Below are 144,179 nucleotides of genomic sequence, written 5' to 3'. Positions count from 1 at the left end.
CCCACTGATTTATTCTCAGCAGCCAACAGGTGCCTCGTATAGAATTTAAAATAATAAATGCAGAGAGGCAAAACCAACAACCTTACAATGAAATATGCCAGGGACAACTTCTAATCCTCTCTATTTTTGTAGCACTGCTCATTTTGAAAAGATGACGAGGGAGGAAAAAAATAAAAGAAACAAAGAGGAAAATCCTGAAAGAGTTAGTGCCCCAGAGAGCTACATAATGACTAACAATTCTTTTCTCAAATGCTAAGCACTTCCTTCTCAGTACTGAACGACAATAGAATCATAACTTCATCAAAATTACTTTGAATAGTCTCATTAACAGCACATGGTCTTGGTTTGTCCCTGCCTCAAAGTGCGATAATATTTTCATAACAACTATTGAATGTGTGTTTAGCTTTGTCCCTCTCATTTGTACAATACGTTCATACTTATCAGATCATCTGCCTTTGTGCTTGGATATTCAACAATTCAATAAAAGGTTAACAATAGAAAGGGAGGCAGAGGATAAGATGAAGGCTTATTTTCAGTATGAGCTAACTAAACAATATGAAGGAAAGTGTATTATATTGTGCTGTAGAAAGCAGCCTACTCCATCCAATTCTCACCCTAGAGGATATTTAGAAAGCACGGGCCCTAAATAAGATTTATTGAAGTACAGTCTTGCCTTCATTGTATAGAGCAGAGGCGTTCTCTTCTAAAATAACTGATTAATAGAAGCAGCTCCCTTAAGAATGGTTGCACAGAGTATTCCTGTCAAGCCTCTACCTTGCATAAATATTTTTGATTAATATATGCCTTCATTAAATATAATAAAAAATTAAGCATTAATGCTCACCAGAGACCCTGCTATTTAGCGTGCTTATCTTAAATTTAATTTCATTTGCAGATGCCATTAATTTATTTCTAATAGGTCTCTAATTTGTTTTTATCTATTTTATGTTCAGCTCTTGCAGATATTAGCAGGCTGCGCTTCCTTCAAAGCCCACCAGCTTTCCCCTCCCACCTCCTTCAGGCTTGCTGCTCTTCACAGAGTATGTTTGTGTTTAAATTAGCTGGACCATTGCAGGCTAAGAGACTGATTAATCTTCAGATGTGCCACAAGATAGAAGTTAACAGCCTAGCTGAGGGACTTGAGGTGGGAAATGGTGTTACTGCTCTAAGTCCTCTGTTCTGTTTAGCAAAGCAGCAGTTGTGTTATATAAGAACAGGCTGCCCTTGAAGTATTTTCTCTTCATGTGAGTGGCAGTGGGTATTGTTGCACAGCACATAAACCTCTTTTTGTCAGCTTGTATTAACCACAGAATTGACTTGTAAGGCATTGGCACTCGGAGAAAGAGATGAATAATGTCCTGTTCTTAACAAAGGGTACATCAGTGCTGCGGCGTAGAGGGGAGATACTGGAGTCAGTTTCCTAGAAAACTACACATGTTCAAAGTTTTCTGCTGTTGCAGCTCAGTTTTGTAGATGTCTAAATTGAAGGTTTCTCTGCAAGTGTAGGAAACAAGATGGCTCCCAGAGCAACATCTGACAGCTGCCCTGTTATCTTGAACTCAGGCAGCATTTTTACATGGAGTTGATCTCATTAGTTTTAGGCTTGTGCCCTTGTTTATCAGTGCATTTGAGAGTACTTCATGGTCACAGTGTGTTCCTACGGGTGTGGTGCTGAGGAAGGTAGGAGATGGGGATCAATCTTCTTTATCCCCATTTAGACGAAGACAAAGTCAAGGAAGGGAAGGATACTTCGCTCTATTTTTGATACTCTGATACAACTCTGATACAGAGGGATTATGTGACTTTTTTTTTTCAGTCATCCAGGAACTTTAAGGCCAAACCTGGAGATCAATCTAGATCTTTTGCATCCCTGACCAGGTCTGCGATGTAAAGCGGTCCTTTGTTTTTCAATATGTATGAATGGTAGTTGCTATGTTTGCTAAAGAACAGTGCTATGGCCCAGTTACTTCTGCTCTGCTGCAGTCAATATGTACTGTATTACTGCCTCTAGAAGAAATAGAGTGCACATTCAACCATGAAAAGCACAGAAATTGATAATTTTATATTGATCTAGAGAATAAGCTTCTTTAGGGTTGTACCTCACCTTCTAACTGGGAATACCTCTAGATTTAATCTTAATCACATCTCTTCTAAAAGGGGCTAAAGGGTGCTGGTTGAGATGAAGAGAATGGGATTCCTACCTCCTAGAACCATTTCTGAACTCAGCAAATTTGTTTAATACAAACAGATCTCCTGTGGAGATGCTTTTGATGCCTATGATTAGAGGCTGGATATAAACCAGCAACTCAGACTCACGGACCTGTGTTTTCTGGTCAGCCTCCTGACTGAATAAACTGGCAATGTTCATTTATAAACTTTTCTGGCAAGTAGGATGAAGAAAGAGGTTCATAATGCTTTCAAAGGACAGTTGCTGTTCTTTCTTTGATTTTTGTCTTTTGTTCATATTCTGACCTAAGCAACAAAATACAGGGTCTTAAGTAGGGAGGATCAAGTACTTTTAATAACACCATACTACCATCCCTCATTATCCTTTTATTGTCTGGCTTAATAACCACAGTGTTAATAAACCCCAAACCATCCCAGTTGCTGAAACTAGTTTGAAGGTTGTTTTTCCAGAGGAACCAATCTAAGCTTGATAAGATCACAGCAGGTCTGGGAATAAGGACATGCTACATTTGCAGGAACAAAAGCCCTGAGAGAACATGGATTACATGAGCGAATATTTTTAGACCTCTGTCAGTGTACGTGGAGGTGCACAGAATGATAGGAGAGCAGGTTCCCATCTGATCGGCTGCATACATGCATGCTCTATTAGAAGGCTTGGAATAATTAACGTTTATAATGAATCTGTCATACAAGTGAAGCATATACCTCCTTACAATCACAGTCAATTTCTTATTGTTCGTAGCCTTATGTGGAAGAATACATAGTGAGGTTTTAATGTTCACTTCACCTTCACATTTATGAGACAATTCTCAGACAAGGGGACAGCCCACAAGCTCTTTGCATGTCAGGTGTGTGAGGTTCTTTCCTTTTTGTTTTTGTTTATTTGATTTTTGCTTCCACACCATTTTTCTCCTCTCCCCCACACCATCACAATGTGCAAGAGTGTTTCATACCAACATCATTTTTTAAGGCATGACTTGCTTAAAGATATTTTTATATATATTCGAACATATTCGAGTTAGAAAATAGGATGTTTTCTCCAGATATGTTTACAGTCTTTTCTTTGGTCATCTAGTGGTTCCTCCAGGGTAAATCTTCCTCTCCAGAAGAGTGTGGAGGGAGACATCCAGAGTAGTTCCACTATTTAAGGAAAGGTAAGGGTTTTGTGAATCTAACCTAACTGGTGTAGGTCTGTGTGGTCTTCATGCACCTCTTCAGAAAGAGAGAGACTACTTCTTCCTGTGACACCAGTCTCTAGGAGAAATCTCATTCACACAGACCCTCTATGTGACCAAATTTCAGGGGGGAAAAAAAAAAAAAAGAAAATCAGAAAAAAAAAACTTATAATCTTCACCCAGGTAGGTTTCACTGAAGAACCTGCTGGGGTGTAGCCACCATGAGAATCTTCCAAGATCACATGGTGTCCAGGAATGGGATTCTTGTGGTTTGTCAATTAATTTGAAATAGTTGTGTGAGGACAGATAAAGCAGAGAAAAATCTATTCATAGCAACCTAATATTAACAGAACAATTACAACAAGCATAGACATAAGTGTACAGAAATGATGGAAAGCCACAATTGCCTCTCCTGTACCATTTTAAGTCAGCTTCAGTGACAGTGCTCTGCTGAAGCTGCATATTTTCTCCACGCATCCAAAACTGAGAGGAATTTCTTAAAAGGTAAGCTAATGCCTGGGCTGGACTCTAAGTGACTGTAGAAATTCAAGAGCTCTGGGAGTGAGGAGCACTCTCTTGAATTTGCCGTGGCATTAAATGCTCTGTATGTCTGTAGAAATGCAGCACTAGTCTGTTCGCTTTCCAGATTGGCAAGTCTCACTGGATTCAACTCAGAAACACAGCTGAAATATTCTGAAGCAGGAAGGAATTAGGTAAAAGAAGAAATAAAGATGGCATGGAAAAATCTCCAAATTCAGCCAAACTGATGCAAAAGCAAATTAAAGTGTAACAGTGATTTTAAGAAAGGTTTGATATTTCCATTGTGAGTATAAATATGAAATGCAGCCCGCATTGAAGGAGTTATTGATAATGTCCACCAAAACTGGAATGAATAAGTATTCATATTGATTCCTTTTATTGACCATAAAAGATCCAGGTCCTGGCAACATCCCATAGTGTTCCTCCTTCAACACAGCTACAGGGAAGGCTTGTGGAATGTCGCTATCTTCTGTAGCCAATGCTAGAAGTTATTTTTGATTGCCAGGTATTTTAAATTTCATCTAGGTACCCAGGTAACCTTGGAGTATGTTAAGGAGACCTGGCTGTGATCATTCATCTAGAGAGATAGCCTGTTTGTGATGAGAGACTACAAATCATATCAGTCAGAGACGCAGATGAATCTCTCTGAAGATATCATGGAGCTTCAGCGGAACCCATCAGTATGGATGATTCCCAACATCCTGTCTCTAGGTGGGAGAAAGAAGAAAAAAGAAAAGGGGGGGGGGGGGGGGGGGCGGGGGCGGGGAGAAAAAAGGAAAAGTCTTCTTTTTTGTTTGTTTTTGTTTGATTCATTTGGGTTTTTAATTTTCTTAGTAAGCCACAAAATCATGCACTACAGGAAGAAGCCTGCTGCATGCAAGACCATGGAAAAAATGGATTGCAAGATGTTGAAAATCTGAAAAGAAATTGGTTCTCAGCACAGATAGTGTTGGTATTTGTTTTGTGAGTCCTTATGTGCAGGGTCTTACAGAAAACATAAAAGTGACCCTTAGACTATGAGCTGTGTCAGCTACTGGACCAGAAACAATTTACCTGTGTAAATTTACTTCACAAAAATAATGTTTTTAATATACTCAGCTGTCATATAAATATGGGCTAGATATTTTTTCCAGTAAAAACTTGCCCATTGGTTTCTTTTAAGCGCCACACAAATATCTGGCCATTGACTATTGCAGATGAAAAATCGGCTGCGTAGTAGATGCTTTCAAAAAATACACATGGACATCACAGTAAAAGCAAGATTGTCTTCTTTCCACTTTCAGAAGAAATGCAGTTCTGTTCAGGGTACCATAAGATTATAAAAATAGCTATACTAATTCAACCCAGGGGCTGATTATGCACTTTTTTGTTTCCAAATGTTGCTGCAGGATGATGTATCAGGATGCATGGAACAAAGAGACTTTGAGGGATTTTGACTGCAATTGCTGGCACATCCCTTGTCTTCTGCCTGTTCTTTTTCACCACCGTGCTGCAAGCAGCAGACTTCCACGGAGTGACTGACATCCTGGTGGGCTGCTGCGGTTTCTTGTCTTCATCCTCTCCCTCGTGCTCTTTAACAACTTAGTAAACTTAGGTGAAAGACTCCAGGCAAAGACATTCCACCAAATCATTAACTTTTTCTTCCTTTTTTTTTGATTCTGGCCTCCTTCACTGGTTTTATGTTCACATTTGGCCTCTACAATGTCAAAGAAGATTCTCTGTTAAAAGTGAGTAAAAAGATAAGAGAAATTGATACATTGTGACCCCTCCCCAGAGAAAGCTTCCTTACCACAAGGTTGGACTAGGACTCTTAGTTTTCCAATAAAGCAGTAGCTTTAAAAGAAAAACAAAAAGCTGTACCCAGCGGCAGCTGGCCAGGGAAGGGGAAGAAGTAGAATAGCATGTGTGAGAGTACACCTGAGAACTGTTCTAGACTCCAGTTATTTTCATATCAAGGGATATCCTGTACCCAGTGTGTTTGACTGTTTAGTAACCTTCAATGGATCTCTTAAATGACTTGAGTGTGAAAAGCACTTTTTTTTTAATTGTTTAGACAGTTGTTTTTTTTAATTGCAGGGACCTGGCTTCCTTTAGCTTCTTTTGAGGGCCCCAAGTTCTTGCATTGGAAAAGAAAATGAATAGTTAGTGAATGATCCCTGTAGTTCATCTGCTGCACAGAGCTGTCAGTGAAAATCTGAACCCTCTAAGGTAAGTGACTCTGCAACTTTATTCCTGGGACCCCCCAGGAAGAATGCAATAATTTAAAGGGCATTTAATTTAGGAAAAAAAAAAAAAGAAAAGGAAAAAAGAATGTAAGAAAGTAACACTCCTTACATTTTGATTTCCTACTGTCCTACTGTTCATCTAAGCATATGTCACAGATCCTTCAAATGGAATTTAAAATAAGCACTATCATGGAATTTTCTTTGGCTCAGTTTATAACTACATCTTTGGTCCTTTACACCTCACAGGTTAGAGCTTATAATCAAAACAAACAAAAAATTGCTGTGGTTATTCTATGTGGAGCCAAGTTTCCAGGTAGCTACTAGATGTTACAACTGTGTTAGTTTGTGAATGCAAGAGGCTGTCATGTTATTTGTAAGAAAAATTTTGATTCCAAATGAAAAAAATCGCTTTTTTTTTTCTGTAGGAATATTTTTAACTCTAGATATTTTTTTCTTTTATGACAAGAAAAAAATATATATTTTATGCTTTGCTTCATCATCATCATTCTCTTTCACCTCACAGCAATTTTGTATGGCCAACAGCTACATACTGAAGAACTATGTGCTGTGATAACAGCAGAAAATTTATTTGATAAATGTTATTTTTGCTTTCTGGTTTTGAATTAGTGGTATTTTTTTCTGAATGTATTTGTTGTTTAGAATGGTTAGCTGAATAACTTTGAGCTATAATTTCATTTTGAAAACTCTTCAGAGGTGGTAATAGTTTGATGTGATATCTTAGACATCTGATAGTGTTTCTGTTTTCTTAGTGGCTGAGCCATAAAAATTTGAATTATGATTCTAGATTTTATCCCAGAATTCTGCCTTTGAAACTATTTTTTGCATGTAAACTGATTCTGTTTTTCATTAAAGAAAAAAAAAAGATCTTAATGCAAACAATCTACTTTCCAAGAAAGAGTAAGCTTGTGTACAAATAAATAACTGAAAAAAGGAATTAAGACCCCTAACTGCTTTTCAGTTTTCATCAAATAATCTCATCAAAACTATAAGCACATTAATGACAAAATGCTATCATGTTGTCCTATGTTGTTTTTACACCTGGGTTCTCAAAGTCAACATTTCATATTGCATTGAATGTATTTCCTAAGAGTGGAATGCTATTTTTTGAATCCCACCCCTAAAGGAGTGCAAATTCCATGAAGCTCAGAGAATGTGCTTCAAATCCAATATACTATTGCTTTTGACTAAAACATTTAGAACAGTGAAGTTAGGATTCTTCCACACAGTTTTCTGTGGGAAGAGGGTGATGAAGAAATGTTGATATGTTTTGAAGAAACTACCACAGAAATACTTGTATATTTCTAACGTGCATGTTTTCTATGGAATGCCAGTTACAAACATGAATGCAGTGAAATTTGAATTTGCATCCGTGTAAATATCTGTAAGTTTAGCTCTTCTGTCAATTAATCTGAACTAAATACTCTTTCAGGTTGTGTTTTTTATGTCTGTTCAGTAATGGAGTTGTCCAGAATACTGTCTAATTTATTTTAAATCCTAAAGAACATGGGGAATTTGACACTGACAGTGCTGATTAATTGTAAATCTTTAAGTCCATTATGGACTAGAAGTGTTCAAATTATTCTTGATGAACTATTGAATTGTTTAATCTTTTTTTTCCTTTTGTCCTGTTTCTGAACTGATCAGGTGTGCTATGAATGTGTTAATTGCTCAAAAATTCATCTAATGCTTGCTGAAAAAAAGAAAATGATTGTAAAGATTTTTTAATGAGCTATTCCCTGCCACTGTTTCTTTAAGTACAGGATAATTTTTCAGGCATCTTATTTGTCTCCTTAGTTGTTTTTTCTTTCTAAACCAGGGTTAGATAATTCAATCTGTTAAAATGAGAATAAAACCAAAAGCATCTAACCCATAATGACTTGCAATATTATTTTTCAGCATGGATGATTATTCACTGACTATTTGTGAAACATTTAAACTCATAAATATCTTCAGGACTAAAAATGTTTCTCATGCAGATATGCATATGGAGTTAATAAGAAGTCATAAATAATTCGTGAATGAGCCGACAATGCTTATCAAAAATTATTCACTTTTTTTTAACCACATCTACTTAGGATGTATAAATAACTGCTGACTTACAGATTCTGAAGACCAGGTGGATCTGCTGGATAATTTTTCTGACCTCCTAGATAGTGTAAGTCAGATACTTTTAACTAGTTGTGCTGTACATCTGTCTGCATTTATTCTTGTAATTATGAGTGTAGAAAAGATTTAAATTAAAGTAGACAAAAAGCTGGCATAGTAACTGGGAAGGCTTGCTGATTTAAAAAAAAAAAAAAGTGTAACAGTCTTCTTATATTTAAAGAGTGCAGCAGTCATATCACAGTTAAAATTTCCTCCCTATACAAGGTGTGGAAGGGTTTGGGGAGTTTCTTATTCCCTCTTCTTGTAAAATTACATAGAACCATGATGGGAAGTAGATTCTAGAGAATAGTGACAGTTGTTTCTCTATAGCAAATGTGACTGTTAATAGAAAGAAATGCAAGACAGCCATCTGTTGGATTGCCCAGCAACAAACTTGGCTTCCAGGTCCCAGTGTGGGCAGCCGGTAGCTCGGAAAGGAACAAGTACTGTGCTTACTGCAAGGGCAGATGGTGTTTGTGGCCAGTCTAAATTCAGGCTGAGCAGAACTCCATGAAAAGGAAATGTATGCATGTGAATTTGGGTCCTAGAAGTAGTGCAGACCTCTGAGATGCAGGCAAGGTATCATCAGGATGTTTCTGGTTATAGAGAGGTGTTCTGCAGCTTTTCACAAGTTACAATCCTGTGGTTCAAGATTATGTGGCTATCTGTCATCAAAAATGATGGATTCAGCACTAGCCTCTGCTTGGGGAGAGCAAACGTGCAGATGATCTCAAAGTGCATGTTAGTGCTTAACAGGAAACTAGCATGTCCCTGGACTTGTATGACACCTGCCAGTATATATTGTAAAGCACTAGTGAAGATCACAATAATATTTCCCTTTAAAATGATGGGTTTAGTGTAAGATTTGGATAGACACCGTGGATCCTTATTTTTTGTGCATCATTGGCTTTTATTACAAACCTTTTCCAAGGTATTGATTACTAAGTGACACAGTCAATAATTGGGACTTTGGTTGTCCCAGGATAACTTAGCCTAGCTGCATGCCACAGCTATTCATGCTGAGGGTCCACGCCAGTATATCTTCTCCCCTACTTGAGATGTTGTGCCAGACTGTCATTTTAAACTGATTTTTATACCTGTCTCAGTTCTTCTGCCACTTAGATATGCTTAGCTCCCCCTGTAAAGGAGGTAAGTTCACTCTGCTGTCTGTCTCTAGATTTTTTTAGTAAATACAGACAACACAGTGGATATACTGGTTCCACCTCAAGTCACAGTCTTCAGTGTAATGCTTGAGCATGTTATCACTCTTCCAGGTGACAAAAGAAAGGAGAACTCCTGATATGTTGCTGTGGCCTGGGTGTATGGGAAGGCATTTTGTCATGCCTTTCCCATATATCTGTTGTCGCTAGCCATTACAGCTGCATGTTGATACTCAGGACCAAGCCCCAAACCTCTGTGAATTCAATGGAAATATCGGTGTGTGTTTTTTTTTGTTGTTGTTGTTTTAATCTGAAATTTTATCTGAAAGTGATTTTTTTTTTTTTTTAGAGTTCCCTGGCTTGCCTGTTTTGTTTATGTTCTTGTCCCTGCTGAGGCCAATTATACTTAAAGCTGAAAAAATTGAGCCAGTGTTGAAAATCACACCCTACGTGTTCCTCTGAGAACAAAGAGATTAAATTTCAATTAAAAATTAGAGAGAAGTAAAAGGTCACTTGTTAATGCCAATGTAATTTAAGATGGCTGTAAATTAATTTAGTTTCTTTCTCTATGTGTTTTTGTTTGTTTGTTTTTTTAAAGTTCTGTCACATGTTCTTTTGTAGGTCAGTGAAATCACCAGAACTGGTAACAGCCAATGGTTGTAAAAGCTAAAGGGGAGAGGGGCAAGGTGTTTGAACCTTAAGAAAGGTATCTGAATAACTGGCTAGGCTAAATAATGGAGCAGAGAGCTATACCGTTTGGTCTGCACTAACGATTTGTTTGCAATATTTTGTGGCAGAGCTCCACTGTGAATATTTGATACATGTGATTGATTTGGTGGAGATATTCAAACTGTTTGCAAACACAAGGATTTGGTTATTGCATTCCATGTGATACTCATGAGTCTCACGTTCTGAGTTCTTGTTTGTTTTTTGATTTGCTTGTGTTTTGGGGTGTTTTTTCTATTTGGTTAGCTTGGGGATAATTTTTTTAGACTATGACAGCTTCTGCACATAGATTGTGGTGCCTTTATCCAGTGTTCTCATCAGCAAATTAGTATTATGTTCTGAAGGAAGGTTCAGCTGATACTGAACTTATACAGCTGGGAAGGACAAGGCTACCAGCTGGGGTGGGCCAGCTCATTAACACAGAGGTTGCAAATTTTGAGAATTTTAAATTATAAATTCTATAGCTGCTAGCAGAGAATCCAATTTACTCTTTGATATGACCATATGTCCTTGATACCCTTGATACCCTGAAATATTCACAATATATATTGGAGGTAAATCTCATGGTCTCAGTCCAAACTCTGTTCATAATTTGGTTGGAAAGGCATTCCAGGCTCAGTATATGCAATAGTTAGAATGGAAGTAATCAGTGTTTTCCACTTGCAAATGACAGGCCTTCTCACCTGAGCACAGGGCCCCAGGAGAATGTAAGAAAAAGGTTACACAGTTTCAGAGGAGATACCTGGCAGATTGTGTGCTGTTTTGAAGAAAGGCTGGCCTTTCTGCTGTGTAAGGTTTATTTTTTGCTTAGTTAGCAAACTGTAATGTGATGGTCTAGTCTGGTTCTGATTTTATGTTATATTTAATATAAATTTCATGACTTTGCTTCCATTATAATCTATAAAGCCTGTTTTTTTTTTTTTTTTGCTTTAATTTAAATGACCTGGTTTTGAAATTGCTGACTAGTGCTATTTGGAGATGCTTACAGAAGCTCCTGGGGAACTTCAGAGGAAGGCACAGGTTGTATCCTACATAAAAATTTCAGTCGCTGAAGTAATCTGGAGTGGGATATGTAAATGGCAACTGATGTAACGGTTTGTGTTAAAGGGAAGGGAAAGGTAAATCAGATTCAACAGAAGGAGGTAAAATCTCTGGTATGTGTACTGAAAGCAAAAGAAAACCCCTCAGAAATTTGGGAGCAAAGCAAACCCTTTTTTAAATGGGACAGAACAATTTTCCAGCGATTCCTAATATATTGGATCATTTTAAAACCTTCTGCAGGCTTTGCCTTTGACCCCAAAACTGAAATAGAGGAAGGTTTTACCTTCATTGCTCAAGACAGATGAGTTCATTAGAGCAAGATAACAAATGTGGATTATGTCACTACAAGTGCGAAAGAGGAAGACTCAGGCAAGCACTTCAGGTGCTTGCCTCTGGCTAGGTATGTAAGGCCAGTGTTATATTCTTATCTAGGCACAGCCTTGCTGCTTACCTTGCATTAAATTAAACTGACTGCTTGTCCTCACTATGACTGAAATAGCTTTTTTTTTTTTTAAAAAAAAAAAAAAAAACAGGGTAACTAACACACCATAGCTTTCATGAAATAAAGCCTAGTGAAGGCAAAACACTGCTTTGAGATCAGCACTATTCATCTGCCTACGGTTGGCTTAGCTGAATTTATCTCACAGTAAAAGTGAAGTACACTGGCATTATTTGTTTGTTTGTTTTGATGTTTTTTGTTTTGTTTTGTGGGTTTTTTCCTTCACGCAACTTCATGTGTGTGCCGATTACCCCAGCTGAAACGTAATACATCTTGAATACTGATTAAATTGTTTTAACCACAGAATTCCTAAGTTATGCTAGCATGGAGATCACAAAGTTGATGGTACAGTACTTATCTTAGAAGTAATTTACCTTTTCCCATAGTCAAGCAATCCTCCTCCTTTTCCTGGCTCATAACTCAATTGTGTATTTCTATGTGATTCACTGGTATGTGGCATTCTGCTGTTCTCCTTACCAGATGTACCTGCTCAGGCTTAGTTACTTCTAAAGCACTCATCCAGCTGTGGGCTTCCTGTGCCACTGTCAGCTGCTTTCCACTGAAGCAGGTGTAATTAACATAGGAACAGTATTTGATATCTCTGCACAATTCTTCCACCCCAGAGTGGCAGCCTGAGATTTTTTGATTTTCTTACTCTTAAATAGGACTCAGTAACCCATGATTCTTGTTTGTTTCTATTCCCTGTCAAATGTAAATTTACAGTAGGCGAGGCTCCTGACGCTATTCCTGTGCAACTCAGTGTCTTCATTTCACTGTGTATTGGCAAAAAGTCTGCATAATATTTTGTAGGTCCATGGAAAATAATTTAATTATTCTTCCATTCCCATATCACCCAGAATTTCCTGACTATACTGATAAAGAAGATATAGCAGGATATTTTAGGTGCTAACATGGATTGGTGTATCTTGGTGTATTGTGCTTTCCTAACTTGGAAACATCTCTCTCACCCGTTTTCCTAAAAATTCAGGTACGTACTCATTCTTCTCTGATCCCTGTCTTTGAAATGTTCCAACGACCCACATTTCAGTTAAGTTGCTTCAGATGCCCTTAAGGGAGCTACAGGATTATAAAACTCTTTCTGGCATATAGATTCACTCTATAATATCACAAGGATGACCATAATTTTGAGGTCAACAAAATGCATGGGTTTTTTCTGCTCAAATAATCTTATGTATTTCTAGAGAACATCTTACCTGTAAGGTTTTTCTGTTTACTAAGGGGGGTGGGGAGGTTTGAGTTTCCAGTACTTTCCAATATAGATTAGAAAAAAAAACCTGAAAATCTAATGTAAGTATGAAGTGAGTTGTACTTCCTACACTTAACACTAAAAACAAAATTTATCTTCTTTCAAAAAGTTTTGTGTATAGATTTGATTAGATGTACTCTTGCAGTGGCATCAATCTGTGAAAAAACTGGTAGTTCGGCTTCTGCTCGCTTGAATTTTGGTTTCCGGGTTAAGCATGTGCTTGCAAAAACATAACCACATTTTTTATAAATTGGCCAAATTTCCTGCTAATTGTGTGATTATCACAGAAAATGAACTGTGATCTGTACGTTCTGTGATAGATTTGTGACACTTTGCTGTAAAAGGCATTCAAATAGGCAATAATTTGACCCAAGATATTTATTGTTTTTTTTTGTTGTTCTATAAATCACTCTCAGTATTAAGGATGCTCCAGTAATTGAAGACATATGCTAGAATTTCTAGTATTAAATTACAGTGTTCAAAATTAATCCACCTTCCAGCTGGCATAATCCATGCCAAGGTAGAAGTTAAAGCCAACATAAAAGACTGTGTGCACATGTGTGTGTCATTTAATTTTAAAATATGTAGATGCATTTATGTTACGCTGTATATTTTCAGGCTACTTTAAACTGCGATTATTATTAAAGTAAGAACTGAAATGGGTGCACTTTTGGATGTTGAAGCGTGTCTATGTGTGAACTATAATTCAAAGGTTTGTTAGCCACTGATACTTGCTGTCTGTGCAGCAGCAGATCTGCAGGTGCCACCCAGACACCACTTTTCACCATTTCTCTGGCAAAAGGAATTGTGACTCTAGTCACTCAGGATATTATGTTTCTTCACCTGCAAATGAATACTTCCTCTGTTGATTTTAGATTTCACCTAACTGCTGTGCTGAGCCAGCTGTATCTTCTCACTCAATTTATAGCACGTAATGTGACCCGCATCTCAAAAGCTAAGCAATGTAAGCTAAGATCATGTTCTTTCATGTCTGCTTTACTCTGTCCTTTCTTACATAGAACTCCACCTGCCTGTGTTCAAAATTTGCAAACAGCAGTATTTCAGCATGCTACATAAGTCTGATAGATCATACAAGCAAGGTTCTCAGTTTTAGTAATGCCCAATTTCTCTGGCAGTATAAAAAAAAATAAGCCTCAAAGAAGATGGAAATATGTGTGGGGAGTATGTTGCAAATTTCCTGAGAGATTTTTCTCAATGGTGGCTTTTTCTCAGTGGCTACTATAGGCTTAAGTGCTTTTGAGTAAAAGTGTTTTATTCGGTGTCAGGTTCCATCTAGCAGTGATTAGCAAGAGCTTTTCTGAATGATTCAGATCCTGCCTGCAATGTTCACCCTTTAGAGTCCCTGTCCTCATATGCAGTCAGATTATGCAGAATTGAGACTCCTCAAATTTAAATCAAACAATGAAACAGTCTCTAAATGGCCTTGCATTATCAACAAGAAGTTGACATAAATCCCTGTTGCCCCTTCCCTGCAGAGGAACTGAACATCTGTAACTCAAGAAAGGCTTTTGGCAGTGCCTAGGGTATCAGGGTTGCTGTGCCAAGACTGCTGTGACTGCTGCCTTTGTTTCCTTTTGGAAAATTGTAGTTTCATAAAAATAGTAATTTTTCTGCAGATCTATTACTGTCACAAATATACTGTTGACAGATATGTTTGTAGAAGTTTCCAAAATCAATGAATTGATTTGTTTGCATTTTCTGGCTTACTTCTGACTTTCTCATTTCCTTTTCTTTTATTTTGACAGCATACTATGCCATATTTTCAGGTTTAATATCATCACATTATTAAAGGCATTTCAGAATTACTGGTCTGTTTAGTATATCAATATATTGATTTTTTCCCAAAATTTAGGGGGGAAAAAGATGTGTAAAGTCAGACTATCCAACAAGATGGAAATTCTGTAGCTGCTTTAATGTTTCCATCTATGCTTTTGAGCTTCAAGGGCCTGATTCAGTGCCCACCCAAATAAATGGGAGTCTTTCTATGGAAATAAATGATTTGGGCTCAACTTTAAGACCAAGGAGTTTTCACACCAATTACAGAGGCCAAGAGTTTTTGTCTTTCTCTTTTAATTTAAAATATTCCCGGTGCTGTGTTTTATGAAAGCCCAACTGGCAGGAGGAAATCTATGTTGAACATCCACATTTAATTTAACGTGAAAATGTGAGGGCTCCTGGTTTATACGTTGACTCCTAATTATGCCAGATTATTAGTTTAGTGAAATCTGCAACGAGCTATTAGGCTATAAGGCTCCAATGCCTTATTACTGGATCTCCACAGTGAACTCTTGATTTTATTGAGGGAGAAAAGCTCTCATCTTCCACCGCTTTCTGAAGTTGTTCCTTCTGCAAATGACATTTTTTTCAGTGAGATTCGGAGATCAGATTACTTTCAGCTAAATGCAGTTCTTTTTATCACTTCTGAAGAATATTGAACCAGTGTCTGGTAGGAAGCTTTGGTGCATATAGAATTGAGATGGAGCACGGATGTGACACACTGGTCACGTATTAAGATTCAAGTCTGGCTGTTCTGGTGGCTTTGTGTGTGTGATGCCATTGTCAGTTCTGAGCACTCCAACAAGTTCAGGGTGCCACCACAAGTACTACAGGACAGGAGGCCAGATCACCTCCTCTACTACACCTTCATGAACCTGTCTATTGAAAGTACCACACGTAGGAGTGAGCAGAAATTCTGATGTACAAAGTGCTGCTCCTGTGTCCATTGCTTATGCCCCATCCTGTGCAGCTGTAATGGGGGCCTGTTGTTTACTCAGCTGTGCCTCACTCTGTGACACCGTGAACCGAGAGGGAATAAAGCCTGTCACTCCTCGGCCATTCAAGATAAGCACAGAGAATCAAGCTTCATCTTTTACTTTATATCCTGTGTCACCTGAGTCAACAAATGTTACTCTGGACATAGAAAAGGGAGCAGATGGCCCCCGAACAGAAGTTTTTCAGAACGGTACTGTACACTACAACTCATTTTCTTGCAAACCCATTGGTGCATTGTTGAAAAAGGCAGAAGAGATTTTGACGATTCACATTGTGTTCCATGGCTGCCATTGCACTGTATGTAGGTAGAGTTACTTTTCTACCATCCCTGGTAGATACTCAAGTCGATTTTTGGGTTGCCAGCTTCTTTCTGCAGATAGGGAACCTAGGCACTTGTTTCTTTCATTCTCAAAGCCCATTAGCCCTGAGCACAGTTCTCAGGGTTGTTTAGGCTATCTTCACAAGACCCAGGTGTGGTTTTTTTTTTGGTTGGTTGGTTGGTTTTTACCTGTTTATTTTTTAAATAATAAAGAATGGTATTTCCACTCAAGAGGCTCTCAGAGTTGCTGCTAATAAGACTCCTGGATAAAGACGTAACAATTCTCAGAGTTTGCCTTAGGCACAAACCCTTGGGAGAAAATCTTGCTGGACTGAAAACTCTCTTCTCTCTCCTGTCCCACCCCTGTTTTTTTCTTTTTTCCCTCTGTGGCCCAGGTGGGCACATTCAAAAGATTTCTAATAATTTTCTACCCTACTGATGAAGATTTAAGTTCATGTGCTCCCCACACCTTAGGAATCATGTATTTTAGGCGGTGTACTGTGAACTTGTCAGCCATGAACTTTTTGACAGTAGTTTTTTCCTGTTTCAAATGTTTTCTGCTCTATGATCAGAAATACTATTTCATTTATAAAGAAGTAACGAGGTGAACTTTTTTGGTTTGTTTTGTTAATAAAACCTGGAGACATTTCTGAAGAGCTGTAAGATAGAAACAGGATTTCCATTGGAAATAACTTTTTCTGCAAGCACTTATCTTGGCTTGTACACATTTTCACCTCACCTTCAAAAGAGAATGGTGGTGCAAAGCAAAAATTATCCCAGGACACCCTCAGAAATTATTTGGTTTACATCTTGAAAGAGCCTGTTTCTTGTCATGTCAACATTATTGTTTCAGAGCACTAGAGCTCCTAGGCACAATTTCAGGACTGTCATACACATTTAAAGCCATCAGAGGTCAGTACAAGCTCGTTCATCTGAGCACTTTTAAAGTCTTTTATTCCTCCAGTTTTATAACAGGTTTTTGATAAAGATGAAAACGAGCCTTCATGTCTGTACCATCTTACTAAATAAAAAGATTATTTCTCTGTAGAAAGCTAATAAACACAAAGTGTACACTTATGCTAATATCTTGATGTCATACAGTGTGTCAGAAAATGTTCCGTTTCATGTTTCTACTGGTTTGGGGAGTATAACTTAGCAAGTGCCAGAAGACTGGAATAAGTGAAATAGCTATACCAAGTGCTTTTCCAGACTTTGTTTAATGCTTGTGCCTCACTGAGATCTGCTTGTCATTAATCCTACTGGATATGAAGATTAAGAGTGAGCACCAGGACAACTACAGCAAAGAGCCTACACTATGTGGTGTGCTATTTTAGTATATATTACTTGGATGCATTGGGAAAAAAAAAAAAAAAAGGAAAACAAAAACACTATATTTTATCTAAATAATTTTCAGTTAAAGAGAATGAATTTTTGTAGCTTATATCCTGTGGATTTATAACTGATTTTACTGTGTGCTATATTTATTTCAACAAATATGCTATGAACTGCTAAAAATGAGAAGTATAACAAAACTCTGAGGAGCAGAAGATTCAGGAAGTTCAGAAGTTATTTTCCAAAACAATACTTAATTCTGTATCCTTCTGCATCTGTTTCACTATATTCTTTCCCTCAGAGGAACATGAATAAAATTGTATTTGGCTGTACTGCGGGAGAGTGAAAGACAGACAACAAACCTGGTGGCTTCAGTCCCTGCTGCATGTAAGGGTTGAGAAGCTCTGTTATGAGTCTGGCAGAGAATGAATTTGAAATTGTCTCCCACTGTAAAAATGGGCTATCGATTATGGAATCTTCTCTCTCTAGAGCCAAACTTAAAATATAAACAAAAATTGGTAACTACAATGGATATAAGTGTTTGTTTAGAAAAAAGAAACTTCTAAATGATTTTGGTTTTGACCCAAAAGAAATATTGAAACAGAGAAAAACTCTATGAAAATATGATTTTAGTTTCCTGGACAGTAGAAATAATAATGTGAACTGCTTCCTATCTACAACTAAGCTATGAAAATAAAATGCAAGTGTAGAAGGTCAGTTGTAAATGAAAAATGCATTTTATTAACTTGATCTTATTGGGAAAAAAAACCACTGAAACTCTGTCTCAGAGGATAAGAAATATTGCCAAATGCTGCACACCCAGAATTGCCAAGGCTTCGGGTTCAACATGGATCTCACAGTACTGGTTGTTTATCTGTGAAGTTCCCACAGCCATTTGTCATCAGAAAATCTCAGTTTTCATTAAGAGAACATGTTGTTGCCTTTGGGCTGTGAATGCATGAAAATACAAAAAGCTCTAACTCAAATATTCCTATACTGTCACAAACAAACAAAAAAAGTATAAAGCTAGGTTTACAAAGTCCCAGTGCTTCAGGAGAAAGGGCTACAGGAAAAGAGGGGGAAAAAATATATCATGAGACTATCAATAAAACTGTGACAGTTGACAATGCTGAGTGCAGAAAGAGAATCCACTCAAAATGTCTAGCTCAGATGTGAGTCCAGTCAACAGGAGACATTTTAAGAGTGCCAACTTTGAACTGACCAGGCAATCTTTGTAGTCCTGGTGAATGACTCAGCAAATCCTGGTATCTCCCATCAGAACCATCATCATGTCTGCCCTGGGGTCTAAACAAAAACTTAAACAAGGTAGCATCCTGACTTCTGTCTCTACATCAGCTAGTGTTCTGTATGAACAGTATTGGTGTATTGGTGTTATCTCAGTAATAATTAGCTCTTATATTATTACAAGATAGCAAAGCAACTTGGATTTTATTGAAGGGGATGCTCAGGGGCAGAGGCACGCTGTGAATTCCTTAGGAGGCTATGACAAACCTAGAAAGAAGACTCTCTAGAACCCAAGCTATAACTATGTTTAACGATTGTGACTTGAAATAGAAGATATAGAGAAATATTATAAGAATGGTCAGGAGTTTTACTGTGTCTTACAAAAGCTGTTCTCAGCCTTACAGTTATGTTACGAGCAGCTGTATTGATTTGAATGGAAATACTCGAAGTAGTAAAGGTACATAAGTATGCAACTGTGGGAAGGCTGTGATATTTGCAAGAAGAGCTTTGGTATTCTGGAAATGACTACAGTTAGATAAAAAAGACTCAGTGCAAAAGTGGTTTGTGTTATTAAGAAGTCATGATAGTGAATGCTGGTTTGAGTTCTTGTAAAGTCTACTAACAACTTCAATTGAGCACATATGTAAAAGAGTAATTATATTAATGATTTGCTTGCTGTTCTATACTATATGAAATCCTGTATTTCTCTTTAATTATACTACTTCCTAAAGTTTTTTAAAGCATTGCCCTAACAACCATGTGGAAGGTTAGTCTGAAATATTCTGTTTTTGACGTCTGGATGGATGTGTAATTTTCTTGTCCAGTTTCAGAAAGACACAGTGAATTCAGCTAGAGAGAATATAAGCAATCTCTAACTAGGCCTAGATAGATCCTGGTCTGAGTCTTTAAAAGTGTAAGTCTGAGTCTGGACAGAGTGCCTAAAGCCAACAGAGCTCTGTATGTGTCATCCCAGGATGAGGGTTATGCCTTCCTGCAGAGTTATCACAGGATTTTTTTATTTTTTTCCCTCGAGTTTGTTTTTACATGGCACTACTCTTTATGTGTTTGTGGCTTTGTCTTAAACATCAGACTCTGGACATGGGCAATCCTGAATGTACTGCTACAGTAAGCATTACGTTTTCCACTGTCGAGGAATTGTGGTTAAGTCAGGGAACTTTTCAGAGAGGTCCTTTAGTCAAACCTAACTCCATAAAAGAGTACATACTAGGAGAACCCCAACCTCTCTGAATAAAATTGTACTTATCTAAGATCTAATGATTTAAGATTAGTGGTGTCTCCAGGCCTCAGAAATCTAGTGATAAGGATGTCATTTTTACACTGTTTTAAAAAGGGGTAAAAACAGTATCAGAAGTTGGAAATTTTTACACAACAGGGAGTAGCACATACTCTGCTACTGATTTGTTAAAGAACTGCCTTAAATTCTATGATTCTATAAATAACGTGTAACAGAGGCAGTAAGCTAGGGCAGGTGGCACCTGGGACACTAAAATGGCAATGGCTTGGCTTGGCTGTCTGCCTTACCAGGACAAGACATTTTGGGAGCTAAATTGGCTGCTAGAGGCTAAGAGGGTTTGGAGTACAGCAGTTTTTGTGGGAAGGAAAGAAGGGTAAGGCCGCTCTCCTATTTATTTCACAGAAGTAGGATAGTACAAGTCATTCTCCAGAATGCCAGTCCTCTATCCATGCTCCATCCCTTCTTATCCACCTTTCTTTCAATGAAAATTAATTTCAATATGAAAATATTGAGTCATCTCTGTTCTATTTCTAGCATGTTTTCATCCACTGAAGAGAGGTAAATGATATGCAAAAAAACTGCGTTAATGCTGCACTAAATCCATGATGTCAGCTGCTGTTTGCCAGCTTATTGAACAGCAGGTGAGGAAAGAAACTTTTAAAGGTAAAACACTGTCTTACATGTCTGTTAGCTGTAGTGAAAACTCTGGAACTGAGGGACGTGTACCAGTGTCAGAGCAAGCTGCAGCTGATCGCTTATTAGCTTGAAATTTAAGCAACATTAAAAAAAAAAAAAAAAAAAAAAAAAAAACAGCACAAGACCCCTGTCCTAGGTTACAGTATCATGTACTGAAAAGGTTGCTTGGAAATCCAAGCTGCTAAAGATAGCTGAAGAAGTCACTTCTCAAGCTAAGGGATGAATGCATGTAGCTGGTGAGTGGAATGAGGCCTGGCTAAAAGTGCTCTAAGGCCCTACTTGTTTAGCCTTCTCCAGTGATATTATAATATGTGCTTCTTTGTTTGACACGGGGACTTGTTTCAACAGAACCATAGTGACTAGAAAACACAACACTTGATTCCAGTTCTTTCATGAGGTCTGTCAAACTTACCTTGCATAATGTGACAATTAAAGGTCACATGGAATATAGGAATGAATGAATGAATGCCATAGGACAGAAGTTTTGTTTTTTCAGTGTCTTTGCGCAATATGCAAAAGGCTTCAATCATAAATTTGCTTCCTGTAAAAATGTCAGCATATTTAATGAAAAAGCCACAACTGAAGTTAATATCTTGAAAGAGAACTTGCTCTTCTGGAATTCCTTCAGATGATTTTATTCTCTGGTTTATGTACCAGCTTTGAGCTGAATCTTGGAGTCCTAGCTCCTGAAAAATGGCAGTATTTTTGGAACATCAGGGTTTGTCCAGCTTCCTAAAGCTTCTGTAACAAATGCAGGGTGTTTCAGACTTGTGCAGTAAATCTGAAAAACAAATAACCCCAAGTAAGGAACTGAAACATATTTTTGTTGTTGTTGTTGTTTAAATAAAGTTACAGTGCAATTAAATGCAAGGCTTAAACAATTTTCTAAAACCATCTCTCTCAGAACTTTGTGGATTTAAAAGATTTTGGGATCATTTTGCAATATTGCCCCATCTGCAAATTGAGACCAATTTCTAGGATGAATTTTTAAATTCTCATTCAGACTCTTATCCTCCCATCTATCCCATGGTACCTCTTCAGAGCTTCGTTGACTTGAGAGAAGCACAAAATTGGGAAAGAATTACAGCTAAACCTGGTTAAAACAAAATAGCAACTAGGTCGCAAAGTCATGGATGGAGCAAAACTCTCAAAGTCCAAAAGAATTTCTGCCAAACTGCAAATATACGAAATTGTATTTAGAAAACCATATGAAATTTTATAGCAGGTAAGATGAACAGTAATTTGATTTCTTCTGTCTTTGAAATAACTGTCAACAGTAGTAAAGTATCATCAGTCTGCTGAAGGAAAAAATCTTAGTTTTCATAAGGCAACCTACCTACTGGCTCTTTACCATTATGATTGATAAGCAACGCAGACATTTTTTCTCTCTTAACATGTATTTCCCTAAGAGAGAGAATGGACAGAACTGAAATAATGAATAGCAAAACTACAGGCAATAACAACAGGAAATGAGACTAAAGTTAATCCATGTATGGAGTCACGTTTAACACAGTCTAATTCTATGCCACGTCTTGAAATGATTCGTTCAATGGCAATGGGGAAGGCAAACAATTTACTCTATCATGTCACTAAGTTTAGTAATGCTAATAGAGGTGTTGAAGCATAACAACTACTTGGGTAAGTAGTTATATTGACTTCAATAGGTCTAATCACATGAAGTGCTTCATCGAATGAGTAAGAATTGCAAAATGTAGCCATTTGTTGTTAGATCAAAAAATATAGTTTGGGTATTTCACAATGCTACTTTCTTTTAAACTGAGTAGCATTACTAGTCCTCATCTGAGCCTGTATAAATCTCACGCTTTTGGAAGCACTGAACAATTACATTACGAGAACAATGAACAATAACCACGAGGCTTTGTGTGAAATCCCTTTGTAATTTCCTGCTCAGAAACTAGGCTTTGTGTGAAATCCCTTCGTAATTTCCTGCTCAGAAACTGAAATTTCATCATTAAATATATGTTAATGCTACGTCTTTTGGATGAGTTTCATTAGTAATACTGAGGAGATTTGTGTTCCTGGTCAAGTATCAGTTGTCTTAATGTTTCAGATGTTTGTAGCTAAGAACAACGTACCTGGATTGATTCGGTGATGACACAGAGAAGGAACGGATGGCATAGAGCTGTCCCTGCTCCTTTCATTACGTCAGCAACTGGAAATGATGACAATACCACTCTGGCTTATTCCAAATTATGGAGACCAGTGAACAGACTAGCCTGACTGGCAAGAGATCTCGGAAAAAGAGACTCAAGTCTGCCTCGGACAGCTACAGAGGTTAAATGCCTCTGGATCACGTTGCTGATGAAAGAGGTCAGTAGAGAAGTGGCCCAAGAAAGAGGTTTTGCAATCACCTTGGTGTTTGTAAAGTTCTTTCACCCTTTGGCTTGGGTGAGTTACTCTATTGACTTCACTGTGTCTAATCACATGAAGTGCTTCATTTAAGGAGTAAGAATTGCAGATTTGACTTTATGATCAAATACTAGGTAAGAATGTAGTAGCGGCATGATACTTGTATGTGGAAGAAGCTAGAGCAGAAGGATATACTAGACTTCCTGGTGCTTACTGCTGTATTTTTGCGGTAGAATTCTGGTTACTGTGATATTCTTTTTGTCTTGGTCAGGTGTTCTGTATTACTGTTGATTTTGCCTGACTATGACATTCCAGTAAGGTATTTTTTTTCTTTTTGTACAGTGGGATAGAGACAGAACTGTATCAGCTGTACAACTTATGAAGTCTTAATCCTTACAAAGATATTAAATTGTCAGGTGCCACAACATTTCTTTGGTTTGCGTACAGATTCCTAAGCAGATATGTGTGCCATATAAAAAAGAAATTCCAGCAATTGCCTAATGTTATAAGCACTCACAGCTGATTGACATCTCAATACATACAGAGAACAAATTCTGGTAATGTTGCTTAAGGAACCAGGGAGACGGTATTTTCATGTGCTTATGGCTTGCAACCATTTTCATTTTGTCTTATTGTACATAATGAGAGAATAAAGAAGGGCACAATTTGTAACTAAGGAAAAAAAGATTTTGTTCCGAAAGAAAGGAAACTTGTTAGGATTTTTTTTATTTGGGCCTGTGCTACAGATTGTTATAGACCACCAAATACAAATTTTTGGTATGAGTTATTTATTGGTATGAGTCTTTATGAAGTTTCTTCTGTGGCTTGGTGAACATGTTTTTAACAAGGGCATACTTACAGTTTGGAAGGAATGAAAGTATTTACAATGCTGAGATTTCAAAAAGCAAAATGAAAAGAAACTTTAAAATGTGTAAAATTGTTTGGTAAATAAAAAGTGAATAAAATTACCTATTTGTTTTTTCAGACTGGAAAGTGAGATTTGGATAAACTTCAGATCACCTGCTTTACAAGTGTTTTACTCTTGACTGCTGTATCAGTGTTGAGGTCATTTGCCAGAAGACCACTTGCCTGATGAGTGGAAGAAGGTAAGCTCATAATTCTTGTGCTTCTAGAGGACTCTACTTCATCATTGTATTTAGTCTAGATTCCTAACTTGAGCACCATTTAATATGCCTGCTACTAAGTGTATGAACAATACCCCAAATATTAAAGTTTACCCTTTACCCTACATAGTAATTTCCAATGCTTTTTCCCCACAAGTACAGTAGCTTATATTGTATTTCTTCTTATTACTTGAGGCAAGTTCCATCGGCCTATCTGAAATGATCTTAGTTTATATGAGCTGCTCCCTGAACTCAAGAGTTAGCAGAATTCTTTGAAAATTGAAATTCAGAAAAATTATCTCACTCCTGAAAATTCTAGAGTAGTACTTGAAAAATGTTGCAACAAGGTCTGTGCTGCTAAGTATGATTTTGGGGGTGATGGGACTTAAATTTTGGTCAGGAGGTTCCCAGCTTTCAGTAACAAGATACTATCAAGCACTAATGGGTTTTGCATTAGTGCTTAAGAATGCAACCCAATTGCATCTGAAACTTTTGGAAAGGAGAATGACTAAAATCATTATTATTTTAAACATGCTTTATGATATTTCCATCGTTGATGTTGGCTGTATCCAGTAAGTCATGACAACCAATGGTAAAATAATTTTGAAATCAACATAACCACTGAAAACAGTAAAGCTAAGTAGGTGTTTTCAGAGGAAAGTACAACTGTACTGCATTTCCACTGATCAGGTTATGATAATGGCAGGCTTTTAATACAGAGAACAGGTGGTTTGAGATTTCAGTTTTATGTTAAAATTACTAAAAAGGGAAATAAAAGAATTTAGAAGCTTCATTTCTCAAAGGAAATATTCAAAATCTGTGGGTATATGTGAACTTTTAGAGCATATTAAAGATATTATTATATACTATTCAGCTTATGAACACTGGAAAAAAAAAGAGAGAGATTATGGAAATAATGGTAATAACAGCAAAAGAGCAGAGGTCTTTATTCTAAGTTTTAATAGATCGAAACAGTTCAGGCAGATGTAGCACCCCAAGCTTAATTGACCTCCAAAATTATCCATAAGCTTCACTTGGCTACCTGGATGCCTGATGTTTTTTCTACGCAAAACTTAGTGTTCAGTATTTAAATGATCAAGTTAGTGCAGACGTAGGCTATTTAAGGTGTGCACTGCTGATTATAAACTGAAAAACTGGGTGTACTTTATAAATTTTATCTGTCTTAAATAGTAGGTTTCATCATTAATGGTGCTGGAATAGAAATTGAAAATTTGAAATGTATGGTTTCTTTATCAATTCAAGAATAACATCCGAAATGATGTGCACATGCTAATACATGAAACTTAGGTCTGGTTATAATGTGCCTGTTTGTCATCTTTTACTGATCTACAATAAATCATCTATGGATTTATTAATCTCTTTTTTCACAAGTCCACTACATTAGTAGTTAGAAATTGAATATATCGGCCATGACTGGCAATTTATTTACACTGCTGTAACGCCACTGACATGTAGCGACTTAAGGAAATAATGTATTACTACAATGCAAGAGAAGAATGAGATTTTTAACCCTAACCAAAGAAGAAATCACATCTGAGAGTAACAAGAAATATGCTGAATTTATCTAATAGCTACGCATTAAGTGGTAAAAGAAAAAAATGAGAGAAACAGTACACCTAAGCAAAGATCTACCCATCCAACAATCAGGTGATCTGACATCTGGACATATAATAGTGTCCTGCATAACTCACGTGCGTAAAACAGCTGGAATTAGCTCATGTATCACCATTTTACCCCACTGTATACTAAGGTTTCAGCACATCTCCCTGTAGCAACTGGAATACTCAATGCAGTGTGGGTTTTACAGAATGCAATATTAAAATGAGAAATACTATATATAACGTTTACTTTGGGGTTTTTAGGTATGTCCACTGCAACTGAGGGTACTTGGGTCATCAGAGTGATGGTCTGGCAATCCATGAGGTAATGTCTGCTTTGAATGAACTTAATTATTACATATAACTAGTATATAGTTCTGGTTGCACTGATATCAACAGCAAAATCCCTGCTGCAGTCTATTCTGCTTTTCAATTAAAGGTAATTTTTAATGTTACATAAGCACCTGGAGGTGTGATTGGAGCTCCACTATGTTCCATATGTAAAATGACCTGGAGAGCCTACAACAAATTTGAAACATAAGACATAGAGCTGGTGGGAAGCCAAATTCAGAATATGTTCTGCGCCAGGGGTGTGCAAAGAGCATAAACAGAGCATCTGTTCTAGTCAGCAATGTTTGAGCTTCCCTTTGAAAACAAGTACTTTCGTGTAGGTGTGAAAAACTTTTCCTCCTTTCTCCTCAAAGTGCACAATTGCTAGAAATGTATCTTCATTTTAATTATTAGCACTTCATCCCTTTCAAAAGCAGTTTTTGAAAAATTCTTCAGCTTCATTGGCCCTTATCTTCAGTTTCTGAGATAAGAAGGGTCATTTGGTTTTAAAATGTCTTCTGATCCCTTCATGAACCTGGGTAGCGTAATCAAGCTGTTAAACTGAATTCATCCTTGTCTTCATAGGAGTTATAGTCTTAAAGAAAAGTTTTTGAAAGCTTATGAAACTGCCAGTTTGTATGGTCTAACAAGTGTTCACACAGGGTGCCTAGTTCTCCACATTGTTTCAATGGGTGAATTGGTTTATAACTGTGTACTGTAGATTTCCAGCTCTGATCAGTTCAGTAACTTTACTCACATCAAAGGAAATCTTGGATTCCCAATAAATACTTGTATGTATCATTGCTTTGCTGCCAGCCTGCAATCATAACTGGAAATCTCTTCCCTTACTTATCCTCATGCAAACATTTTTTTATTATGAACATCTAGTAAGAATTCTCAGAATTTTCTGTGGCTACTCCGCTGTGTTTTTTTTTTCTGAAGATTTTGTGGGCAAGCAGGATGGATGAAGGCCAAAAGCTCTTTGTGTCTTACTGAAAGCTTATCCACAAAAATCTGTTGAAAGGAAGAGAAGATAGAAATAATAGATTGTGATAATAAGACAGTACAGATGAAGTTCAGATAGTGTAAAAGATCAAGTCCCTGCCTGCTCCATGCTGTTTCCCAAGAGCTTCCCTTGAGCCATCCAGCAAAGAACTGGAGAGGATTAATGAGGTGTGTCTAATTATAAAGGTGATACCTGTTCTGGACTGCCCAGAGCTGAGTTTTGGGAGTTTACAGATATTTTTTTTTCCTTTTAGAGACAGGGAATCAGATGGGAGGGAAAAAATATAAAAGAGTAGTTCAGTTGGAAGAGACCCTTAAAGATCATCTAGTCCAGATAAAGAGGAGGAAGAAAATGTTGACTGCTTGAAAAAAATCAGGAATCTCCTATTTCCTTTGTGGAAGTCCTTTCTACGTGCACTTGTGTGCATGTGACTTCCCACAGAAATGTTATTGTGCCACTTCTCGATCTATGAGCCTGAAAGCAGGTTAGTAACAGTCCACCTCTGCAATAAAAACCAACATATCTTTCTGGGCTCACACTGTACTAAATAACAACAAATTTGCAAGGGCCTATTTGGGGAAAAAGAAAAGAAAGTCAATTAAAACCTCTTCCTTCCCAGCCTCCTTTGCGAGTTGAAAAATGAAAGTTGCAGGGTTGTAGAAACCCCGTGAATGAAATTCACAGTTGCAGCATAGGGAATGAAATTGAATATTCAGTCTTTGGTACAGCCTTCAAGTTTGTGGATCTCTCCATAAGGACTACAAGTTTCTTTCCTTAGGTACATGTATCCATGATCCCTAAGAAGTTCTTGCACCCTAGTAGCTCACAGGTGAGAGTGAAATTGCTAAAAATGTCTCTTAGGGAAAACCAGTGCTGCTCAGAAGCCTGGAGTCACCTTTCCAGCTATGAAGTAACACTTCCCTATCCATTAACCTTTAGAGAGGCCTCCACTCCCCTAAGGATTTAGCTGCAGTCTGAGGTGAGGTGGACAGACCTCTGCCCCTAGAATGGCAACCTCCATGTCCCTTAGAACAGGAGCAATGTTGAGGAACCTGTCAAGACTTGATATGCACATGGAGGGCAAAAGTTAAATAAAGATGTTTACATAAACAGGAAAAAAGGTTCTTCCATCCACACAGTAGTCATTTATTTGTATATGCTGACAGGATAAAGCTGCTAAACCACTGTTCTTGCTTCAGCCAGGGAAGTTTTTATAACATACCTTTTGTTTTTTGGCTTCCCAGCCCTTAGTCATGCTTCCACTGGCCTTTTGGACAGGCCTGGAACATCCTCATCTCCTCTCAGTCTTGAGCTTGGCTCAGCCTGACTTCAGATCCTGACTCCCAGCCAGGGATAGCTCAGCTTTCGCAGCTGGACATGGCTTTGTGCACCAGTGCCCACACCGCTGGCTGTGCTTTTCCTGTCAGAGCATAAGCATTTTGTGGTGAATTCACAGAAATTTATTTTTTAAGTGATGCAGGACTACCTTGTTTGTAGGAGCTTCCTGCTCTGGAGATCTCACAGCCTGTCTTCTGGAATTTCATATAAACCAACTAAGCTGTAAAACATGCAATTTTTTCCCTGTGGTTGATCTTCCCAAGCAGCCTCCCACTTAGGTAGTCAATGCTACTGCAACCCACCCTTGCCTTTTGCCCCTGCATAATTTTTCAAGCTGCCATTAACAATTCCCTCTGAATTGCATGCATAGAGTATGTCCCAGCCCTCTCAGATACCTTGGGAGAGGATCTCTTAAAGCTGGTGGAGCTGCATTATCTCTGCAGGACTCGGGAAGATGGCAGCCCTGCAGCTGATCCAGCCCAGCCTGCATACAGCTGGCCTCCAGGTTGAGCAAGGCCAGGTGGGAGCGTTGCCGTAGCAGAGCCCTGCCTGTTGTACCATGTCCTCTCTGTTGCACTGCTGGTTGGGTGCATCTGCCTATGCCATGGGTCTTTGTTCTAAGATGCTCTAGGATTATTTCCTGACCAAATTTTGTATATCCTTCAGGGGGCAGTTGTGCAAGGGCACTTGAGCAGATCCATTGGCAGTTGTGTGCAGTTTTACACCCAAGTATAGGGTAACATTTCTACCCTTTCCCACAGATGTGTTGGCTAGACAAGGTTTAAAGCAGCAAACATGGGTTAGGGGTTCCTCCATGTGAAAGTTTAGGAAGTTTAGCCTATACCCAGTGCTGGGGAAGTACGGATGAATCTGTAAAGACACCCAAGAAGATGACTGACCAGCAGATGATGATACTTGCAATTGCTTATACAATTGATACTTGCAATTGCTTATTTTGCTTTGTTGTTATAATTCCCCTCTGTCTGTTTATTTCAGCCTCACTGATCACTACATGATGATTTTATGGTCATGTCTGAGGCTGGACATATCTCAGATATCCACGTCTCCACAGGTACCAAGCATACTGGGATCCTAATCAGAGAATAAGTCTTCAGTGGTACTCAGAATTAATAATATGGAATTCTGTTGTAAGAGAAGTGATCAGGAGAGCAGGAGGACTTTTTAGCTCCGTTCTCCACCACTGGGACATGCTCTGCTGCTAATTTAATTATTACAAAAACTATGACATTTAACAAATTGAATTGGGTGTTCCAGTTTTTTTTGGTCCCTATTTGACATTGGTATCTGCCCTGCACAAATAAGCACAAATAAGCATAAAGCTAGCAGGTGCCTCTGCATAGATCCTTACTGCTTCTTGTGGCATGTAAATTTGCACCTGTCATGAACTGAAATGATGAGGATCTTGCAGATAGATTGCAAGACCATTTCACAATTATATCATAACTAACTGTTCTCTGGGATAAACAGGAATCCTGTGGAAATCGTTCTGGATTATGACATTACAGTTTTCTGGGGATCAACTCTCACACTTTCTTGCAACACTGTACTTTTGTAATGGTAGATAATCCAGTACCGCTATTACAGCTGGGACCCTGTGGCCGCTCTCATGACACCAAATGGTTGGTCTGAGCCAAAACTCTATCAGAAGGTTGAATATTTGTGTCCCCATTTCTTGAATATATCAGCAGAGGTCAACCGTCTTACCCATCCTGTGTAACAACGGTAGTGCACGACAGAAATATTTTCCTACAGAACTGAGACTGCTTAGACAGAGCCCTGCCCTGTCATTTCTCTCCTCTTCGCTCTTAAACCTTGGCTAATTAACTGTATCTATCTTACTTTCAGTACCATGCTCCTCTGCAATTTATCTCCAAGCATTTTGCAAAGGCTTTTTATCCTCGTTTCAAGAGGTGGGTCAGCCAAAACCCAGTGGCATACTGTAATAATGACAAAGCAAGGAGTAATACCTAGACCCTGGGAAATGACTGGTGGCTTTCCTACAGATTTATTGTGATTGTAGCCACATCTTATAAACTTTACTAACATCTCTCTGGAACATGGTGTGTGGTCTGCTAATAACCTTAGGAATTCTCCACCTTCTTGCCAGTGTACAAAGATCAACTTTGTTCCTTCTGACTAGTACCCAAGCTACTGAAGTGAAGCACATGTATGATCTTAATAGGATTGGGGTCCCCTGCTGTTAAAATACACGCAGTTCTTTTACAGTCAGCGTAATAAGTTTTTCCTCCCATTTTCCAGAATGGTAAAAAGAGAAAGTGTATTGCTGTTTATGGTTTTGGTGTTGTACAGCCCACAATTATTGGGTCTGTCCTCCAGTGCCCATGCAGGGTAGGCCCTCATGTATTTAAATAATTGATTTGTATGCAGCTTATAGGTAGCATGATAGATATGGATGTAAAAGCCTGAATAACAGATGGCTTTGAGTAAGATGGGGCTCTAAAGGGTACAATTCAACATTTTCTTCTCCAGGAGCAATACCACATCCTGTTTACAGATTATCTGTGTTTATCTGGCCAGACGCAGATGCTATAAATCATTTGCTCCAAATGGAGTCAGGGCAGGAATTTTACTCATCCCCTAGTGGTGTTTGTTTTGTGAGCTTTGGCTTTTAGAGTACGGTTAAAAGAAAACCAAAAGGACAGATGTTCTCTGGGTTTTCTAAAACTGCTTATTTAAATTTGCATTTAAATGTAATACCCTCTTTTTAGTGCTGCCTGTTTGTGATCTTAAATGTGTTAGGCATATTGAAAACTAACGTTAATATAGCATATTAATTATTTTATTCCTATAAAGGCAGTGTTATTTCGTGGGCCTTGAAGCAGATAACAAGTATAGACTGTGACAGTCTGGGACTAGAGAGAGAATTTGCATCATCTGAACTGTTATCTAATCAGAGATTCCCCTCACCCACAAACCTGAACGAAAAAAATGTAATGCATACATGAGATGTTAATTATATTACTTTGTGCCCTGGAAGGTACTTGGGAAGTGTACCTGGCAGAGGTGTTAGCTGAGTCACTGGAAGCTGCTGAGGGGAAGAACCACTACTGTGTTAAGTTTTCTTGTTTTACCTTTATCACAACGCAGTCGAGATGATCAGTAAATGACTGAACAAATGGAATGTTTTGCCATGAAAGCCAAAAAAGAAATAATAATTTCCGGAAGAATGCTTCTTGGTGGGTATGGGTTGCCAGGTGCAGAGAGCATTCTCCTACATCACCTTGTTTGATTTATCAGGGTCTCATAAGTGATAGATATGCAGGAAAGTGTTACTTTGACTGTTCATTCCACCTACTTCTGCATTGTCCTCATCTCAGTCTTTTCCTTGCAAACTCCTGGACAGTAATTATGAGTAGCAATTGATCTTATCACTACATATTCACAATTTATAACTGAGTTATGATCACAGATACCTTACTGAAGCCTACAAAAGATTGATTCATACAGAAATAAGGCATTCTTGCCTAGGAAAAACACCAAAAAGAACAAAAACTAGGAAATCTGAGTTCTGGTGCTGAATCTGGTGTAACTGTGAAGTCACATAGCTATGAAAATACGTCAGTGTTTTACTCTTGCTGTGTTGGTTTTAGTCAGATAGGGAGATGTTGCTTTGAGGTTGTTGGTTGGTTTTTGTTTTTTGTGTTGTTGTTTCTTTTTTGTTGTTGTTTTGTTTTTGTTTTTTTGACCAAAACTGTTACTGCCTTATTAATTTGAATATGTAGGTAAAAGGTTTCTTTCCAAGGATATCAAAATCAAACCTAATTAGGGATGGATTTCTTCTTTGGTTGTTCTACTATGTAGTGTATTATGGAGTTTTTCTACAGATCTTAATGGAAGTCTCTGCAAACAACCAAGTGCTATGAAATGAATCAAAATGCAGAAGGAAAAACACTCATATATTTCTTTTAAATACAGTTCATTTCAGGTCTCCCTTGTGTTTGTAAACTTTTGGTCCCTACCTATTGAAGGCATCCCAATTTGCAAATCACTTCAAAAGAGAAAATACATTTTAGCAATTCAGTAGGTGGCTAAGAAGTTTTCAAAATCAATGTAATGTGTTTTTCTTATGTATTTTCACAGTGGCTCATTTAACATTTAATCTCCTTCATTCCATATATTCCAGTTGTAGGCTGCATTTTCTGTATATTGCTTACTTTTTATTGGCAAGATGAAATCATTATTTTTTCTAATTAAAATACTCAAAGACTTTTACTTTCCCAGCCTTTAATCCTTACTGCTTTCCAAAATGGATATTATAATACAGCTTTCCTTTAATCTGTCTCCACGCTAATTTTAATTATTTTGGGAAGAAGAAATTCCATCACGTGGCCAAGAACGTATATACTATTATGTTTTTCTACTAAAATCTAAAACACAAGTGTTCTGTCCAGCAAAGAAGGTATATATGCAAGTATTTCCATAATCTATGAACTCTACTCTTAAAAGCAAACATATATATTCTGCTTAGTAGTTTAACATTTGATTAAAGCCTAGCTGGTTTATAGCCCAATTAATCAACTTTATAAAAGCCCATTTCTCATTGATTGGAATACCATGCAATTTAACCCATTACTAGCCAAGGTGAGTTTTAAAGGGACAGTTCACTCTGGTAAGCACCTGTGTGCATGTGTCAGTAGGATGGGGCCAAATATATACTTTCTGGTTATAGGTAAATATTTCATTCATTTTAATACTAGAATGCTTTCCATTTCCTTGGGGGGGGGGGGGGGGGGGGAGGTTAATGTTGCATCTATCACTGCCTATATAAAAAGATTTAAAAAAATGAAAAAGAAAATGTTCTGTTATACTCAGCAAAATCCTTTCTTCAGCCAGTATACTCTTCATAAAATGAAGCATGTAATTTAAAAGATTACTTTATTTAAGTTTTCAAAACATTTTATTATTCTACTCTAAATGGAGTAACATAGCTCCACATGGAATGTAACTGAGAGAAAAAAAAATGTAATGCTCCTCCCTGGGAGGTATTTAAGAGGTAATATATCTTTAAATGTCTCCGCCTCTGAATCCACCCACTTCTTGATAGCTGCAGCAGTCTTGTTGACTCATAAAAGCTGTGTTCATACAATAGCCAGCAATGAGCAGTATTTTTCAGAGATTTTAAGAGCACACCTCCTGCTATGTATTTCGCATTCTAGTTTGCTGGGGCTGAAGGTGTATGAAAGAAACAGTTTTAAGTTTCTTAGATATTGCAAAAGATAGTTCCTCCTCTCATCCTGGAAAATCCTGACAGACCAGTTGGATACCTTTCAGGCCTTAACTAAGAAGTTTATCTGCTCATCCCACTGTCTTTTTTACTGTAGAAAGACCTGAGACACCCTTAAGAACTGAGAATCTGACTAATTTAAACAGATGGCTAATCCCAGTGCTGTCTGCAATGGACATCTACATCATCATCATCATCAGAAACAGAATAACCTCTTAAAAAGTGGAGTCTGTAAGAAAAATGGAATTACCAAAGGAATGAAGGTAAGGTTTAATTGTTTACCACAATTGTCTCAGTATTGAAAACAAATAGTTGAAACATTGCTTATTAAGCTAGTTTTGTGAAGGTCTTGGTCTTCGTTGAACAGGTGGTATGGCATTGGTTTGTGTGTTAAGTTTTATAATCTCAGAATGTGCTGCTGCATTGTTTTCTGTCATCCTAAACTGCAATAAGAGTTGTGGATGCTCACGAACATACTGTTTGTGGACTAACTAGGCTCTAGTTCACATCAAGCACAGCAAACGCATGCACCCTGAAAGACAGTAGTTTCCTTTTAAAGCTTAACCAATGGTGGAGTTGACTCTGCAATGTATGAATCACTGGTGGAAAGCTGTTTTATCAACCTAAAGTGTGTGTGGGGTGATTTTCAATGTATGATTTATTGCTGTACAAATATAACAACAACAAAAAAATGTAGGCAGGAGAAGCCGTCTTTTCCTGATGTTTACATTACTGCAAGGTTGGCTTGATATACCTACTTTACTGATGCCTGCTTTCCAGCCTTGAACAGCTTAAAATCCACATCAGTTTACTTACCATTTTCTTGAGCTGTTCTCTGTCAAACCAACACTTCTCATTTATGTGAACATTTTTTAAAGTAGTTGGAGTGCAGCATGCCAAAGAACAAACCACAAAACCAAAGGTGTTCTTTTGCCAGAAGAGATGAAGTCTTAAATGTTGTCTGTCTGCAATACCTGTTCTGCTTGGGAACGTACTGTCTGTCTTAAAGTGTCCTAATTCTGGATCTTAGTGTGGCCATTAGTAGAACCTCTTGTAGTGACTAGGAGAAGGCTGGCTTTACAGCACGGTGCAATGGTGAGAGGGGGATGGAGAAGTTGCTTCAGGAGCCTGTGCTCCCATCAGACTGTGTCTCTTTGGAGCCTGTTGAAAGCTTTAGACAAGTGTGGCAAGGGCTCCACTGCTTTACAAGTAAACTGCTATCTTAAATCTTTTTTAAATGGAGCTGTCATGCACCTAGCACTCTAATGAAGGCACGCCCAGTGTCAAGCTTAATGATTGTCTGGCTTTAGGTGTCTCCCTTGGTATGGGTGTTTCCTGATCGCTGGCTTGTGTAGGATGAGGAGAGCACAAAAGCTTGTGCAATGATCGAAAAGGCCTTTCTTGGGATTTGCTTCCAGAAACCTAATTTAGCATCCTTTAATATATTACATATATTTCCTCATCATTTTATATATTAACTGTTTGCCACTATGATATCTGGAATCTTTGCTTTCGGTTTGAATAGCAAATTTCACAGACTAAGCCTTGCCACTTGTTTGTTGCTAGCTTGCTACAAATGAGCAGTTTTTAAGCAGTAAGCTCCCAGGAGGATATTAATTAGAATTTCCTCCTAAATCGGAAAGATATGGCCAGAGAAGTGAAGTAGAATATTACTAAAGGTAAGCAAAAGGGTAGCAAAGGCTGGGCCGAAAGGGATGATAAAGAAATGAAGGAAGTGTTAGTAGAGATAGCTGCTGGATTAGTGAAGTGCTATGAGCACTATATGGTTGGAGGAGAAGGGGAGAGAAGCACTGAACCACTGGTAAATACTTTTTCTGGCTGAGGAAGAGTTGAGGAAGTGAAGCCTTAGAAAGTTCAGGAGGGTTATCAAAGGCAGATTTGGTAAATCCGGGTCTGGCACTGTGTTATGAATTACATGCCATTTCCCCTGTCTTCCTGCTTCAAATGCAGGTTGAGAAAGAAGGAAACAATAACAGACAAGAGCTCTGTATGAAACAGGAATCTCATTCCCGGTAGGAATCTCCCCATTCCTGTCTGGTCTGTTTCCCCACCCCAGCTGCCTCACCCTGTTCAGTACTTACGCTTTATCCTATTTTGCAGGAATAGATATTGTTCCTTTCTACCTGGTCTGTTTATATGGCTTACTGCTGTAGGTGTGCAACATCACCCAGCCTTGTACTCACAACACCTTGCTGAGGTGTGCTCCCCACTTTTACAGCTGGGATCTGAGGAGCAAGGAAAATGGCAGCTGGGTGCACAAGGAAGCTTGTGCAGGAACCAGACACAAGTTCATCATGATTCCAGTCATCCTCCTTTTCTCCTCTTTTCTCCTTTCTCCATATTGCCCTGATTTCCCTAATATTGTGCCATGTGCTCACACGCATGTATATATTTATGGTCTCTTCAGCAGATTGATTCATAATTAAGCACCTTACATAGGAGAGGAAATAGTGCTAGGATGTTCAGGATGTGGCTGATGATACTGCTTCTAGCACCTGAGACTTGTGGCAATTCTGAGATCTTGAGCTTTGTTACAGCTGTGTTACTTGCAAGGAGAAGATAAAGATGTTCTGGTTTGAGAGAGAAAGCTGATGTTGCTGACGCTGCAGTTAAGGGCACAGCATGGTGAAGGCTTCTAAGCCAGGAATATGTAGCAATATCTGCACACAATTGGCTGACTGGAACATCAGGCTTTGCAAAAATCAGCTCCATAAACCTCTTTTATAAGGAGCCCACAAGAAGCACTGCCTTTGAAAACACTGTCTCAGGAACAACGTATTTTGCATCTTTATGATGTAAGAACGTTTGCGTTTGTATGTGCGTGACAAGAGAGAGAGGAACAGTTCTAATAAAGCAAAGCCTCCTATTTTCTGAACTAAGGATTTTGTTTAACGGGTTGGGGAGGGTAATTCGGGATGATCAAATGCAGGGGAGCAGGAAGGGAGGCTCTCTTCACTTCTAGTAGTCTGTGGCATACCGAGGGCAGGAAAGGAGGTAGCTAAGTAATAAAGAAGCAGTGAAGCATCCTGCCAGAAGAGATGCTGTTGCTTCTGGCAAAGAGATATGCTACTTTGGTGGAGAGGGACTGTTCATTTGAATAGCTTCTGTGATTATTTGAAGTCTGACTCTCTTGGTTCTAGTTGATAGCATTCATTGGAAGCTGGGCCACAGTTAGGCCCTAGCTTTGGGAGGTGGATCATGGGCCATCTCTTCCATTTAATTACTGCTTGTAACATAGGCATATGCTTCATATTCTTCCAGAACTTGAAACCTGGACTGATCTTCATGTAAGGCACATTTCAATAGTTAACCTATTTTGTTATCTAACTGTAGTAGGCAGGAGAAGGTATTTTCCTAGCTGTGGTTTCTTTTGCTATGTATTGCCGTTGGCTGGGTGTCAGCTGTAGGGGACATTGTATTTTAAAACAATAGGTGTTTTTCCAATGGGAACAATATTCTTTCCTATGGTAAACATTCAACAATTTTATTTCTTTGACGGATCATTTCATTGGATGCCTTAGAAAGCCTCCAAGACAATATCAATCTATTCATGAATTCTTTTTTTTTCTTTTCTACACTATAATGGCAGTAGCTTGGAAGATACTTGCAGTGAACAGACTACAGCCTTTTCCAGGACTTCCAAATTCTTTTCTGAAAAAGAAAGGAACATGGAATGATACCAGACCCAGTAACCTCTGTCTCGCTTTTTTGATAGCCAGAAGACATGATGGCCTCTGGCATTTGGGGCCCTAAAATTCAGAAGCTGATTGTATTTGCCTTCTGTCTTCCAACATCTGGTCCTCCTCCTAACCTTTCTACTCTGCTATTGATTCAATACTCCAGCAGCCACCCTCCGTCCCTTCCATGCTTTTTCCTCCCCTGCTTTTCTTCCTCTCTTTTCTGCACTACAGCGTCACTCCCAAATGAAGATTTTAAAGAAAACATTGTTTTAAAAAAAAAAACAAAAGGTCATGAAAAGAATATGCCATGCAGCTGTTCTCACTGGATTCATTTTCTTGTATGTTGTAAATGCCTCCTCAAATTGCTTTGTGCTGTGTCTTCTCACATATATAGCGTTTACCTCATGTGCTTTTGCTGTAATTAGTGTAACTGGGGCATTCTGGATGCAAGCTCAATATAAATGTTAATGAGTCCTGTGGGGAAAAAAATAAGCTAATTCCTGCAATTAGGGTGATGTGATAAGGCTTATTAATAAGAGAAGAGAATGGAGGGAGGTCTTAAGGCTGATCAGACTACAGTTTTTCCAGGTTTGTAACCTCATCTGTGCAACTGTAATGATCATAACAACATTTTTTTTCCTCTAAAATATCTTTTGTTGTTGTTACTTTGTATAAAAACAAAGTGAAAACTGACATCGTTGGCCCCAGCCTGGTTCATCTCCAACACCTAAGCCTTTTGGACCTGTTCCATTATGTATGTTTTAGTGGAAAGTGGAATCCCCATATGAGTTTTATAGCTGTAGTGACAGCAGGAAAGTATTAAGAGTTGGTTTCCAGTCTGCATTCCTACCAATTACTTTACCTGTTGCTTCAGCTGCACCATAGACATGATCTCCTCATCCTCAGTTCCTGCCTTCTTCTCTCCTCAGTTTCGGGCCCCAGAAATTTGCTGCTTTGTACCAGCACTCTCAGCTATTAATCACAGGTCTCAGATCCACACCCTTGTTTCTGTCATTTGCCATGCTATGTGATGAGCTCAATGCATTGGAAGCAGGAAATGTCGAAGGCTACCTTCAGCAAACTGAGATGTGACTAGAGTGTGGGCACATGTAACAGTCAAGGACTCTTGTAGCAATGCTTAAAGTATGTTGCATGAGATTTTACATAGAAGACTGGAGATTGTTTGCATAGTACAAGTAAGTTTCCAGTAAGACTGTAGTCACTCTCCTGTTAATGGCTGGAAATCTCTAAATTCAAGTAATTAATTTTTGGTGGTGATTGGGAATAGCAAGCATGGATTTACCAAAGGTAAATGATGTTTGACTGTCTTCTATGATGAAGTGACTAGCCAAAACAGCATGTAAAGATTTGCTTTGGATTGACAGGCCTAGCAAACAGAAAAGCAGATGATGATTCAGTGGGACAAAGGAACTCAAGAAAGATGTCGGGTGTTTCAGGACAACCTCCTAGCACAAGAACAGTTCATCCCTGTACTCGTGAAAACAAGTAAAACATCAGGAGACTGGCTTAGTTAACCAGGTAACTCATGATTGACCTCCAGTGCAGCCAGGCAGTATAATAAGACGTGGAAGCAGGAACGGGCTACAAAAAAAGTATGTAGGGGTGGTGTTAAGAAAGCCAAAGCCCACCTAGAGTTGACACTTACAAAGGATATCAAGGGGAGCAAGAAGAGCTTTTACTGCTACATTACTAGTAAATGAATTTACATGGAAAATAAGGCTAGTTTCTGAATGGGGTGGGTGACTTAGTGATGGCAGACACAGGTAAAGCTGAGGTACTTCATGCTGGTTTTGCCTCAGTTTTCACTAATAAATTGTCCTTTGTTGCCTCAAACCGCCAGATTGGAGGAGGAGAGGAACTACCAGTAGTGGAAAAAGTTTGAGTCATGGATCTCTTCAGAAATCTCAAACCATATAAGTGCACAGGACCAGAAGGGGTGCATCCAAGTATGCTGGCTGATGTCATTGTGAGATCTCACCCTATCCGTGACCTTTCAAAGATGGTATCAAAGAAGATCCCTAATAACTTTAGACAGGCAAATGTTCCACCTGTCTTCAAGATGTAGATAACTTCTAGCAAAGATCATTTCTTAAAGCATAAAGGTGGTGGTGATGCGGAATAGGAAGCATGGATTTGCCAAAGGTAAATGATGTTTGACTGATTGTCTTCTATGATGAAGTGACTACATCTGCGAATGAGAGCAGAGTGATGGGTGTGATCTACCTTGTCTTTAGCAATGCAGTCCTTGTATGCTAGTTGAGACATTACGGTCTTGGTGGGTAGAGTAGTGTATGGGTTAATAACTGACTGGATCATTGGGCTCCAAGGGTAGTGGTTAGTGGTGCATGATTTGCCTGGAGGCTGGTTACAAGTGGAGTTCACAGGGGTCTGTCCTGGGATTTTTCCTGTTTAATAATTTTATCAACAAAATGGAGAAAGGAAACAGAATGCCTGCTCTCCAGCTTTGGAGACAACATCAGACAATATGCTCAAGAACAGGGCCGCCATTTAGAGAGATCTAGACAGGCTGGAGGAATGCATCAGCAGAAGCATCATGTAAGTCAACAAGCACAAATGCAAAGCTGCAATACGTTAGTACAGGCTGGGGACTGACTGACTGGGAGCAGTTTTGCCAAGAAAGAGTCTGTGAGTCTTGGCAGACAGCCCACTACATATGAGACAGCAGTGCAGCCTGGCAGGGAGGAAGACTGTCGGTATCCTGGGCTATATTAAAAGGAGCATAGCCAGTGTATCGATCCACTTTTACCTGGCGCTTTTTAGATGACAAGCTAGGATGCTGCATCCTGCTTTGGGTCCACCGATACACGAAGCTGGAGTGATTCCAGTGGAGAGCCATCAAGGACGGTCAGGGGGCTGGAGCACCTGCATGATGAGGAGAAGCTGTGGGACCTTGGTAAGTTAGGCTATTTACTGAGGTGCACAGGAGGAGAACAAGAGGCAGTGGTCATTAAAACAGGAGAGATTTCATATATGGAGAAAGGAAAAATTCAGGATGCAGATAGCAGCACTGAGGTTGCTCTGGAACTTGCAGCATGGAGGCTTTCCAGACCCAGCTGGGAAAAACCCTGATCACCCTGCCAGGAATTTGGTGTTGACCTGCCTTTGAACAGGAGGTTTGGACCACAGACCTGCTGACCCATCCAGTCCAAGTGGGTCTGTGATCCTGCAGCATTTCTCTGGTGACACTATAGTGATGGACAGGATGATGATGATGATAAAGAAGCCCAGTGGGGCTCCTGCAGTTAATTAATTACCTGGTAAGATAGTTATATATATTAGTTGTATGTGCCATTCAGGCTTCCAAATTCTGGAAAATCACTCTTCAGTGTCAAATGTCAGGGGCTGCCAGCATTAAAAAACAACAAGGAAATCTCATTTAGTTTCACTAGTCCTATGCACAAAGCTAGCGGAATTTGTCTCCATCTTTTAACATTTTTTGATCAAATGGAGGTTTATCAGAGGGTGAAGATGCAGCCAGCTTTGGTAATGATTTCAGAAGAACAGCCAAAGGCTCAACCCTCCTGCAGAATTTCAAGTCCTTCCTTCAAAGAATGAATACATTGAACTTGCTCAGTAAAAATATAGTGTGCAATTTTTAGTTGAAGTGAAACAAAATGTGGGTGTGTTTTGTTTGTTTGCTGGGCTTCCTCAATCCTTATTGCTTTAATCAAGCTTTAAAAAATAAATCTGAGGCAGACACTTGGTCTGCAACACGTCACGCAGAAGGGCTAAAATCTGGGAAATCACTTGCAACCATTACTGTGTATGCACCTAAACTGCAGGGCCTGTGAGTGCTTCCAAGCTCCTGAGTTCTGCTTTGACACTGGTGTGAACAGGAGACCAGAACTCCAAAAGGTGCCACAGCACGTGCTGATGCTTCTCTGAACAGTGACTATGTGCCCTGTTACTTTCATACTGCATAAAAAAAAAAAAAAAAAAAAAAAAATGTATTATTGGTATCTCCTAGACGGCTGTGATACACTCATTCCAAAAAGCACTGCTGTGCATTCTGTGCTTTTTTGCTGTATTCTCCTGGAACTCCTTTCTCACTAACTATGTATTAAACTCCCAGATCAGGATTATGTTTTCTCCTTGGGTAAAAGACCACGTTTTTTCACAGCAGCTTATTATTGCTCAGTAGAGGTAACTAGTAAAAAGAAAGCCATGAAGTGGCTAGACCCATTGCCTGCATACTGATGTCCCTCCAGCATAAGAATTAATTACCTTTGCGAGTTGTAAGTAGCAGTCCAGCTTTCAGAAACAAGCAAGGTAATACACATTTTCTACCCACTGTGTCAGTGAGGGATGTAGCTGGCTGCATTCCATTGCAGGAGCAAGTTCATGAATATAATGGGCAGAATGATAAGGTAATGGTTGCTTAGGGACTGTTCTAGGTTTCTGTAAAACCTGACTTTAGCCGGAATGATGGTTAACATCATGTTGTTTCTCAGAGCTTGCTGTTTGCAAGTGTGCAGTGGTGATTCAAATCCTGTTTTATGGTGTACTAGGCACTATAAAGAGCCCTTAATTTATCACGATACGTGGGTCTGTTTCTGCTGCCAACAGAATTATGAATTCTCTCAAGGATTATTATTTTTTAATTTCTTTTTGAAGAAAATTAACATTTGTTGTGGCTAAGACTGTGGCACCAAGCAGCAAAACAGGAAATTAAATTTCCTTACAATGACCATTGGCTCAGCCAGAGAATTCCTGCCATTCCTGGCAGCTAACTTTTCCACAGAAAACACTTTTTGAAAGCAACCAAGCCAGAAGTTTTGTGAGGCTATTGTCTGAGAGAGCTGTCGTTGTGGGATGGATGTTGAGTTGGGAAGAAAAACAGAGCGTAAGGAGCAGAGCAGGCAGGAATAAACAGTTTTCTGTGCCAGACCAAAGAGTACTGAGGGGGTTTCACACTTTGGGATACATTCATTCAGCCAAATAGCTAGAGCAGCAAGATGCCTTTGGTATGAAACTGTGAGGTGAGCAGCTGAATTCCCAGGGCAGAAACCATCTATGTACTTCCATGTTTTCAGCACCAAGGTAATTCCTAACCTGTTCTGGCCAGGTGACTTTCTCCCTCCCCTGCTCCTAGAAAGGGGTCCAACACCAGTTTGAGAGTGACCCGTGTCTGCCTTCAGTCTGAGGCAGAAGATGCTCCTGCTGCAACTGATCTGAGACTGCAAGCTTTTTGAATTCTTTGAATTCTGGAGATCATCCAGCGTAGATGTAACACAGCAAAGCTTTGTCTGTTCTAATCGTCTCAGTCTTTTTGGAAATCATTCAGCTGTATCCTTTCTTTTGCTCGTTCAGCCAAGCACAGCGTTTGGCATCAGCTATGTTAATTCCTCCTCTTCCATAAAAATCTATTTCCACCCTGCTCAGGCTACCAAGAATTGAGGATTTATTGACTGAGCAACAGGAATATGGAAAGGGATATCTGCGGTGAGAAGCCAAGACCTGCAGCCATTTCAGCTGACGTCACGCTGCACCCTGCTTCCTCCAGGAACTTCCATTTGAGTTGCTGCTTTCTTGTCGCTGCTGCTGATTCATGTGGTCTGAAGGGCTGCCATACAGCCCTCTCTGTGACTCATGTGTAGCTATCTGAGACTTCAGCCTGGCCGATCTTTGCAAGCTGTTGGCCTGCGCTTGGAATCACAGCGGCCGTTTGTACGCTCCTGAGTTTCTCGGGGTGCTCTGCGAGAGTGACTCAGTCTGTCTCCATCTTCAAGCTTCTGTCTCTTCCTTGTGCCTCCACAAAACTTACTGTTTTTCTTTTGAAGGGAATGTTCCTCCCTTTGATTGGCCCCTTTATGTTACCTTCAAGAAGTGCAAAGGCAGCTACAATCAGGATGTTGTACACACTGCTGTGGGGAAGATCTGTGAAGATCACCCAAACCACTGCCTAGAGAGGGCAGAACACAGGTGTTTCCACCTAGTCCTCAGCAGTCGTGAGTCAGTGACTGTAGTGATTTGATACAGGAACCACGGAGGCCAGGGAATATAACTTGAGAAATAACGTAAAGACCGTCAGTGATTGTCAGCTCTTGCCTCATTGTCAGCTGCTCCCAGAAAGAATCCTTGTGATCTGATCAGACGTATGTCCTGCTCAGGCCACATGCTGATCAGCCTCACTGCTAGCGCTTCAGGTGCTTCACAGAAACCAACACCAAGCAATGAAACAGTTCACAGGCACAATTCAACATGAATGAGATTTTGTTGAAGACATTTCATGGTCCAAGAGAATGTTTGAAAAATAAGTGTGTTTTGTCAGTTCTTTAAGATTGTATTCACTTAAATTCAACTATTTGAGCTTTTGAACTTCTGTCAATCTCTTTACACCAGGCATGCTCAAAAGGATCATTTTATTTCACCCAAAACTTTTTGACTGCATGTCTGTTGATGTCATATCTTCTTTATATAAGGCATTACTCTCCTGCGTTGTCACTGTACCATTTTTCCTTGCATCATTGTTTTATATAAACAGCTTTTTGGTTTGCATATGTGGGTGGTGAAATTGTATGGGAGGTTCTAGCAGGGAGTGTTAATACCCAAGGGGGAAGTCTTGTTGCTTTTTGTTGTTTTGTTTTAATCACAAAGGAAACAAAACAGTGATTTGATGCAATCGTCACCCCTCTTCCTCTCTTCTAATCATAGTTGTCTCTCACCTATGAGCTATCATCCTTGGCTGCTTTTCACTTGCTTTAGCTTATGTCAGAACCGATAGTGAGGTTTTTATGAGCCTTTAAGTATTGAATTGGTGCATCTGTAAGTGAATATGTCAGGAGCATTACAAAGTAGGTTCTGGTTGGTGTGTGTGTGTAACAGCCCAGTGTAATCTCAGGTTGAGAAATGTAAAATTACTTTATCAAATAATGTATGAAGAATGCCACATGGGTGGAATTGTTTGTTAGTCATTTTTGGCTTTAAATACATTTTGTAACAGCGTCTCTTTAAGTTGAACTCAGAACCTTTGAGTCTGGTATCAGATTCCTATTCATAAGCAAGCAGGAATAATTAAAGTTTCCAAAACAAAAACAAACATTTGCCACAATCTAAAACTTTTAAAGGAAAAAGTTAATGTTTTGTTCATTTGTTTCATTCTGTGACAATTATACTATTAATACATGCTAAGCCTAATTGTTATTAAAATCTACATTTGTTCTCAAGAGATAGAAAGCTGTCATCCAACTTAATTTTGAGACGTATACAAATTGAACTGGTATGTTGATATGCATAGTGTGAAGCATTGGATATCTTGTGTGTATTAGTAAGATTTGGCAAAATAATTATGAGCTAGTTTTCTGTCTTGAGACAGAATACATGCACTTTGGGAACTGAGCATCTTTAACTCAAGATGAAACTGAATTTTATTAAACCTTTTGTACTAGAGAAGTATAAGTTGCTGCATTCCTTGAAAAGGAATTAATTGGCCTTCTCATGTGTCGCATTCACTAGCTAAAGAATGAAAACTCTGCAAAAAGATAAGTCTTTAACCTGAAATATACCATACCAAGAAGGCCTGCAATGAGGCTGCCGTCTTTTTGTTTGTTTTGTGAGCGTGGATGGGTGAGCTGGCAAGCCCCAAAGTCTTGGCCTCTGGGCAGTGGTGCTCAGTGTGGAAACCTAGCAGCGGACTTGTTTTTTCAGCAAAAAGTGATGTCTACAAGATCCTTCTGTTTTCCTTTATTATGAAGTATTCCCAAGCATGCAGGTTCACCTGTCTGTTTCTAGCAAGCTTTTCTCTGTACTTCATTGGTGTCTTGGCTCTTCCTGAATTTCTCTTCTGATGAGAAATTTATTCTGTTTACTGACTTACTGTGTAAGGGAAGTCCTGTCATCACCTTTTTGATTTCAGAAGGAAATTACCATGGCTTTTTCATTAGAGATACATCTTTAGAGACTATGCAAGAGTGAAAGTCACCAGACTCTTTGCCAGTAATGAACAAGACCACATAACCAAGAATGACAGATCAAAAATGGAACTCTGTCAACTTACATTCCCCACACACACACTCCCAACCCAAAGTATTGATTAACCAATATATTTGAAAATGTTGACATGGACTCCTCTGCTGTTAGGACAACACAATTAAATTAAGCAAAGGAAGGTAAAAACCACCTTTACTTACCTATAGGTGGAAAATATTCTAAAGCTGGCCTAGAAAAGGTACTATTAGTAGTTTTTTATATCTGATGTTCAGTATAACTGGAGACCTGTTGAGAACTTCTCATGCGCATGGGCTGAGAACTATGTTTTTATGAAGCCGAGGTGAAACATATATTTTTATTTAATTCTTTTATTATTATTAGCAGAAACTCTGGCTTTTTGGGCTGTTACAGTATGTACCTGATGAGAAACATAGTGCTGCAATCCTCTAATTATGTTGCAGAAATGTTAATGTTTACAGGAAACAATTTAATTCAACAACAGGCTATTCAGAGTCTTAAAACGTAGGCATGCTTATTTTTATTCCCTGCTGAGAGCTTTATAGGTGTCAAAAACGTGTGTTTGGGGATATTGTATGACAGGGGAAAAAACTACATAGTTTGTATAATGCTATTTATGAAACTGTGCTGAAAGTTAATAATCTTGGTTCATTTTTGACCTGGTTTTCTGTAGAAACAGGGTGTATGTAGCAGTAGTAGCTGTCTGTCAACTCCTTAATAACTTGTGAACATGTTAGCCATTTTCAGCAGGTTTTGACAAAGCATTGCCATCCACTCTTTCCTTAAAGTGGGCAGCTGGGCACAGGAAAAAAAGCTCTGCATATTCCTTGTTTAAAGTGGAGCTGCTGTGTGAACTCATTTCTCCTGTACCATTTCTAGTAGAAAGGAGATTTGATCTATGTCCCAAATAAGAAGGAAGTTTCCATCGGTGTGTTTCTTAATTTGATAGCAAAATCAGTCTATGTGACACATGCACAGAAACCCAGAATTCATTATTCCCCAAGTTCACAGAGCTCTGTTTACTTCTGCTCTAGCTTATGTCTGTGTGGCATGTATCTTATTGCATTTCGGTGGATTTTTTTTTGGACTGTAAACTTTCTGAGATAAGGACTCTGTTTTCTGTGCTCTTCTTGTAAAATACTTGGTACACATAGGAGTGGTATCTATTAAGTGCCATTTCGTTCAGAGGGGATTTTCATCAGCCTTTCCACGTTTTGCAAATGTCAGTAGCCTATCATCAATACTGTGTAAAGCAGTTGAGCTATCGCCTTCTCTAGTTGCTGCAGTTAAGCCAGGATAGAAAAGTGGACTTTGGTCTCATTTCTCACAGGACATTTCTCCTCTACCAGTCTATCTACAGGTGGAACTTCAGTTTAAATTAAATGTACTAAATCACAATTACTGATTTGCAGTAATTCAATTCTCATTCAGTCATGCATCAGTTCTTCATCTTTAGAGGAGACTGGGTCCAAAGGTAAGCATATTCAAAGTCATTGTTGTCATCTAACTGGTGCTTACCCAATCACAAAGGGCGCATGATTTCAGTTTATCCCCTGCTGATCACGTATTGCGCCTACTCAGCAATGGCATTCTAGTGGAGATGTATTTTGAGACATCAGCATAAAGACAGAAATGTAATGGATACAAAACTCTCACTCTGTGACAGGTAGTTTTTGTAAGATTGGGCAGAAGTTTGGTAGTTAGGCATTTTGGAGAGCTTCGACTACTTCCCTGAGATTTAGGGGATCATAATTAGAAGATTTTTCAGAGCTACTCATACAATAACTTAATAGTGTGGAAAGCCTGTCAGAGAACTTTTAACCAGATGCAAGAAAGGCTTCTCCTTAGAAACATAGTCTGGAAGACTGTCAGAATAGGGTTTAAGCATTCCTTAGTTTGCTTGTTGTTTTGGGTGATGATTTGTTGGGGAGGGTAAGCAAAATATCTCAGCACTCTGACACTTCTCAGTATGTAACCACCATGGCTGACTGACAGTAATTTGTCTGCAGACTTTGCTGTTTGCCACTTACTCCTATCCTCCCTCCCTCCAGCTTTTCCATCTTCCTGACTTATGGCTAACATTTCCAGGCTACATTTAGTCACTGTTGCATTTGTGGCTGTGCTACGTGTCCATTTTCGCCATTTGAATGAAAAAAAAATATGTATATTAATTTTTCCTCAAGACTCAGGGTTTGCAATGCAATGTTTCCACAAAGGTATGGCAGATGGGCATGTATCATGTTTTGGCAAATGTATTTGCCAACCATACTTTCTTGGAATAGGAAACATTTACCTATCAGATGATGATGATAGCCAGCGTTACAACTCTGATGATAAATCTTCTGGCACAATTTCCTGAAACTTGTAGTAGAAGCAAATAAGCCAGTAATACTTTCTATGCCATTGGACAAGGCTTTTTTCTTACCTTGATAGAACTGCTAGCTTCTTGTTTCTCTGTTAGCCCCATTCTGCCATGGTTAAAACAAGCAATCACACCCATGTTTTGTCCATTTACACATTCTGGCAGATCATTGCAAATTAGAACAAGAATTTGTGATTTTTGGCCCATATCATTCAGCATGTAAGATGTAGCAGAGCTCATAAACAACATTATTTAAACAACTGAATGGGTAAGAACATTGCCAGGGCTTTGAAGTATTCTGTATTTTGAAAATATAGTTAAATCTCTCTCAAAAAAATAAAAATTCAAATGACATACATACACAAGACATTGGAAGAGAAGGATATCCCTAAAGCTGCCAGAAGTAGTTTTTACACGCTGGTCACTTCTGGAATAGGAAAATTCATTATTGAGCTGCATGACGTCTAATTTATCTAACATTAGTCAGTTCACATATTCAGATTACTGATCAGCTACATATAAAGCTGTGTATGTCATAAACCAGACAGGTTAGAATTTTAAATAAATTGGTTTAGGTCCCACTTTCACATCTGTTATGAGAAAAGTGTGCTTGGGAGAAAGACATACCTGCCTGGTACAACTTCTAAGTATTCAAGAAGCAATGTTACAGGCAAAGGAATCACACGAGGATAAAACATGAACTTCTGTAACTTCTCACTTTCAAGTCAAGTTCAGTAAAATCTGTATTAGACAATGCAAGGGACAGGTGACAAGTGGCCAGACAGGGTGGAAATTGGGGGGTGAGATAAAGCACTGGTTGAACTGGAGAGTCCGGCTTGTTCGGTTGTCCTGAGGAGTGAGCTGTGTTCAGCAGTGCGGTAGTGCTCGGATGGAGTGAGGTGGAGCTGCCTGAGGCAGCAAAATGCACTGTGAGAACTAGGTCAGGGGTGTGCCAAGCTCCTGGGATGCCAGTGTAGCCAGAGGCTAGAGAGGGAAAGCCAAGAGGAGGTGAAAGGTGGATGGGTTGAGCCTGTGGCAGGTGATCTCAGCCAGGATGAAGGCAATGAACCGAGGGGAAGGAATGGTGCAGTGACAGGAAGATGTAGGTCAGTGAGCAGCTGCAGTCTTAACAGGAGGAGGAGATCTTTTTTCTCCTTTTTGCAAATAGCAAAGAAGTAGCATTACTGAGTAGGATTCATGGGGATGGCTACCAAAACATAAATCATTTGACAGCCATCATATTACTAACGTGTAGTTCTCTGAAAGGAAATACTTCAGTGTTGACTGAATATTTTTATCAGAGCACCAGTTATAACAAAAGCAGTCATGCTTGCTGTGGCTGGCACAGCCAGCTTTTTACCATATTCCTATTAGGAGAGTTCTAGGATGACCTTTTTGTAACTGTTTGCAACACCTTTGTTCTGTTCTCTTTGTCTGGGTTAGTAAGCATACCACAATCCTCTTTTGTATAAATTCTTCAAGAATATACTTAAATTTTACAATTTTGTTTCCAAATCCAAAGTTGAGCCATAGTATTTCTGAGCAAATGTGTTCACCTCTGCAGGATGTTTCTTAAACGACCAAAAACAGATCTGAGCGCTGCACAGAGAGGGGATGATGGAGGGTACTGGGATGGATCTTAGGAGATGAGGATAGAGTTGCAGGTTTTTGTGTAGAAAAGCAAGCCTTCCATGTTCCTTGACTGAGGTGTGAAACGCTGGAGAAAGTCAGCAACACTTAGCTCTTGTTCACTACAGAGACTGAGGGACATGGATGGAATTTCAAAATAATTCAGTTCTGCTTTGCAAATTAAGTGGCCAGATTTTTGGAATGACTCCTACTGAAAATCTTTTGAAATTCTGTGGTCTGTGATCCTTTCTCCTGGCAGTGCCAGAACGTTCATGTCAAATGTTTTCCATTCTTTGCATGAATTTACCCTTTCCAAGTTTGTGTTCTATTCTAATGCAAATAATCTGCACCTGAGCCAGGGTACTTTAAATATTTGATACTTTCATTCAGTCAAGACAAATGTAATAATTTGAACCTGAAACATAACTATATTTTTATTTTCTGTACCTTCCTGTATATCTTCACTTACCACTGCAGTATTTCACAACTGTTTTCAGTTGTCTAGGCATGGTGTAGGACACAATCATACTACTCAGCTGACCTCATAAGCAATTTTGGCATATGGTGGACAGGTCTAGCCCAGCCTACCTTTAGGGCTATGTGTCTGTGGTAGAGTGACGATTTTGGAAACTCTTCCATTTTTCAGTGTTTTTTTTTTTCTTTCCATAAGAGCTTCTTGTCTATTAACTAACAAATAACAGAGCATATTGGATCTTACCCCAGGCTTTGGGTTATAGGGATTCTGTGAGAATGAAGCAGCAATGCATTTGGTAAAAGTAAACTACCTGAGGACAGAATTTATGTACATGCTTTGTTTTAGAGTATTTGAAATGAAGTCTTGTCATCTCTCTGCATGCTAGAATGGACATAACTTTGTTGGTACCATTCAGGATCCCTTAGGGAAGCCAATGCCTTTTACTGTACTTCCTATAAGCATGATTTCTATATCATTTCCACACAACAGACCCAATGGATGTGGCTATACTGAACATCTCCCTACATGCAAGTGGTAAAAAAGAAAAAAAGGAAAAAAAAAACTTTCTCATTTATTTCTCTTTTAGCTTGACTTTAACCTGGAAACCTTACTATACACAGGGAATTAGGCTGTAGCACTGGATAGGGATATAAACTACCATCTCTTTCTATGTGAACATGAGCAAGACTTGAGACAGGCCACTGCTCTTACTGAGCTAAGCCTGATTACAAAGCCACCACCTCTCACTGAAGCAAGGTACAACATCTAGCTTACATAAAGCCCTGTACCAGGAAGAGGTTGGAAGGCTTGCTGTGAGTTGGGAGCCCCCTGCATGTCACAGAGGCAACACCTTCAAGAACTGCAGAAATGGCCTGCTGCCTCAACTGACTTAATACAAGATAAGGAGCATGGCTTGGCAACAGAAGGCATTACATATGATCTCCTGCCAACAAGGAGTACTGCTGGTTAAAGCGAGGAATAGGAAACATCAGGTTCTCCCATAATTCAAGCAATAATATAAAAAGGTAACTCAGGCTACTTACATAGTTTAGCCTTTGCAGCTTGCAGTTCTGTTTTTCTGGAGGAAAGATTTGCCCTTTTTAGAAGTTTCTGTAGGGTTTTGTGCCCCTGCCCGTAACTGTTTCGTGAGTACTGAGCTGTGCCTTCTTTGGAGCTCACCAAAAGGTTAGTTCCCTAGGCATATTTCCCCACTGGTAGACCCTGGATTCTGCCTTATAAGTCCTTGCTGTTGGGCAGTTCTACCTGAGTTTTGTTCTAAAAGCTTCAACCTTCCTCCAACTGAGCAGAATGGGGAGGGAGGGAACACACAACATAAAGGTACTGCAAATGGTGTTTTATTACATATGTTATCTTTCAGCAACTGGTATGCTTTAAGAGATTAGCTTTGATTCATGGAAAAAAAAAAAAAAAAAGACAACCATACTATCTGGTATGAATTGTTCCCCAGAAGTGTGACTATATTCTTGAATTATGATGGTTATTCTATATGTCCCTCTTTTCATTCTTGATTTTGTATCTATTGATCTTTTACACAGACTGAAGTTACTCCATTAGTCCATAAGTGAGATGTCAGGCACATAAAAATTCTTAATTTAGCTTAGGACAATTAATTTCCTAAGTGAGAACGAGGCTGGGGTACAGAGCTTTTTTACCCCCATGGAACAGGAAGCAATATAAAAGGAGAAGCAGTTATCAGTATGTTAGTATTGTTTCAGAACTCACTATAAAGCATTGTCTGATACATCCAAATACTTAGAAGAGCATCTCCTTAGATTTTGTGAGGAGGTCATGTGTGAGGCCTCAGATAATTATTTTTTTCCCCCACTGTAACTGAGCTTTATTAATTCTGTCTCTTGGGACATGATATTGAGATCGTACTACTTTGCACATGTGGACATTAATCAAAAGTAAATTATATTTTTCTCTGTTAGATGGTAGGATGAAAGTTCACCCTGACACAGGAGGTACTGGATGAACTAAAGCCAGAACAAATGATACACTTCTCTCCCCTACAGCTGAAACACCTGCTTTTTTTGTCATTGTCTTATCTGCCTCGTTGCACGAATACATTTGTCGCAGCCACTACAGGAGGGTATGGCCTTAATCTTATATTCAGGTTTGCAATTTTTTTTTGCAGTACAAATTTTGCTTTTTCACTACAGTACAAATTTTGTTACAAATCTTGTAAATATGAAACATATATGGTCTTTTATAGGATTTATAACCAATTTATGCAAAATCTTGACATCTCTTTAAAAAGTGATTTACTTGATTTACATAACATAAGTGATTTACATAACGTAGTCAAGATGAAGGAGTTACTCAGTTTGTAGCTGATTTTTGTCTCCTCATGAGTTCCAGTGTTGGTGTTAATTTTAAGGGGACATTTTAGAAATCTAAGTTTTTAAACTAAGGGGAAAAAAGACACTGACTTTAGATACAGGATGCGGGAAGATGGTTTTGGAATGCTACATCAAAGCATAGTAGCTTTTGTTAAAGTCTTAGATTTCTGCAGATCATGTTCAGCTTCTATCATTTCCTAAATTGTGTTCAAGGAAAGATTTATTTATCTTCTGTGTGAAATTTTACTTTGACTGATGTTTTTACTTATTATGTACACCTTTAAGCAACATTTTTGTGTGTGTGTGAAGGTGTTCTTGACATAGAGGTAACAGGTTTTTTGTGCCCACAAAATTAATCTGTACAGTCTTTATTAGGTATAACTTTGTTCGCTGATCTGTAAAGTGTACTGAACACATTTAAATTTTCCAAATACAGAGTTGCCAAGAGCCAGAGTCATTTTAATTTATTTTAGTTTTAAACAGAAACTGTATATTCACTTTCTTCTTCTAGCATCCATGGCTTGACGGTTATCTCTGTCTGCTTGCTTGCATTTGACTCTGGAAAATACATTGGCTATTTTCAGAGTATTCATTCTTTTCTGTTCCGCATTCCATGTCACAGTGAGGTTTTTGAACATAAGGTATATCTAACTGATGAACCTAACATGATCTAACTTAATGTTTGACTGCTTTTATCAGTAGAAAGTTCTTTCTCATGTCTAATTTAGGCCACCTTGGCTGTCATTTAACAGTGTTGTATCTTGTCCACCACATAATTCATTCCCTTCCTCTTGCAGTTACCTGTTACATGTTTTAAGACTCTCAAACCACCAGTCCTCAGGCCTTTCTCTTCCCTTTAGACTAAACAATTCAAATTATTTCATTCTTTCCTCATAACTTTCTTTCCGGTCTTTATCTTTCTCTTCCCAGGTCTCTACAGTTGGTTCAAATCTCCGTTCCATATTGCCCAAAGCTGGATGGAGGACTTCAGCAGAGACCTGTATAGTGCTTTGTAACATTAGAGTGCTTTGCCCTTTTGCCCTTAACATCATTTTCTTGAAGGATGGTTGTTTTTAACAATTCATTTTAATATCCCTTCCTATAGAGTTGCATGCTATTTCTGAGTACAGTTGTGCTCTCCTGAAATCTGTTATTCTGCTGTTCCATTTCCTGCTTTTCCTAAGTCCCTTGATTCCTACCATTTTATGATCTTATGATCAGTATAAATGAAAACTTTGAGTTAAGATGCCCTAATGTCTACTTAAACTACTTCCAAGTAATGTTTTCAGTATTATTTTTTAATTTCACCCACCGCAACAGGGGAAGAAGAAATAATGTTAGAGGTGAGAGAGAGAGAGGCTTGTGAAGTGTCCACAACTGTTTTTTGTGGTTTTTTTTTGTTTGTGTTTTTTTGGGGGTTTGTTTTTTTGTTTTCCCATGAGTGATGGAACTATTCATTTTGCATGTCCAAAAACTTCTACTCCAGAAAATTACAATTTGACTACCATGTCTCTCACTTTCCAGATAGGCAAGAGAAAGCACTGACCAAGGCTTGGCATATTCTATACAGGCACTGACTGGTGGGTTGTTACATGTCTATGTGTAATTTACTCCAAGAACGGCCAAAGAGATGAGTTACTGCTGTCTTCTCTGTGTGGATCTGGATCAGTTTAAATTATCAAGGTCAGATTTTCCTGAAGCATTCAGAAAAGCTTATGTCTTGGAAGACCTCAGTTCTTCTGTCAGGTTGAAATTGGTCTATGAATTCAAAAGCTCTTAGAGGGGTACTTGCAAACAGAGGGGCAACATGATAACATAACCCATTGTTTTCTTAGAAAAGTTTTAAATTTTTCACTTCCAAAAGCTAATTCAGATGAGTTTTAGCTGTTTGTCATGCATTTGAAAAGGCACCTTCCTTTGAACCAAACAAAACATGCTTCTGTTACTCTTTTCTTTCAGTGTGCTTACACCTGACTTCTGTCTCTTGAATTTCTGGTGTTCTTCTTCCTAATCCTTCTCTCTTCAGCCAAGAACCACAACTCCCAGATGTTTGCCTCTGGCTAGATGTGTATCTGCTAATGAAAATTAGTACCACATGTTGGGATGAGGACTTCCCTTGTTGTATATATCTAGACTTCTATAAAACCTGAGGAGAGCATTTATTTAAAAATAATTTCTGCAAATGTAGAGGAGGGAGGTTCAGATGAGAGAATGCAAGCCATTCTGATCTTCAGTGTTGCATAATTAGTGGAACAGCTTATAAAAAGAATTTTATTGCATGATGTACTGAAAATAATCATGTACAATTTATTTCTAGATTTTTTTTATTAATCTTCAAGTAATTGAAGTAGAATACATTTCACTATGAGCTCTAAGATTGAGTTAGCCAATTTAATAATGGTTAATGAATGTCATTACAATTAAATAGGCATTAAGCAGTCACCAAGGAATGGATCATCTTTTCAAATTATACCAGGAAGAAATTGGAATTAGTGGGAATAGAGTGCCTCTTGGAGGACTTATTGTACCACCTCTCGGATCCTGGAGGAGTCCTGTGATTTCCTCACAAGTATAGAGGTGGAGATTACTCAATCATAACAGATTGAAATCACCTTTTCTTAATATTTAAAAAATAAATAAAAATAGAGAAGGATGTTACTGTTTCTGCTGTTTTTTAGAAACAAAACAAAAAGAAAAAGCTGAAGAAAGCAATTCATTGTAATCTGTGAAAATACACAGCTTTTCTGCATTAGGGCACAAGTGTAAAAAATATCGGACTGTATTTGTGCCTTAAATGGATGTAAAGATTCTGCAGAATCGTGTCAAGTTTCTCTCTTAGACTTTTTGCAGTATTGTGATAATCTTATTTATTGTTCAGGTACCTCTATTAAGATATTTTAATCGCTTACCTTCTCATATTTAGCTGTCTCACTCAACTTTTCAGTATGTAACCAATGTATTTGTACCTTATGAGAAGCTGCAAGTGTAGAATTTGTTATGGTATGTTTCTTCTCACTACTCTTGTGCTATGAAGTGCGGGATTTAAATATAGTAAGTGGTAATGTAAACTTCACAGTTTTTTCCCTAGTTCTGTCTCTTATTTAAAAAATAAAAAATAAAAATAAAAAATTGGAAATCCACCTCCATTTACGAGGTTGATGTTTCTCTGAAATACACATTTTATTCTACAGAATATTCTCCATAGTCTACAGAAATGTTTATTTCCATTTTTGTAGTACTGAGTTGTACCATATCACACTCATATCTTAATTAGTCAGCAGTTCTGTTTCTGAAGGGATTTCTTGCTGTAGTCTTGAAAGCAACACATGAAGAACTTGTGTAAGCTTCCTATAATTATATTGTTTTTTCTGTATTGCTTACAATTTCAATCCATATTTTATGCAGTGGTACTCATGTGTTTGATCGTTTTCTAGATCATTTTTCCTCCCAGATATTTTACAGCAATGCTTGATGATAGAGGCCTTGCAGCCTCTAAGAAATAATTACATTGGGACTGGTATTGTATACCACCTTGTTCAGATTTTTTTTTTTTCAAAAATGTACTGATTTGAGTTTGTTAGCAATGAATTTCAACTGCTATCCACCTTTGGTGTTGTTCACAATTTATTCAAGTGTTGACTAATAAAAATTAGCCTGTTTTCTATACGTGTTGCATCTGGGCAGCCCTGATCAGGGAAGAAAAATGTACGTGTGGGTGCCTTCGCAATAGCACAAGCCAGATTGTTTAATCATGACACTTAAGGCCAGATTGTGGTGCACAGTTGATTCTAGTCACTTCTCTTGCAAAGAAATCAAGAGGCTATCACAGGATGTGTGGGGAAAAAAAAAAGTGTAATGAGTAATTTGGAACAATTTAATTTAGGAAGTATATTAAAAGTATGCAAAGGAGTAAACAGGCTACAGCTTGCTTGCATAGTTGAAATGGTGGAAGCCATTCCTGTAAAACTGTTTCAGATTAAATATCCATGTGGAATATAGCAAGTTGATTTTTTTTTTTTTTTATGGTAGGTATTAGTATTATTTTAAAAACAAGATAGGAGTTTTGAAAGAAAATGACAGACCTTCAATAAAATCTCACTAGTTGGTGGATCCAGGTTACTCTATAAACTTCTTCTGGGCTTCTTGCAACATAACTTGGACTGCAACCGATCTATCCTCATGTCATGTTATATTAAATGGTACACTGATGTGATCATGTATGCCAGTTCTGATGCTGGCTTTGGTATGATCCATCCCAGTTTAATTATGCCATGAGCACTGCTGCCAAGTTGCCTAACTATTGTTTAAATGAATTCCTTTTGTGTTGCTTAAGACAGTTTCTCTTGTGTTTTAAGGTGTCAAGCTATTCATTTTCTCAACTTTTTTCACTTCGTGATATAATGTGAGACTATAGCCACCTTTAGTGATGGTTGTCTCTCATCTTCCTTAAATTCTTCTATCCTAAAGCTCTGTTTTTTTATTATAAAAATAAAAAGGTTATTTTGAAACCTTTTTTTTTTTTTTTTTTAACTAGAGCTCCTTTTGGATGCTCCTTTTGAATCCTATTCTAGCTCACAAAAGGACATTGTCTACCAGTTTTGCTTTGTTTTCCCTACTGAGCTTTTAATTACCCTACGAAGTTAGCAGCGCATCCTGGTTGCCTCTTTTTGTTCTTGAGAAAATCTGTTTTTCCCCATCATTAAATCTCTTAACTTTTCGATTCTGTTATTTCATCTCCCTCTTTCTTCTTTGTCCATGGTATGCTAGGAGATTCATATTTAAATACCATTATAAAAAAAAATTAATTACCTTGGAAGATATGGCATAAATAGTAAAATTTGTCTGTTTTCATTAAGAAGATTGTCTGATTGCATTAAGAAAATTGGCGATGATTTTCTATCCTCACTTTTCTGAGATATGATAGATAACTCCTTGCGATAACAGGAATGTCTTGCAGAGCATGTTTTCAACTTAACCTGTGCATTGCATTAAAAATAAATGGACTAATGTGCAAATTATTCTAATGATACAACTTTGAGGTAGGAAATGTGAATGCTGTAAATTGTGTTCATGATACTTTCATAAAGGACCCAGTATTCAGTGCCTTCCAGAAGTCTTCTTCAAAACTGGTTCTATCATCTTGGGAGCTAAGGGTGGCCTGAGACTTTCTGAAGCTTTAACACATTAAGTTTGAGCCTTGTTGCGTATTTGGCATGGGAAGTCCAGGGACACATCCATTTTGATAGGAAATGAGTCTCATTATTAAGCTGTTTCTTCTTGTCTCCTGTACAGAATCCTGGCCCCGTTTGAAACCACTGTAGTTTATAATGGGAAAGCACTGGGATCCAACACTGATCCAGTCATGCAAGTTACCGCACAGCATTTGGAGGTTGGACCCAATGATCTCTTGAGGTCCTTTAAAACCCCTACAATTCTGTGATTCTGTGATCTATCTGTTCACCTGCAATGTTTTCCTCACAAGGGAATTTTGTGGTGAGAGCAATGTGATGATAGTTAAAACACTTTCTGGTGTTTTTTGCAAAGTCAGTATGTGGGAAACTGAGCTGGTGGGTTGCTTCACATAGATTTTTAGCGTAGAGCCTGCACTGGGCAAAATCACTAACAGTATGGTTAGATAATATCAAGTATCTTTCTATTCAGTTACATTTTCAGTCACAAAAATGTGTAGAGACTCCACTGAATGACTTCCTAAATGATAAATCATTTGTGGAAGAAATTTCATATGTTAGTAGATCACCACTAGTGTTGCACAGAAATGGAAACCCTTTCAAGTAGTACCACCTTTGACCCTTGTTTTTTTTGTTTTCTGCCATTCATTCTTAAAGCCAAAGCCATGAGATATGAATGATAGGGAGAGATTCTGATGGGGCCAGGCAGTGTGACTCTTGTAGTTCACTATGAGCTTTAGAAATAATAGCAAACGCTTGCTGCAACTCGACGCTAGGAACTATGCCAGAATTCCTGTAACCTAGGCGTCTCATCTCGTTCTTTTGTCTGATTCAACGTGTCTGGCTTTCTACTCTGTAATTGCTGTAAGGTTAGGAAATACCTTCTGGTATGTGTAAGTATCTCCCTGGTTACTGAAGTTCACTGTTATGTCTCTAGTAATTTAAAACTATTAAACTTCATCTTTGCCCTCATCCCTTCCTAGTTATATTGAGTCCACTTTGAATTCTCCAGCAACAATGGCAAGCAGAGTAATAGCTGTATCAGGCCTTTTACATACTCCTTTTTAATTTTAATGTTTCTTGCTATTGCTTGTAATGTACAGATATAAAGTCATTAGAAGAATGTACTATGTGATTTTTTTTTTCCCTGTGTACTGTTTAATGTGTCTTAGTTGGTACTGGATTTTATCTGTTTATACAGCAATTTCAGAAACCTACAGCTCAAAGCAGTGTTTTCTCAAATTTGTATCCTGCTCCTTGTCCCCATCATCACATTGTGCTTTCATGGTTTGCCACTGGCGTGAAAACTCTCCAAAGAAATTCTTCACGTGTGTCCCAAGTCTGTGTGCATGCATCTAAACTTCTTTCCTATAAAGATATGTATGTGGCTTTTCTTTTGACAAATACTGTAGTACAACCTATACTGTACTATAGTACAGTAATTTGACTTACTGGACTAAATTCATAACAGATGAAAATGTGCGGATCGATAAATTTTTGGGAAAACTGCACACAGTTTATCTAGTAGTTGCAAATAACCATTCATTGATGCCAGAACATACAGTGCCTGTAATGTGTGCAGGGATGGAAATACATATCCCGACGCACCAGGCTAAGAGGCAACTTGAATAAGGACGTCTGCATAAAAACTTATAAAGTAAGATGATGAAATGTTCACCTTCCAAGTTCATCTCTGCTCTAGTTTAGATCTTTTATGCCTGTTGTTTCCAAACTTTTGCCAATTTCTTTTCTTCCTGAACCTTATGAGTAAGAATTCTTTGTCTTCCAGCTTCCTATGTTGCATTCAAAAGTATTATTTTATCTCTTTTTATTCCTTATACTGTACAAGGAAGCTGTTTCTAAAATGCTCCATGGTGCCCAGCACTAGCTCTAATTTGTGATAGTGTTCTAGGGGAGGTAACTAGCGACATAAAAGGTGAAATTCCAATTTGTTTTGTTGAGAAAATGTTGAAGTCACATTGAGTATTAATATGCTATGAGATTTTCTTCTGATGTTAAGTAGCATGTATTCTTCATGTAGATTATTGTTCTTACTACAGGCGATATATCTGATAGCAAGGGAATTGTAAAATTGAATATGGAGCAAGTGTTCTTCACAGCAAAGTACTTAGTCCCAAATCTGTGTAGTAAGGATTTTTTTTAATTTTATAACAATGTTTTCTATTTAACAGTATATTTTGAATGATCCTGTCATTCACTGCAGTAGTTTTGTAATACTCATGTTATAGTTGTCTTTGCAGGGCTCCATTAGTTGTTGCTGTAAGAATTTATTACAAGGTGAATGTCTTGGAGTTCCACTTGTGCTTAACTGAAAAAGTGGTGCAAGTTTGGGAAGTGAAGACCACATCTTCTCATCCCCCCCCTCCCTTTTTTTTTTTTTTTTTTTTTTTTTTTTTTTTTTTTTTGCTCTTTGCCCATAGTATGCTGTCATGAATTTGTGCAAGGAAGCTGGAAGTTCTCACTTAGTCATTAGATATAGATTGCAGTTGGTTGGTGGTTGGTTGGTTGATTTTTAAAGTGATTTCACTGGCAAATATGAAAAGTAAGGTGAAAGGACTCAAGCTTCATACAAGCACAAAGTTGCAGAGCAGAACAAGCAGCAGCTCATACTGCTTACAGGGAGCAAACTTCTCAGTTTTTGAGTTGTTAGATTCTAAATCTATAGGAAGTTCAATAGCATATGGATTCCCAAGTTACTCTGAAGGTGTCTTAACTTTCCTAAGTCTTTTGGACAGTCCTGGACATTTTGCTCTGTCATTAGCAATTGCTTCACTACCAGGCGTATTTTTTTTATAAATTTCAGTGGAAAATCAATAACCAGTCTAAATAAGGATTCTGCAGACACAGGAGTAATAACAAAAGTGTGTTTTTTTTTTTTTGGTTGGTTGGTTTGTTTGGTTGGTTGGTTTCTATTTACAGTTTGTGTGAAAATTACACTTTCTTGTGGTTTGATCACATTTTAAGAGGCTGTGGCCTTCATTTTAGCACCTTCTAGACATCAGTTTCACAATCATTTTTAATTTAAGGCTTGTCTGTATAGCTCAGTAAGCTGTGAACTCATTGTGTAGGCATTTTTTGATTTTTTTTAATTTTTTTTAGAGACCTGAACCTGTAAATCGTGAAATGTATTGTAACAGAGAAGAAACAACATGTTTACAGTAAAGGATATCATTGCCAATAACTGAAGAGATTTGGGAAATGATCTCAGTCTGACAATATTATATTCATTATAGGAAACTTCTGATTTTCATAATCTGTTTTCCTTTTTCTTTTCCTGAGGACTGCATGCAATCATTAAGTATCCCACAGTCTCTAATGGATGCTGAGGTATGGTGTTTCTGGGAGAAAGCAGTAGTTGTAGTAGGCTCGTATAGAACAGTTTTATTCTTTGAGACCCAGGCTTCTCGTGACAATGTTCTTTAGGGTACAGAGTTGCACACCAGCCACTTCAAACTCTAACTATCCAGTGGCAAGCTCTGGGTGGGATTCAGGCTGACCATACCCTTCTCGTGGCTGAAATGTGTCACTGTATTATCCCATCTTCAGCTTCTGCTCCAGGAGGGTACAAGCCTCTATAGGTCCTGTGTCTTGCCTGCCATCACCATGTGGTTGTCTCACACATCCTAGGACACCTAAAATCACCTGCATTTAGAGTCTTTCCCCAGATTTTTTTTTTTTCCAGTGTTTGGAAGGAAATGTCTGTTTAGAACTAAACCATCTGCAAGCAACCAGATGGTGCATCAGTGATTATCAGTCTGTGCTCCCATCAGTTCTTGGCTGTAGCAGTGCACTGTCACAATTTGCTCAGGATTTCAGTGGGTTCCTGAAATCTGGCAGGTACTGAGTAAATGTGGCTATCATTTGGCTCATGGTTTTCAACATCTACACCTTTCATATTCATGTCTGTCACAGAAGTTTTATATGGATCACTCAGCTTGCATTGCCTTTTTTTATATAGGTTTTATGCAACAATGTGATAACATCTGATCCAGAAACAGATTAAACTTTCTTCTTAAACCGAGTGAGAGTAAAATAAAGTTTCATCTGTTTCTGGATCAGTTTTTATTTGTTGTGGAGAATTTATATTAAAATACAGACTTTTTTTTATTCTCCTAGTAGTTTTGCTTCAAGGATATAGCTATCTGTACCTAGTACTGCTGTATTGGAAGTGACCATAGCAGGGCACACTTTTTTTTTTTTAATTTTTTGAAAGGGGTTTCAAAAAGCAGATTACAATTTCTGGATTTCTTTACAGCATATGTTGCCTCTACAGAACAGACTTGTGTGAAAACATGAGCACTTGAGTCCTCACAGCTCCAGTCACATGGGTTTATTCCTAACTTATGCTGGTGTGTTTACCTCTTTGCCAGTAAACTATTCACGGCCAGCACACAGATTCAGTAGTGTCACACTATGCCCATGTTGTTCAGTCCTAGCTCTCCACTTTGACATGATTCTGGCTCATGTTGACTAGCACTCTCCCAGAGGCTGCAGGACCTAAATGAAATGAAAATGTCCTTCCTCACTTTCTGGGTAGTATAAACAAATATTTAAGTACTATTCACACTACTGCATAGATATATTTTATTTTTCCTTCCTAATGGAAATCTCATGTTTTGTAACCCCTCCTTTTAAAAGTGTTGCCAGAAGCGTGCTTAGACTTTCAGATTAGTTTACGTGATTCTAAAAGCACTGTTAGATTTGTTGTTAATTTCTCCATTTTAAACCTGAGGGGGTTAAGAGGATATTCTTCATGATAGAAAAGATAGAAATTGTTTCAAAATCATTTTGCTAACTGCAGAATATGGGGATATGAGGTGTATTGCATTTAAAGCTGTTTTTATTGACTGTATTGGCATCGCTCCTGTTGACTTCATTGGCATTAAAATCTTTCCCAGGAATTCTCTTGCTGTGAGTATCTTACTGGAAACCACTTTGCAACTGTGGTTTAAAGCTGCTGCCAAATCTGTTGACATGGATTCTGTATAACTGTGCTGCACACAGAGTTATGAGCTGGAGCTGCCAGTATGACCTTCGGTTGCAAGAGAGCAAAAGGCAGTGTGTTCTAGTAAACTAAATAGACTCAGCACAAGAAAGTTGCATATTATAATCCTGATTGTGCTGTTGGTTTCTGTGAAGCTGATGAAATCCTAGATTTGTCAATCTCAGTGGTAAAATATCTGTTAATTTTGAATTTCATCTATAGGCTCTCTGTCTTGAGTGTCTTTATAACTTGCATTGGTGGATTCCTTGCATTTGTGCCTAGAAAGTACCCTTTCTCTGTTGCAGACTAGTGAGTGACTATTTTGATTTGGAATACTGGCAGAATTTTTTAAACAAGCCAAGAAAACTTGGATTAGCATATCACAAAGTATATTCACTCAAAATTTGTAAAAGAATACAAAAATAAAGCTGCTGAATAACTCTGGGCTGCTGCTTAAATTGGCATTTTCACCGCAGAAATGAAGGGTTGTAAATAAGATACAAATTTTGAAAAGGTGACCAAGGAGTTGCAGAGAATGAAGTCCTCCAGGGACTGGAGCTGTGCTTTCACAATTTTTACCAACAGTCTGGGAAAAAAGGGGTGAGGAGAAATAGGTGATAATAGGTGTTGGCAGTACAGAATTTTTCAGGGTAGTGGAAGATTAATCATGGATAACAACAATCGCAGAAAGTTCTCATAGTAACATTGGATAAAATGGTAGAAAAAATTACATGTCACTAAATAAAAAACAATACATGAATTGGAAGAGGAAAATGATCCTAAAATGCAAAAATAGCAGTGTGCTCTAAAAGAGGTGTTTATTGCAGCTAAGGAAGGATATACTGTAATCACTAGGGATATTTCTGGAACTGAACTGTTGGAAGAAGGCAGATAGAATGTCAGAGATCCTGACAAAAGCAACAGAAAACAAGCCAAAGCATCATTTCCCAATGTGTAAATTGACACTGTGCCCTCCAGTATTGTGTGTAATTTTAATTCCCTTACCCTGCATTACAAAAAGGTATTATTGAACTAAGCAGAGTGAAGAGAAAGTTGAGCGTTACAATATAGATTATTCATTTTTTCCTATGCAAGAAGAAAGACTAATCTAGTCTTAAATAGATTAAGATTCTTCAGTTTGAAAAGGACAAGTGGAGAAGCAGAAGTCATTTGAGTAAAGAGAATGACAGCATAATTTCTCGAACAGAAAAATTGAATAGAGGGCAGTGGTCAGAAAGTAAATTATCAAGTGAAATTTATCAGTTATATAATAAAGAAATATATTTTTTTAAAGATGAAATCGATTATTGAAATTCACAGTTCATATCCACACTATTTGTGGGTTCAAAAGTGAACAAATTCATAGTTATCCCTGATGATGCAATTAATTAAATGTGATGACAGAGTCTTAGGTTCATGAAATATCCAAGCCACAAATTGTTGGAAGTTAGGAGAATATACTCAACAAAGCATCATTCCCTATTTTTGCTTCTAGAATCTTTGCCTTATCTGCTAGGACTGGTACAGGCAGGGCACTAGAAAGCTCCTGTTTTCTACAGATGTTCTTATGGATAGTAGTATAGTTGCAAGTGTACAATTCAGCAGAACACCCAGTGTGTAACTAGTGATCTCTGAATCGCTGCAGGCATTTGTAAGAGATGTTGTATTGGACTGTGGTGCCAGCAACAACCCAACTACATCGGCCTTTGCGGTCCAGGTGCTTAAAATTCACTGTCTCTGATTCCACCTCTTTCTTTATGATAACATATAAAAATGTAAGAGTAACGTAATGCAAAATGCCAATTCAGTATTCATCCACTGACCATTTAGGTTGACTTAAATTGTTGAACGTCATGATCAGTCAGTCCTACCTTTACCCCAGTGCCTGGATTTGAAGTGCTGCACAAAAGCACCCCAATAATCTACTCTCCAGAAGCAGCAAATCCACTTACTTAGGTTATTCCAATGCTTGCACTCTCCTTTTTCATTTCATTTCATTTTCTGGGACTCCAGGAATGGATGAAATGCCCTCTGTTTTCCCCACTTTAGTTTTTAGGTGAGATGTCACTTTTTCTGAATTTGTTTTCCCAGCCTTGTACTGACCTTGCGCTATTTGAAGACTGTTGGTTTTTCATCGTTCATAGACTGTCATGTTTCAGAAAATTTGGGTCACCATTTGACGTCGTGTTCAGTGCTTTATTCCTGTTTATGTGCCATTTACTACTAGCTGTTTGTATTAAGAATAGAAGGTGATGGTGGTTACACCTTTAAATATATATACCATACTGACTGTATAAACCAGGAGCAGCTGAACGCAGAGCATTTTGTTGCAGAAGAGAGTTTTGCAATGCAGGACTCTGATATAAGCCAAAGCTTCTCTGCTCCTTTACAAATAAAATATATAACTGTAAAGTGTATATTAATAAAATTGCTAAACATCATGCTAATTCTCTCCTCTGGACTAAGGTTCATTATCACATCACCACAGCTTGCCAAACTACAACGTCAATGGAATTGCCATAGATGACCTTAAGTATGCTCTTAGCTGGTGGCAAACATAAGGTAATGGGGCTTAGCTTAGTCCTTGATGGAATTTTTGTGTCGTAGTGTACACACAACTCTTGTGGCTTACCTGAAATATGACTTGACCAGGTGTTTAACTCACTCTCATAGAATGTTTTTCATGGTAAATGGGTTGGCCTAAAATAATAATTAGCTTTAGGTAGAGGTGCCTGTGCAGAATTGCTTCAAAGGTCTACACTCACACGGGGAGAAACAGCTCTGCGTTTCTTCTGCCTCAGAGGGTAGTAAGTCTTTCCAAAGTCTGTATGAATTTCTGTTCACCATCACCCTGGAATTTTTTTTCCTTTTTTGGGTTTCTACAAAATCTTTACATTCTATCCTGTATCTTGCATTTTTTGGGAAAACACTGTAAATCCAAGATTGGACAGCAAGCTACAATTGAAATCAAAATCTTCTGAAGATAAAGGCAGCTTAATGCAGTATGCTAGGTCTAGCAAGTGCAGTGAATTTGTGGTTCTTCTTAATATAATTACTGTATTTCAGCTTGCTGCATTGCATAAATAATCTTTTATTTTGGCTCATCCATCCCACAGGCAGTAATGGATTAATACTATTTCTTCATATGGTTGTAGACTTTGCTTTAGAATATGCTCAAAAATTGTCCTTTTTTAACAGAAGGATTACATTTTTATTATTTTTTGAATTTGCAAGTTGGACATTACTAGAAATTAACAGGAAAATGCTGTCATATTTTGTGGAAATAAGGGGTTACTTCTATTTCAAAGAACAATCTGATAAACATTCTGAATATAGGTTGGTCTGAAAAGATTGCAGTTGAAAACTTGAGCTTCTTTCACTTGAGAACTGCCAAAGTTTTAGAATATTTTAGAGACAAACTAATTTTGTCCACACATGGTTGTAAATTTCTAGGAGTCAGTCACAATAGCATGATGAATTCCAGCAAAGGGTGCGCATTTGTCCGTGTGTGTTGCCTTTTGTTTCTTTTTTGTTGTTTTGTAATACCCTTAGAAGTGTGGAAGAGGCAATTGGAAGTATAATTAAAGGCATTTTTTAAGTTGGAACAGAAGTGGGAGGCTGGGATCATTGCTGTTTTGGGTACTTCCTCAGATCTGAAGAACAGTATGGTGAAGGTGCCCTATTTTAGGCAGGATTTCCTGTTTATGGGTTAGCTGCTGTAGCGGGTTACACAAGCCTTCCAGAAGCAGCGTCAGGCCCAGTGTAGGTGAGTTTTCAATGCTGCCCTTCCCTTTTTATAGTTTGGTCTTGCAAGAACAGAGTATTGTGGTTTGCATTTAATCACCTTTGAAATAATTGTCCAATTAAACAATAATATGTTGCCAGTCTTTCATAAGTTTCCAGTGTTTCAAAATAGACAAGGGAGTGGTACTGAAGACGCCTGCAATTGAAGACATTGGTGGAGAGGAGAGAAAATGGAATATATTTGCAGTGATCAGTAGCACCAGCAGTGTTAGAAGCCCTCTCCTTCAAGTACAAATTGCATTATCTGATATGGTGAGAGGTCTAAATGCCTCTCCTGCTTTGTTGTATATTAGAGGAAAAGATTTACTTCAAGGTTTAAGGTTTTGGTATAAACTTTGATCAGCTGAAGTGTTATTAATCACAAGTTTCTGTTCTGTATTTTCAGAAGAATGGTGTATCAAATGGAACTCTCTACAAAAAAACATTTATTGAGCACTTTGAACAGGCACCAATGTATGTTGCAGTTCTTACTTTCGTGGGTTTTGGAGTGGGCACAATATTTGGCTACCTGCGGGATTTTATGAGAGCCTGGGGACTAGAAAAACGTAACATTGCTGAAGAGAGAGAACAACAAAAAGTAGGTATAAAAAAGTATGTATGTATCCACAGCTGAGTTTTCCCCTGCTTGCAAGTTATGTAGAATAACCTAACGAAGTAACAAGTAAGACATCTTTCATCTTAGAGAAGAGCACTGCGTTAGGGATGAGAGGAATGAGGCACACTGCAGTATCATTAAACACATCTGTATGAATACGTACATATATACATATATAAAAAATCATAATTTTTTTATCTTGTTCTAAGAGTGTCAGAATACTGTCAGCAGAATAGAATCTCAGTGTCTTAGGTCAATTCACAGAAAAAGAAAACTCAGAAACCCCTTATTGTTAACTATATCATCTCTCTGTATCTCTTCAACCCCCATCTTTCCTTGTGCTGTCTGGTTGTCTTACCTTGTCCTTTCTAGCAATTGGCAGAACTAACGTCTTTGTGATTGCTCACTTATGTTTGTCAAACTGCTGGTCACAAAGCACTAAGGAATCATTGTCCCAGCACAGAGTCAATGGCGACTGAATTCTTGTGAGTCCTGACCTAGAAACATTTTCAGTCTGCATAGTCTTATGTAAAATTTGCACCTCAGCAAGTTCAATTGCATTCTAACTTCATTTAGATTTTTTGCTGCTCCACCTCCTCTGTGCTGTTTGAACTGTGACTTACTATAGCACCTGGCATAATCGAGGAAAAAAGTAAATAGTGTTACTGTTCCTCTTACAAATAAAATTCCCAAAATAATGTTTTCTGATTTGGCTTCTCAAAGATGCATGCACTCCCAAATGAAATATAATGGTGCAATCCTTATATGAGCGTTCTCTTGGAATATCTTTTTCAATTCACTTATTTTGGCCATTCATGCACTATTTTGATTTCAGACTTACTAGTTAAATCTTGACACCATCCACCATGTATTTACATGCTCAGTTAATTCTCCAGTCTTCTACATATGTAACTACATGCCATGTTATTTTACCAGTCCATTGTATCCGATGTCTAACACAGCTATATTTCTGTTTCATATAAAACTTTGTTTTGATTCTGTATCTTTCTTTTAGTTTAATTTTCAAGTTAAAATCCGTAGATAGAAACTAATCATCAGACAAACTCATTGTCATAACTGCTTGCGTGTCCAGTCTAGACCAATAATGCCCAGACCATTTGGACTAATTTTAACCTAACAAAGCCAACATTCGATGAAATACAGTGAGATATTTCTTTGTTTTCAATCTGCTCTGCACATAGCAAAATGTTCAATTTGAAACGTTTGGATTCTCCAAGTGAGAGTATCATGACTTCATTTCGAACATTCCAAATATTGGAGTGGAGAATTAGGCCAACTTGTGGACCATATGAAGGTTTTTTGTTTGTTTTAAAACAAAAAAAAAAAAAGTAGTTCAAGGTAATTAAATATATTTGCTGATTGGAGTTGTGACATAGGAACATGTGGTTGTTGTAACCCTCTGTTTACCAATGAATCGTTTTTTACTTTGTAATGGGAATGACTTGGGTTCCTTAGCAGAGATTTTCCTAGCAACATAACCCTGTGCATGTTTTCAAACCAGGATTTTGTGCCACTTTATCAAGATTTTGAGAACTTTTACACCAGAAACCTCTATATGAGAATACGTGATAACTGGAATCGTCCAATTTGCAGTGTCCCAGGGCCACAGTTTGACCTCATGGAACGTGTTACAGATGATTACAACTGGACATTTAGGTGAGTCAGTTTACACTCTGCAGGTGTCAGCTCCTTAAGAATTAATCCTGATACATCTGCAAAGCACAGAAAGGTGCATCTAGCCCATAATACCTAAATCCTAGATATATCCATTAGCACTTTTTTTTTTTCAAAATCAATACAGTTCTGACAATCTGTCACCTTTCTTCTGAATATTGTTTGGCAATGCAATGTGGAAGGCACTGAACTCTATCAGAAGTGAGATTTGTTTGACTATGTCAGCACAAGTAAAACAGCTTATGCTTCATTTATAATAGATCTTTAGTCAGAATATTGCAACTAAGTTTGTTGTATCCCTTGGTTAGGATTTAAATAATAATTTCTTGCATTGCATAAGTGCTCCTTCTAACTTGCATAGTGAGTCTCTGGCAGTGAGTTTTAAGCAGTTTACAACTTGAAGATTTCAGTATATCCCAACTGTTATTGAGTTAAATGATATGAAAATTTACCATATAGACAATTTGTAGGTTGGCTACACTAACAATGATTTTTTTGGTTTGGTCCATGAAATTGCTATTTCACCTGGCAAAAAAGGGAAAGGCTGGAAAACCTTGTAGGAAGTTAATGATATAAGGATTGTCAATTCCAAATATGAACCTGACAGTGGAACAAAATTTGGGATTTTTTTTCTTTTTTGTTTAGTGAGCATGGGAGGGTTGCAGCATTCTTTAAAATTTGCTTTGATTTATAGGTTCACAGGAAGAACTATCAAGAATGTAATCAATATGGGTTCTTATAACTACCTCGGCTTTGCAGAAACAGAACCTAATGCTTTGAAAACTGTAACCAAAGAGTTACAAAAGTATGGAACAGGAATCTGCAGTACCAGACAAGAAATGGGTGAGTAAACAGCTAGATGGCCATTAAAGTTTCTGTAACTGTATGATTTTTTGTACAGGTATCTTGAAGGAACTGGAAACTTAGAGAATTTTAATCATATCAACAAGTACTTGTTTGACTATTAACAGTGATATTTTATTAATTATCATGTAAGGATTTTTTTCAAAGGAGAAAATATTACTCTTAAATATTACTCTAAAAATATTACTATTTTTTAGAAAAGTAAAAATTTCCAGTGTGCATGTAAGGAAGAGAGTCCGGAAGGTTTCATCTCACTTTTTTGAGTTGATATGTCCTTTAAGAAATAAATGTGTTTTCACTTTCTAGGCTGCATGTGGTGTTATCTTCAATCCTATATTTTTATACAAATCCTTTTACCGAACCATTATTAAATGTGGATATGATTATGCATTTCTAATAGTGCAATCAGCCTGCATTTCAGAGAAAGCAATTTCCATCCATGAAACTCAGGAGGAGGTTTTCCTTTAGGCTTTAACTTTCTTGGGAGCTGTCAAAAGAGAACAGTAGGCTTCACAGCATGAAGAAGTCCTTTATAGACTTTTTTTTATCCAACAACCTGATTTTTTTTTTTTTTTTGCATTTTGTATCTCTCAAAGCAAATTTTTTTCCTTCCAAAATCTCATGAAAAACAAACTCTCATTTCTTTCTTTTATTTTAAGTCTCATTTCCAGACCAAAAAAAAAAAAAAAAAAAACCAAAACAAAACTTGTCATTACTTATCTTGTCATCATGGTTTGATTTTTCAGTAATAAAATTGTCATTGACAACACACTGGGAGGGTTTAGAGATTGACCCTACTTTCTTTTTGTAGGTGACCCATGTGGTGACTGCAATATATTGTTTAACCTGAATTGCATGTATGCTTGAAAGTTGTCACCACTACTAGTCATCTAAGGTATTCAAGGAACATTTCTATGTGTCTTTTTGCCTTGAGTTCTATTTTGTCTGAGAATGTTTTGGGTTGTTTTCAGTACTTCAAAGAATATGTCTGGTGTTTGTCATTCTTTATCTTTTGCTTTTGGAATTCTTTGATTTGGAAGACTTGCGATGACTTTTAGCTTATTCTTACAAAAAAAAAAAAAAACTGTCTTCAAATATTAAGTCATAGAATCATTTCTGTTGAAAAAGGCCTTTAAGATCATCAAGCCCAACCATCCACCTAACGCTTCAAGTCCACTGCTAAACTATGTCCCTGTGCACCACATCTATGTGTCTTTTAGATGTTACTGCTTATCTCCATCTAGTCTGTTTCAACAGCCACAGTGTGCAGATTTCTAGGACTTTATCTGAATTACTGTTCAATAATCCTGCAGTGAATTTTAGGGAGCAGATGCGATGAGAGGATTTATCAAAATAGAGAAGCACTGTGTTAAGACCTGGCTTAAGTCACATGGAGGAGCAGTCATAGCATTTTTCCCCAGGCAGCTAGTAGAGGTCCTGTGCTTCTGTGGTCAGTGGAGAGACAAAAGCTGCTGTGCAGAGCAGTTCTGCACAATGGTTACTTCAGTGGCCCTGGCTCTGCTGGAACCTGTCTATCTCCAATAAATTTATAAAACAAGTTAAGGAAAATAGCTGCTTATTACCAGTGTGGATACCCTCTTTCTTTTCCCCATGTGTGCTGCTTCTCCTTCATATTCAAGGAGATTTGAAAAGTTCTGTCTAAATTTTTCTTTGCTTGTTTTATAATATATGCATACTCTTTTAGAAGAAAGGGAAGGGTTTACTCTCTGAAAGGTTTCTTCTTTAATTACGTGCCATCTTCATCTTAGTAAAATAGAACAGAATGATTTTGTTCTTAGGCAGATAACATTTCAAAACTTTAACTTGGCCACACAAAAATAACTGAAGTGGTGTGAAGTATGAATACAGTCAGCTGTAGGAGCCTGTAGACTGTAAATTGACTATCCTAATTCAAGGAAGCATTTAAACATATTAGTAATTTCAAGCTAATTAGCTTTAAATGTGCTGTTCTGCTTATGTGCATTTAAGGGTCTGGCATGCTCAGGGCTTTACCAAGATCCCTTTCAAAGCGGTGATAGGTTTCTTTTTATAAGAAGGATCATTCCGCTACTTTGAGAAGATTTCAGAGAGAGGGGAAAATAAAAAATTAAAAAAAAAAAAAAAAGAAACACAATGATTGAGTGATGTTTGAAAGAATACATGATGATAAAACTGTCCTCTGTGGTCTAAACTCCCCCTTTCCTAACTGCAGATTGTGGAATGTTGTCACATCAGAACGTTGTTGCAGGCAGTTTGCTCTCAGAATAAGTTAATATGAAAGTTTTAACATATCATTTTTATATTTACAAAACACTATTTTATTAAGGAAATGTAGTGAATGTAAAACAGTTACTGTCTCGGAAAAGTAACTTCAGACTGTGTCTAAACATAGTTCAGAAATTAACTTCAGTGAGAACTGTGAAGCCCTGCTCATGTTTTCTCTAAAATAATAATCCATATGTCAATTGAACAGACATTCCTGGTTAAGTACAAAAGCATAGGAACCTGATAAAAACAGCATCTGACCTTCTAGATTTGCTCTCCATAAGAAGATTCTAGGCTTTTTTCACCATTTTTAATCCTGTGTTCTTTTTTAATTATAATAATAATAAATCACTTTCTTAGCATAACAGTGTAATTTAAGACACATTCCTGAGGCTTTTGTGGGACTTGCAATCTGAAAGAAAAATATTTTTTTCTTTTTTTTAGCCCAAGCAAACTATCGTCCCTTAGGAACAAGATCTTAGGCTTATAAGTAGTAGTTCTGTGAAAGCATTAGCTGCTTGTTTGATGGTCAGAAAACAAACCAAATGCTAGAAATAATTAGGAAGTGAACAGAAAGTTAACCATAGAATCTCCATATGCTACTATATAAAAGCATAGTTTGCTGTCATCTTAAGTACTTTGCGCAATTTTGGTCAAAAACATTCAGCAGAACTGGAACGTGTCAGAAAAGGGCAAAAAGTATCATCAAAAAAAAAAGCTCAAACAAAAAAAAGCTCAAAAAACAAAAGCTCAAACAGCTTCTGGGTAAAGAACTACTGAGCTAACTGTCTTCAGCTGTCAGAAATGCCAGGCATTAGGCTTGGAAAGAGCCTGGGGGGGAATTACAGAAGTCTTCAAACTGATGTGTGACATGGAAGAGTGGACAGACTTGGCTGTTGATTCTCTTCCACTACAAGACTTACAGGACTTTGTATGAAGTTGGTAGGAGATTTCCATCTAAATACAGGAGGCAGCTCTTCAACCAGGAGTCTTGCAGACCTGAGAAACTCATTGCAAATACGGCTTTAGATGCCAAAACTTAACACTTCGTTGAATTCCAGGAGACACAAGCTATGTACAGAGCAGCACCATTGATAGCTACAAAAAATACCAGAACTCTTATCTGATTAAGGATATCCTTTTGCTGAGATTAGTTAGAAGCTGGGATGCTATTTTTATGTATATATGTGTGTATGTATATGCTTTTCCTGCTTTCGTTCTTCACTAGACATTGATACAAGATGACTGTCAGATGAAAAGTAATGGGCTAAGGGGACCTTTCATGTGGCACAGTGCATCTAATACTAGTTGCTTAGCACTATTTTGTGTAATTAGTTTAGTATTATTGCTAATGTGCGTATGACTATTGTTGTACAATCATTAACACTGTACCTGTGGACTAGCAAATCATGATACAAATTTGACTTGAATCGGGAATGTGCACATATTCAGATTTCTAAAAAGTTAGATGTTATGATAAGGGTAGGGTATAAGGAACCAAGGAAGCTGTGTTCATAAGGTTAGTAACCCGTCTCTCTTCAGCCTTTCTGAGGACACAAAGGTTAAAAAATTAAGGGAGGAGACTTGAGAAACCAACAAGAAAGTGGGGCACATATACTTGGAGCATGTCTTCTTAGAGCAGTAGCTTGAGTGAATGTGTGAAAGTGGCTATCTACAGATGGCAAAAGATTCTAGCATCATGGTCTGCTTAGAGGTGAAAGACTTTTTTGTTCTGCATGGCATATGTGATGGAATTAGTCCCTGAAGGATTTTGAGGGTGAAAATTTAAGTATAAGTGAAATTCTTTAGGAATGTTCAGAGGAGGTAGAGATGTAGAATGAGGACCTTCTTAGTCGGAGGGACAAGCTGGGAGAAATGATAAAAGCATTTGTGTGCAATGGTAAGAGCATTCTGAGGGCATCTGGGAATGGGAAGGTTAAACTTACTGAAGCCAGAGGAAAAGATGCTGCATTAACTGTCTGAGGTGTCAAGAGAGGATACAAGAGAGACCTGCACCCACCATACCTGACAAAACTGACCATGGGCATAATTTAAATTAAAATAGCTTTTTGCCAGCAGCAGTCTCTTACAGGTGCAGAAGAAGTCCATTTTTCATTTGACTAGCATTTTTAGCATTTGACTAGGGAATCAATTTGGACAGGAAAAAGTAGGAAGTTCTGTTTTCCACTGTTACAGGAATAAAAACTGGATCTGAGGCAATAATTTTTGAATGCTGAAGGATTTAAGTAACTAAAAACCACCTACTCAAGTAATTGGAGTACTCAGAACATTTAATTTCATGGAAATAATTTCAAGCAAACTAACAAAAAACTGTTTTATTTGTTTTAATCTTCTCAGAAGTGTTATTTTTAGCATAATAAAAACACTAACAAATAGGTATCCAAATAAGTTAGAAATAGCATGTATTCCCTCTATATGGTGAAAAGAATGACAGCTTGAATGTAAAGTCTTTTCCTTCCTTGCAAATCAATGCATTTTAATGGCTAGAGTGGGAGTTGGCCACTGCTGGAGACAGGCTCACAAGCCTTTTGTCTGAGCACATCCTGTCATTCTTATGTTTATGGTCAGACTTTTCAATGGAATGTAACTTCAAATTAAGGGGAAATTATGCAAATGTCTGCAAAATGGTTATTTAAAGCTGTTTCTCGCTTGCTGATTGCAGATGAGAATAAAATCGGTAATTTAAAACTTTTTTTTTTAATAAAGCAGATTATTGTGCCTTAACCACTCCCAGGCTTATTGCCAGGGCTGTGACAGGGCTGTCACGTGAGCGGTTAGTAGTTCTAGTGCTCTATTTATCTAACTCACCATGATTCCTTATGGAGATGATATACATGAGTAACAGGAGCAAATGTATCATTAGTGCTATTTAAGCAGCCAAGCAGGATTACTGCCTGTTTGAAATCCTTCTCCTGTGATTAAGTCTTGGACCAAAAGACAAGACGGAGCCTGCACAGAACATTTGCAGGATGATTCATTCTGGAGGGCATGGTTAGGAGCTTACCTTTAAATGCCTACCTTGCACGTGGTTGTATGGCTTTTTGTTTGTTTGACGATTTTTGATATTTGATTATCCAATTTCTAAAAAGCAGATCAGAAAGCCTGTGCCAACATTTAAATTACAAAGGTAGTTTCATCCCCTTCACATCCTTCCATTAGGTTTTAAGGCCTAATAGGAATTTCTAGTAGCAAATTCAAGAAGGTATAAATAGTTGTTTTTTCTTTTATACCATTTCATAGCTTTAATAAAAGCAAGGGCCTGTTTTAAATTCAGTATTGAACACACAGAGAAATAAATGGTTCATTTTTCAGTTAGGAGGAAATGATAAGGAACTAAAGTTCCTATAGTTCAGAGTTTCCAGGTAGAAACTTAAGGAAAAAATGCAGTCATATTAAATGAGAATTAGTGTGTATGTATATTTCATAATCTCAGCTTTCTGGTAGGACAGAGTATAGATTAGGAAACAGTTAACAAGGAATTTTCCTTCTTTGTCATCTGCTACCATCATTTTCCTTTTTTTTGCCTAGCCTCCCATAAATAACTAATGCAACTTAAAATCGAAGGGCCAGGTTTGCTTCTGGTATTTCACCACTGCACAAGAATGCTTTGTAAAGCATGATTAAGCTCCAAACAGTCTGATTTCCAGCAGGTGGAACTGAAGGCATCAGGAGTAAATAAGGGTTGTGTGGTCTGTTTTAAACCTAAAAGATCTCCAATATATAGTGTTATCTATGTATGTACAGATATTTATACACTTAAGGTGCTGCTGTCCGTTCTCTGGCACTAGACAGGTTGGACTTCAGCTGTGTTTTTATAAAGGTAGGCAAAATCCAAGAAAATGAAAAGATCCAAACTAAACTGGAAGTTTTGTTAAAATCAATCTCCTCTTTTCTGAGAATCAGTAAGTAACACAGGTAAATTATTGGATCTGTGACACCTGTGGTATCTTTTTGGTATGGAAGCCCCGTGAGCTGAGAGCAAAATTAAGAATATGTGAACACTTTCCTTTATTTCAAATGCTTCCTCAAACCCCACTTCTTTAGGGGCTCTTTCATACACACGCAGTCGTAAATGAGGCATTTGCATAACACTGCTACGTGCTCCTCTGCTTCTCATCACTGTATATCATCCAACAAGTTTAGGCTTTGCTCCTCTTAGTGGGCTCTGTGTGACAGTGATGCCATCTGGATCATCCAGTTTTGTAGAGTTATGTGAAAAAGTAATACACGTACTACATCTTCTTTCTTCATCTTCCAGTAATAACTTATTTAATCTTCCTTTGTAAAAATGTGTATGTGTTTCAGTATTTTTTTTTTTTTTTTTATCTCTGACAAATACCTTACCAGAATGAGTTTGTGACCTGAAGTTTCCAGTGTGGCAGGGATGTTTAGGTGTCTTGTTTTGTTCCCCATGCAGCTAAAGGTACCTCTGACAAACCATCGTTTTCATAGAGTAATGGTTCTTATTCTCATTGACAAGTCATATCAGGATTCCCAGTTGCTGTCCATATGTGGAATTGACTTTTATGGGAATCTGTTCTTTTTCTTTCAGTGGCTTCCTGTTTTTATCAGTTTACTCATCTAGCTTTTGTTTATCTTGAAGCAAACAGACATTTTCCTTTATTCCCTGGGTTTCAGAAATCAAAATGAAAAATTGTATTAAAAGATACTGCTGCCAATGTTCGCAGTGTAACCAGTACATGTCATTAGTGTGTAAGAACCTGAAAGACTTTATTGGGCAGAGTGAACAGTGGTATTACCCACCATATTCAAGCTGAAGGAAGTGTCAAAGCTCAATAATAAAATATGTGGACTGGGGGAAGTGAATTTTCAAGCTTTTTGTATCCAGTAGACTGACAGTGACTTTCAGTCCAAGAGCGTGGGTAAGACTATGAAAGCCTGCCCCAGCAGAGTATGGTTTGTGTTCCCTGTCCCCAAAATGCGGTGGCAAGTTAAGGGAGGGAACTAGGTCACCAGCATTTGAAAAGGAGGGGATTTACTTTGAAAAGGGTGGGAATCTGCGGAGGCAGCTAATATTGTGAAAGTCCCCACTTTTGATAAGATCTTTGATTTTTCTTTCCATAACATCTATATAATCTTGAAACAAAACACCTGCTGTCCTCTATTGCATACAATTGTTCACGAGGGAGGAATAACTTTCAAAAGAAACTAATTTGTCTCTTAAAGGTGCAGGTAGGTTTCTCTTTTTCTTTTTTACCCTAAATCTTTCACAGTAGGATGATGTATATTTAGTTATATCCCATTTCTCAGGTCAAACCAAGCTGTAGTCAATGTAAAAATAAAAAATCAGAGCAAGAAGAGTATGGGGAAAAATTTCTAATGTCTGTATTTATGTATAGGACAAGTATAGAAGGTATCCATTTACACAGTGTACCCATGTATTAATAACAATATACCTAGTATACCAATTTGCATTCACTAGGTCATGATGCTGGTCTGAATCCAGCACAATAGAAGACATTTTCAGGGTTCTGATACCTGAGTTGGTACTGATAAGGTTGTGTTCAATGAAGACCACTGTAATTACTGTCTTTCTTATGTAGCTTGAGACATAGCAGCTTGTGCCTGTGGGAAGTTCCTTCAAATCAGATTTGCATCAGTCTGGTAGTGCTGCTTGTGCTTTTTGGGGTTGTTTCTGTGACCAGCTGGGAGTGCTAGTGGACAAGTCCTGTTCCAATAAAGCACATCTATTCTCTCATTTTTCCCCCAGTGGAAATGGTTGTGATATAATTGTTGCAGTTTACATGATGCCCAAGGAGTGACCTGTGATGGAGAAATCTTCTGATGTGATTAAATAATTGCATAACTCATTAAATAAATACCCCTTTTACTCTAAAACTGGGAAAATGTACTCTGGTATGCTTTTTCAGATCTGTTCTTCCCAATGTATATGGCTATCACTAACCTGCTCCTGTCAGTATGGGTATTTATCATATTGCTCCTCCAGCACCTCACCTTACCCACCTACCACCTACAGTATTGCCATTCTGATTAAAGTAATTCAAACCTAGGGCTGATTTTGCAAATCCTTGTCATTCAGGTTTTGGTGTTGCTAAACCAACCTCTATTGATTCCAATTTGTAGTCCAGGATTTGTAGACAATAGTGATATATGGTATCATCTATGTTCAATGTGTTAAGGTTAGTAGATAATAAGTAGGAATAGGTCACTTTCAGAATGTCTGATTCTTCTGCATCAAGCAATCATTAAAAATGGGTCAAAAGTGTGCTGTTCCTTTCTGGTTCATCTAATAGATGTTTGACCAGAATAATTTGTAGTGAGTCAGGCACTCCTTATTTGTAAAAACAGAAAACATGTTGCAACCCCAAAAAGCAATTTAACTCCACCCCAGTAGTTTCAGATTTACCCCGGTAGAGTCAGGGACAATTTTCTCATGCTTTAAAATGACTGCCTTGCAAAGCGTGCACTGCTTGTTTCTCATGCTTTCACAAACCTACTTTTGATTCAGTCTGTCAACACAGTGTGGTTGGCTCCAAAACTTTATTTTCAAACCTCATCTTCTCTTCATCTGTCCATAGCCATCCAGTGACAAAATAGTATCTGCAAGGAGCACTAGTGCAGTTGGAGGGAAAAAATAAAACACAGAGCTAACTAGAAATATACCCTGAGACCTACTGGGCTTACAAGTCAAGGCATAGAGCCTCCCACATACGTGGTTGTGACCTGTCCAGCAGACAGCTCAGTTCTGAAACTGTCTTTTCTGTTTTGTGGAGCTCAGCTACTAAGCACTGGCTGTTTGCAGGGCTGGCACATATCCATGCACATCCTGGGATCTACAAGTACAAAAAGTAGCCATCCTTGAGGAGCTTCATGCACAGTCAGCTCACATTTACTGGAGGTTCTAGATATTTAATGAGGAAAAAATTAACAAAACCACTACTTTGCTGCAATAGCTGAGTTAGTACTGCTGCTGCCATTTTGTTTTTGTTGTTTTTACTGAGCTTCCCTCCATGATAAAGGTAAGATCATCTTCCTGACTTGACATTCTTGTCAAGGCACTCAGACAAGCTTCTGCTTTCCTCCATTTTTCTGCCCTTTGGCCATCACAGTAAACACAGATTTCTTATTCTCATTAATTGTAATTCATTTTACCTATATTATTGTGACATTGATTTGTGCATCTCAAGTGAGGTGAGATGTTCACTTCCTCAATATTTTCTTCTGTTCCCTGTTTATTCATAGGAGAAATGCTGTCAGAATCCACAGGCCACTCTTTTTTTTTCCCGTGTATCACCCTGTAAGAATTCCTCTTGCCTTGCTACCTGCAATGCACAGCCAGCCAAAGACTAGAGAGTTGGCAAGCTGAGATGATTCATTACTGTTCAAAGTTAGTTGTTATCTTAATCTCTTTAACACTGCTCCCCTGTTTGTTCCCCTTTGTATTTTGTTGTCCTCCTTTGTGAGTTGGTGGGGAAAGATACTGCTTTTGTTGGACAGTTGGAGCACATTTTTGATTTGGAGCCTCCAGGCAGTAATATTAGATAAGTAACACGCAATAAAGAAGGCTCTCCAGTTGTTGCCTTGGCATTTGTTTGACTGATGAGAGGGAAGAAAGAAGAACGGATGTCACTTATGAAGAGTGGCATGGCTTCTACCTTCCAGAGTACAAAAAGATGGAGAAAACTTTCATTTGCCTATCCATATAACATCATCATTAAAAATTTTGTATACATACGTACAGGCACATGAGAAAAAATGGAAGAATTTAATTGTAGTAATTTTCTGCTTTCTCATCCAAAAAGCACTCAAGCATGTTCAAGTTGTTTGTCCTACGCTTCCTGTAAAAAGGAGGAGGGCTTTTTCCTCACTAAGAGAGGAGTAGGGAGAGGAAGCAGAAAATGACTCTTCAGGATAAACTACATCAAAAGTTGTTGCTATGGGAAATGGAACCTTTTTTTTTCCCCCAAAACAACTGCTTTCCTACCTTAACAGTAACAATATTTTTAGCGTTAGTAATAGCTTGTTTGCATCCTTGCTTTTTCTTGTTTTATTCCACATGCACCAGATATAAATGGAAAAACTTAATTAGAACTAAAAAAAAATATAGGTTAATGACAGTCTTCTCGACTGTTCTTTTGTATGTTTTATGTCCTTAGAATTAAAAACTTTCAGTCTAATGAGATTTAAGGTTCTTTGTATATTTCTGCAGGTACCTTAGACAAGCATGTAGAACTAGAGAAACTCGTGGCCAAGTTCCTTGGTGTAGATGATGCTATGGTGTTTGGCATGGGATTTGCAACAAATTCAATGAATATTCCAGCCCTTGTTGGGAAGGTGAGTACTTCCTGAAGGAACACATGGAACTGTTGTTTATTAATTGTTTTAACAGCAGTATTCTGGGCAAGCGTTAAGCGGAAAGCCTTGACTGAGGGGAAAAAAAGCATGATATTAGGAACCCCTGGGTCATAATACTGATGACCTTGTGGCTTGAAATATGTTCCTTTGTCATATTTTCTAGCTCTGGGTGTTCCTATCACAGACATCTAGCATCTGGTTAGGGATCCACTTTATGGTTATCCAGATTCTCTTAACCAAGTTACCTCTTCCTAAAAAGCAAGCACGTTGCCTCCCATGTCTCAGGTGTTGTTAGATGAACTATTTGGGACTTTTTTTTTTTTTTACTTACTTGCACAGAAATTGAGCAGGAATAATTGTCCAGATGCCTATGGTGAAAGATGGTGATTAGGATAATTTTTTACAAACCTTTCAGAAAAGACACAGAACAGTGTTCAGCATTCCTGATTAATGGATCTCTGGCCATCCCCTGCAAAGAAAGCTGGCTGTGAATGCAAGTCCAAAGTTGAGGCAACGTGACAAAAGTTGGGTTCTTATTTGATGTTGAAGGAACCTCATCTTTAATTTGGAGTACCTCACACAAAGGCATGAAAATTCATCATCCCATCCCTCACAACTCCTGACATAACAAGCTGATACACTGTGCCATTAGCTGGGAAAGTTGGTATCACCTCTTCAGGTCAGGCAAATGTGAAACAGTATTTCCCTCTTGGTGGAGATGGAATGAACTCACTGTGTGGTGTATGATCAAGATTTCTTCTAAAGCACCAGGCAAGAGGTGAAGTCACTTTTTCACTCATTATTGAAGAAGAATCCAGCTTTCACAATAGACTTCTAAAATACATATATACAAAGATTGGGCGGGGGGGATGTTTCAGCTGCCCAGGACTTGCACTTCAGTCTGCAATGTTGCTGGAAGAGTTGTCCAGTAATTTCATAGGAAACAGATAAGGACTAATAGAGGTAAATTTATGATATTGTAGACATACATAACAGCATAAAATAACTTTCCATCACTTAGCTCTGAAATGATTTTCCCTCACTTAGCTGGCCTCATGTGGAGACTCAGGACTTTTTTGGAGGTGGGATATTTAGATACAAGTGGCATAAAGATATTGCTATATGTATTATGTAGAATATAACTATATTTAGTATATATTAATATTATATATCATTATGAAGTGTTATGTGTTGCAAGTATTATGTAATTGCCATGTGTTTGGGAGATTTATTCTTAAATTTCCCCTATAATTAGCCTAGCCGCTATTATTTTCTTGTCAAGATGCACATACCTAACTCTTACTGCTGATGCTGTATACTAGTATTAAGGCAGATCTGTGTACACATCTCTCATCCAAGGCATAATCTGTGTTTCCAAAACAAGTATTTGCCTTATGTTGTATTGTCTTTTGACTGGGTAATGAAACAAAACAATACAAGATGTACAATAGGAGAACTAAATTAGGGTTCCAGCTTGAATTTCAGCTATGAATGCTGACTCTTGTTGATATAACATACAAAGTTACTTATCCTGCATTTCTTATATTCCAAAAAGAAAACAAGTTTTCATCTGAGTTAATTAATGAAAAATATACTACAGGTGAACTGTATATTCATTTACTAGAGGGAGAGATTCTGCCTGGTGCCTAGGCTCCACTTGTGTCTTAATGGAAGTGGAATTTATGCAGCAGCAATCCGACCTGGTCTTATTTCTGTAGCTCAAAGTGTTGATGTCAGTCCAGCCTCAGTATCACTCCTCCTTACATTAGTGTCATGCAGTGACTTGGTGTGGTTCGCTGTATTTTTCTTGAAACACATCATAGACTTTAGACAGATGATAGAGGAACCAACATCACTTGATTTTCCTATAAAGCAGTGGATCTCTGTTAGGGTTATTCACCACTTTCTAGTTACAGGAAATATTTGGCCCCTTTGCACCTCCTGGGAATTCCTGAGAATCCAACTTTTTTTTTCTGCCTGCCTTTGCAGTGGGTCTTTGCTCACTCATAAAAGTGGCAGAAATTCCAATTCACATCTAATATTTACAGTTTAATTGGTGCAGTGCTATATTATAGACATAAATGTATGCTGAAACACACACACTTGTCAACAGCCTCCCAGTTCATGCAGATGCTGATTGTACTCCTTCTCCACAGGGCTGCCTCATTTTAAGTGATGAGTTGAACCACACTTCCCTCGTTCTTGGTGCGAGGCTTTCAGGTGCTACTATTAGAATCTTCAAGCATAATAGTGAGTATTGAAGTTGGAAATGTTTAGTGACAGAGATGTTCACACCTCAAAGGCAAGAGTGCTTTCTTTCAATGCATGCTCTGCTTTCTGTTCCCAGATAATGCTTTTATCCCGGCACAAGAATTAACTGTTCAAGATTAAATGATTTTCGATGGGGGAGAAAATAACAGTGTAAGATAATAATTGCCATTGTGCATGATCTGGGACATCAGGTTGGATCTTAATTTTTGAAATCTGGAGTCTTAACCTCCTTTTTGTCTTTTTGACATGCTGAGTGACTGTGTGTTGCTATAAAGGTTTTATTGTTATTGTCACTACAGCAAAATAGTATGAACAAACTCACAGAAACGTACTCTGCGTTTCCTGCCTCTGTTTCTAGCAGGTTCAGTGCAACCAGAGTTACATTAATGTAACATTCCTTTGAAACAGCTACCCTGAATTTCCGCGGGGGGGGGATTATACCAAAGATGTAGATGGTTACATTAAGAGCATCATCCAAATATTCTTTGAAGTATAATTTTAGTATAGAAATCACGCTAACGCAACACATTAACTTTGCAATCGCATAATTATCTTCTAAAATACTCATGCTTTTTAACTTTTATTTAGTTAATGCTGCTGTGGTCACAGTCAGAGACATTGTGACTGGCTTTGATGACAAGAGCTTGTTCTTTTCCCTTAATCCACATTGCAATTCCCCTTTACATCCCTACTGCTGCCACTAGGCAGTGATTGCAACAGAGGTTAAGAAGCTAGAGGAGTGGTGAGGAATGAGAAAAGAGGTCTGATCACCTTTATTAATAACTAATATGGTCGCTTCTCTTTATTGTGTTGTGTTCAGCCCTGAGGTGAGCAAAAATGAATTATACATATACTGTAAAAGGCCTAAGGATCAGTTGGAATGAAAAGCACACTGTAATTATAGTACAAGGTGTTGTTATAATTAATATCTATTCATAATTTGGGCAAGAAGCAATTCCTGAAGATCATATAAGAATTAGTGATCATGTGTACCAGAATATTTTTACAAAAGTAATTATTCATGTATTAGCCTATAGCAAGCCCCAACTTGTTCCATTTCCACAAATTTAGATATGCTAGGCATGGTTGCTCTACCGGTCTTCTCTCAACTCTTCCTTAGTTTGTTTGGTACCTTATCCCATTCAAACTTAGGTTTGCATTACACTTTGTGGGATGATCTATCACTACCCAAATCCAAATATTCTCAGCTTCTTCACCCATCTAGTGCCGCATGCAGCACAGCTGGCTTGTGCTGCTTCCCACAGCATTTCAAAGAACATTCCAGTTTAAGGAGTGTATTTTGCTCAGCTGCTAGGCAAGCAGTGAAGACATCACTTTGGGCTGTCATTCTCACTTTAAGGAATTCAGTCTTTATCCATCCCTCAATATTTCTTTCCTCTCCCAAGAAGCTGTTACCAACCAGCCTTTACTTGAGCTAATGCCAAATGAAAGCTGATGTTCTTTTGTGAATAATGTGTGACCCTAGAAATAATAGTTACTGGTCCAAAAAGCATCAAACCAGCACTGGAAAATTTAGACAGTCCCTTTGAGGGTCTCAGCAAACATCAGTGGAAGCCCAGTCAATGTTGCTTTGGAAAAGCTCATTGTTTTCTAGATTAGAGATCTGATCTGCCAAAGTCAGTCTTGTATGCTATTTCTGAGTTAACAGCTTAACTTATTTTTCAAAATGAAACTGTGAAGAATTTTGCAAATACTCTTTGAAATTTGAGTGACATCTTTTTTCATCACAGTTTTGTAGCCCTGGATTCTTATCCTAAGTGGCACTTAGAGAGCACTTTGTGTGAAGAAGCTTCACACATTCAGGCTTTTTCTGTCAGCCCACTGTGAACCTCTCCATGTTTCCATGGTTAGAAAGTTTCTTACTTTCATTTATTTATTTATTTAATCATACCCATGAGTTATGCATCAAGAAATCATCCTTGTCCAAAACCAAGATATTGGAGTGATTGAAGGTAATTTTAAAAGGATTTAAAATGTACTTCTTTAAATAGTAGCTAGTAAACTTACAAAAGTTACTGCTACAGAAGATTGTGGAAATGGGCAGGAGCTTCAAAAGGGATTAGAAAAAATCACAACCAGAGATCCATACATGGATATTAAAAAAAAAAAAAAAATCATCAGGGATGTGTCTTTTAACATCCCTAAAATGTCAGTTGAGATTAATGGAGGAGAATAAGGGGAAATGACCATACAAAGCGCCCAGGCTAAATAGATCTCTGGTTGCCACCATCAGAGAACAAATACTGGGCCAGATGGACCTTGGTGTGTGGGATCCCCCTGACACTTCGTGGAAGAGAAGCAGAACATCCTTCAGATATCCTTGACCACATCTGTAAGAACAAGTCAAGTCATACTATCCATTTCAGGTACAATTGTCACCTGCTATCATCAGCAAAGAAAAAACATTGTTTTGTAGCTTTTAAAATTATATGCAGAAATACAGTTATGAGCCTTTTGCTTTGGGGAAAATAGGATGTGTGTTGGGGGAAGAGAGCAGTGGAAATGATAATCTGGCAAGACTGCTTTTGTGTAGGGTGTGCAGTTTCACACAAAATGAAGCAGACAGTATTGTTCTCTATGAATGTGTCAGAGTAGTATAATAAAAGTCAGTAGAGCAAATGAATGTAAGGGGATACATAGCCTAAACTACCATCTTATGTTGGGAGGGTTCTTTTATTTTCAGTTGAATAGGTACTTGTTTGTTTTGTTAACTCAGAGTTGTGTTGCTTGTGCTCCCAGATGATTATTCTCACTCATGGATATACAGGATATATACTGGTGTGCAAACACATGCCCAAAATGTCCAACTATGTTAGTACTGTCATTGTCATGCTTACAAACAGGAATTAAGCCATTATCTGTGTCATACTGCTTGATGAGAAAATAAGGTTCCTTATGCTGAATTGGCCCTGTGGATGAATAGAAAACTTTGTACCTTGAGTTATCACCTGAAGAACTTTGATAAGCGTTATTTTCAGCATCAGGTAGTCATGCGTTTTGTCTTTTTAAAATCCTCCTCTGCATTCTCATAGAAAAGGTCAATACCCTCCACCTCCTCCTTTCCATGGAGAGGGGTTTGATGTGTGCCTTTTCATATAAAGAAATCAATGATCCTTTAAAGAGCTTGGCTCCTGGCATTAACTGCAGGATGTTACTGTGTCAAAGGCTTGGCTAGGGCCCTTTGTTGAGTGGTTGGAACAATTTTCCAGCAAGGCGCAGAAGAAAAGAGTAAATCTGAATCCTATCCCAAAGAGGATTAGGGCTTAATGTGCTTTTCTTTCTGGCTTGTAAGTACGGAGCCAAGTTGTCCGCTGGCATGAGTTGGCTCATCTGCTTTGGAGCTGTGCCGAGTCCCACTCGCATGCCACTTGACCCAGTATTGCCCTGCGCTACAGACAACAGACGGGATGCCAGGCAGTACCACCGCTGGTGCCTGAGACACGTTTTCTGTGCAAGAGAGTAAGCAAACAAAAAAAAAAAGTTTAAATCAGGCAGCAGATTTTGAAGTTACCTTTCTGCTATTAGAATGCAGCTTGAGTAAGCAGGCTCCTTCCACGCTCCTTGTTGCTTATATCAGCCTCTTTTGAAATGCTATGTAATACCTTTGATAAGGCTGTCTCGAACATATTTACTTTGGCTCTGACTTCCTTAGTTGCATATGTATAGAAGAGACACTGGGAGAAAGGTGAGGTGTGAATGTTTGTTGCAGTTATTATAAATGGTTATCAAAACGAGGAGGAATAATTATGTAACAATTTAGCAAAGCAAAGGTATATTTTCTGAACCAGCTGCTTCCTGAATATTGTGCAAAAACATGAACAGGTGTGTGCTGGTAGCCTCCCTTTCTAACAAGCCTAACACTGTAAATCTCTCCCCTCCTTTTTTTCCCCTTATAATAGTAAAATTATTTTCAAAGAAATTATAGGAAATCATGTTTTATTACAAAAAATATTTCACAGAAAATAGAGCAAAAACTGCTATTTTAAATCTATTATTGCTGCACATTCATCTTTCAAAGGCTGTTATGTAGGTGAGAAGGCTTTCAAACCTTAAGGTGAATAATAGAGCAAAAACAAGATGTGAATCTGTAAATCTATTTTTATTTGGACATAGGAATGTGCCCTGCATCCTGACTGCAGGTGAACAATCCCTTCCTTGTAAACAGACAGGAATTTACAGGCTTGGGTTGAGAGAACTGCACAGGCACATGCCTACAGGTCATCCAGGAGAGAGAAATTTAGGAGAATACCCCAGTCCTATAACAGAAGTACTGAACATCCACTTCCTATGGGCTCTCACTAGCAGTATTTCTAGTCTTCGCCCTGCCAGGGTCACAGCAGTGTGCCACAAGGTATTTGGCCTTTAAGGGATTTCTGCTCCAGGGATCTGTGAGGTTTTGTGGATGTTAGCAGCAAAACTCTGCTCCCTGGAGCCCCTGCTCTGAGGAGTGGGGGTAGCAGTTCTTTTTTAATTACTATTATTTATTCAGTTGGATCACAACTGAGATCCTTAGGTTACATGTCCATGCAGTTGGGCCTGATTTGCACCAGGATCTTTCCCTGGAGGTGGGGACAGCACGGTAGCACAACACTCAGGAAGAGTCCCGCAGCCATGTGAGGCCAGTTGGTGACTCACAGCTTTCCTGTTTCCTGAAGGTAGTCATAGCAAAGACTGAAACCTCCCCTCCACCATCTCCATGGCATTTGGGCAGTAAGAAGGCCTTTCTGAAATTTCTGCTCTACATCAGCCAGCCTTTTTCCAGTCTCACTGAATATCACTTAGGTTGTGCTGCCAGTGGAATGAGCTGAGGTACAGAGGCAATCTTGGGGTCACCTGCCACATCACTAGGATGTTTGTTGCTTAAAAATAAACACTCTTTTATCCATTTTCTTTTCCTTTCTATTTATTCCCAACATTCTTCTGTAGAAATAATACTTTTAGAACATCTTTTTTAACCCAGTAGCAGGAACTTTAAATCTGACTAGGTTTAAGATGGAATTGATTGGGTTAACAGATAGGAGTTATAGGTTGCATTTCCAGACAGATTGACTAAGAAGGTTTGTATCAGGCCTTGTTTCCTGGGCAGTGATTTGTTTAGGAAGCTAGAAAAGAGCTGCATTTCCATCCTTGAAGTGAAACTCTGCAAGCAGCATGGCCCAATGGCCAGTGTGCAGTGGGAGGAGGGCAGGAGACAAAGACATCTCCCCACCTCTGCAGCAGTAGTGGCCTGGCTTTGGTTAGGTGTGTGCCAGCAGGATGTTATCCCTACCACACCTGTGCTCTGGAGAGCCTCTCCCACCCTCCCCAAGTGACCCATGTGGATGTCCCTTCAGCTATGTGGGGTTACACTCGTGGGTGCTTTTGTTGTCTGGCCCTGGGAAAGATTGACTTACCGCCTGTTGTTTTTGTATTTCTAAGACAATCTTTTATTAATGTTGTATGTTTTAAAGCACTTTTTCAGAACCTCTGACCTTTTTCTTGGATAAATATTTGCCAAAATCTCTTAACCTTTCCAATAAAACTTGAAAAGCAAAACCAAGCGCTAACCATTAATCAGTTTGTGATTTTTATCAAGGGTTTTCTGTCGCAGCAGTTCTGGGCCTTATACTAGCATCAGGTGAGAGCGTATCTTTGTTCATTCAGTGAACAGATGAGGGTGCTCCTGACTAACTACATCCAGGTGAATTCTGTTCATATTAGCTTGTATGAGGACATGCTGTACGAGACTTAGGATTTGTTTGTTCTTTCTAGTTCTACTGCATTTTTGCCTTATAGCATCAAGCAGCTAAATTGCAGTCACATTTTCAGGGTTAGATTTGCAATTGCTTGAGCAACCTGTGAGAATGTCATGACTACTCACAGAAATCAGGCCACGGGGGAAAAGAAAATTCCAGTTCTCTTCATTGCAAAGGCACTTCAATATGCAATCAGAGTAAGTGATACTATGAGGAAGGAAGGCAATTGCGAGGCACAACCGAGCACCCTGGGTAGATGAAAATCTGACCTCAAATCTGGTGCTTGAATCCACATCTGAAAACTGAGGATCACGGTGGTACATTCCTACCTCCTCCTCATGGACATTGCAGGAGTGTTGTGAAAACAGTGAGGGTTTTTGGGGGTTCTCACGGCTCGGATGACAGGTGTGTGTCATGCAGGTATGAGCTGTTCAGGTTTCCATACAAAATGGTTCCTGCTTGGACAACAGGTGAATTTGTTATTCCAGATCTGGCATTTCTTGGTCCACTCAGTCAAACTAAAGCTTTGGAGTTTGGATGTGTGCACCACAGGGATGCCTTAGAGAAAGCACAGCTGTCTGTAGTTGTAGTTAACACTGAAAGGGTAGCAGAAGGCTCTCATGTTCCAGTGCAAATATATTCTCTAGATAAAAATTTAAAAAAAAAAAGGGGGGGGGGGTGGAGAATACAGTTACATGCCTTTAAGCAAGTAAACAAATAAAGCGGAGGGGAAACAACAGGGATAAATTAATAAGTAAAAATTGGTCAAAAATCTGTATTAGTAAAAAAAAAAGTTTGCAGTGGCTTCATATGAGACAGGTCCTTTTGTGTTTTTTTTTTTTTCTTTGGAGGTGTAATTGGTCCTTGAATTTCAGAAGGGAGGGCTCTGTTCTAGCTATTACAGAGCAGGATGAAAGGCACATTACCCACTAAGGTTTTGTCCTGTTTGAAGTCTCTGGCCACTATCAGAGACAAGATTATTGCGCTAGATAGATGGACCGCAGCCTAATCCAGTTTGACATGTATTTCCCTGTGACACATACAGACGCTGCCACAGAGAGAAGACTGGTATATCCTGCTCCTAGTGTGCTGTGTCTGCATTTGCCCTCTCTGACTTGAGAAAGCCATGTCTGACTTGCCACGTGTGAGCAGGAATTTTTCCTGAGTGAGTGCTATTCGCTTACACCCAGCTGTGTATTTCTTGGGGTTAAGGAGGGGAGTCTAAGACTGTTGCTGTGGCTGCAGTATCTACCACTTCCCTATACCACCCCCAACCATTCCAAACAAAAATAATCCAAGCCATGATTTCAGGCAAATGACTCCAAGGACACTCTTTCTGTTCAGAGCTGTGCCAGCAGTCAGAGACTTTTCAAAGTCTAGTTTTCACTAGAATGAAAATTGAAAATTTCACTTTTACAGTCCCACAGGTGACGTTTAGATCAGTGAAGGCCTTGTGGTGGTTTCTCTTTGCTCTAGGGATTTGGAAGGAGGGACAGCATCAGAGCCAGGCATTCAGGTTACCAACGAGAGGACAGTGACCAGGAAAGCTATCAGTGGGGGGAGAGCAAGAGAGGAGAGGCAGAAGCTGCAGCAGTGGGGAGCTGGTTGCGTGGGAGACTGGGAAGGGGTAGGTAGCCACAGTGTCTGCATAAAGAACTTGCACAAGAGTGCAAAATGTGAGAAACTGACAACGAAAGTGGCAAGTGCAATAGGAAGGAAAGGAGAATGCGATAAGGGTAGTGGGAGCCTTTTTATTCTAATTAAAAAGGATTCGGCTGACATCACGCAGGAGGTTTTCAGCCCACGCAGAGGAATGGCGATGATGTCCCCAGCACTGTAATGTGGGGCAGAGGGGTGGAGACACCGTGTCTACCTGTGAGGAGGAGGCACATCGTGCCTGGGAGAAGGCAGGGGCCCCTGCAGGAGCCTGGAGTCCCACCTGCACTGGAGGCAGCATGACACACAGCCCGCCCAGGTCCAGGCTCGCCTTGACCCACTGGCAGTTTGTGGTGTTATTTCTGCTGAAGTAACTCTGAAGGATCCCAAACAAGGGTTGTGCAAGTCTCTATTAAATTCTAAAAACTGCAGTGATCCACAGTCCCTGCTTAGGAAACCTTATCCACTAAATCCAAACAATATTTCAAAGGGATAAGGTGGAAACTGAGGCAAGGATAAGTTTGGTTGTGCTTTGAGTAATTAACCAAGTGAAATTCCTACCACCACCTCCTGGGCCTGGTGAACGGTCATTAGCCTCTACCACTGAAAAGCTTGGGCTAGTGATGGTCAAATGAGGAAGGACAGTTATTTTCCCCATAACTGGTTATTCAAGATGGACTTGTGCAACATCTCCCTCCCCCAGTCTAACCATATTTAATGGCCAAATAATTTGGTAGAAGAAAGTCATCTGGGGTTGCACTATTTCCTGAAACTGAATACATCCCACTGTTTGGAAAGTCCAAGCGCACAGAAAGCATATTTACTTTTTCTGAATAACAGAAGCTGCCTTCTGGAGGGCAGATTAAAGGCAATAGATTTTCTTCTCCTTTCAATTCCCCCTTTTCAAATGAAATACTACAAGTACAGAGTAAAAGGTTCAGAAAAATTCATTTGCACCTAAGCAAATTATGTGTTGGCTGTTACAGGCTTAAGAAAGTCACCCATATGTGTTTTTCAGAATGAGACATTAAAAGCAGAGTGAGATAGCCCTGATCCTGCAAGCAGGCATGTCCTTAACTTCAGCAGAACTGTCGTGGGTAAAGTCAGGCAAGCTCCTGCCTTGGAGAGGTTCTTCTGCATCTGCAGTCCTGCATTCTACACTCATTGGGACAGAGGACTTATTCACATCCATGTTCTTTTTCAAATAGCTCTTAAAAAAAAAAAAAAAAAAAGTGATATATGTTTCATAACTCTCTACCCTCTCCTCTTTCTTTTGGTGGACTTATGTGAAAACAACTGAATTTTCAAGCTGTGATTTCAGCTTAGAGGTTTGTTAAGCTGACTTTTCCAAAATCTGGACTGACAAGTAGACAGAATACTGAATTGAAGCACCCTGCATGATTCAGAGGGGAGTTTCAAAAGTCCCAAAGGAATTTAGATGACAAAGACAATTACATTCTGGGGAGAAAAGGAGGTGCCTAAGTTTGAGTTCAAGACTGAATATCTTACCTCGTTTTTGTAACCCATGAACTTTCTGTCATTCTATGGAATCCTTTAATTCTCAGAACCGAAAAGGATTTCTGAACATTATCTACCCAGAAGAGAAGGTGAGCAGCTCTCTTTCACGAAACATGCTCAGTGGGGTTATAAATTCCCTTTTTAAAGCACCAAAGAACTTTTATTTCCTTTATTGCCATCTAGTGGAAACTGTGCTGTCTGCATTGCGTTATCCATAAAAGCATTTCCCTCTGGGAACCCATCCAGTTGTGCAGGTGACTGCACGGTTGAAATAAGGGCTTATCATTTATGTGTTGTGCTGTGTAAGTTATAGCAAAGTCTTGCTAGGTCAAGAGATTACACTGTAAGGTGCAGAGTGGCACATATGTTTCTGAGAAATGCACCTTTCACTGAGACCAGGACCTCAGCAAACATCAAGGTACCAAAGTGTAAGGGTTCAGGTCATATCCTGGCCATCTCTCAGCTCACAGGTTATTCCTGATGAACAGGTACTGTGCAAACCGCCTGGTTCCAGTCAGGTGGAAACCAAGCTGTAGGTCAACTTTAATATAACTAAGGTTTATTTGCTTCAGCTGGGAGAATTATATTTTAAAGATTAGCTTTGTACAATTTTAGGTAACAGTAACTACATTAAAGATGTGTTGCTGAAAAAGTGGGGTTATATCAGGAAAAAATGCCGTTCATTTTCCCAACCAAAACTTTGAGCTGATCTCCAGCATTCCTTGGGGTAGTGTGAGCCTCTGTAAGATGTTCTTTGAAAATGTTTTGAAATGTCAGTTCCGATTTCTGAAAAGTACCATTGTAATTCATTCTGAAGAGAGTTCATCCACGTGCAGACACCAGAACACCGATTTCAGCTCTGCATTGAGAGTCACATTTTGATCTGACTCTTGTTCCTGTGATTTTTTTCTTCTATGTTTTCGAAAACTTTAGTGGCTTTCTTTTCAGCATTTTATTAGATTATCTGCACTCAGACCTTGAGAAAGCAGGTAAATTTCTAACATTGCTCCAGGCCTTCTTATATCAAGGTCTTGCCAGTTCCAAGTATTTTGGCATCTAATTAGCATATCCATGCTGCATACTTGTACCCACTTGTCTCTTCCTTTCTCATCAACAGTCTTTCGCTGGCTTTTCTTCCTGAGAAGGACGTGATTTTTCTTGCTGCTATCCTGATGTGCTTCATGCAGCCTGATTCAAGCTTTTGCTGAAGCAGTGCATGTGATTCATGAGCCTTTGGTGATGCTGGAAAGCAACCAAATACTCCCTATTCCTATTCAAAAGCCTTACGATATGATGAGTATCAGCAACCCGTACAGAGAATTGCTGCAATTAGTCTCAGTACTTAAGCAAAGTGGTTAAATTTTGTCTTTAAATAAAAATGTGTGCCAAGAATTTTTAGAAATTTCCCAGAAGGGGTGCATAACTGAAAACATTTTCTAACTCTACTTATCACAAGATTGCATCAGGCAAATAAAATCAATTATTGGTTCTTGCCTGCCAGCAAAGGAATTTTATCTTCAGAATACCTTTTTTAATGTGATCTTTTTCTGCAGGAAAAAGTAGTAACTGGTAGAAAAACAAAAATTTAATTTGAAAAATCTTTGTTAATATTTTCCTTTTTCCTTTTACTTATTTTTAAATAAAGATATGCAGAGTCTCGAGAAGTTACTAAGAGATGCAATAATATATGGCCAGCCTCGAAGCCGCAGAGCATGGAGAAAAATTATCATCCTCGTGGAGGGTATTTACAGGTATGTGTGTTTAGAAACATCAGTACTCTATATCATTTCTGAGGACAGAATGATATATTGATCATCAACTTAGGTATCTGAAAGAAATCTGAAATGAATGGAGTTTACAAGAACATCCTCAGTGATCTTATAAAGCTGGAATTTTCATTCAGTTAGTACCCTGTGGCGTTACTCATGTCAGTTAGGTCCTGCGTGTTGTTCTGAATGTTGATTTAGTAAAATCACTGTGGAGCAGGATATGTACTGTGAGAGCAAGATAGATCATCAGCTGGTGTATGTTGTCACAGATGTGATAAAATTCATGGAGCTGTAGCGGGTGAGGAGTTTTGCAAAGCTGAGTTTTCCAGAGTTATGTGTTGTGCACTAGCAGATCAAAAGGCAACTGTCATTCCTAGTTAAGTTCTTTCTGCATGCCCAGTTCTTACCCAGCTGTTGGAAATTAAAACCTCAAACTAAACACAGGCCAAGTGATACCAGCACCTTTCCAGTTATCAGTGCTGGATATAATGGACTCTAACAGGAAAAACAATAACAAGACTGACTTTCAGAGAATTACATAGTGGTATTTCATTTAGACCTCAGTCCCTGAAGGAATCTGAATGAAAGGAGGTGTCTCTGAGAATCATCAGGTAACATCATTATCAGTGTAATTAACGAGCTTCCTAGTTGGATTGCTCCAGTTCACTAGTGGTGCATCTTACACCCAGCCAGAGGGACAAGCCATCACCAGAGTTGGACAGCAGAGCAGAGGCGCCAGCCAGGCTCACCACCTTGGGCTTCATCCCAGCAACTGCTCAAGTCAGAAGTAGGTTGCTGGGAGGTGGCCATGGGGCCAATGGACAGCACGGAGGGGGAGCCACTGGAGTCTTCAGAGGTTGGGCAAGGAGTTGGCCAGCAGGAGCATAGGGAGAGCTAGAGATTTTGAAGAGGAGGGAAGGGCTGAAGAAGCAGGGATCTAGGCAAGGCTGCAGTGCAGATGATGAGAGAGGGTGAGTAGGAGAAGGATAGGTTTAGGCGTAGCAACTCTAGCACTAGAGAGAAGGGAGGCAGGACCAGTCGTTCACAGGACATGACATGGTTTATGAAAAGAACCTTAAACTTTATATGGAGAGATTTTTTCATGTGTTACTGAAATATAGTCGCTGCAGATGGACAGTCGCACCATTTTATTGAGAAGTGGTAGTGCAGTTTAGCAGATCAGTCTTTTTCAGAAGATCTCTTATACAATTTCATGTCATCACAACTTCATAGTCATCAGCGCTTTTTACCTAACATTTTCCATCTGCAAAGAGAACAAATCAGTCCTTATCTAAACACCTGTCACTCAGAGCTGAAACAGGTCAGCTGATCCAAAGCAGGCTGAACGTCCCCTTTCAACCAGAATAAACAGAGCAAAACTGCAAATAAACATAGCTTGGCACTACTAAAAGAAAGCTCAGATTTAAGGACTTTGATCATACAGAAATTAAGTGGACCACCAACATTTTACTGACAAATATTCCCATCAGTTACATGGCCTGCAGAAAATGCTCCAGCTGCTGAGCTTTGTTCACTTTTAAATCCTTTGCTCTGGATATTGACCACTAGGGAGAGAGACAGTAGATTGGTGACCACAGAGGCATAGATCCATTTAAGCAGTGGGACAAACCCACTGTCAGATAGTTGCAATACTTGCAGCTATATTTCCAGATGTATGTTTGGTATAGAGCATTGTATTGCTTTAGTTTTTGCTATTGATTTTCAAAGAAGATTTCATTCTCAAAAGTTTGCAGATCCATCTGTTAGGATGTGAAATACAAACATGGTAAACCTCAGATAACCACACCAAAAAGGAACTTTTTAGAGAGGAATTGGTGGTGGTACGTAACGGTTCATAAGTCACCGCTTTTCAATGGGATTTGACAATCAAATTATATTTTATTTCTTTTAGAATCTCAGCCCTAGTATGTCGCTTCCTTCTGATTGCTAGAGAAATATCAGGCACACAGGGAATCAGATATTATACTTCTTTGTTTCTACTTCATTTATATCACACTCACCCCTAAAGAGCTGAACAGTTTTAAGACCATTCATGTCCTAAATGTCAATATTTGTGAAGGGCATAAAGTAAATAAATAAATAAACCCACAAAGTTCAGCTCTCTAATGTCACTGGAACAAGCCCCAGCAGTAGCTAGGTTGGTTGGTTAGCTGTTTTCTTAGTCTAAGCAGATCAGAAATTGAAGATTGTGGTTTGGTTGCAAAGCAAATCTGCTCTGACTTGAGGGAGAATGCCTCCACACCCCACCATGCCATATCCATGCCATCGCTGCCAACCCAAGACACAGGCAGCTGATCTGTCCTTACAGAGCGGCTGGGAACAGATTCACCAGCCATGTAGTCTAAGTAGCTAGTAACATTTCAAATGCAAAAGAAAAAGCTGGAGAAAGACATATTAGAAGTGCTCTTACTCTTTTGTGCACATGTTCTTTCCTTTCTTGGCCCCTGATTTTGGAAGGACTAAAATTTTCCAACCCTAATATTGGCTAATGTTAATTCTCTTGCAGATTTGCCAGATGCCAAATCAACATTCATCTAGAGGGGTTAAGAGGAGGCAGACTTTTGTTAACGTATTCTTCTTAAAACAGTTAATGCCGTTTTTTTCTTTTTTTTTTTTTTTTTTTTTTTTTCCCCTCCCCAGGACTTAAAGAAGTTTTTCTCTGGGGACAACTAATACAGAATTTAAATAACTTGGTCAGAGCCATTCTCCAAGTTAAAATATCTTGACTTGCAAGTTTGGCTTGGCAAGTGTTTATAGAAAAGCCTTTTCCAGAGATGCAAAAGAAATGCTAAGCTTTCCTATTTTAAATAAATATTGTTAAATGGGACGCAATCATCGTAGTATGGTGAAGTCGATGATATGGAAAAAATTTTGCCTTCTGTTTGCATTAGGGGTATGTTAAAGTGTTTACTCTGCCCATATGCCTGGAGTTACCAGCTGGCAAAATTTGAAAAGGGTTGTTGTTAGCCAACATGAACATTTCTGGAAATCAGACTTGCGTTTGAAACCGTAAGCCACAGATTTTGCTCAGTTACAACCAAAGGCAGAATTGGCCCCTTGACTTGGGAAGCACCCAAGCTACATGTCAAATAAATAGCGATAAGTATATGATTGTTTGCTTTTTAATGTCTCTAGCATCTTAAAAAGAAAAAATATCATCAGAAGTAAATGTAACTACTAGTGAAAGCTAGTTCTTAAATTGGACTAGCCTAGGAGCAAATATATTTCGTTTTCATTCCAAACAGAGAGACCATCCAGCCATCAATCTTCAGTACAAAAAGCATGAACACGTTTTGGCAGTGTCCAGGGCATAAATTAAAGTGACTTGCGAAATCATATTTCTATTATTTAAATATCCAGCTAATGTTTTTCTTGGCTTCTACCATTTCCAGTTCAGGATTAATCAGTTACTATGTTCTTACACGGTTTGTGGTAGACTTCTGCTGTCTTGCACACATATTTACCTAGGAGTCAGATAAGCTAAGGACAAGGGCAGGAGTTATGGGGCACCAGAAACTTATCGAAACAGATTTTTTTCCCCTGCTTTTAATTTAATTTGGGTATATTTCCTTCCAGCTCAGAAAATAGCTCTCTGATCAATTGGATATTATCCAGTGCCTTTTCATATGCACTAGAAGTTCCTGGGGATTCAGTGCCAATACCATAAGAAATTTATCAGGGTTATTTTTTATTTCCTGGGATTAGATGACAGGACTTCAGAAAAGAATGGGGTAACATTTAATGTCTTTGGCCAGGGACCAGCATTAAAGGTTAACATTTCTATCATTTCAGTGTATGGGGTTGTATTTGAGGGCAGCGTTAGAGGGTTTCCCTAAACTATTGCTCTAAACTACAAAACGGAGATTGTAGCATGAATGTCCAAGGTTTATATGAGAAAAAAATCCCTAAAGTAAATATTAAAATGCAGTGCATGTATTTTGGGAGCAATAGGTCAGGAAAGAAAGAGATTTTCCCAAATGCAAACTAGCCTGATAGTAAACAGACAAGTTGTCAAATGTTGAAAGGACAGTGATACTATAGGGCAAGTTTAGGGAAGTTGAGTGATGCAATTATGAAGATGATAGGTTGAATATTGGTAAATCACTTTTTCTGACAGGAAAAAAAAAAAAAAACTTTCAAATTACTGTAACATAGTAGGTTGTAGAAAGCTCTTTTCCTGAGAAGTTTCAAAAAAAAAAAAATGGAAAAAAAACTGCCAGTATAGCAAGTCTGTATTCCAGGAGAGGTGACCAGCACAAATACACGCCTCCTGTGTCTCAACGCACCTGCTTCTAGAATTCATCAGCTGCATCAGGAAGGATCTCAGGTTTGTTGGGATTGAACCAAGCCTCAAAATTAATTGATTCCCCAAATTTTGGGTTAGCTCCTCGTGTCTGGAAGTAGATTCAAAATGAATGCATACTTAAGCAAGCTCTTCTGCCACTCTCTGAGCAAGGGAGGTGAGGGTCAGCTGCAGTCTAGAAGCTGTATATCCCTGCAGCCAAGCTAATAATTTTTACTGTGAGACAGGATGTAATACCACATAATGCTTATGTCTGGCCTGGGCAAAGCCAGCTTACGTTCATCTGCATACAACTCTTTAGATGTGCACTGTGTGCTTGAGCAGATCTGGAAACAGATCAATAGCTTTGTAAAAGTGACGCAGCCAGACTGAGACAGAGAGATTACAGTTCACTTCTGGTTCTCTGGTTTAAACTCAGTTGACAGCAATATTTACTGAAGGATTCAGTAAACTTTCCATTTGGGCTACCCAAGGGGATATACGAAGCAAGTTTTATCTTGCAGCAATTCTAAACAGAGGGATGTTCATATCACAAGCCATCTCCCAGGGTCAAATGACCAAGAATCAAAGAATTGGGTAGGCACAGAAACAGCTTTCATCTCTGCCATCAGGAGGATGGAGGCCGATTCAAATGGCAGCACAGAAAATGTACCTGAAGCCAGCAGGGCTTTACTTATTCCAAGGATGTTTCAAAGCCATGTTAGGATCTCTGTCAGTTATTGCAACATTTGTGTCAGCAGGCATCTTTAAAAAGCACTAACTCATCACTGAAAATGGCAAATATGCAGTGTTTGCATAAGCTCTGTATTTTTAATTTACCATTTTTGCTCTTTTTGAAGTTAAATGCTTTATCTCCCACCTGAATCTCCATGAGCCAGTGTGCTGTGATGCCTATGTAAATGTGGAAAAACTATAGTTCTCCTTCTCTGTCTAGCTGGTCTTCCCAGCTGTTGCTGGAAGGCACAGGGTGGGATGCCTGTTCGTTTCCTGCAGAGGAGCTCCTTGGCCCCACACTTGCTCTCCGACCACTCAGCCAGCCTACAAGCTGACCAGGTGGTCAAAAGCTGCCCTCCCTAGCATGTAGGATGCTGCATGCCCCAGCACAGCCACTGGCTCGGTATAATTTTTAGCTGACTAATGGTTTGACTCTGGGTTATGTGAGGACTGCGGGCTCTGCCCTTGTACTCATTAGGAAAATAGCTGTGGTGGTTCAAGTTCCTTCTCCCTGAGCTGTCAAGTGCCACTTGGCTGCTGGAGGGACTCTGTCCCCAGCACAGGGTGACAGGAGGGAAAGCTCAGTCCTCGGAGCTTGCAGCACAAGCCTGTCCACCCTTTGCTGCAAGCAACAGTGGTGTTGATACACGCACCCATAGCTGCCTCTTCTAGGGCTAGGCAAGATTTGCCAGCAGTCACCTGATGGCCAAAAATGTGCATCCAGGTGCACGCAGCCAGGCTCTCTGAGCCTGGACAGCCCAGGCAACCTGTGTCCCTGGCTGCTCCCCAGCACTGGTCTTTCAAACTCATGCAGGCTTGCCGATGGGCAGGGAACAAATATCTCCTTCAAAACCAGGCTGTTTCCGAGCTTACTCAGGAGACCAAAGGATGAAAACGAGGGCAAAAACTGTCAGTAATGTTCCAAGTGTCCAAAGCCCCTCCTGCTCCTTTCTTGCTGCACAGTGCAGCTTGAGTGTAAGAAAAAGAATCTGTGAAAGCCACTGGTCCAGGATCAAAAAACTGCTGAGAAATTATACTGATGACACTGCTCTTTTTTCACTTGCCATTTGGGAACAAACTTGACATTCCTGCCTATCTGAAGCTCCTGTAGCACATGCAGTTGAATACGCTTTAGGTAGTAGCCACAGAGCACTGCTTTTCCTGGCACACGGCGCATTCACTTGGCGTTTGATAGGAAGTACTTAGCATTTAAAGACCTGCTTACTAGAGCTAGTGAAGAGAACATGTTTAACTCATTATGAAATGAATGCTGAGTGCAGCAGAGCGTATCCAAGCGTAGCCTTAGTCATCTCACAAAGGTTTTCAAGACATAATAGTCTTCACAGCAATTCTATTGATACTTCATCTTTATAGGATTAGAGTGCATTTCTTATGTCTCCCAGGGCTTTCATTTTGCTGTACAGCTCCTCTGTGCCTTCTAACTTACTGATGTGATTACCAACAGTACAAAAGATTTATCATCTTTTCTTATTTCTAGAACTCTCTACACACCATTAGTACACGTTTAGAATATTTCCATCCTGCATGGCTGTAAGAACATAAATAGAAAAAGAATGGAAACTTGTTTTTCCTTTTGAGTGCTAGGCAGCAGGCTGCATTTCCTTTAAAAAAAAAAAAAATCAGGAGCAGCAATTGTAAAGAGTAGATTTGAGCTACCTTTTCTAATCCCTGATTCTCTCCACTCTAAAGACTGGGGTGCTTTGAGTTATTGCACTGTCTGTGCATTTCGTGTGGGCCATCTGATATATGTTAGACTCAATTCCTTTGCACTGGGGTAATTTTTCTCTAAAGCTGTTACCCCCAGATATCACCACAGTAGCAGAAGGTGGATGAAGTAAGAAAGGACCAGACTGTGAATTATAGCAGTTCCTTATAATTCATTACAATATTTTTTTTTTTTTGTAGTGAAATGTAGTATGTTGCTTTGGATGGATATCTCCCCTTATTTTATACCTTTCCTTCTCTTTTCTGTTAGCAATTTGCAAATATACAAGAACTTTTTAACTATTCTTCATTGCTGGAATTATAAAACTGGTTGACTGTTTTATATTCACCTGCAGTTGTGAGAAGTTTTTAATATTTCTTTGTAAATATAAAGTGACTTTGCAGAAGATCTTCCATGAAGGAAATTCTGCTATGCAATTAATGTCTGTTTTCTGGCAGTATTTTAAGGAGAGAGGGTGGTGCCGTATTTGTTGCTTATCCGTAATTCTCTTCCTCCACAGCATGGAAGGGTCCATTGTGCGCCTGCCAGAGATAGTCTCCTTGAAGAAAAAATACAAAGCCTACCTCTACTTGGATGAAGCTCACAGCATCGGTGCAGTGGGAGCAACAGGGCGAGGAGTTGTGGAGTACTTCGGTATGAGTCCTGATGATGTTGACGTATTAATGGGAACGTTCACAAAGAGCTTTGGTGCAGCTGGAGGATATATAGCTGGCAAAAAGGTAAAGGAAAACACACATTTAACATCAAGGGGAGGAAAAGTACCTTCTTATTGTGTGATATATTTTATTATCTTTTCATATAGACTGCTTTACAGAAGCACAATTCTAAAGATAGTACCACTTTTGTCTGGATCCCAAATGCACATCAAACAGTCAGACTTTCTTATTTTTGTCTCATGTTCGTATTATGTAATTTGCTTGGGCAGGGTATTTCCGTGCCACCCTGATGATTGTTGTTTGTCTTGGAAATGTTTAGACACTTTGTGGTTGGCTAAATATACTTCACTACATTAATTTGCATGCAGACTGCTTGTTACTTTATTTCACATTTGTAAACAGCATGTGGAGCAATATTGAGAGATTAAAGCCACAGTTTCATCCACTGATAATAAAATTCCTGAACAGTTGTGGATTGTCATAGTTGCATTTTTTTAGGAGGATGGTGAAAGAGGGTTTACTGAGGGCCTTTTGCAATAGTAAAATCTGTGTCCTCAATTGCTCTGTGTACATTAACAAAACAACAAAACAATCTTCTTGTCAACAACAGATGTCAATGAAAAGTAGAGCTGAGCTTGTTTTAACTAGGAGTGTAGGAGAAGAGAAAGTATAATCAGTGCCATTGTGAAATGTCATCACTTTTGTTGCTTAGCAGAGATATGAAGTGGTTGTTGATTGTTTACTCTCTTCATACTCCATGGATGTATTTCTTAAGTAGATTGCTAAATGAGTAGGAAGCCTTTTTAGACAGTCCATATGGATGCTGTCAGGATAGTAATAATAAGGGTAGCGCTTGAGTAGGACAAAAGGGATGTAAGAAAATACATAGTGTATATTTTTCACCATCTTCGGGGGGGGGGTTCATCTTAACACAGACTATCATAAAACATAAGGAATCGACTTTCTTTTGTTTGCTTTCTGAATTTGTATCTGAAAATTCAACTTTTATGAAGGACAATATGGCTAACATAGCTAGAAATGAGGGGAAGCCAAGACCTGTGAAAAAAAAGGTCTCATTATCTAACCCTAGGAAGTTTTCTTAAATGAAAGTGGTCGCTCTTCTCACACCTGTGTTTATCACTAAGCTTTGCCTCAGGCTTCTGGGCCTTGGTGGCAGCTGCTCACCTGCTTTCATTTCTGCCACCAAAATCTCACTGTGGCATTTTTTGCTGTGTCAATAAGAGCACAGATGCCTTCTCAGCTATTTGGTTAAACCTTTAGGATTACAATTGCAACGTAGCAATGCATAATGTATATGAAGTTAGATAAATCTTTTTCCCTAGCACTGGAGTTACAGCATAGACTCATACATGGTGTTTTTTGTTTGGTTGGTTGGATTTTGGTAATAATCTGTACCATTGTCTTTTTTTTTTCTTTTTTTTAATCAAAGGCGATTTCCAAGCAGGCATCATCCCTTTCTCACTAAAATGCATTTAGCTTTTAGTGTGGTGACAGTTACTCTGCAATTTGCACTACGAAATAGGAGTTGTCATAGCAATGATAGTCCTAATCAAGTTCTGAATTCCTCCCCTGCCCCTGCATTCAGGAGAGTTGCTGGTGCTTTAGATATGCCTACAGTACAGCAATGCTTTTGCTGAGACCACAGATTGTGCTCTTGCTTATACAAGGAAATGTTAAAGCGCCTATACTGATTATAACGTGACAGAACCTGCCACACCGATGGAAAGTTTCAGTTCTAAGAAATGTATATGCTAATAGACAAATATAGATCCCAGTAAGGTTGCTTTTCCTGAGTTAGGTCTTGGGGCAAAGAAACTCTGCTGTTGTCATGTAGGTTTTGCTTCATTCCCACTCAGAGATGGACTGAGAGGTATTTTAAATGCAGCTGTTTGTTTGTTGGTCTTTAAATGATTTTGGCTCCTTTATAATAAGTTTCAGCACATAAACAGTGTTCTGTTCCAGAGCTTTGTTTCAGCTGTGATTGCCCCACTTAAATTGTAAAGTACTTGCACCTGCCTGGTATTTCTTCAGGCTGTGTATTAACAGTAGCAGCCAAGAAAGTAAACCAATAACTGGTGAAACCTATTTCTTTTGCATGTTCTCACTCTGCAGTAGTTAAGAGGGAGATCTGCTATTTGGGCACCTCAAAGCTCATTCATACTTTGTTTTGCTTGTGTAAGGACCTTGTGGACTTTTTACGAACTCATTCTCACAGTGCTGTGTACGCCACATCTATGTGTCCACCTGTGGCAGAGCAAATCATCAGGGCAATGAAATGTCTCATGGGACTAGACGGAACAACACAAGGTAAGCCACCCTCTTTAACTTGCATGTATTTCAATTACAACCAGTGCATCTGCTGTGTACAGGTGCACACAAAAGGTCATCGAACAGCAAACTGGTACAGTAATGTAATCCAAAGGGAATCATTCTACTGTACAATTAATACCCAGATCATCACATTTCCAAGTGCTATCAACTGTACTTTTTCTACACTCATTCACGTGCAGCAGAGGTGGAAATATTCCTGAATTCTGACACCAAGCTACCACCCATAGTCACCAGTCCCCTCTGATTTGCAGCAGCAAATTGGAAAAGTACATAAATTGCCCTTTGAATAGATTGTCTGACATTGAAGGAGGTGTTTAGAAGGACTTACCTTCATGAATGGGCAAGGTGCTGCCTGTTCAGCTTCATTCTAAGTGTGAACCTTCAAAACTGCAAGCATTCCAAGCATGGCACAGAATTTTAACATGGGTATTGTACATTAAATACTGGTATGAGAAGATGATTATGATAGTTCTCACTTTATTCAGGCATTAGGTATAGTGTCCTGAAACTAGTTTTGAAGACTGTTTTGTCCCTCACCCAAAAAAATGGGTTAAGTCCTACCTCAGAGAAAAGCTGTTGTTTTTGTTGTTGTTGTTTTGTTTTTGTTTTTTGAATTTATATAGTTTTTGTCAGACATGCCTGTGGGTCACTTCATTGCGTAACATATAGATGAAGATACAGATTTTGCTCTGAATTGTAGTCTCTTTTATACTGGTCCAGTAGCACTGTGTTGTTTTTTCTTACCTTGTGTAGGACTAACAGAGTCATTCTGTGTTAGACCTCCCTGATATGTTCTGCTGGGAGTAAGGTGGGAATGGAAGGGAAAAAGGATGCATAAGAGGGTGTAAGACCACATGACGCTGCTCTGCACTGTTCTCTTGCAGTGGCCTAGAGTGGTTTTAAGCCATGATAGACACAAGACTATTGAGATGTTTATCACAGCCCTACACTGAGGCCAGAATTTCCGAGACTTCCGTGTAGAAAAGGAGGGATACAGAATCCAGTCCCAGTGCCAAATTCTGCTGAGTCCAGTAACAAAGTGCAGCCAAATTCCAGTGCAATATGTAGACAACGAGGAAATGATGCTTTTGTCATTTTGACAGAGAAGTCAAGTTGGAAACTGTTGTTACACTCTGCGGGTTGAAAGGTCAAGGTTGTGTATGCTGATGTCTACATCCTGTTGGTTCTAAGAGACCATGGCTGACGTTTCTTCTACCTTGGGGATTGTGTGTGCAGCCTGTCCTGCTGTGCTACTCCCTGCACTTGCTATAGGAAATGCTTGCCGTCAGAGGGCAGCCTTACACTGAGCCTTCCCATCAGCTACATGCTTAGGGCTCTCTTAGACGCCGCGTGTAAAATATTAAACATGCAGAGCATTACCAAACCTTCAAAGCCTCTTACAAATGACCTTCAGCTAGCGTGATTCTGCATGCAGTTCAGTGCAGGCTAATAGAAGAACTTGGTTCAATACAGCCGTTTAAGCCGTGCATGTCTGACTGTCTCAGGGCTAAAGAGGTCGCAGTGTTTTCTCTTTTAGAAACAGTATTCTTTAATAGCATAATGTTTTTATTTGTGCACAAACAAAGTCTCCTACAAATGCTTTATGAAATAAATTAGTGTTCTATCAGTTCTTTAAAATTTGTCTGGTAATATGAAATGCAAATGAATAGAACAAATTAATAAATCATATATCACAACTTAGAGTATTACACAAAGGCTAGCAAACTGACTATGATGTCTAAAAATGCTTCTTGTCCTTCTGAGCCAGACTCATTATTTTAGACTATTGGTTTTTCTTTCATGTGGGCCTTCCTTCATTAGGCTGTCTTGCTGACTGAAAAAAAAAAAAAAAAAAAAAAAAAAAACACCAAAACACAGGAAAAAATGTGCTGGACCACACTACAATGCTGCTTTGGCACACAGAAAGATGAAGAGGAAGAGAAGAGAGAAAGCTATCTTCTTAGATAGTTTTGTTTCCAAGGACAATGGTGATCTTGACTGAGTTCTTCTGGTCTGCTGTTATGGAAAATGGTGAATTCTGGGTGTGAGTCGTCCTCGTAAGAGCATGAGCCATGTAGCAGAGACACCTGGTAGTGAAGTTTCAAGTGAACCAGAATTACCACAGGGTGATAATGAATCCTCTGTGGAAATGAGATCACATGGATTTTCTCCAGAAGCCTGTTGGATCGGTAAAGGGAGTTTATTTTGCAATTTATTTCAGATGGCATTCTCTCCCCAAGGACAATTGGCGGAATCCTTCATAAGGACATCTGCCCTGATGGCCTGTCCTCCACAGGTCATTCCTGTAGGGGAGGGAGTCTTACAGAAAATACTGACAAAGTTTTGGAAAAGAATGAAAATACAGTTTGCTAGAAAGTTACATGTTATCTAGAGTGTGCTTCTTGAAAAGAGTTTGAAGTAAAAGGATGAAAAATATGTTAACCCAGCTTGTTCTTGTATGTGAACTTCATGACTTACTCCTTCATAGGCAAATAGAAAACCAAGGGAAGGAAGATTGATTTGGTCATTTAAGTTGCTGTTCTGAAAAGTCTTTATTCTGTATTTTCTATTATTTCACACAGTCTTCTCTTATTTTCCCAGATATCATGCTTTTACATTCTCTTGCATTTTCTGACAGTTATTCTCCACAGATCTGTTAAGCAGCTGATTTATGAAAGAGTAGGGTAGTTGAAATTATATAGTGGATAATGCCAGAGGCCAGAAATGCAGAGATAATGTTTGTGCTTTATCCTGATGTGTATCCAAATGATTGCTCTCCCGTGTTTTCTTCCTTTATTTTCAATTATTAAGAATATGGTTGTTTGGAAAGTCAATCATGGCATACATTTCCAAGACAGGATCAGCATATTGGATGCATGACTACAGAATATGAATAGACGTATATGTACACAAGGGATACAGCTTAATTACAAAGATGGTAAGGTTTAACACAAAAAAATAACCATCAAACCTAAACTGTTTAGCTGGAAATTATCCACAATGAGTATGTTTCAGGCTATACTTTTTTCACAGAAATAAAAAAAGACTGTCATTCCTCATAACAAGTCTATATATACGTATGGGCTTTTGATGATGATAAAAAAAATAAAAATAAAAAATCACTTCTTTCCCTGAAGAGCTTTGGTTTCTTCAGGCTTTGGGATGAAGATCTGGATTATGATAGCCAAGATTAGTATTTTCACCATGTTTTTGAAATACCATCTGAGTCTTGTGATGTTATGAGTCTATAAATATATATATATGTATACTTGAAATGAACAGTGAAAAACTTGAAGATCCACCAAGTGAAGTAGTATCTTGCAACTCACTGCCAGAGGGCCTAAACTACACATCCCCCATCTGGGACCTGGGGAGGAGACTGGGGCCCTGAGCACCTGCATCCATCCTGCACTGTCAAGCATTTAGGGAGGTGAGACAGAAAGATTAAAGAGAAAAGAGACTCTGGCAAGCAATGGAGACACCACAAGCAATAGATAACAAGTGGTTAGGAAGGATGGAGACAGGGACCAAAATGAGATGCTGAGAAGATGAGCTACAGAGGCTGTGAGCAAAATGGGCCTGGTGTGGAGAAGGAGAGGAAGAGGGTCTGCAAATGGGTCTGCAAGCAACTACAGCAAGCACACCACTCTCCAAACTAGTTGAGACAGATACTCCTCCATCTTCTCTGGTCAGCAAACTGCTGTGGAAGTGTGCTAGCAAAATGTGTGCTTACCTTCTTTTGCAGCAGGAGATTCCAGTTTATCTGGGGAAGGTCTCATTTTAAAAGCTTTGTACTGACATAACTAAAAAGGTAAAGAGAAGACCTGGTATTTCCCAAAGCAATCATCTGTAAATGTAGAATATGTCCCGTATCAGTATTCGTGATGACAGTGAAACATTAATGTCATGGTAATGTGATCTGTATCTCTTACAATTTAGTCATCTTAAATTCAGTAAAAGAGATTGGGAGGATGCTGCAGAGACCATAGCCAGGTGTTACCATTTCATTATTTTCCTGTTTTCTGCTGTGCCTTGAGAAAATGAAGTGCAAGAAATGTTGAATCAGGAGAAGGCAGTAGTTCCCTTAAAACTGATAGGCACAGTTGTTCCTGCCTGGCAGGTGGATTGGGGTCAGTATGACTAAGTCCTCTGTTTCCTGAGTGACTTTTAGCAGAAGAGTCAGAGAACAACAACAAAAATTGGAAATATATTTCCATTTTCATGTAAAATCATATTTTTAGTAGAGTACAAGACATTTTTCAATGTCACGTTGTACAGGAGACTCTGATAATCAGCAACTGGTAGAACAAGACATTTATTCTTGGTAGTGTAATGTCATAGCTATTATCATAGCTGCTACAATAGAGTTGTTCAAAAGTGTATGAACTCCTGGCAGCTGTGTTTCCTTTAGTAATGTCATAAGGCAGCAAGTTCCACAGCTCAGTTCATGCAGTCTATAAAAAAAAAAATCCCTCTTAAAGCTTTGTGGCCTTTTCATCTCAAATGTGTCCTTCCTCATTTATTAGGAGATCTGGGAAGCAGAAGTTCCCATGGCAATTACTCTTTATAATTCATAATATAGATACTCTCTATATGTTCGCCTTGTGGCTTCTCGTTACACCACTGGAGATACCTCAGGAAGCTCAGCAGCTGCCTTAGTGGTTTTATCCCCACAATGAGACTGTGGTTGACTCAGAGAGCTTGGACCCTGTGCAAATGTTCATGTGCACTTACTTGCATGCAACACAGCCTCTCCAGCTGTGACCTGGGACCCTTTTTTCCCCCCTTCTGCCTGAGAATACCAAAAGCATATTTTTACACTTAAATTTGATAGGTAAGAAATAGAACCACTAAGCAGACAGAGTTAAAACTGATAGGAAATGTAAAGCAAATTTCTTGATGGGTAATAATAAATTATAGTGACATAAAAAGCAAATTATAGCATTTCCGAAGGTTTTTTTTTTCTATTTAATGCATAGCAAACAATAATTCACCAACAGCCATAGGCAGTGTCATATGTTTTTTATGGGACACTGCAAAATTTACAGCCATATCCTCAGGTATCTGCTGTCCTCATTGTGTTTAAAAACTAATTCCTGAGTTTGTTTAGACAGAAAGCGTTCCTTTATTATGTTAAAGTGCTTTGCCATTTGTTCTGATTGGTTTGTCGTCTTGTAGCTACTAGTTTTCATTTTTATTTGTAGCAGCCCGTGAGTTCTCGCGTTTGAGCACATTCAGATTGCAAGAAGCTGCAGAATGCTGTTTTCTGTTTTGGCTTGGCATTAAAAGGATCTGCTTTTAAAAGGTTCCTTTTTAAAACATTTCCGTCTGCCTTAGATTTTTGTATAACTGGAGGACCAGCTTCTTAAAATGCTCAGTTTTCAACATTTTCCACTGCTATCGGTGCTCAGTAATCTTTTGAAAACATTACCGTTGCATCTCAGGGTCCTCTGTAAACTCAAAAACCTTAGTTTAACCATCACTGTAGTCTGGCAAAAGCCAGCGCTGCTACTGAGAAGGGCAGTCTTGGCTTTTCTCCCCCTGCCTAGCCCCTTATTAGTGCCCCTTTTCCATACTAGCATTAGTGTTTGTGCAGCCATGCGATGAACTGAATCAGGGAACTGATCTAGCTGAAAAATAACTGAAGCCCCCACAAATGGTGAGCCTACAGCCAAACCGTTTCCCCGAGCCAGTTGACCATATGGCTGGATGAATCCTAGTGCCAGGACTTGAGCAGCTTGGAGTCAAGGGGAACGATCCCTTTCTCAGCAAATTAAATTTGTGCCAGACTCAACTGATCATGAAACTATAGCTGTAAGCTTTAATGCTGCAGGCTACCTAGCGACAGACCCCTTGAACCTGCTCAAAACAGCTTGCAGAATCAGTCCCTCTAAAGTGTGGCTTTTTACTGTTCCCTCTCAAATTCTCCTTCTGCTGCTTCATTCTAAGATGATTGCTTCTCTGGGGTCTTCATCAAGCAGAATGCTTGAACCCTGGCTTAATTTTAAGTAAGTTAATATTCCCAATAAGCATGTGCCTACATTTAGAGCATTTAAGAAGCTTTATTCCGTTTGCTCAGCCCAGTCGCTATGACAGTGAAGATGCTAATGATGATAATATGTTGTCGTGATTGTTACTTGTCTGAGCTGAACATCACAGATGTTCTCCCAGCAGTGAATGATGAAACAGAGTTAAATTCTGCCACCTTTACTTGAAATGAGTGAGACATGCTATTCCAGAGGAGCCACCTGCCATGTGATCCACCTCCTAAAGGAAGCCAAATGTATCTGCGGAGGGTCAGTTGATCTGCACAAGCAGGGGCTTTGGAGTAATAGTGTCTGCAGTGGGATTTGCAAGAGCTCTGAGGATTGACTGAATCCTGCCTCATTTGAAGTCACTTTTTCCATAGTCAAAGTTAAACGAGGGCCGAGTCCTTTAGCAGATCCTGTCTGTGGATAAGTCTCCCTGTGTTCATAAATAAGCTTTAACTCCAGGCAGAGCAAGGATGTGACCAGACTGCAAGCTTTTCTGCACACCCTGCCATGCAATCTATCTGATGACTAGCAGCCTATCCCCCAGTAAAGAAAGCCACACCATCCCCAGGGGCAGCAACACATCGCTCCACCACAGTCTCCTTTTAAGAGTGTCTTTGCTGCTGAGCATGAGAATCCCTCCTCCATTCCTGATGCTGCTTGCCACTGCCTGAGGACTCCAGCACTGTTATCAGCCCGAGGAGCACGAAGGAGAGAAGTGCCTTTTCTAACAGCATTCAGGTCATTGGCATTTCAGAAACACCTAATGTGATACAGATGGAGCACGTTGTGCACTGGCTGGCTTTCAGTGGAGGGACTGATGTGCTTTGTGATTAATCACCTCTGCTGGGAGTAAATAAGGCTCAGCCAAGGCTGGCTGCTCTGTCCCTGCTTTTGTGCAGGACACCAAGTGCTGACACTGTGTATCTGAATACAGATAAGGTGCTGGGTAGGCACGGTTGACTCATTTGAGAAATAAGGCAAAAATGACAGTATATGTACAATTTCTCCCTTTTCTGCTTCAGTTGAAATTGCCACTTTTTCTTCCTGTAGTCTGCTCTGGAAAGTGTTTTGCAGCAGTTCACAGTTAAAATTGGACTGACTAAATAAGTCCTTAAGGGCTTATTTAGCAGTTGAATTAAGTTGAAATTACTAGGTTTATAGTTGGCATTAGACTGGAGAAGAAAATGTCTTCACTTCTCCCCATTTCATAGCAAAGTTATTTTTTATAAAGATTTTTTTTATCTGAGAACATATTTCCTTTAGGCACCCCAGTTTTATAGCATTCTATTTGTGATTTAATACACATGGAGGTACATGTGTGTTACTCTTATAATGGAACTGGGGGGGGAATAGGGGGGAGGAAGAAAAAAATCTGTCCATCTGCAACAGTTTAGTGGGGAAGAGCTATTGTTTTCCAAATTTATTTTTTTTTTCAGCCTATGAAAGTTTGCTTTTTACTATCTAGTTTTTAGTCAAGGAGGGCAGGGAACAGAGTTCTGCATCCAAGGAACACAGATTGAAGAGATGCTCTGACACCGGTATGTAGAAGTTTGATTGTGTAACTAATTATCTAGAAAGGCCCAATGAAACAACAGCTGGAGACGATTAAAGCAGGTGGATTTGTATCTTGAAGAGTCCACCATGTGCCAAGGAAAAGCGTGGTGTGGGATTATCTTTCCTGGAATGAGTTCAGGAAAAACAGCTCTCCTTCAATTAAAATACACCTGAGATCTTGATATGAAAGGCTGCAGGTTGCTTATTCCTGTTTTCAATATACTGAGTCAGAATTTCCAAAGTTAGAAGCCTACAGGAAGAGTTCAAAGGTAGAGTGTTTGTGCAAGAACTGAACACAGCCAGCTTCTCCGCTTATTAAAATCTTGCAGGAGTGAAAAGCAGACGTCTCTGGAAGAGGAAAACAAACTTTTGTTTCAGAGAGTTGATAGCTTTACTACCTCTTTTGCTGCCAGGATAAGGTCCTCAGCTGGCATAAATAGCAAAGCTCTGTTGAAGCACGTGGAGCTGTGCCAGGTAACACCCGCCTGCAATCAGGCCCTCGGGCTTGTAGTCAGGATGCCTTCCTGCTGTCAGACTCCAGAGCAGCTCCTCACTGACAGCAGGTCTGTAGCTATCGCCCGGCGTGTGACCAAGCATCTACCGAGCCTGCTACTCCAAGTGGCTCTCTTAAAACATCTGCTGCTTCAAAGAAATTATGAGCAAGCCATCTATCTTTTATCATTTCTTTCTCTCTTGCCATCTCTTTGTGTTTTTTCCCTTAAACTAAACCATATTAATTGTGAGCTGTAAAGCCTTCTAAAAGCTTGCAGAAATTAATGAGCTAGAACTGGCAATATGCAATAATGCGTGTCAAATAAAAATATAATCAGTGTTTTTCCCAGAATTGCCAACACCTTAGAACCTTGCAATAAAACAAATATTTTTAAAGCAGTGGAACAAATGTAATTTCTGAATTTGCCAGCACAGTTGCACTGTCCAGGTAAATACTCCTGCATTTCAGTACAATCCCAATAAACTGGCTATGTATCACTGTATGTTCCAACTAGCATGAAGGTAACGTGTGAACTTAAGAGTCCTTTATCCTTCAGTTTTCCCTATTCATGTCCCTCTTTAATTCAGCTAATAAGAAGATGTAGAGCTCTTAATAAGGTTGTGCTCAACCTCAGCTGTGAAATCTGAAGCATTAGTGGGCTTCATTTTAGTTAGCTAAGGAACAGTTTTCCCTGCCCAGGCTTTCTGTTTTCTTTGAACGTATACTCTGTTGTGGTTCAGTTGTTATAGGGAATATAACTACCTGGCCATCCTACATGCTGTGCTATATGCTATTTGCATAGACTGTGGAGTCTGAAAATCCTGAATAATTTTGCAAACTAAGAAGTTTTGAACAAATATATTTACTATCTAAGGCTCTGATCCTGTAATTAGTGCTGCACAGGCAAATTCTTGCCCTAAAATAGATGCAGTTATATCATTTTAGCTCTGACACTGCGGATTTTTGCTCATAAAAGGAGGAGGTTAGCAAGAAGACTACAAGACTCAAGATCACAGCCTCAAGAATCAAAGAAAATAGCTTTTAAATACAATGCCTGTGATTAAACATACCACAGTGAAATTTGGACTAAGATCTGATTCTAAACTGAATTCCATCACTCTTATGCTGATTTAATCTGCAGTGTGTGGGGGAAAAATTGGGCCAATAAGACCAAAATAAACATTTTGCTCAGATCTGCCTTCTTATCTGACATTGGAGGGTCCCATAAAGGAAAGAAAAAAGCATTGGGGTACAGTTACAAACTTTCAGGTTTTTATTGCTCTTATTGGGGCAGCCTAGAAGATGGCTGTGTATATGGTGTGTGTATGTGGTCTTTGACCACAAAACTTAACATGAGAAAGGAAAGTGTTGACACTTGGTAAAGAAGTAGGTTCCTCCCAGCCACCCACCCACAAGTACAGTGTGTGTAGCAATAGTCTCCTAATGTGCTTTTTCTCCCTCCAGATATATGTGAATGCTCTGATCTTTTATTTGGCTCTTTAATGCATCTCTGCAAGTGTCATTACTATTTTGGGCTGTTTCTGAAACATTGAAGCGGCTCTTTTGCATCAAAGTTGGCTTTCTTCGAATGAATTCCATGGGGGTTTTCAAAGGGGAATCCGTCCCATCACAAACTGGTTAAGGTTATGGATTCAGCAGGGTAGGATTGGAAAAGGAGGGAGGTGTTCGACACTTGGGGGGGTTGCCTGAAATTCCTCTTTCAGCTCTAATGTTTCTTTTGCTTTGGAATCTAAGTTCCTGGTACCTAAAATAAGGAGAGACAAAATGATCAACTGTAGGCCATGCGCATATGGTTTGATACATACTGAAGGGCCTGGAATCTTGCATGGCTGACACTTAGTTTCCAGCTTTGTGGTAAACAGCTGAATAGAAAGGAGAAGGCGGCAAGTATTAAACTGCATCCGCCAAGAACATCTGCATTTATGAAAACTTTCCCTAATTGAAAATCTAGTAGTTTCAAATGCTGGAGGCTGGGAGTTTGGAAACTAGCTTAGGGGCTGCTAAGATAGCAAGAAGCAGCAGTGATTTTGAGCCCCCAGTTGAGGTCACTCCTGCACCCACCTCCCTGTAATTTGGGCATTCAGGAGGTGCTAATAAAGTCTTTATGAAAACTCTTTCTCCTCAGACACATTATTCTGTAGTTCTTCTCTACCCCCTTTCCTTAGCCATTCTCCCCTACCCCCATCTCTTCTCCTCCTCCTTAATATTTCCTCCTGGTTCTTTGAGATCTACTACACCAAAAATATTTTTGGAAATACCACAGACTATTGTTTTTATTAGTGACTGGAAAGCTTTGTAGTAGGATGCTTTTGTGTTTCATTTGTTTTCCTTGCTCTGGCGCAGCTGTTTTTGTTTTAGCAGCATTAGAGAGATGGTTAAACTATTTGTGGCCTTTTCTAACCCAGCAGATCTCTTCCACTGAAAGTTTTAAGCTGAATGACTGAAACTGTAACTAACAGGTTGTCTGTGTGGGCAGTTTGTGCATAAAGTTACAAATGCACCGGTTTTATGAGATCTTTTAATTTGTTCAGCAAAACACTGATCACTGTGAAGCAAGTCCCAGTTTCCCTATAAATTTCCCAGCCAGAACATCGGCAGAACCTTGACTCGGGAATATACAGAACAGATGAAGCAGTAGATCTTGTTGAAACCTACATGCACTCAGAAACGATTAGTGGAGAAGAAGTTTCTGTAGGTGTGGTGATTTCTACCTGTGCCAAGAGGGAACAGGAAGAAAAGCCACGGCAGTAGCTCTGGCAGAATGTGGTCGGAGGACGAATCTGCCGAAGATGGTACATTGCAGATGTAAATGCCTAACTGGCTGTTGTGATCATAAAGAGGAAGATGGGACATCAGCAAATAGGCACACAGAGAACGATGACAGCAGAAAGTAGTAAATGAAGAATGAAGTGAACAAAAAGCAAAGGAAAAAGGAAATGGACAGTGAAAACAAAGTACGTCTGCGCAAAGGCAACTTAAAAGCAAAGGGAAAAAGAGGAAATAAGTTGTACTGGGGACTTCAGTGCTCATGCCTGGTGACATGATCAAAGTGATAGTGAAGGGATGGGCTGATGAACAGGAGAAACAAAATACAAGGATGTAGCTGAGATGTCCCACTAAATCCCACTCCTACCGTGTGTTCCCACCACCTCTGCTGGGCAGGTGCAAGCACCTACACAGTGATAACGCTTAGAGAATTAATCTGCTTGACAGTGGTGTGGTTCCTTCTGGCCGGGTCAGGCAGGTGAAGGACCTGGCTTGATTCATTGTGTGGCTGCATGAACCCAGGACTGGTGCTGGGGGGGGCACTGGGAAGCAGCAGTGTGTGGGTACCAAGCAGGTGGCCATCCAGGTAGGTGGTAGGTACAGCATTAGAAATGCGGTGCCATCAGCTAGCTGATGAAATAAGCAGGTAGAGTAAGGAAAGGGCATGCTCTAGCCCCTGTCTGCAGTAACGATGAATGTGGCTCTTCCCTTTTGTATGCAATGGGTAGGGAGGTAACTGTCCTTGTCAGAAATCACCTCCTTAGTGACACTGCAAAAGAAACGGCTGAACTGACTTTTCAAGTGCACTTTTCTCTGCTGGTTTTGGTCTTATTTTTTCTTCACTAAAAGTACTAGTTTTCAGCTCTCCTGTTGGTTTTGCTGGGAGATACATCTCTGGATTAGTGACTGAGTGAGGCCAGGAACAATGCAGGGTACAAAATTTGTGTCTGAAAGACTTGAATGACTTAAGTTTGTTGTCAGATTGTGATACTGAGGAAGTAACAGTAAAATAAGAGGACACAGGAACTGAACAGCTGATTTTTAGACTCTGTGTCCTTTTAAGAAGTAATAAGAAAACTCATACAAGAAATGTTAAGGTACTCTGTAACTTAAGTTTGTGTCTGGGTAGGTTCTCTTGTTCCCCTTCTTTTTCGTTCCCAGTTTTCCAGCCTACAATTGCACTAGCTGCTTAAAGGAGGAAGGTAAGGCTTAGTGCTCTGTTTAAAAATACATACGTAAATAAACAAGTGTGAAAACATCTTAGAAACTAGAGATCTGTTGTATGTTTTTCTAATGCATTTGTGCAAATAAGGGCCAAAATACAATGTTTCTTTTTCAGGTCATATTTAACTCTTTTCTATGCTTTGCCTCTCCTTTCCTATTTTTTTTCTTCTCCCCAGTTGAGGGTCCTCCTTGACATAGCAATACGTACAGTCATAACTGCATAGAATTCCACAACTCACCTAATCCGTAAATGCTTGCATGTAGCCAAAAGTAGTCCTATGGATGTAAGTGGATGAGTTATTTGATGTAAGTGACGAAATGTATAGGAGGGATGTTCAGCGTGGACCTCTAGGATATGGAGAAAGGAGTAGGAAGCATCACATGGGATCACCACACTTTACATCTCAGCATTCCTCATTTACTTTGAAAAAGAAAATGAGAAAAAATCGTCCTTGAGCTTACTGTAGGAAGTCATTCAGAATGAAAAATTACGAGAACTAAGCAAGGGATTACACATGTAGATGCATGTTATAATAACTGGAGTTATGCTGAACATTGACAACACACTATAGGATATCAGACTTTGTCTAATAAGAGTTTATTGAATGCTTTTCCTCTGCCTGAAAAACTGAGGGAAAAGGAAGTATCAGTTTGAGCTGATCCAAAATGCATTGTTTTCTACTTTTAGTTTTATTAAGTTTATTTTATTTTATTAAATTTATTTATTTATTATTTTGTATTTATTTTTATTTATTTATTTATTTATTTAAGTTTTATTATGGCAAAAAAAAGAAACAAGTATGTGCACAGAACTGGCTAAGGTATAAGAGGAGCCCTGCAGAATGTCATTAATGAGAAAATATATAGATATAGTGACATATGTATCAAGGTCTCTGTAGACATAAGTTGTTTTCCCTTGTAGTGAATTGTGTTGGGAAAGTACATACTCTATCTATATGTCCTGTATCCCTAGAGACACGTAACTGCTTCTCTATGGGTGTGTGTCATTCAGCAGGCTTTATTCAGTGCAATACAATAAAGGGAATTGTTCACAAATACATCTCCAGAAGACACGAAACAAGACTTTCTGCCAGTGGAAAGGCATCTCACAAGTATGGAAATGTCAGCTGTCTGTCCTACAATGCCGTAATAATCAATGTAATTGCACTTTGCTCATTCTATGTTTTTCTTCTGAATCAAATGGTAATATTTCAGCTGAACTTTTTGAACTGTTATGGCCCTGTTTCCAGGCTGTTACTAGATTCCAGTTATGATGTTTGCACTGACTGTTCTCCTGACTGACACATTTCAGGGCTCCAAAGAGTGCGCCAGCTAGGGAAAAACACAAGATATTTCAGAAGACGACTGCATGAAATGGGCTTCATCATTTATGGCAATGATGATTCTCCTGTTGTCCCCTTACTCCTTTATATGCCTGGTAAGATAGGGTAAGTACTGAAAACACCTTGTAAGCAAAACCAACACCATTCAAATTTATTTCAAAGTGTATTTCATATGAACTGTGAAAAATGTAGTCATGTTTGGTAGATGCTTCACAAAACAAACATACTCTGTTAGGTGATTTCATCTTTAGTTACGTTCTATTTTAAATTTACCCCTAGACATAATTTTGAGTTGTTCCAGTATGCATCATCTTAAAAACTTCCTGTAACCCTCTTTATCTTGCTCTGGAGTAACGCTCCTGATTACATTTTGAACTTGGATTTTTTTTTAACTATTAATCCTTAAAAGAGACATATTGCCTTTGAAGTATGAATTGTTTTTGATGGATGCTCTTTATCTCCATCTGATATTTGAATACTTTGCACAGAGAAGTTGTTTTACCGTTCAGTACCCATCAAGCAGCACTTATGGACTGACTGAGAAATGTGTAATGTAACAGCCAAACTGTAGAGAGCCTTTGCAGGTAACTTAGGGTGGTTACGTGCTTTAGGTGTAGTACACACTACGCAAAATGTTCCTAATCGGGCAGAGTAATTGTGGGAGCAAGGAAGCCATCACACAGATTGAGTCCTGTTGATGTGCTGGAACACAGCTCTCACACCTTCCAGAGGCCCAGCTTCTTCAGTGCTTAGGGACTGCTAGTGCCCACAGGTTTTGATTTGCACTCAAAACCTTTGACATAAATGAATTGGATCTCTTCTACAGTACACTTTCTGCCATCATACTGCTAGTATTTGACACCCACTTGGCTTCATGAGCTGTTAAACAGCAAAGAATCTCAATCCTACTGGTAAAATTCTGGCTCCTATTGAATTCAATGAGAATATTACCATCCACTTCAATTGAAGACAGGATTTTACCCATTGTTTTATTATACTTGAATGTTTTCTCTTTGTGGTCAGTTTATTAGCGATAATTTACTCTTGTTTTTTTCTTCTTCTTAGGGCCTTTGCAAGACGCATGTTAGAAAAAAATATCGGGGTGGTTGTGGTTGGGTTTCCAGCTACTCCTATCACAGAATCCAGGGCTCGGTTTTGTGTGTCAGCTGCACATACACGGGAGATGTTAGACACGGTAAGCACAGCAGATGTCCTGCTGAAATTAACTTCAGATGCAAAGGGGGTTGGGAGAAGCTGTGTGTCTGTTACTTTGAATCTCAATAATTCATTTTTACTTCTGTTTTTCTGGTCTTGTCACTTGATCTTTAAAGGCATTTTAACCTTATATATTTTATTTTTAAAAACAGATTATGGGACAGTTAACTTATGTTCTTCTATTTCTAATAGTGACCAAGCCTGCCACAACTAATAAAGACCTACATGAAAAGCACAGCAAGACAAAAGTTAACTGCTAGGTCAAAACTGTCAGAGTAGGAAACCTGAAACAATATGGAAATAATTGCAAATCAGTTTTTCCATACCATTTTTCACTCTGCAATTCAAGAAACACGTGGAAATGTAAAAGTGCATGGGACAGCCTTGGGGGTACAGGTAGCAACTGCAAGCAGTATTTGGAATGGTTTGAACCTAATGAGGTTTAATTGGTGCTGTCTGGCCTCTCTCAGCTCTGTATCTTTCTCTGACACCAGAAATACTATTAAGATTATGTAGAGACTTCCAAATTAACCCTCCATTCCAACACACTCAGAAATGTGTTTAAAATAAACTCTTTGAAATTTTCCATCTCCCCTTCTTGCCAAAGATGTTTTTGGCCTAACTTGATATACGTTCTTTCATTCTCAGAGTAAGCCGACTTAGAGGCAGGCAACACAGAGGGTTAACAGTAAATTTCAAAAAAAAAAAAAAAAAAAAACACACCTGTGAATACAGAAGACATTTGAGTAGAAGATGGCACTTCTTTATGCAGACAAGCATCTGTGTCTGCAGAGAGCCCCTGGCTCCCATTTGCATCCTGAGATTCATATGGAACTTGATGGGGGAGCCCTGCCTGGCTGACCAGCTCCCATGCCAGTGTAGACCCCTCTCAAACAACATTGAAAAATCTGCTTTGCATGTGTGCAGTGCAAAATTCCTGCTGCTCTTAAAGGTGCAGTAGTTATTAGCAGGGCATAATACCATAAAGATAAAATTGCATAGAGCAGGGCAGAGCTATGTCCGTGTGTTGGTCATTGTCATCTTTTACTGTTTGACAGTGTGGATTTTGGCTTATGTAATTGGTAACAGGCAATGAGGTTGATCTGAAGGTTAATCTCTTGAGGTTGCTGCTTTGCTTTGCTTCCTCACCGTCCACCCTCAACTGTCAAGTCCATTACTTTTGTAAGCCATCACTGCATGTTCTCTTCTGCTACCGGCACATCGCTGCTTCCTGGTACGAGTGAAGGTCTGAAACACTCCCCAGCTATCATTCTTAAATGTGCTGTGCTTGTGCCTTTACTATACTAACTGTGGCATTCTTTAAATGTCCTTATACTATGGGAGAATGGAAATGCCCTGAGTTTAATTACATGCAGATGGAAAGGTTTTTTTAGGGCAAACACTTTGTGAACATTCCTAAATCCAGTGTAACAACAGGTAACAAGCATAATGAAAACTTCCCTTTGGCAAAATTTGTTTTGAATCTTGGCTTGGAACTAAGAAAAAGAAAGATCCATTTAAAGGGCAAGCTCCCAAGAATAACTTCCTTAATGACTTTGAAACTATCTCTCTGCATTAACCATTACTAAAATACTCCTTTCCACTCACAATCAAAATTGCTGTTTTCCTTTTCAATGCCAAAAGGTTGGCAGCTCTTGAGCATGGTTCAGATGCTGCAAGACACTGAGCTGCTTCTCTGTGGTCTAAAGTTCCCTGACTACTTTTTGAATCTATTGAGAGCTGAGGACACTGCTCAGCAAATTGCATTACAGTCCTAATGCATTATTAATTATGCCTGTGATATTAGTACAAGAAAACAATCGAATGCACTAGAAATACCTTAAACTGTACAGGGTATTTATGATGACTGTGATCAGCACTGTGTGCTGAGTCCCATCCAAGGAAACATAGTGGCAACTGCAATCTTCAGGATCCATATGGAAGTGTTGAAGTATTACCTTACATATGCCTTTTTTGCAAGTAACGATAATTTTTTGTCTGGATTATTATCTCACCGTACTTCTAGAAAGTTGTGGGTTTTTTTAATCTGTGTTCAATTCATGTACTGATTGATAAACCATAACCTTCTGAAGGAGTAAATTCTGTTTTCATGGATGCTATTGTGCATCTATGACTGCATGAACATTTGCTATGGGAGAGTAAAAGCAAAATTTGCCCTTTCAGCTTTCTTTAACTGATGCTTTTATGAACTTGGTTTTCTTCTATAAAGTAGAAGTTAGTAGAACTTCATATCTTTTCCAGGAGAATTGACACAGTGTGATGGTCTTACAGGTTTTGAATGCTCTGGATGAATTGGGTGATTTTCTACAACTGAAATATTCCCGGTATTCCAAGTCATCTCATCCTGAACTGTATGAAGAAACTAGGTTTGAACTTGAAGATTGAGTTTTCCACCCATGAAGAGAACATTATGATGCTATGAAAAGGGGGGAAAACCCCGAAACTAAAAAATACAAATGCATTTCTTCCCTTCTAAGGACAATTTTTGTTTCTCAGTTAATTGAAAAGAGGGGAAGCTTTGTTGTTGCATTTTATTGTATCAAATTTCTGTATTCAAGAGACTGAACTATTGATACAGATTTGCCTCCCCAGGAGATCTGTCCTTCTTACGGTACTTTTGATGCAGAATGAATGCATCCGTTGATCAAGTTGCTAGTGTACAGCTTTTGTTATGGCCCCTTTTTATGAAGAGGCTTCAGATAGTCGTAATTGTGACTGAAATAATAAAGTTTAAAAACTGAATGGATTCCAGTGTAGTATGATGATGTAACTGAACTTCTTCAGTGAAATTGAATTCTGTCTGTTGAAGAGCATAAATCAAGCCATCGCTGTGGATTGCTACAGAGGAAAGAGCAGAAAGTGACCTCTTACCTAATCTGTCCTATCATGCCTTTCTCCGAGGACAGAAAATGTTAGAAGAAGGCAGACACTGAGAACAAGAAAAGTAGTTTCATCAGTTGTTTCTGACAGCAGATTATGGGAAAGGGAAATGTCTCCTTCCTTCCACAGACCCTTTCTCTGCTGCTTAAATACACTGTAAGCTTCATAATGTACAAAATTTGGGGCTTAGAAATAAACAGAAATGCTTTTCTTCTAACGCATTTGACCTACAGCCTTCCACATCTTATCACAATGGAAGTTCTTCAGCAGGCTTACTCCCTTTTCGTGTACCAGTAGTAAATAATTTTAATAACCATTTAACTTTCCCGTAAAAACCTTGATCAAAACAGTCAGATACTTGCAGTTCACAAACTGCAGATGACATTTAAGGGCCCATTCTTAAGCTTCTTGAACTACTTACGGGCTTAATAAATTCACTAACAAGTACATAATGCTGAAGCTGATAGTTACACAAAATGTGAAGTTCAGGATGCCATAAGCAGTTCTGTCACCTGTTAAACTGAGAACTCCACCATTTCTAAATGTGCTAAGGTCATCCACTTAATAACATTTCTTGCAATATTCTTGTCTGGTTTATGCATGTCAGGGGTTGTTTTACTTGTCTGGTTGCAGACTTTTTGAATGGTTTATTTTTCAAATAATTGATTATGTCATCTGAGGGGAAGATGTCCTTGTTCTCTTTTCCACTGCTCGAGTGACAAATGCTCAAAGACACTTGAAGGAAATGTTACAGCCTGCAGTTTCCCTGCAATGCCTGCAGCAGCATAATCATTAGCCTTATGTGGGCTGAGTAGTTTGAAGGAGATTGGAGGCTTTTTCCCTTTTTTTGCTGTGTTGAAAAGCAGCTCTACAGCTTTAAGAATAAACTCCAAACCATTCCACGCTATCAAATGTCATTGTAAACACATCAGATGAGAGATGTTTAGCTTTCTGTTGCACAGATGTACCACACTTTCATGTTCTCTTGAAAGCTATGGTGTAAACTTAACCCACAGCTGCAATATTAGATTTAAGAACAGAACAATTAAATTGCGGAGTACCAATTACACTATATTACTCCCTGCTTGTTAAAGCTGCTTTCAGGATATAACAAGGCTGATTGGTTATGAGGGCCCATTTTTTGTTGGATTTTTGTTGTTGTTGTTGTGCAAGTTAATAAAAAGCCAGTGGTGCTATAACTTTAAGAATTGATTACAACACATTCCATAATATCAAATGTCGGCTTTAGGAAACATATATCAAGGTCTGGGGGAGGACTAAGTGGTGTCATATGATTCTTCACTCTGGTAGACGGACTTGAAAAACATTGCAGAGGTTCAAGGGAGCAGTGTTTGTGGATAAGAGCAAATTCGCTGTATAAAGATTAGAATACTGAGACACAGGACAGAGAGAAATTAGGAAAGGTGAACTTTGTCTTTGAGTAACCTGGCAATTTGTGATTTACAGCTTTGTTACATGCAGGGTGAGTGCACTGACTGTGAAGGAGATGGGTTGAGATATTTCTGCAACCTGTTCCTCGAGGAAAAGCACTGAACGTGATATATTGCGTTTTGATCTCTGTTGCTGAACATCTGTGGCCAGATCCTCAGTTGACTTCTGACCTTCCATCTTGGGGTATATGGCCATAGTTTATATTTCAGCAAACATTATTACACATGTTGTTGCAGGCAACATGTTATTTTCCTCAAAGAGAGGTCTGAGATTGATTAAGCTACGAAGTGATCACTTTTTGTCCCCCTATAGGGGAATGTTTTCTGTCTAAAGCCGAATTCCTCCTGCCCTCAGAACATTACTCTCTCTCATATTAAGGAGACAGGACAGCTATTTTTCAGAGTCTGTCAGTTGATTTATTATATGCTCTCTTCTGATTTCTTCCATCCTTTACACATTAGAGAAAGTACAGGCTGACTATCCCTGAGCGTGGGCAACATCTGGGGAGAAATCCCTGCTCCACTGGTACAATAATAAAACTCCCAGGAACTCCAGACTCTTAGATTTTCCCCATGAGGCTTAGCTATGGCCTGGCACTGGCTTTTCCACCAGTGCAATTTCAGTGGAGTTTTTCCAGATTTACATCAATTTTAATAGATTTAGAGATCAGCACTTGGAGACCCAATTTTAGCTAGCTTAGGAAAAAAACTGGTGGAGTATTTATTAGGGAATTAGCACGTGTAGCATAAGGATCACATTTCCTAGAATATACTCCCTCTTCAAGCAAGCATGTTCTTATGAGATGTAGTTCTCTATAATTGTTTTAGGTGGTTTTGAAAAAGAACTGCCCTCAATAAATAAAACTTGCTCAAGTTGTCACATTTTAATCCAGTGGAAATGTAAGTGTGCACATGCTAATTTTTTGTTGGCAAGCTGCAATTCCAGCGTCTTGTTATCCTACCTAAAATCTTGATTGACCTTCATGCTAGGAGAAGACTCAAGTTGTCTTTTTGACAGAGTAAGTGAATTGTTTGCTTTTTCCTGTACTTTTATCCCACCTCATCTTTTAGAAAGCCTTCATTTCCTGAGCTTATCTTGCTTGTCAAGGTTGTTCCCTCATCCATTTCTCCTCCCTCTTTGCAATGTTCTTCCTGTTCTGCTAGTTCGCATCCTCTGGGTCTTAGGGAAAGCACGCTGGCAGCTGCAGAGGACCTGAAGTGTGAGTATCACTTGGCTATGTAGGCACTGCCTCACTCTGCCTGCTTTTCCTGGTATCCTCATCAGCTCCTGCAGACTTTAATCTTTCATTTTCAAATAAAAGTTTCTTACTGATGGTGCTAAGTTTCTAAGCTGAACCACATCTGCTCTGCATAAGCTGTTGAACCAAGACTGAGTTTGATCTTCCACTCATACCACTGTAGATCAGGTTAAGTCTTGCTTTGAAGTCAATACCATTGGTTTAAAACTGGTGAAACCATGAGAGGGACCTGTCAGTATGAGGTGAGCTGCCTGCCTTTGTTTTAAAGGGATTTGAACACCGACATCTCCAGACTATTTCACAGTGGCTGCTCTTCACAAGGGACCGTGATATGGGATTGGATTTATTTAAGGTAGGATTTGAATTTTCTTTTATTTATTTATTACCAAAGCATGTTTGGTTGAAGTTGCATTGCATATCTCCCAGTCCTGCTGAGACAGAGAAAAATAATGACGTAAGTAAAGTAATTTACACTAAAGGTGTTTACTTAATTGTGCATTTTCTAGCCTGCTTAGAAATCCAATAGAGAATCTTTAATATTTGATCTGCTTTTTATTTGTGCATAAAGTTTAATTGTTCTTCAAATTAAAATACAGATTGGGACCAAATTTTAAAGAAACCACACCACCAGCTGAGAAATGGCAGATGTCATTCCAATATTGGCAGCTGAACTTTCAAGCCTCCAGATGCCTTCTAAGGAGCTCAGAAAAAAGTATCTAGGTGTTTCCTTTGTTTACTCACGCATCTAATGTTGTTTGTGCTCGCTGCAGATCAGTCACAAGATAATGAGATTCTCACTCTGTCCCTTAGTGGGAAATTGTGGGACTTTCAAACCATTTAGGAGGAAATTCTTGTCTTTAATGCCAGAATGGCAACTGTGAACTGGGGAAAGAGAGATGCTACACATTGTGTGATTCCAATTTGTATATGAAGAGAAGGCAGCATAGATAGGGTGCAATAGCAGATGACCCTGACACTTTGTACTCTTTTATGTTTTATAGATAATAATTTCTGTCAGATGCTGTACAAAAGCCAACAGCTATTAATTGTTCTCAATAGACCCGAGTTCAACAGCTTGTGCTACCAGGGTAACCAAGTTTGCAGTAGTGTTTGAGCCACCTTTTGTAGTGAATACTTTTGATGCCAAAAATGGTTCAGAGATTGTTTTAGTAATAGTAATGCACAGCTTTATTGATGGTTGTGATGCCCTCACTGGGCATCCTTGCTGGGATGCCAGTGCTGCAGGTATGGTGACAACTGCCTGTGCTACCCTGCCAGGTGTAACTGTGATGTGGCTCCAGGACAGGCATGACAGTGCCCTCTTATTTGCAGGTACAGAAGGACATGGCCTGTAGGTCACTCCAGCAGATGAGTCTCTTTCTGGCAAAGCAGCTCAACCAGAAGATGTACCCATGAAACCAGGACATTGTAGGAAGTCTAAAAGCTTGATTCTCAAAGGTAAGTCATGCGGTAACAGATGGAGGAAATGTTTTGTGTGTCACATGGAACAGCGGTGCCAGATGTGACAGGTGAAGCTTACTTTTCTAGCATCCCCACTGAAATTGCCTCAAAGAATTTTCTGTGAACATGAGCTAACTCTAGTATTGTGTGGTGGGCTAAAGTATATGTATCCTCCAGTTCCTGGAACACCAAACTGATTTCTTATGCCATGGCAAAGCATTAAGTACCATCACATTTGTTGCATTTAATCTGTTGTGGCTCCGTTTCCACTTCCAGCATGACAGGAAGCAGGTCTATTTTGTGTGTTCAGAGCACAGCATGAAGTGGACAGCTAGGCCTACTGGCATCCAGTGTGCCCTCCACCACGGTCCATGGCACAGCACTGAGTGAATGCTTCTTGGCACAGGCTGGCTTTTTCTGTGCTGCAGATAGCCTCTAGTCTGAACTGGGATCCTCATCTATTGACGTCTCCAGCAGCTGCTCGGGAATAGCACAGAAGTGATGAAATCAATGGGGACATTACCAAAGCTTAGCTTCCCCTGTGTGTTTTCTGGAGCTTGCTCTGACACAAATATCCTGTGTGTGTCCTACTCTCCCCTTGTTACCACACAAACCTCGTGATGACTTGGCTCTGTGTGCAGTGCAGAAACTGTTGTGCTCATTGCTGGGGATACTACTTTCATGTGGGAGCCGCTTTTCAAAAATCCCTAATACCGAGGATGCAGCTACTTGCAGTCAGGATGAGGCATGATATTTTTTATAATTCATGGGCCACGTATGCGTACCTTTGACGTTTCCCTAAGTGCAGAAGATCCTGGTCTGAACTCTCTGACTCCCATTGCACGATCCAGTACCCATATTTTAAAAATTCCTCTTCTCGGCAAATCAGTGTAACCTATGGACCAGAGCTCTATGCTGGATTCAAGAAAACCAATTCTGTTCTGTCTCTTCTCTACTAAGTAATTGCAGATGAGACACATTAATGTTCTTTGCCTCACTTTTTTTCCTCTGTAAAACTGTGATAGTGATCCCAATTTATTTGTAAAACACTAAGCTGAACAGACGAGAAGAGCTATCAAAGAGCTAAGCGTTGTTATTATCTGAGCAATCTTTTCATTTCTACATCTCAGGACTTCTCCGTTAATCCTGTAAAAGTCATGAGTACTCTGTTTACCAGACCTAATGTACAAGACAGTGCAATAGTGAGTACTAATTATAAATTATAGAAAAAAAAAATCTGGAAAACAAATTCTTTCAACATTTCCATTCTGCACAGGCTTTGTCAATGTCTTGCTCCAATGATGCCATTTGGATTAGGAAGCTTTTTAAAATGTGAATTTATCTTTTCAAAGATTTGTAGCCAAGCCTTTCGAGTTTGTTAAAATGTAATTAGTGTCTGCTTGTTAATATGTTGTTCATTGATTTTTAAAGTACACAGACTTCAAAGCTAAAAATAAATAAATAAAAAGAGAGATAATTCAAACCAGAGTGGAACAGCTCGGACAGTTTTACTCTTTTGCCAGGATCCCAAAGCTGTTGTGTTCAAACAATGCCACAGTTTGAGTGGAAATGTGAAGATTAAATCCAAACCCTGCATGTCAGCTTTTTTGCAAATGACTATCCAGGATTTCATGAAAATGTCCAACCACAACAGATCATGTTGCAGGGATTTTTATTGCTTAACAGTTCGTGATAGTCTCCTGTTTCTGTTGTGTATAACAGACCTATGCACCTAGCACCTAGTAAATATCAGTGGAAGTTTGGTACCTAACTCTGATAGGCACTTTGGAAGAAGTATTTGAAATGGTCAGAAGAAGAAAGGGTTCACAAACATGATGGACAGTTGCAGAAGCTCCCAGTTGCACATCAATATGTTGTGGTATGTAATATGTAGGTGCAAAACATGATTTGATCACAGCAATAGAGGAAACAATGCAAGAGCTAAAGAGGCACGTGGAGGTAACTTCAAATTCAGGCAGGAATTCAAATATGTGATTGAGGAATGTCCTGAGAAGACTAGACAAAAACACTAGAGCACAAAACGTTCTGATGAAGAAGGCTTGGAGAACAAGCAGGTGAGAATTATCCATGGGAGAACCTTACACAAGCACAAGAGGGAGGACGGAATTTGCTAGTGCAGGAGAGATGAAGCTGAGCGACACATTTGTTTTACTGGAGAAGACAAAAAGAAGCAGTAGCAAAGAGAAAAGAAGGGAAACTATCCCCCAAAGACAAAATGACATGACAGTGAAGACAGCTGGGACTGAGACTCCACAGGGCAGAATGAGGGAGAAAAGAAGACAGACTGATTTTCAGACAAGCACGAGAGAAGAGGAGATCCTACCACACCAGTATGACATGGGTGTCTGTGACTGTAGACGGGTCCCTTAATTGTTTAGAACAAGGGAGGAATAATATTGAGCCAAAAGTCAGAGATGCCTTGTCTTCCATAACTAGGAATGTTAGATGTGAACCAGTGGCAAAGCAAATAAGGAAAGCTGATGGTGACAACAATTGTCTTTCTTTCAGGACAAGTGATACTGTGGAAACACATCAAGGACGACTCTGCCAAAGAGAGGGCAGTGCTTTAAGGTAGAGATGCCCCCATAGTTTTTCCAATGAATTCTTCCAGTCCTAATGGAAAATTATAATGAAAATGGATATAGGTCCTCATAAATAGTTCTGTGAAGGAAATTTGGGGATGCTTGATCACTGAGAAGTGAACATCTAAACCAGATACTTCTCTGAGGGTGGTCTCCACTTCGCCACTCGCGATACTAGCTTTCCAGGACCAAAATGGACAACAGAAAGTAAAGTCAAGTGTAAAATAGCAAGAAGCAGACACAAGAACTCTGATTTTCTTGCTGGGTTTTAACAGACACGAAAAGAAAAATATTGATAGTAAATATAGTGGGGGACAATGGACCTCAAAAGAATAAAGGCATGCTGAAAGCAAAGTATTAATTAATTGCTGGTCCCAATATAAGAAGATATTTTTCTCTAACAAGTTTGAAAATGCCATTCACTTTGTTACTGCAGATTTACTGTGGGATGCCATCCATGGTGAGCACCAAAGAAGGTCAGCTGTGCAACAACAATTGTAAGCCTTGGTTTCTGTATTGTATACAATGTAAGTGTCCTGGTCTCTTACTGTTCTTTGAAAACTGAGGGGCCACCTAAGATTTTAAACTGCTTCGTAGTTATCCCAGACAGTCCTGACAGGAGATGTATTCAGTGAGAACACTTTTCCAAGTGGTAAAAAAGAAAGTGGAAAAGGGTGGAGAGAAATCACTGAGATCATGATTACCCAGTTTCTTTAGAAATTGCTGTTTGTAATAGTCTCCCTATCCGAGTGATCACGTGAGGCTGCAGGCATGGTTGGATTTAAACAGTCTCAGTAGTAAGTCTTTGTTACCTTGGTTCTCTTTGACTCAACCAAGAGCATAGATAGAAACATCTCTGTAAGACAGAATATAGAAGATCAAAAATAGAAGCATGGTTTAGTTATAGTAGCTTTCAGAATAGGGGTGATGATGATGACCACGAGGGAGCAGCAACTGCTTTCTCTGATCTTCCTAAAGCCAGCATGGTTATATGTCTATGGATTTGTCCATGTTGCAGCACACCAAATGTCACACCACTTAACTCATCCACGTAAATTTAAATCAACAGGAGCCAAAATTAAGTCAGTAAAGAACTCAGAATCTTTGAATGCGGAGTCAGTTCAGATATTCTCTAAGTCAAATTTGATTTTAAAAATCATCTTAGTGATTTGCGTCTCAGAGGCATAGCTGCTGGGATCCCTGGGAAAGAGGAGTTAGTAAGAAGAATGCTCTCAACCCAAATGGTTAAGTAATCCTCTCAACCAGGGTGAGAGAAGTAAGCTCAAATTTTGTAGGTACAGGACAAGTGGCAGATCAGCAAAGAAAAGCCATACTGTAGTAAGAAAGCAGAGGAATAAAGTGAGAACTGTCAAATGGTGCAAACCAGAGAAATGGTGCAAAGGTAATGAAAGCAAATTGTAATAAGTCTGTTAGCCGTAAAAAGGGAAGCAAAGAATTGAGTCATGATGTAGTGAGGTTGGTGAATTTACTGCATGTGGCAGCAGCCAAAAAAGGCAGAGTTGGCTATGAGTGTGGGATGCAGCACTTACTGGCCTGCCCTTGAACTAGGACCTGCAGCACTGAGATGTATAGAGCAAATGAGTAAGGAAGTAAGAAAAGCAAAAGGCAATGCTGAAAAGTTCTAAAATAATTTAGGGAACAGGAGATAGTATGGATCCAAACACCCTGAAAAACATCAATATGGGGAACTGAAGACTTGTAAGACTGGTCAAAAGCTTGCTTAGGCAAAGCATGATGAAAACTTGCCAGTGGAAGAGAAGTTGTAAGGTGGGTCACAGTCAGTCAGCAAAGGATTAGATAATACACTCAGGGGAATAACGCAGGGATAGAGTGATGCAAGGTGTAGGGGATCGGATTTGAGGACCCACGATGCCCTGTCCAGCTTAATCATCTACGATTCCATGGAGACAGCAGTGAAAGACCTGCATTGTCTCCCTGAGAACTAATTTTGTTAGGTATGGGCTTAGGTCACGTATTACAAATAGGTCTCTCTTATGTAGGATTCTAGTTTGGAGTTTGCAGTGATTGATGGATTCATTAGAATGTCATCACTGAAACAGACAAGAATTTTCTATTTAAAAATAAATAAATGACGACAGAAACAGAAAAGAAAAAAAAAAGCCTTCTGCTTTGCTTGTTGATTCTCTCTGCAGCTTAATATGGTTCAGGAGACTGCTTGATGGGGCGGAGAGAGAGAGAGAAGACAGGATAAGCAAGGATTAGCAAGGGATATCAGCATTTCATTCAGATCTTTGGCTACCTGATTCCTTTTAAAATCTACCTCCCAGTATCCTTCTCTTTGTTTGTCTGAATGTCACATTAACATCATTCCGGTGCTGAATAATATTTATAGTGTGATCTCCCATTTGGTCTGGAAAAGGCACTTGACCAGGTTCTTAGGTAGTTATACCAGAGCTTGATCATACAGATGTAAGCAGAGTTGCACTTGAAGATCCAGCCCACCGGATTACTGCTTGTACAGCTGTGCTGTCTTTTTAATGCCAAATTAGTCAGTATAGAAAGATTTTCTGCACAGAATTTGGCTGTCATCCCCGTGACAGTATGTTATATCTTCAAGTAGATCCCATGGGCCAAATTAATTCTAGTATTCTACTGATGTCACTGATGTTACCCTGAGTGTGAATTTGGCCCCATTGTTCTAAGGCTAATAGAGATTTTTTATAATGAAAGTGGATCATAAAATATTCTCAGATTTTCATCTGGTTTTGCTTATAGTAATTATCCTTTCCTGGAGCTGAGTAGTAAAGAAAATATTCATATTCTCCAGTGTCTGGTATAAATTGCAGTGCTTGTTTGCCGCAACCCAGGACACAAGTTACAGGCAGAAATTGATGCATTTACCCATGTGCATATGGCCAGAGTTAGTCACTTTCTGCACATGAGAAAAAGCACAGCAAAGGCTTTTGAAGGTGTCTAGTATCAGTGCTATGTCAATGAAACACATTGGCTTTCTGTGCCTTTTTATACTTCAGAAGGAAACTGTTCTGGCAACCAATGCACCAAGATAACATTTAATTCCAACTTTTATTATTAATGGAGATAAAAGATGTTGTTCTTCATGGGTTTCCATATTTTTGAAATAATATATATAAGGCCTGCAGAATTAATACTGAAAGAGGGAGCCAGCGTATTTTTGTTGTCAGCTTACACCCAGCTAGGCCAGAAAAGGCTGGGATGCATTTACAGTAAAATCAGAAGAACAGAGGAGTTATTACCGATGGTTCTTTCTCCTGACTTGAAATAGCACACTTGTAGGTATGTGCAGCTGTGACTTCACTGCTGTGGTTTTGGAGAGAGATGCTGGCTGTCTCTGCCTGGCTACTCTTGGATTTCATTTGCTGTGTATTACAGCTAATGCTCTCAGATTTGTCTTGGGTGATGTCTGCAAAAACATCAGGAATCAGAGGAGCTTGCTTGAACTAAAGTGCCACTGTTCAGCGCAATCTTACTGTTACAAATATGAGGAGCATCAATGGAAAATCCTAAATGGATATAGGACATGTCCTGAAACGCCATGTAAGGAGTAGAAGAAACTTTATGTGGCATAAATTGCTTCAGAACAAATCTTAAGGCTCAGAGTCTATAGCTGGAGCCCTCCATCTCTCTCTAAACCAGTGTGACTCCTCATATATTCTTGTTAAACAAATCTTTTGGTCAATTTTAAATTGCCTTGGAATATTCACTGAAAAGGACTGCTTGTGATTTACAAAAAGACATCAAATATTTCAGGACTTCGACCTCCTCAATAAATGTTTAAATAAATAAATGTGAAACTGATGGTTATGGAGCTGGTACTGCCTCTTTAGCTTAGGAAATCTGTCTCTCTAAGTGCATTTGAAGCTTCACCTGGGGAAACCAGCCTTCAGAGTCCACAAGAACTGTAAGAAACCATGGGGTGGACTGAGTTCTATCTATCAGAGCTCAGTGGCCTCTACCCTACTGCACTTCAGCAGGGAATTTGGCCCTCTGGATATTTAATGAAGAATAAAGACCAGTTCTACCTCTGTGGTGTTGAAAGTGGGAGTTATTCTTGAAACAGAAATGCTGATATTGGATCAGCCCTAAAAGTAGTGGTGAAGGCTATTCTGTTATTATGCAATTTTCTTTTCTTTCTGTTGAGAGTAGGGGTGGAAGAAAATGCAGAGATTGACCCTGTGCCCATATAAATAGTCTATCTGTGAAAACCATACTTCTTGATGAAAGGAAAACCATGTCCTAAGCAAACAGATATGATGTACGCTAATAACAGAAAGAAAGAAAGGAAGAAAGAGAGAGAGAGTAAGAAAGGAAGGAAGGAAGGAAGAAAAGATGGATCTCTAACTACATCTTTGTTCACAAGCATGAGGGAAAGCAGTTGAATTTACTGTATGTTTTCTGGAAATCTATGGGAGTCTCTTAAAGACAGATGATTAACTAAAGAGCTCTCTCTCCTGCTGGCTTTCTCCTAATATAATATCAGCATTTAAGTATCCTTTTTCCTCTAGAGTTAAGGATCTGATTTCAGATGGCTTTAGTGTTAAAAGACAGGCAGAAGTTTCAGTGGAATAAGTTCCCCCTCTGTTTGTGGGAGAAATGTCAACTGGACATAGGTACGGGTACTTCAGGGCACACTTCACGCTTTTCCTCAGAGCTGTATCTACTGATCAGGTATCTAGCAACTCCCTTTCTTTGCCATCTGTTTGCCTGTCAGGCCTTCTGAGAGCACTCTGTGACTTCAGTGCAACTCTGCTGTCCCGTAAAAATGGCTCCACGTATTCACAGCCTGAAAATACAGAAGCGTGGAGGAGATAATTCCTTTAATGGTAGGAAAAAGGCTAAGACTCTCTCTCTGAGCTTTCAAAATTAGATTGAGGGGGAAAAAAAAATAGAAAAATGTCTGCTGTCAAAGACAGTCTCTCAGTGATGTCTCCATGTAGTGATGTTCTGCTGAAGGATGAACAGTTTGTCTCCATTTTTAACAGGTGTGGTGATGCCCCGTTACCCTTAAAAATGGTTGAAGCAAAGCTTTCCTAATGAAACTCGAAACCAGGAGAAACTGCCTACTTCAGGAGGTCTAATAAAAACCTGCAATTCAGGCAAGTTGTGCTGATATTTGCAAGCTGGGGCCAGCTTTAGTGCGAACACAGGAAATTTACTGTAACAGGTGGAAACCAGGTAGTGCTTGGTAATGCCACATCATGCTGCTGCTGGAGTCAGTGCAACTCAGTAATTTGACATTGGAGATTTTAGATGGAAGTAAATTGCAGAAATTTAATGTAGTTCTAAGGAAGACGAATACATCAGAATCAAAACCAGGACTGATTGCTAATCCACAGGAACAAATGCTATCCATTTCCATGCTGATCTGGTTGAAACCAAGAGTTACAAAATTGTTTCCAAGCCTCAAGGCCAAGATTTTTTCTCTTGCTTATAGCAGTCTGTACTTTATGTCAACATCTCTTGTTGAGACCCTTGCTTTGTAAGGTACTAGGGAAATTCCAGAAACCTTGAAGTGAACAAATGTTTCATTATTTTAAAAGGATGATGGAGGTAACCCCTTTTTCCCAGACTCCTCACGTAAATATAGGCTAGTTAACCTGACATCAGTTCCAAGACAATTGCAAGAAAATCAGATGAGCAAAATAGTCAAAATCTAGTTAAAGAGATGGTGACATAAATGACACCAGTCAGTATAGTTTTGATATTATACGGTTTGTATTTGTACAAAACAGTTCTAAAACATTGCTACCTATGATGTAGTACGTATTAAATAACTAAACTGATGGATTAGAATGGAAAGGTGTAAGGAGGGTATTTTTATCAAGGCTCTGCAATGATTCTTTCATGTCCCTGGGCTATTCATTATTGATATCAAGGATTTGAAAGAAAAATAAATAACTAAATTAGCTGCTGGAAAAGTTGCAGATACGTCATAGTGATAAATAAACAAGATGGGTCAAGTCTGCAAGGCAAACCGCATCACTTGGTAAACTAGTCTCCTCTGAACATGTGTTTTAAAACAGCAAAATGCAAGGTCATATATTTGAGAACAAAGGCTGCAAATGACAGTTTACATCCTGGAAGCAGTGACTGTGAAAGCCTTGGCCCAGATACAGGCTGTGGGCTTTGTTAGTGCATACATGCAGACATACATAAATCCTGTCCCAGCCGTTCTAAAATCTGTTTGTGTTAAATTTATATAATTGGTCATTCTTGTTAGCCAGACCATTCAGTTCTCAGCCACTGTGCAGACTTTAGTGAAAGTTTGGCTGCTTGGGACAATTTTTGCATTTTCCCAATAGCTGGGAACAGGTAGGAAGTATCCAATTTTGAATTGGAAACTTAGTTGGTGCTTTTTGATCTGAAATGCCTTATCTGCAGCAAAGATCCTGCGATTGTGAACATTGCCACTTATCACATCAATTACCTGATGAGGGGTCTAGTTTCAGGGCTGTTCTGCCAATTGTAAATGAAGAAACAAGGCTGTGTAGCAGACAAAATGTTCAAAATATCACTAAAGATCTGTTGGATAAATGGTGATCTTGGATTGGAAAGATCATTGTTTTCTTGAAGCTCGTAAACCCTTCAGGACTGAGCGGCTCGCATTGTTCTTCCTTTTATATACCAAAGAATTTGTCAGGTATTCAGATGGTAAGAAATGTCAGAGTTAAGGTTATCTGTGCAACCTAAAGTCATTTCCCTTGTGAGAAGGGATTAAGCTTCTCATTGCATGATCCCTGCTGATTTTTCCACAGGTCCTCTTAATGATTTTCCACTTGCCTTTTTCTTTTTCTTTTTTTTTTTTTTAATGCAGGCTCATAAATTCTGCCTGACTTTTGAAAGTGCAACATAAGCTGTAAATCACCAGGGTACTCTTGGAAAATATAATCCTGTTGGGTCATCACCAAGCAGGTACGCTGCTAAAAGTAAGCATCAGCCAGCACCACAGATGGGGATATACCACAGGTAGGGAGCCGGAAGGGATTTCCTTACCCTCTTGGACCTCCCACCCTCCGCCATATAACACCAGGAAGATATTTCAAAGTCTGAGTAGGCTGGAGTGGAGAGGGCTGGGACTGGTGGTGAGAAGAGCTTCTTGGCTCTGCTGCAGGGTGGGAATAGGACAAGCTATGATGCGGGGTTCTCTTGGTTTTGGTTTTCAGTCCATAAGCAGAGTGCTCAGCAAAAGCAGCCTGGATGTTACAGTGCCCTTTGTGAATGGTTTCTGTTAACTATAGGAGAAGCTGCAGCACTCTGCACTGAAGACTGTTGAGTCATTTCTATGGAGGTGCTAACTTGTAACCCATAAACTGGGTACAAATGTTGGAAAAAATATATTCTTAAGCTCTAGAAAGCATCTTGGTTTTCTCAAGCAAGTAGATGTGACATTTTAACAAAGTATGGCTGTGACAGCCCGCACCCATGCAGATCATTTTCCTATACTATCTTCCGAGCTGCTTTGCCCTGCTCTAATGCTTGTGTTGCAGAGGCAGGAAGGCTCCTGGATTTCCTGTCTTTACCCAGTGAACACCACTTAGCATCCAGCCAGAAGTCTTGATCAGTATGAAAACAATATTGAATTTTGCGGGTCTCATTTATTTGAGAGAGTAAAACGCCTTTCTTTTCGAAGTGCTTCTCTTTAGCTTTCATTTCCTGTGCACAGAGTAGCTTTGTCTTGAGTACAATAATTAAGTTGTTGACCTTCCTTAGAGGTCAAACGTAGCTTCCCTTTAGAGACAGATAAAAACAAGCAATAATAGATACTTTAACTGGTCTAAGATACTTGCTCTGCATATCTGTGATGTTTCTGTAATTTTTGTGGATTTTTCCAAGATAATTCAGGACAAGATGCTGTTGATCCATTTATTTTGGTGGTGGATATGTGGTATTTATTCAAGTAGTCTTTTCCCCATTCTTTTTGAGGTGAAAAAATATTTCATTGTAACTACAATGAAGAGCACGATCATGTATGCTCTAATGATAATGTTTCATGTGATTTTTAGCATGGCTTTTTACTCTTTTTAATTACTCTTTTTTTTTTTCCACTAATTGTCCCAGACCGTTTTGTGTAGCTGCTAGTGTTCCTAGCAGCCCAAGTTATGTTCTACATTGTATATAAGATCATGCCAGCAATTCAGCTCACAGTAGCTGGGACTCTATGAGTAAGCAAAACATTTGGATTATCTGCTTAATCTCAATAAGTTTTATTAGTGAGCTTAACTTCTTTTATATAGAAGTTTGAGATCTTGCCCATGGTATGGAAGCTGGGGGTGGAGGGCGGGGAACCACGTTATCCTTTACAAAATGGGCAAGCAGTAGAAATCCTCACACGCGGAAGAAACCCATTCATTCCTGTGATCTGGGGCTTTATTGCTGGTCTATGCTAATGGCCATAGATGCTGGGACTGAACAGCATGGCGGAGGAAGGAAAAGCTAATATAGGCATTCCACCACCTGTACTGGAGCAGGCTGGGCCAGCCTTAATACTTTTGAATTTTTAAACCTTGTGTTCTAAGCCCTCATATTCCCTATACCCTTCTCTTTCCTTCCAGAAGCCTCCTTCAGGCCTTTACAGCTCCTTTTTTCTCATGCAGACAGTAAAATTAAGTCTGAAAGTGCAATATGTATATGGCCATAAGAAAGTTAGTCTTGGAAGCAAGAGAACAAAGTCACATCACAACTGAGACCAAGCATTCACTCCATCTCTTATTCTTGCAGCACTTTGTAGCTCTGAATACATGAGCAATCCCTTCCTCATTCACCAAAGCCCTTCAATTCATGCTACTGTCCCATCATGGTGAATTAAAGTTAAATATGCCTTAATGAAAGGGGGGCTAAGTGGAAAAAGTCGGGCCAAAGCAAAGCATCTTTTTTGTTCAAAAGTAAAAGAGCAATGCTGGTATCTAATTTTGGACCCCTGGGAAATGCCTCGACACTGAAGTGGTCAGCACCATGTAAAAACTTAGTGAGAGACTGGCATTCTCCACTGCCTACAGTCATTCAGACTTGGGTTGGCACCCCTCAAAACCCCTAAGTAGAAGCTATGGTTGCAGTCCTTTCAGCCATTTTAGAACTTTGTAGGTAAATGCGGTCCAGCAGCAGCAAAAGGCAGTTCTGTTTTTAATAAAGATTAAAAAATATTTTTGAATGACCCTCCTTGTTCCTTACTATTATACGGTATTAAAATATAAGAGCGCAGCCAAGGAGAATAGAAAACAAAGAGAAAAGCCTTTAAAAAAAATTCCACAATTTTATATCCTTTCCCTACTAACCCACCACAGAATTCAAGGGTGGGGGATTCGAGGGCTGAAAGAATCTTCATATGGTGCCAAAAATTCCCCACAGATCTCTCTGGTCCCTCTGCGTTTGGCTATTTAAAGCAAACACATTGTGTTTTAGATGCTAGTTTAGATCCATTTTCCATATGAGGAGGTGGGATGTAATTAATTAGCTGTTCTTTTGATTTCTAAGTATCACATGTACATTGCACAAGGGCATGTACTTTCGACAGAGGCTAGAAAAAGGAAATAAAATACAAGCTGCACCGCTTAAGTCTTCTTGGTACAAATGATGGATCAGCAGGGGATTATCGTGTGTATTTTATTGCTACCAATGCTGATTGAGTCACTTGAGTGTTAATACAAACCTAAAAAAAAAAGTCTGGATGAAATCACAGTAACAGTGTTTAAAGTGTTTATTTTAGTCATAATTGCACTGTTTTTATATAAAGTCTTTGATCTGTAGGTTGAAAAGAGGCAAAGCCAGTAGTCCACAGTAGAAGTAACTGAAGATAAACTTCTCTGTAGAGTTTAAGAAAAAAAAAACAAGTCCACAGTCAGATATGCACTTGGACATATACGGTGGGGAGATGAAATCCAGACTCCAGCAAACCAAAAAACACAGCTCATTGCCATTCCAACTAACGAGGTCCCTTTTCTGAGGACATGGTGTGGTTCACTTGCACAAGCCCTTCATCATCTTCATCTCTACCTAGATACGCTCTTGTATTGGGTAGAAACAGACAAACATTAGCACGACTGCTCTTTTCTTTACCTTTTTCTTATGCACGGTTTTCTGAAATGATTGTTGGAGTGTTTCACCCAGGCCGACTCTCCCCAAGCCCTCTCTGAATGAGCAGAGGAAAAGACAGGTTCCTTTGTGGGGTATTTCAGAGCCAGAGCCTACCCCAGTGCTACCAAAATGCTCATGAATAATTTCCCTCTCTCTCAGCTCTGGGAGGAAGCCAGGGATGCTATAGGCTATTAGGGGCCTATGTGAATCCTCCCATCAGTCGACTGTCCCATGCGCTGCTGGTATATGTGTGTATGTTATTACAGAAGTCAATCACACTTTAATGACAAATGTTTAAAAAATTAAGCTATAAAATTCTTAACTCAGTTATTAACTTTAAATGAATTGTTTAGGTTGTTTCCTCCCACGCACCCCACCCCATTAACTTATTCTTGAGGGAGATGTATTTATGGAGCCATGTGCTTCTCACATGGTTGAATCTAAAAATAACTAAAAAAAAAAAATCATTCCAGCTAAAACTTAATTTAAAAGCCATTCCACCAGCCTAACACAGACTATAACTGGTTTCTTAGACTGGTTTCTATATTTGTAATGATAGCCTTGACCAGTCTTTTGAGTGCTGATTGTTTCTGGATTTCCCATACTCTACTACCATTTAATAAGATATATATGTATATACATTCCTGAACCTAAGAACCCCCAAATTACTTGTGCAATAAGCAAACTTATTTTCTCTCATAAAAGCACATGTGCACTGTGGAGATGGCAGTCAGTCCAGGTTTCTTGGTTGTTTTTTTTAATTGTTTGTTGGTTTGGGTTGATGGGGTTTTGTTTTTGGTTTGGTTTGGTTTTTTGCTTTTCATTTTTGAGATGTTGGTTGTTTGTGTTTTTTTGAGGAGAGAGCGTAGAGAGGCTTATCAGGCATTGAAAGCACTGAACTGTTTTTCCCAGGATCTTTTAGGCAATGATCGACAGATCGGATGCTTCAAAAGGTCTGAATCCTTATGGGTCAAATCCCTCTTCCGTTTAATTCAGTATGAGTTTTGACACTCATTTTAGAGAAGCCAAAACTGTAGCCCATAATGGACAATTATGCAAGCCCTGGATGAAAGGATGTTTTCTCCTTGCCCTAGATAATTAAGCCAAATGAAGAATCTTTCCATTCCGATCACTAGTTTATTTTTTTTAATTGGTTTTGAGATGACTGCATCCTGAGCTCCAAGGACCGAAATCCTTTAGAACAGAGATCTTCAACCTGTGGCTTATGAATCTGTGGGGTAGCAACAAGCAGCTAAGAAAAGCAGATGTATTGTCAGTAGGCTCAGGAACTGCCCAGGGATCTATATGTCTAGTGAAAAAGTGCAGCAATCCACATTAAAAGCAAGATGGAAAACCACTGATTTAGCTAATGTTATGCTATCAATGGAAGAAATTTAGGTCTCATAAAAATGCTTAGATTTGTGGAGAATTTTTTTGTTCTGGTTTCAGCTTTTTTTCAGTCTGAACCCCTCTACTCATTTCTACAGTGTTAGGCATTATTTATGAAAAAAGCATACTCCTTTTTGCTTTCAGATGTCATGTCATTTAACGATGCTGCTTTGTCTCCATCCAATAGTACAGAAGAGGTCATTTCCCTTTGTGTAAAGCAGTGGCTATTTTAACGTGACATTATGCTGTCCCCTGGCACATCTGCTCCATTCTCTGCTCCTGGTCCTTCTGGGTCCCTTCTCAAGTGGCAAAGTTCCCTCGACCCTGGTTGTCATGTGGATTTTTTCTGTAGCTGGTTTCTGGTTTTGAGACAAAGTCAATGCTTAACACGCTGGCTGAAATGACAGCAAAAGAATATTTTCAGCATTATTTTCTCCCCAGGCATCACAGCTTTTTCTTCTGAGTGCTTCTCCCCAGACAGTTCCCTGTTGTTCACATTGGCACCCAGGTTGGTAGAGTTCCCTTAGCATAAAGCAGTGTGTGGGAGTATTTTTGCCATGTTGTTTCTGCTAGGTTCTTCTACGTGAATTTCTTCATTGCTGTGTTGTCTATTTGGAATGGAATTTGTTCCTGTTTTCCCTCAGCTTTATTTAGCTTTATCAGTTTTGTTTCATCTGCCAAATTTAACACATCACTTCTCAGCTTCTTCCTCAGTTGTTAATAGGTGTGGCAATCGAGAGAGCTTTGCTCCAACTGAAGGCTACTTTGTGTGCGTGTGTTGTTCTACGGGTTGGGATTTTTACTGTTTAAATCGTTTTCAGTCAGTGATAGACTTTTGTCCTCTCTACTATGACTGTTTAGTTCATAAGTAATCACTGGTAGGAGTCTTTCTGCAAGGCTGAGTAGGCTTTATCTCTTACTTTGCTGAAACAGCTGAAGAGTGCTAGTGAACTTTTATGTCCTGTACCTGCTTTACACATAGTTTTTCTATTTCAGTTAGGAGTATGATTTTATTTTTTTTTAACTGAGGCTGTTAAATTAGTGAAAGTCCTGATGAAGGTGAGATATCAGCAAAAGGTGCTTTATACTGGTATAGTTTACTTCTGTGAATTGGGATGTCCTTTACAAGTGCATCGTCTCTACCTGCAGAGAGGGGGCAGTTGCACCACAGCATTGAAGTACACGGGTTTCATCTGATACAAAAACGTGTGTTGTTTAGCCTCAAGGAACCGTTGGGAGCTAAAGGGGCAGAAATCCAATTTAAAGCATTTCAGTAAATGCAAGCTAAAAACTCTCATTAACACAGAATTATTTGCTAGTGGAATTTTACCATTGTTGGAGGGGCCGCGGCACGGGCTACAAGAGGCAGAAAATTCAGAGTTAGCACTCCCCTGTGCACCATCGCCTTCTCTGCGTGCATGTGCTGGAATCAGTGCTCTGTTGCAGCACAATGGGGCTCTGGGCCGCTTGCAGGTCATCTGCCCGGCCCAGTTTCTGCAGCCTCAGCTGACAGCAGTGGCCTCCAAGCTAAGGGTACCCTGCAGCAGCAGACGCCAGCGCAGACGAGGCTCCCACATGCAGGTTTTTGGCCTCTCCAACGCAGGCGAGCCAGCGCTGCCGGCTGCGAGTGCTCAGAATGCAGGAGCCAGGAGCTGAAGCCTGCAGCTACCGGGGTTTGTCTTCCTCTTTGGAGCTGCTTTGACTTCGTTTTGTAATTACGAGATTAATCATGAGAGCAGAATGGCTGATAACAGTCCAGGCTCCGCTCCCCCCCAGCGTCCAGTGATTAAATACACAGGCAAAAGCTTATGCGTGGCTCAAACTCAGCACAAATCCAAGGGATTAGAGGCAGGTATCTGAGGACAAAACCTGGCTTGCTGTTTGGCAGGGACAGGGATTTGGAAACCCCATCCACCACCACATCCATGAAAAATCAAAGGACAACAAGCAGTAGACAGAAGTTCTGTTCTCTTTGAAGCGAAGAGCTGCCAAAATGTTCATGTCAGGCTTTTTCTCTCTCTCTCTTTATTTTTTTTATATTTTTTTTCCTTTGGACAGGCAGAGCTGGGTTGCAGCTGAGCTGCTCACGACCTCGTCTGCACCCAGGGAGCACCCAAAACCGAAAGTGCAAAGGGTTTATTGGGCACGCATGTGTCTGGGTGAGCCCCGCGACATGCTGTGTGCGTAGGGGGGGGGTGTTGAAACTTCTGATGATTTAGAGCATTTGCTTCAGCATCTCATTATTTCCATTAATGAAACTACTGGCAACAAGGTAGTCTATTTTTTTTTCATTTGGTTTGAATTTGAATAAAAAGCATAATTTCAGCGATTTTTCTCTGTTCTTACACACACACACACAAATTGCTTCAGACAGGAAGAATTTTCTAAATTGAGTTAGACTCGAATCAAATAAATGAAAACCTATTTTTAAAAAGCAGTGTGGTACTTAGCATTCTTTAAAAAAATCTTGTATTCCCACTTGTTTTTCAGTAAACTTTCATCGTTCTGTTTAAAGTTCTGCAAGTGTGAATATTCATATTTCAAACATCTGGCTTGCAAATCGAGCATTTCAGAAGCACCATATCCTCGCTTACTACAGAATCGTCAGTAAAACTTCAGCAACAACCAGCTCTTTTCCTTGCCAAGGGCTGGTTCTGCGTTATTCACACAAATAGGCTTTTTTTCCATTGACTGGAATGGGAGCAGAATCCATCCTGAAATAGTGGCCCCCTGGTTTAATCCATGACAAGAGACAAACAAATAGACCTTTTGAAATGAGTTTTATCTTTTGTGCCCCATTTGTTGTCTGAAGCAGGTGTCAATTGGATCTTTTCCTGTCTGCCTGCGGTTGAAAAGCAACATGTTGTACTTAAACCCACTTGTAAATTGTAGCGTTTTACAGACGAACCCCCCTAGGGATCTACTTAAAAAAGCTGTTTGAGGTTAAACACCAGAAGTCAAAAAGGGTTAATTTGCTTTTTTTTCCTTTTTTTTCCCTCTCTCTCTTTCCATTTTTCATTCTGTTTCAAGTTGTTTCTTGTTCAAAAAAGATCTCTTTAGTGTCTCCATATACAGTAAAAAAAATCCTTGGTGCACAATGTCTGATCCTGCCTGCACTGAGTTTCATTTATTTGTAAATCATTGGAAAGAATTTCCTTTTATAGTGGGCCCAGTCACAAACTTTCTAGTTTCTTGAGCCAATAATCTTATCAACCACCTGCTCGGTGGGTTTAGCACTAGGAACAGCTTCAGTCTTTCTTAACCTGGTGAAGAGGCAACTCTGGAAGGAAAACTGGCAGGGGCTGGCCCGATTGCCATGCCATTTGCTCAGACCAGGGGACTATCCACAAAACGACCACCAGCAGCAGCTTCAATAGCAACAGTAAGCCCATATGTCCCACGTTTTAGGAAAATGACATTATGCATAAAAAATGCACTAGAAACATATAAACTATGAAGTGATATTATGGCATATAAGGGACAGCAGTTACAGTCTCAGCGCAGTAGAAGGATAAAGACTGTGCTTGATCAGAGGGGGCTGTGTTCTTATTCAGGGATGCTTACCATTTTTCCACCAGTCCTTCTGAAGCCTTCCTCCCTTGAGGATTTGCATAGTTACACCACCTCCTAAAGCTGATTTTCACTGTGCTGGGATGTTATCAGTAAATACAGAAGAAAGAAAGAAAGAAAAATAAAGTAAAAGTAGTTGATTAGCAGCAAATAGCTGTCTCAGACAGCAAGGTGGAGCTCCAGGTATTGCTTTTTCTGTGCCGTTTTGCTGCTGTCTTCAGGGTACGTGAGGAGTGAACATCTACAGACAGGTCAGCTGCCCTGAACAAACACATGCTTTGATCTGCAGTGTGTCATCCATTCAACCCACTCTCCCTCGCTCCCTCCCAGCCCTGTGACTCCAGTTTGGAGCAATTTATCCAGAATGTCTGCCTCCAGCAGGACCAGGAAACACATCCATGTGAATTCCCTGGGCACTGGTGGGCACTTTCCTCCCACTCATCGCCTGCATGCACCAGGTGTCAGGTGTGCAAAGGCTGCAGATGCTCTGGCACTTTGTGCTCTGGTCACCTCATCCAGACCACTGAGACTTTCACGTCCCACCGTGGACAGCAGGTGAAGCTGTTGCTGTCCAAACTGTGTTTGGGAACACTAGCCATGTACACATTTGTTTCCCAAACAGTGAGTTTGAAGTTGGGTAGCAGAGGATGTTTTTCTTAAATACTTGAGCTGAAAGGCCCCAGATTCTTTCTTTTATTTTTATTTTTATTTTTATATTTTTATTTTTATTTTTATTTTTATTTGTTTTCCTCTCCATTGCTTTATTTAACATATCATCATCCTTTAAAGGGACATTTCAAATTAATCCCATTCTCTATTGCCTGGGATATTTCACAGGGACTCTACCACTGTTTGCTATTATGAATTTAACTGTTGGTTCTAGGCTATCGCAAACCTGGGCTCTGCTCTGTTAAAAGCTGTGCTAACAGAGGACACAAAACCCAGCCTGCACTTTAGCTCCAGTGTTAGGAATATCTAATCCAACTGCCAATCTTTAGTCCAGTACAAATGAATTTAAGGCCTCAGCAACTTAAAAAAAATAAAATAGAGAGGGAGAGAGAGAAGGGGCACATGTACTGGTTTAAATGATTTCTTCACCTGCAGTAATAACTATGAGCCTCTTCCCGCTGTTTCCTTGCAGCATGCCAAATGGCTGTATAACAGATATGCCTTCACTGAGCACATTGCCACAGTCCCTACAGAAGAGAGGTTTACTTCCATAAGAGTTTTTTGTGTGTGTGTGCATCTCAGTGAACGTACATGTTTTGAAAGACTGTTGCTAATGTAGCAGATCATTCTGACATCTCTGCAGGGATTATACCATTTGTCATTGGGCTTGGACTTGGGGTACCAATGGGCTCAGCATCAGAGCCTCAGTGAACGAGGTAAATAGCAGGGGAAAATCTGTCCTCTTGCTCCATGTTTCTGACACTTTTGTTAAACAAAGTCTCTCTGTAATGACAGGACTGTGGCATTTTTCCACTTGGTTCAGCACACAACGTGACGTACTTCTTCTGAAGTATTCGCTGGAGATTCCATTATGGAAAAGAAGAGGATATTTATCACTGATGCTGTTTAGCTCCTAAAGCACTGGCTCGAAACTGAGCCGAGAGATGTCAGTGTAAATTCAGCACTCAAATGTTACAGGCGTTAGAGTGCAGGATTCATAAATGATCATTTTACTGATGTGGTATACTTTTGACTTGCCAAAGCGCTGCACAAAGATATTAGGAAATCCAGAGCATCAGCCATCAAGGAGAGGAACTGATGTAGTAAGGAAAATAAAATATAATGCCTGAAGAGCCCCTAACCAGGAGGCATAACCAGACTGGCAAAATCTTCAGCCCTGCCAGCGCAGCAATGGGCTCCAGCACAGCGCTCTGCCTCTCGTGTGAAATCAGCTGTGCGAAGCCAGGTGACACCACCTGAAGCCACCAACACATGAGCTATATTCTATATATGTTCTCTGTAGGAATGAAAGGTTCCCTGCAATGGAGGTAGCTAAACTGTTTTTTTGTTTGTTTTGGGGGGAGACAGTCCTTCATCTCACCCACCATCACTGCATT

The 144,179-nt window shown here is 39.1% G+C and overlaps 1 protein-coding gene across 3 annotated transcripts; it reads left to right on the top strand.

Annotated features, from left to right (window-relative positions):
• The first annotated feature begins 33,506 nt into the window (after positions 1 to 33,506).
• SPTLC3 (serine palmitoyltransferase long chain base subunit 3) lies at positions 33,507 to 120,070 on the top strand. Of its 3 annotated transcripts, none has more exons than XM_035552915.2 (12): positions 33,507 to 33,942; positions 66,582 to 66,773; positions 68,314 to 68,468; positions 69,181 to 69,329; positions 79,828 to 79,952; positions 82,130 to 82,223; positions 92,820 to 92,925; positions 100,228 to 100,447; positions 102,586 to 102,712; positions 116,142 to 116,277; positions 117,238 to 117,367; positions 119,680 to 120,070. In XM_035552915.2, the coding sequence occupies exons 1-12, from the start codon at positions 33,826 to 33,828 to the stop codon at positions 119,791 to 119,793; spliced, it is 1,665 nt and encodes a 554-aa protein (XP_035408808.1). In that variant the 5' UTR covers positions 33,507 to 33,825; the 3' UTR covers positions 119,794 to 120,070. The 3 variants fall into 3 exon arrangements, with proteins under 3 accessions (XP_035408808.1, XP_035408809.1, XP_035408810.1); XM_035552916.2 differs by having other exon boundaries at positions 33,601 to 33,942; positions 66,585 to 66,773; XM_035552917.2 differs by lacking the exons at positions 79,828 to 79,952; positions 82,130 to 82,223 and having other exon boundaries at positions 33,601 to 33,942.
• Positions 120,071 to 144,179: the final 24,109 nt, after the last annotated feature.

Source organism: Cygnus atratus, chromosome 3, assembly GCF_013377495.2.
Source record: "Cygnus atratus isolate AKBS03 ecotype Queensland, Australia chromosome 3, CAtr_DNAZoo_HiC_assembly, whole genome shotgun sequence".
In the NCBI taxonomy this organism is placed as follows: Eukaryota; Metazoa; Chordata; class Aves; order Anseriformes; family Anatidae; genus Cygnus; species Cygnus atratus.
Note: the sequence above shows the minus strand (reverse complement) of the source record. Positions and strands in the feature narration are given on the sequence as shown.

Excerpts from the sequence above, each read along its gene's own strand:
- SPTLC3 (XM_035552915.2), top strand. The coding sequence starts at position 33,826 with ATGGCTAATCCCAGTGCTGTCTGCAATGGACATCTACATCATCATCAT. Across the intron at positions 68,469-69,180 it reads GATTACAACTGGACATTTAG|GTTCACAGGAAGAACTATCA; the intron begins GTGAGTCAGTTT and ends TTTGATTTATAG. Across the intron at positions 117,368-119,679 it reads CACGGGAGATGTTAGACACG|GTTTTGAATGCTCTGGATGA; the intron begins GTAAGCACAGCA and ends ATGGTCTTACAG.